Source organism: Oncorhynchus clarkii, chromosome 2 (genome assembly GCF_045791955.1).
Source record: "Oncorhynchus clarkii lewisi isolate Uvic-CL-2024 chromosome 2, UVic_Ocla_1.0, whole genome shotgun sequence".
NCBI classification, from domain to species: domain Eukaryota; kingdom Metazoa; phylum Chordata; class Actinopteri; order Salmoniformes; family Salmonidae; genus Oncorhynchus; species Oncorhynchus clarkii.
This window is the reverse complement of record NC_092148.1, coordinates 36659193-36790676: the sequence shown is the minus strand read 5'-3', so window position 1 is coordinate 36790676 and position 131484 is coordinate 36659193. Positions and strand designations below refer to the sequence as shown.

General features: G+C 43.1%; 3 protein-coding genes across 12 annotated transcripts; all 3 read left to right on the top strand.

The window, feature by feature from the left end:
* Window positions 1-8490: 8490 nt before the first annotated feature.
* LOC139381147 (endothelin-2-like) lies at window positions 8491-16473 on the top strand. Its single transcript, XM_071124495.1, has 4 exons — window positions 8491-8548; window positions 13143-13293; window positions 13659-13772; window positions 16383-16473. Exons 1-4 carry the CDS (start codon window positions 8491-8493, stop codon window positions 16471-16473), a joined length of 414 nt encoding a protein of 137 aa, XP_070980596.1.
* Window positions 16474-35282: 18809 nt separating this feature from the next.
* Window positions 35283-93735, top strand: LOC139367552 (phosphatase and actin regulator 4B-like). 6 transcript variants are annotated; one of them, XM_071105809.1, is made up of 17 exons: window positions 35283-35406; window positions 58344-58452; window positions 58557-58601; window positions 66171-66285; window positions 71899-72060; window positions 72395-72475; window positions 76003-76521; window positions 80467-80799; window positions 86827-86970; window positions 88154-88679; window positions 88925-89208; window positions 90314-90539; window positions 90655-90710; window positions 91164-91225; window positions 91540-91677; window positions 91855-91931; window positions 92119-93716. In XM_071105809.1, the coding sequence occupies exons 4-17, from the start codon at window positions 66228-66230 to the stop codon at window positions 92132-92134; spliced, it is 2682 nt and encodes an 893-aa protein (XP_070961910.1). In that variant the 5' UTR covers window positions 35283-35406; window positions 58344-58452; window positions 58557-58601; window positions 66171-66227; the 3' UTR covers window positions 92135-93716. The 6 variants fall into 6 exon arrangements, with proteins under 6 accessions (XP_070961910.1, XP_070961933.1, XP_070961917.1 ...); XM_071105832.1 differs by lacking the exon at window positions 66171-66285; XM_071105816.1 differs by lacking the exons at window positions 35283-35406; window positions 58344-58452; window positions 58557-58601; window positions 66171-66285 and adding an exon at window positions 69433-70756.
* An 18066-nt stretch (window positions 93736-111801) lies between these two features.
* On the top strand, window positions 111802-121485 carry LOC139367517 (regulator of chromosome condensation-like). Of its 5 annotated transcripts, none has more exons than XM_071105762.1 (10): window positions 111802-111925; window positions 112797-112928; window positions 113108-113301; window positions 114557-114736; window positions 116754-116850; window positions 117069-117191; window positions 117341-117487; window positions 117861-117980; window positions 118110-118262; window positions 118422-121485. In XM_071105762.1, the coding sequence occupies exons 2-10, from the start codon at window positions 112853-112855 to the stop codon at window positions 118595-118597; spliced, it is 1266 nt and encodes a 421-aa protein (XP_070961863.1). In that variant the 5' UTR covers window positions 111802-111925; window positions 112797-112852; the 3' UTR covers window positions 118598-121485. The 5 variants fall into 5 exon arrangements, with proteins under 5 accessions (XP_070961863.1, XP_070961894.1, XP_070961877.1 ...); XM_071105793.1 differs by having other exon boundaries at window positions 111842-111925; window positions 112839-112928; window positions 113114-113301; window positions 118422-121476; XM_071105776.1 differs by having other exon boundaries at window positions 111875-111929; window positions 113114-113301; window positions 118422-121476.
* Window positions 121486-131484: the final 9999 nt, after the last annotated feature.

The window sequence follows — 131484 nt, the reverse complement described above, 5'->3', positions numbered from 1 at the left end:
GATGACTGACAGCTGTATCCACGCAGCATTTCCATACACATTTGCCATATTTCCCTATCAGATAATTGACCATCCACTCATCGGCCATGCCCCGGTGGCTTTAACCAACACCTAAGCCACTTTATGGCATTAGTGATAAAATCCCTCTTGATTAACCTGACTAATCTGAGTGTGTGGGGAGATTAATGCCGCAGTTCATTTGCATGAGTGAGTGCTCCCATTTGGCTATCTGCATAGCAGTGGTAAGGTTCCCCCCTTGGCTCCTGGGCCAGTCACTCACTGGGCACTGTGTGGGTGGCACAATGCACTGGGAGCACCAGTACCCTGAGGCAGGGAAGAGAGCTGTCGGTTTATCTGTGCATGGGCTAGTGCCAGCCATCACGGAACAAGAGACGAAGGGATATTTTTTTCTCTGGAATACACCAAGAATATTTTGGTCAAATGTAATTGTTATGGTGAGTGAATGAGGACCCAAAAGCGAACTAACTTAAACAGAGCTTCTTTAATAACCAAACATAGGTAGGCTCAGATAGACCGGCAGATTCCGACAGGACAGGACAAGGTTACAGCAAACATGACGATAGTCTGGCTCAGGCATGAAACACAACAAACAAGAATCCGACAAGGACAGGAACAGAAACAGAGAGAGATATAGGGACCTAATCAGAGGGAAAAAGGGAACAGGTGGGAAACGGGGTGAATGGGTAGTCAGAGGAGACAAGGAACAGCTGGGGGAAAGCGGGGGAGAAAAGGTAACCTAACAACGACCAGCAGAGGGAGACAGGGTGAAGGGAAAGGACAGAGACAAGACACAACATGACAGTACATGACAGTACCCCCCCACTCACCGAGCGCCTCCTGGCGCACTCGAGGAGGAAACCTGGCGGCAACGGAGGAAATCCTCGATCAGCGCACGGTCCAGCACGTCCCGAGAGGGAACCCAACTCCTCTCCTCAGGACCGTACCCCTCCCAATCTACGAGGTACTGGTGACCACGGCCCCGAGGACGCATGTCCAAAATTCTACGGACCCTGTAGATGGGTGCGCCCTCGACAAGGATGGGGGGGGGGGGGGGGAAGACGAGCGGGGGCGCGAAGGACGGGCTTGATGCAGGAGACATGGAAGACCGGGTGGACGCGACGAAGGTATCGCGGAAGAAGAAGTCGAACTGCGACAGGATTAATGACCCGAGAAATACGGAACGGACCAATGAACCGCGGGGTCAACTTGCGAGAAGCCGTCTTAAGGGGAAGGTTCTGAGTGGAGAGCCAAACTCTCTGACCGCGACAATATCTAGGACTCTTAGTTCTACGCTTATTAGCAGCCCTCACAGTCTGCGTCCTATAACGGCAAAGTGCAGACCTGACCCTCTTCCAGGTGCGCTCGCAACGTTGGACAAAAGCCTGAGCGGAGGGGACGCTGGACTCGGCGAACTGAGATGAGAACAGCGGAGGCTGGTACCCGAGGCTACTCTGAAAAGGAGATAGCCCGGTCGCAGACGAAGGAAGCGAGTTGTGGGCGTATTCTGCCCAGGGGAGCTGTTCTGACCAAGACGCAGGGTTACGAAAAGAAAGACTGCGTAAGATGCGACCAATAGTCTGATTGGCCCGTTCTGCTTGACCGTTAGACTGGGGGTGAAAGCCGGAAGAGAGACTGACGGAAGCCCCAATCAAACGGCAAAACTCCCTCCAAAATTGAGACGTGAATTGCGGACCTCTGTCCGAAACGACGTCTGACGGAAGGCCATGAATTCTGAAAACATTCTCGATGATGATTTGTGCCGTCTCTTTAGCAGAAGGAAGCTTAGCAAGGGGAATGAAATGAGCCGCCTTAGAGAACCTATCGACAACCGTAAGAATAACAGTCTTCCCCGCTGACGAAGGCAGTCCGGTGACAAAATCTAAGGCGATGTGAGACCACGGTCGAGAGGGAATAGGAAGCGGCCTGAGACGGCCGGCAGGAGGAGAGTTACCGGACTTAGTCTGCGCGCAGACCGAACAAGCAGCCACGAAACGACGCGTGTCATGCTCCCGGGTGGGCCACCAAAAACGCTGGCGAATGGAAGCAAGCGTACCCCGAACGCCAGGGTGGCCGGCTAACTTGGCAGAGTGAGCCCACTGAAGAACGGCCAGACGAGTAGGAACGGGAACGAAAAGAAGGTTCCTAGGACAAGCGCGCGGCGACGGAGTGTGAGTGAGCGCTTGTTTTACCTGCCTCTCAATTCCCCAGACAGTCAACCCGACAACACGCCCCTCAGGGAGAATCCCCTCGGGGTCAGTGGAGGCTACTGAAGAACTGAAGAGACGAGACAAAGCATCAGGCTTGGTGTTCTTAGAGCCCGGACGATAAGAAATCACGAACTCGAAACGAGCGAAAAACAGCGCCCAACGCGCCTGACGCGCATTAAGTCGTTTGGCAGAACGGATGTACTCAAGGTTCCTATGGTCAGTCCAAACGACAAAAGGAACGGTCGCCCCCTCCAACCACTGTCGCCATTCGCCTAGGGCTAACCGGATGGCGAGCAGTTCGCGGTTACCCACATCATAGTTACGTTCCGACGGCGACAGGCGATGAGAAAAATACGCGCATGGGTGGACCTTGTCGTCAGAGAGGGAGCGCTGAGAAAGGATGGCTCCCACGCCCACCTCTGACGCGTCAACCTCGACAACGAACTGTCTAGAGACGTCAGGTGTAACAAGGATAGGAGCGGATGTAAAACGATTCTTGAGGAGATCAAAAGCTCCCTGGGCGGAAACGGACCACTTAAAGCACGTCTTGACAGAAGTAAGGGCTGTGAGAGGAGCTGCCACCTGACCGAAATTACGGATGAAACGACGATAGAAGTTCGCGAAGCCGAGAAAGCGCTGCAGCTCGACGCGTGACTTAGGGACGGGCCAATCAATGACAGCTTGGACCTTAGCGGGATCCATCTTAATGCCTTCAGCGGAAATAACAGAACCGAGAAATGTGACGGAGGAGGCATGAAAAGTGCACTTCTCAGCCTTCACAAAAAGACAATTCTCTAAAAGGCGCTGGAGGACACGTCGAACGTGCTGAACATGAATCTGGAGTGACGGTGAAAAAATCAGGATATCGTCAAGGTAAACGAAAACAAAGATGTTCAGCATGTCTCTCAGGACATCATTGACTAATGCCTGAAAGACAGCTGGAGCGTTAGCGAGGCCGAAAGGGAGAACCCGGTATTCAAAGTGCCCTAACGGAGTGTTAAACGCCGTCTTCCACTCGTCCCCCTCCCTGATGCGCACGAGATGGTAAGCGTTACGAAGGTCCAACTTAGTGAAAAACCTGGCTCCCTGCAGGATCTCGAAGGCTGAAGACATAAGAGGAAGCGGATAACGATTCTTCACTGTTATGTCATTCAGCCCTCGATAATCTATGCAGGGGCGCAGAGACCCGTCCTTCTTCTTGACAAAAAAAAACCCCGCTCCGGCGGGAGAGGAGGAGGGGACTATGGTACCGGCGTCAAGAGCTACAGACAAATAATCTTCGAGAGCCTTACGTTCGGGAGCCGACAGAGAGTATAGTCTACCCCGGGGGGGGGTGGTTCCCGGAAGGAGATCAATACTACAATCATACGACCGGTGTGGAGGAAGAGAGGTGGCCCTGGACCGACTGAACACCATGCGCAGATCGTGATATTCCTCCGGCACCCCTGTCAAATCACCAGGCTCCTCCTGTGAAGAAGAGACAGAGGAAACAGGAGGGATAGCAGACATTAAACATTTCACATGACAAGAGACGTTCCAGGAGAGGATAGAATTACTAGACCAATTAATGGAAGGATTATGACAAACTAGCCAGGGATGGCCCAAAACAACAGGTGTAAAAGGTGAACGAAAAATTAAAAAAGAAATGGTTTCACTATGATTACCAGAAACAGTGAGGGTTAAAGGTAGCGTCTCACGCTGAATCCTGGGGAGAGGACTACCATCCAGGGCGAACAAGGCCGTGGGCTCCTTTAACTGTCTGAGAGGAATGTCATGTTCCCGAGCCCAGGTCTCGTCCATAAAACAGCCCTCCGCCCCAGAGTCTATTAAGGCACTGCAGGAAGCTGACGAACCGGTCCAGCGTAGATGGACCGACAAGGTAGTGCAGGATCTTGAAGGAGAGACAGGAGTAGTAGCGCTCACCAGTAGCCCTCCGCTTACTGACGAGCTCTGGCCTTTTACTGGACATGAAGTGACAAAATGACCAGCGGAACCGCAATAGAGACAGAGGCGGTTGGTGATTCTCCGTTCCCTCTCCTTAGTCGAGATGCGGATACCTCCCAGCTGCATGGGCTCAGCACCCGAGCCGGCAGAGGAAGATGGTAGTGATGCGGAGAGGGAGGCGACGGAGAGCGCGAGCTCCTTTCCACGAGCTCGGTGACGAAGATCAACCCGTCGCTCAATGCGAATAGCGAGTTCAATCAAGGAATCCACGCTGGAAGGAACCTCCCGGGAGAGAATCTCATCCTTTACCTCTGCGCGGAAACCCTCCAGAAGACGAGCGAGCAAGGCCGGCTCGTTCCAGCCACTGGAGACAGCAAGAGTGCGAAACTCAATAGAGTAGTCTGTTATGGATCGATTGCCTTGACATAGGGAAGACAGGGCCCTGGAAGCCTCCTCCCCAAAAACAGATCGATCAAAAACCCGTATCATCTCCTCCTTAAAGTCCTGATACTGGTTAGTACACTCAGCCCTTGCCTCCCAGATTGCCGTGCCCCACTCACGAGCCCGTCCAATAAGGAGAGATATGACGTAGGCGACACGAGCAGTGCTCCTGGAGTAAGTGTTGGGCTGGAGAGAAAACACAATATCACACTGGGTGAGGAACGAGCGGCATTCAGTGGGCTCCCCAGAGTAACACGGCGGGTTATTGATTCTGGGCTCCGGAGATTCGAAAGCCCTGGAAGTGGCCGGTGGATCGAGGCGGAGATGGTGAACCTGTTCTGTGAGGTTGGAGACTTGGGTGGCCAGGGTCTCAACGGCATGTCGAGCAGCAGACACTTCCTGCTCGTGTCTGCCTAGCATCGCTCCCTGGATCCCGACGGCTGAGTGGAGAGGATCCGAAGTCGCTGGGTCCATTCTTGGTCGGATTCTTCTGTTATGGTGAGTGAATGAGGACCCAAAAGCGAACTAACTTAAACAGAGCTTCTTTAATAACCAAACATAGGTAGGCTCAGATAGACCGGCAGATTCCGACAGGACAGGACAAGGTTACAGCAAACATGACGATAGTCTGGCTCAGGCATGAAACACAACAAACAAGAATCCGACAAGGACAGGAACAGAAACAGAGAGAGATATAGGGACCTAATCAGAGGGAAAAAGGGAACAGGTGGGAAACGGGGTGAATGGGTAGTCAGAGGAGACAAGGAACAGCTGGGGGAAAGCGGGGGAGAAAAGGTAACCTAACAACGACCAGCAGAGGGAGACAGGGTGAAGGGAAAGGACAGAGACAAGACACAACATGACAGTACATGACAGTAATTCCAGAAACAGTTTAGCAACTTCTTTGACAGTGCAGTTGTCCAAACAATCATAACGTAATAGCTGGCAATGGTAGTAGAGATATTTCTGTTGGTCTGTAGCCTTCATTTTCAAAATACTGCTTCTGTATTGCATAAGATGTTTTGTATTGTACGTTGCTGACTTTGAGGTAGTGTGTCATAAGGGTTGGCTCGTGATTTACTGTGAGTATTGTACCTTGGCCTTAGCCTCACATCTATTGTCTGACTCTCTTCAACCCAATAACCATTTTTAGATGAAGTGTTCATCACTACCACATCTTTTAGATTAATTGATAGAATTGATTGGATAATTAAAAGTAGTAGGCTGCTCCAGCTGGAGACAAAATTCAATACATCAAAAAAACGTATTTCCATTCTGGTCTTCAATTTCCATTGGACCCCATTTATCTTGTTCAATGACTAATCAGATGAACGTAATACTCTCAGACATAAATAACGCATCATGTTCTCAAAACACATATTGCCTGACTCATTTATTGTACAGTGCCTTTGGAAAGTATTCAGACCCCTTGACTTATTCCATATTTTGTTACGTTACAGCATTATTCTACAGTGGATTAAATACAACATTTTCCTCAGCAATCTACACACAATACCCCATAATGACAAAGTGAAAACAAGTTTTTAGCAATTAAAAAACAAATACCTTATTTACGGAAGTATTCAGACCCTTTGCTGTGAGACTCTAAATTGAGCGCAGGTGCATCCTGTTTCCATTGATTATACTTGATGTTTCTACAACTTTAATTGATCCCACCTGTGGTAAATTAAATTGATTGGACATGATTTGGAAAGGCACATACCTGCCTATATAAGGTCCCACAGTTGAAAGTGCATGTCAGAGCAAAACCCATGCCATGAGGTTGAAGGAATTGTTCTCAGAGCTCCGAGACAGGACTGTGTAGAGGCCAGATCTGTGGAAGGGTACCAAAACATTTCTGCAGCATTGAAGATCCTCAAGAACACAGTGGCCTCCATTCTTAAATGGAAGAAGTTTGGAACAACAAACTCTTTCTAGAGCTGGCCTCCCAGCCAAACTGAGCAATCGGGAGAGAAGGGCCTTGGTCAGGGAGGTGACCAAGAACCCGATGGTCACTTTGACAGAGCTCTAGAGTTCCTCTGTTGAGATGGGAGAACCTTCCAGAAGGACAACCATCTCTGCAGCACTCCACCAATCAGGCATTTATGGTAGAGTGGCCAGACGGAAGCCACTCCTCAGTAAAAGGCACATGGCAGCCTGCTTGGAGTTTGCCAAAAGGCACCTAAAGACTCTCAGACCATGAGAAACAAGATTCTCTGGTCTGATGAAACCAAGATTGAACGCCTTTGCCTGAATGCCAAGCGTCACGTCTGGAGTAAACCTGGCATCATCCCTATGGTGAAGCATGGTGGTGGCAGCATCATGCTGTGGGGATGTTTTTCAGCGGCAGGAACTAGTAGAATAGTCAGGTTCAAGAAAATTGAATGGAACAAAGTACAGAGAGATCCTTGATGAAAACCTGCACCAGTGCTTAGGACCTCAGACTGGGGTGAAGGTGAGTTTGGGCACTGTGTTCTACCTTCCAACAGGACAACAAACCTAAGCACACAGCCAAAACAACATAGGAGTGGCTTCGGGACAAGTCTCTGAATGTCCTTGAGTGGCCCAGCCAGAGACAGGACTTGAACCCGATTGAACATCTCTGGAGAGACATAAATTGCCGTGCAGCAACACTCCCCATTCAACCTGACAGAGTTTAAGAGGATCTGCAGAGAAGAATGGGAGAAACTCCCCAAATACAGGTGTGCCAAGCTTATAGCGTCATACCCAAAAATACTCAATGCTGTAATCACTGCCAAATGTGCTTCAACAAAGTACTGAGTAAAGGCTCTGAATACTTATGTAAATGCAATATCTTTTTTTTCTATTATTAAATTAGCAAACATTTCTTAACTGTTTTTGCTTTGTCATTATGGGTATTGTGTGAAAGCTTGATGAGGGGAAAAAAACTATTTAATACATTTTAGAATAAGACTGTAATGTAACAAAATGTGGAAAAAGTAGACACTGTAGACTGAAGGCACTGTAGACCCACAACTGTGTATGAATGAAATTTTTACTCTGTGGCGCCCGTGTGGCCTAGTGGTAACACTCACAGCAGTATTCAAACAGTACATGTTGCAACTGCAATCTTCGGCACTGTCTATACTATAAATAGAGCTTGAGAAAATAAGTATCGTAAGGATGGTGGAATTCCATTCTTCTTTAAAAGAGAAAACAAATTAAATAATATTGTTCGGTCAACACACCATGGGGAATTAATTTGTTCTGTCAATCAATCCCGAATTGAGTCAATTGTCACCCAATGCACATCTGCTCCACCACCACAATCTGCCAACCCCCCTGTATTGGATAATGTTCCCCCTGATCATTGTTTCCACAGCACCCTGGCCTTCCCTTGCAGACTCCATGCAAAGCAGGCAATCAGGAGCCATCTCTCTCCTTTTCCACATGGTCTTCCACTCCCTCCCTCTCCTTCCCTCCTACCCTCCCCCTCAGGATCTCGCCATATGTCAAACATCACTCAAAATATGACAGCAAAAATACATGTCACACAACCAAATTGCATGTGGAAAGTGAATGCAACATGCTACAGGTGATAAGTACAGATGTTGTCTGCCCATTGACCTGCAGGCTGGAGGGTTGGTGAGTTGTGGTGGGGTGGAGTGAATATAGATTCCTATGATAATAGGAATCTCAAACCCTCTGAAGGAGTTGTGTAACATTGTAGCAGCAAGGGGCAGGACTTCCAGTGTGACATTATGGGGAAAGAGGACTATAAATTGAGGGCCACCTCTCAGGCACCTGCAAACAAACAAGCAAGCAGCAAAGCAGAAGACGGCTGGAATAATTTGCCAAAGTGCATTTAAGGATATTCTACTTCACCGTGAGTTCTACAAACAGACCAACAGCAACCATGTCAGCACACACCAGCCTGCTCCTTCTCATCACTGTGTGTGTGTCCATGCAGGAAGGTGAGTACTACAGCGCTATTACTATAATAAATTATCTTAGGAATTGTTATGTTTTCCACAAGCAAAAATAGACCTAATCATGTCATTGAAGTATTGAAAAATAATGGTCAAGTGTCTTCCACTGATCATTTTTTGAATGCATAACTAAATATAAAAATATCATAAAAATATTACTTTGGAATGACACACTATATAAAAAATGATGTAATTGTATTGAGGTTCTGCATCAACAAAACACTGGCTGACTTTCTATTTAAATGAATGAATATCCCTATACAATGATGACATGGTGCAGCACTTGACTACATGTATTCATTGTCCAGAGCAATGTAAAGATTTACTCATAAGCACACTCATTATATTCAGTGACAAGATATGCAAAGCAACAAAGAGACACGTTTCACCAAGCCCCGTTCCAACTGTTCCATCATCAATGAAGATTTATCGTTAACACATTAGGACCAGTGTTACATCTCACTTCAACCTTGCTGACTAGCTCAGGGGTACACATTCTCAAATGTTGATTCTTTGGAGAACCTCTTCATCTCACACAGCGAATGGATTATCTTGTGTTTGAGTGATCTTGGTTGTCAAAAGCACCTTAAACTTGAACTTGTGAGAGCATTACAATATTTGTTTGCTGGTTGTAGACTTATCATTGTACAGTCAGAAAATACCAGAGGCTGTGTTTCCCCAATATTCTAGTCATCTCTGTATCGGGACAAATGAGATGTACTGACTCCACTGAAACACTAGTACACATTCCCTTCCTATCGAGGGACCCACTTACTTACTTGAAATGGTCAATAAAGAGGTGAAGTCTCCTCCAGATGTCTGTTTGCCCTTCACTATTGGCATTGGCACTCCCATCAGAATGTTTGAACAGACAGATAACAGAGATTACAGATGATTACTAGCTTTCCACAGAAAGGATTGATTAGACTGGTGTGATCGATCGAGGCAAATAGCGGAGTACCGGTAATAATTCATTTGTCCAGTGTCCATTTATGCTGGTGACAGGGTTGGGGAGTAAGGGATTACAAAAAACTGTAATCCGTTACATTACCAGCAGAAATATTGTAATCAGATTACAGATACTTTTGAAAAACTAGATGATTACTTTGAGAACTACTTTTAAATTCAGAAAGGATGTTTGCGGAAAAAAAATCTTTGACACTTCTCTGTTTTCTCAATGACATTCAAATCAGCATTGAAAAAAGGCACACGTTTAAGTTTGTTCCATCTGAGCGAGTCTGACCACAAGTCAAAGACCACTATGATGACACACCAAATGTGTTTGATGGATCGCGGGAAAAGAGCAGGAACAGGCTTTTGTAGGCTACAATCTAAGCTATGCTTTCCAATGGTGCGACTGCTGTCGGCTTCCAAAGATTATCCAACTTGAATCAACACTTGGAGGTAAGGATGACAGCAGTGGGTTAGTCTACAGTGATACAGATATCACTTATTATTGATATCTGCATTGATGTAATTGTGAATCACAGTTCTGCTCTCTCCTTTAGCTTTTTGCGTGTTATGGATTGTGGTTGTTGTGGATGGCTGTTCACAAATCTAAAATGTGTATTTGAACCCAATAATGGTTGAATTCAAGAAGTTTAAGCTGCCTATCAATCATTGTTTTTGAAACCAGTGGACAACCAGTGAAAAATGCGCTCTTGCAACAGCTGCATAGTGCGGATCCAAGCCTATGGAATAAAAGTGGGGCTTTTATTGCTCAATCTAATTCAGGCTGATTAAAAAATAAATAAAATCCATAGGCCTAATGGACACATGCTCAAACTCACACACTTTTGATAGACTTATAGGGGCAATCTGTAGTTGCTACATCCATTTTTGGACATATAAATGATATACAGTGCATTGCGAAAGTATTCGGCCCCCATGAACTTTGCAACCTTTTGCCACATTTCAGGCTTCAAACATAAAGATCTAAAACTGTATTTTTTTGTGAAGAATCAACAACAAGTGGGACACAATCATGAAGTGGAACGACATTTATTGGATATTTAAACTTTTTTAACAAATCAAAAACTGAAAAATTGGGCGTGCAAAATTATTCAGCCCCCTTAAGTTACTACTTTTTTTTTCGCCACCTTTTGCTGCGATTACAGCTGTAAGTCGCTTGGGGTATGTCTCTATCAGTTTTGCACATCGAGAGACTGACATTTTTTCCCATTCCTCCTTGCAAAACAGCTCGAGCTCAGTGAGGTTGGATGGAGAGCATTTGTGAACAGCAGTTTTCAGTTCTTTCCACAGATTCTCGATTGGATTCAGGTCTGGACTTTGACTTGGCCATTCTAACACCTGGATATGTTTATTTTTGAACCATTCCATTGTAAATTTTGCTTTATGTTTTGGATCATTGTCTTGTTGGAAGACAAATCTTCGTCCCAGTCTCAGGTCTTTTGCAGACTCCATCAGGTTTTCTTCCAGAATGGTCCTGTATTTGGCTCCATCCATCTTCCCATCAATTTTAACCATCTTCCCTGTCCCTGCTGAAGAAAAGCAGGCCCAAACCATGATGCTGCCACCACCATGTTTGACAATGGGGATGGTGTGTTCAGCTGTGTTGCTTTTACGCCAAACATAACGTTTTGCATTGTTGCCAAAAAGTTCAATTTTGGTTTCATCTGACCAGAGCACCTTCTTCCACATGTTTGGTGTGTCTCCCAGGTGGCTTGTGGCAAACTTTAACCAACACTTTTTATGGATATCTTTAAGAAATGGCTTTCTTCTTGCCACTCTTCCATAAAGGCCAGATTTGTGCAATATACGACTGATTGTTGTCCTATGGACAGAGTCTCCCACCTCAGCTGTAGATCTCTGCAGTTCATCCAGAGTGATCATGGGCCTCTTGGCTGCATCTCTGATCAGTCTTCTCCTTGTATGAGCTGAAGGTTTAGAGGGACGGCCAGGTCTTGGTAGATTTGCAGTGGTCTGATACTCCTTCCATTTCAATATTATCGCTTGCATAGTGCTCCTTGGGATGTTTAAAGCTTGGGAAATCTTTTTGTATCCAAATCCGGCTTTAAACTTCTTCACAACAGTATCTCGGACCTGCCTGGTGTGTTCCTTGTTCTTCATGATGCTCTCTGCGCTTTTAACGGACCTCTGAGACTATCACAGTGCAGGTGCATTTATACGGAGACTTGATCACACACAGGTGGATTGTATTTATCATCATTAGTCATTTAGGTCAACATTGGATCATTCAGAGATCCTCACTGAACTTCGGGAGAGAGTTTGCTGCACTGAAAGTAAAGGGGCTGAATAATTTTGCACGCCCAATTTTTCAGTTTTTGATTTGTTAAAAAAGTTTGAAATATCCAATAAATGTCGTTCCACTTCATGATTGTGTCCCACTTGTTGTTGATTCTTCACAAAAAAATACAGTTTTATATCTTTATGTTTGAAGCCTGAAATGTGGCAAAAGGTTGCAAAGTTCAAGGGGGCCGAATACTTTCGCAAGGCACTGTATCTATCCATTTATTATTGAGGAATATAACTTATAAATGCCCCATGAGCTTAGTTCAAATGTCACACTCCATGAGAAACCAAAATATAAGCTTGTTTTTCTCCAATGTTTGTAAACATTGTAAATGTAATCAAACACTGTATAGCCTCATAATATGGTTAAAACAATACTCTTGATATCATGGATGGTCAGTCCTTGCAACCACAGCTCTGTCTGTTAATCTGAGAGTGATTACATTTCTCCAGGCCCATCCCTCAGCTTTTTACCAAAACAGAACGTGACCGTTTTGTTATTGTTTCATCTGTGGATTTGCCCTTTAAACAGCTGCATATTATCAAGATATCGAAGTGTCACCAACAAAAAGGTCAACAATAGGCCTATAGAAAATGCAGCATATTGCATTCATTTTTCACATGTAAATAGCACTTTTCAATAGCGCTCAAAACATGCCATTTAATGAGCGCAGCATTTACTTTTCAACTCGAATCAATGAGCCTAATCAGTCCTCCAATGACAACAAAATCATAAACAACAGAGTAGGGCTGGCTAATACATCCTTAGTTCTGGGGTCATGCTCAGGTAAAACAATTTGGCTAATCAATACTTACCATGTTTCCAAGTCCTATTCTTGAAGATCAAGGGGTATAACATTTATTGGAATAACTGGAATTCTGAATGACTTTGGTTTTTAATGTAAAGACATAATTTAATCGTATTATTATTATTTGTAGCTGAAAGCAGAAGCCTACATAACAAACTCATAAAGTAAAATGTAACATCCCATATATGGCCAGCTATGTAAACTTTAACATTGATTTATCCTGCAATAGATGTCGTTCAATTGGTAACATACATTTTTGTCTTCTTTTAATGCCTCTTATGGGGAAAGTAATCTAAAAGTAATGGAATGTAATCAGAATGCGTTACTGAGTTTGGGTAATCCAAAAGTTATGTTACTGTTAACAATTTTGGGCAGGTAACTAGTAACTGTAAATGATTACGTTTAGAAAGTAACCTACCCAACCCTGGCTGGTGGATTGTACGTTCTTGATGCACCAGGATTGCTTTCTTAGCTATATCCTTCTGTCTGTCATGTAGGATTTGGACTTCCACTGTCAGAGAGGCCTAAGTCCAGTGATCTGGCTCCACCTCACAGAGTGCGGACCAAACGCTGTGCCTGCAACAACCAGCTGGACTCTGAATGCCACTACTTTTGCCATCTCGACATCATCTGGGTCAACACACCAAGGTGGGCACACATACCTCACAGAAAAATATGCATTCACAGAGAGAAACACATGCTCATACACTTACTTACACTACACACCATCAAAGACTATACCTACTCAGCTTTGCAGACATATACTTGAGCAATTCACTTATGTGGGTCAATTACGTCACAGTGTGATGATATCAACATTAATATTTGCACCGTTTTTAAAAAATTTGGGCTGTGTATCATTGGTATCAATATGACATTATTCTGGCAATCATCCCTGTCTTGCAACACTGCATTTTATTAATGCCAAGGAACAAAGTCTATAAACATTCTGGTTATATCTTGAGAGTGACTGAGCAAACAGATATTCCCTTTCCCTCTTTCCCTTTCTATAGTAAGACCACTGTTTACGGCTTGGGCAGCCCTCTGTCACGTCGCCGTAGGTCTGCCGGTCGCTGTGTGTGTGCCGACTCTGACGACCACACCTGCACCAGCTTCTGTCAGGACAGGTGAGTTGGGGTCAAAACAATGGCCAAGACACTATCACACACACCACCACCGCAGACAGACAGACAGACAGACGGACAGACAGATACTCAGAGACTGTGGAATGTTCTAGTTTTATTAGTTGGCCATTTGAGTACACAGAACAGGAGGGACTCTCTGTTGAAGCTCTTCAAGGTGTGGTCTGAGAGCATAGCTCACTTCTCTGGGATTCTATTATTAGCTTGAGGGAGTGTTGTTGTGTGTGTCACACAGGCGTTCCCTCTCGTGGTGGGATGTTACCGAGTGCCCGAAGGTGCAGTGTAATCCCAGGCTGTGTAATCCCCACTGCATGTTTTGATTGGCTCAAGAGACAGGGGAGTGAAGTGTCTAGGAGTCTCAAGAATTGAAGGCTGAATTTGGGATGAATGGTTCCTAAGGATGATAGAGAAACAAATACAGGCACCTGGAGACACCCAGAGACTCAATGCACTCCTCATTTCTAGCGTGCAATCTGTAACGCTACACGCTTGGATAGAGCCGTTAGACATTATATTGTAAAGACATTATTGTTTGGTCTATGACCTTGATGTCAGTAAAACTTTTAGTGTACAATAAAGTTGTCTTTAGATTGCCAAATTGAAAAAAAAAAGAGGCAACAGTTCTTTACACACCTGATTCTTTGATCAAAGGTATTGTGAGAATTCACTGATCTGAGTTTGTTTGAAGGGTATCTACAGTGCCTTCAGAAAGTATTCATACCGCTTGACTTTTTCTACGTTTTGTTGTGTTACAGCCTGAATTCAAAATGGATTTAAAAAAAAATAATCACACATTACCCCATAATGACAAAGGAAAAACATGTTTTTAGAGAATTGTGCAAATTTATTGAAAATGAAATACAGAAATATATCATTTACATAAGTAAATAGTTTGTAGAAGCACCTTTGGCAGCGATTACACCTCTGAGTCTTTCTGGGTAAGTCTCTAAGAGCTTTCCACACCTGGATTGTGCAACATTTGGCCAGTATTCTTGTCAAAATTCTGCAAACTCTGTCAAATTGGTTATTGATCATTGCTAGACAACCATTTTCAGGTCTTGCCATAGATTTTAAAGTAGATTTAAGTCTAAACGGTAACTTGTCTTCCCTGTCTTCTTAGTAACCAACTCCAGTGTAGAAATGGCCTTGTGTTTTCGGTTATTGTCCTGCTGAAAGGTGAATTAATCTCCCAGTGTCTGGTGGAAAGCAGACTGAACTAGGATTTCCTCTAAGATATTGCCTGCACTTAGCTCCGTTCCGTTTATTTTTTTATCCTGAAAAAGTCCCCAGTCCTTTAACGATAACAAGCATACCTATAACATGATACAACCACCAGTATGCTTAAAAATATGGAGAGCGGTGCTCATTAATGTGTTGTATGTTTGGAGCATATCCAATAACACTTTGTAGTCAGGACAAAAAGTGAATTGCTTTGCCAATTTTTTTTGCAGTATTACTTTAGTGCCTTGTTGCAAACAGGATGCATGTTCTGGAATATTTGTATTCTGTACAGGCTTCCTTCTTTTCCCTCTGTCAATTAGGTTAGTATTGTGGAGTAACTACAATGTTGTACATCCATCATCTGTTTTCTCCTATCACAGACATTAAACTCTGTAACTGTTTTAAAGTCACCATTGGCCTCATGGTGAAATCCCTGCGCGGTTTCCCTCCTCTCCAGCAACTGAATTAGGAAAGATGCCTGTATCTTTGTAGTGACTGGGTGTGTTGACACACCATCCAAAGTGTAATTAATAACTTCACCATGCTCAAAGGGATATTCAATGTCTGCTTTTTATTTGTATTTTACCCATCTACCAAAAGGTGCCCTTCTTTGCGAGGCATTGGAAAACATCCCTGGTCTTTGTGGTTGAGTCTGTGTTTGAAATTCACTGCTCGACTGAGGGAACTTGCAATTATCTGTATGTGTTTGGTACAGAGATGAGGTAGTCATTCCTAAATCATGTTAAACACTATTATTGCACACACAGTGAGTCCATGCAACTTATTGTGACTTGTTAAGCACACTTTTCTTCCTGAACGTATTTAGGCTTGCCATAACAAAGGGGTTAAATACTTATTGACTCAAAACATTTAATCTTTTCATGTTTTATTAATTTGTAAAAATGTTCACTTCAACGTTATGGGATATTGTGTTCAGGTCTTGCCATAGATTTTCAAGTAGATTTAAATCTAAACGGTAACTTGGCCACATTCCCTGTCTTCTTTAGTAACCAACTCCAGTGTAGAAATGGCCTTGTGTTTTCGGTTATTCTCCTGCTGAAAGGTGAATTAATCTCCCAGTGTCTGGTGGAAAGCAGACTGAACTAGGATTTCCTCTAAGATTTTGCCTGCGCTTAGCTCTGTAGGCCAGTCTGCCCCCATCTCTCTTTCTTCTTGTGTACAGCTCAGATAACTCTTCACCCAGAGCTCAATTAAGAGCTCCCCAACCTTTTGACTTTCCTTAATGAGCTTGAAACAGCTGTTTGTTATTCTGGTTTTCAAATGAAGCATAGGCTGTACACAGAATTATTTCATATTGTACCACAAGATGACCGTTGTTATTATGTTGCTGACCAGTGTCTCTTTCCCCCAAAGATCTATGGTCAGAGCCTCTGAGAGAGCCAGGGGATGGGCCTTTCCACCCAGGAAGGAAGCAGCCAGGGCCCCTGGGCTTAATGAGCGCTAAACGACATTGTGTGGCAGACAGTAAGGAGTGAAGAGCGAGTACCAGAACAAATGACACTCTAACATGGAGAGGAGCAGAACAAAGGGCTGCTGATAGAGAGATGTGTCACTTGCAGGAAGGCCACAGACCGGTGGGACTGCCTGTTTGTTTGTTGGTTTGCACCCATAAGGAGAGGTTGGAAAACAAAATGGGACAGAGGCCTGAAGACAGAGAATAGACACTAGATCCAAACCTTGAGGGATGGATCAGGCATGATACATACAGGGTATTTGTGCAGCAAAATGTTTGTTAGGGCCAGGAGGGACAAGGATGGTCCATGCTACTGGCAGACTCTGGCCAGGTAGCCGTAGAGGAAAGAACAGTTGATGTGTTTATGCTGGTTGTCTGTGCTCAAAACAGTGGCAGACACATTCTTTCCATCATGACAGCAATGAACAGGGAGAATATGACTGATACGATCATCAAAATTATGTATGAGATAGCCACTGTGTTTTTCTCATTATTTTGCCAAACATATTTAATCTCTCCTTTATTTGATTTGTATAATAACAACATATTATGATTGCCATGCAGGTTATTCATCAAGGAAAATGACTGAGGTCATTTAAAGGTGCAATGTTTAGGATTATACACTGAGTGTACAAAACATTAAGATTACCTTATTGAGTTGTAAAGTTGACTGGATGTCCTTTGGGTGGTGGACAATTCTTGATACACACGGGAAACTGTTGAGTGTGAAAATCCCAGCAGCGTCACAGTTCTTGACACAAACCGGTGAGCCTGGCACCTATTACCATACCCTGTTCAAAGGCACTTACATCTTTTGTCTTGCCCATTTACCCTCTGATTGGCACACATACACAATCCATGTCTCAGATGTCTCGAGGCTTAAAAATCCTTCTTTAACCTGTCTCCTCCCCTTCATCTACACTGATTGAAGTGAATTTAACAAGTGACATCAATAAGGGATCATAGCTTTCACCTTGATTCACCTGGTCAGTTTATGCAATGGAAAGAGCAGGTGTCCTTAATGTTTTGTACACTCAGTGTATATTGAGTGGGTATGGTTGGGTGGGAGTAAAAAATACAAAACATTGAAACATATATAACATTATTTTGCACGCCCAATTTTTCAGTTTTTGATTTGTTAAAAAAGTTTGAAATATCCAATAAATGTCGTTCCACTTCATGATTGTGTCCCACTTGTTGTTGATTCTTCACAAAAAAATACAGTTTTATATCTTTATGTTTGAAGCCTGAAATGTGGCAAAAGGTCGCAAAGTTCAAGGGGGGCGAATACTTTCGCAAGGCACTGTATATAAGGTACATTTTAGCTCTCCAACAGACCTATACATTAGGATTCTCCATTCACTTTTACAAGGAAGCAAACTAATAACAATAACGGTTTTGAAAAATACTCTCACATGGAGCAAATAATTGAGAAATATGATTTTTCTGTTTGTGTATAGTATTTTCAACTTCTCCCAGTCTCTCAAGCCAAATCAAACACTGCTCTTAGTTCAAACGGAGGCCCAAGGAATTCAAAACCTCAAATTAATAAAAAATAAAAAAAGATTTCCCCTTCAAAAGCAGGCCAGATGAACAGATATCACTTAGCTTCTGTCTAGCAACCGCGATGCATTGGCTGTTCAGATGTGTAGGAGACTCAGCATAGGAGAAAGGGTTAAATATCAGTGCTTGTGTGAATATGTATTTTGTCTTATGCAGCTGTATCGATTCAATTGGTGAATAAACTTGGTTTGTGCTTTATTAAGCGTCCGTGAGTTTTAATAGGTTAATTAGAACCTAACAATGGTCATATTGGTTATACACAGAAAAACAGGATGCTTTCTCCCATTCCTTTTCATCCAAAGTTGAGGAGGGAGAAATTACAGGAAGTTGCAGGCTAGTTGTTGGTCAATGAGAGGAAGTGATATGAAGTAGCAGAGGGTTGATAATGAGGTGAGTAATGTTTTCTCTCTGTTTGGCTGTTGCCAAGGTGCACTTTTGTCATTACCCCAATACGATCTGTAAGCAAAAGTACCCAACAATATTTATATATGAAAACAGCGTGCCACTCAATGGGTATAGTTTATGTTAACCCACTTCTACATTCTATTCATTAGTAACAATGAACAGCTATACTGTGACCTTGTGAAGTGATTTCCTATGAGAACCTGCAGCATGGATTTAAAATCAGCTGGCAGCAGAATCTTGCATATGTCTGTGCCTCTACTGGGCTGGCTAAACTTTATCCATGGTGCTGTAAGTCTCTAAAGGGCCTACTGTATAAGCCAGACTTCAAACTGCAGACGCTAACATCACTTTCATCCTTCCTGTGTTCAGTTAGCCTAAACTGACAAGAGGAGATAATGCATTGATTGAAGACTATTCTAAGATATTGCGTTCTGATAGAAGTAAATTACTAGCTTCCCTCAAAAGTTACTGAGCTGACATTATTTCCAACATTTCGGTTTGAGGAGATATGTTGGTATAGTTGGTTCATGCTCTTTTGTTCACTTGATTTATTATTGCCACTAATATCAATGTGTCACTCTTACATTCTACAACCTAATGTACCATCAAACCTAATGTTCAAGGAATTAATCAAAAAATGTATTATAATGTACTTGTTCAAGTATGTACAAGAAATAAGGGTACATTATCACGTAAGTCATCCACTCTAGTATGTCAGTGCATTAGTCAATTAATGAATTTTGTGAATATGTAACTAGGGTACGAAAATCAAATGCAGCCTTGTTAAGGCTTGCAGTCGCTTACAACTACAGTGCATTAATAAATCAAGTCAAGTGTATGTAGTTTGTTCATTCTTCACAACTCATTTGATATTAGAGCCAAAATGATTCACATCACTGCAGACAGTGGGTCAGGAGGACACACACACAGGCTTGGAAAGTCTGTATAGTTCTGTAACTGATGATATAACAATTTGTCAGCATTCCAATTCCAAGCATTCCAATGAAGTAATGTCAGATAGATGATCGTGTCAGATTGTCCTTTTCAAAGAGGTCTTTCATATCGGTTAGGAAATAAGGAGAAAATGTAAGATAATGTTTCATCATAACGTAGTCAGTCATCTCTTACAGAATGAGATTCTGAAAGAAATTGTGGCATGAAGGTTCATCATGGGTGTTAAGGTTTTCTTCCGGTGAAGGAGAGGAGGACCAAAATGCAGCGTGGTTATTTGTATACATCTTTTATAAAGATGAAAACACGAACAGTATACAAAAACAATAAACGTGAAAAAACCTAAACAGCCTATCTGGTGCAAACAAACACAGAGACAGAAACAATCACCCACGAAACATTCAAAGAATATGGCTGCCTAAATATGGTTCCAATCAGAGACAACAATAAACACCTGCCTCTGATTGAGAACCACTTCAGGCAACCATAGACTTTTCTAGACAACCCAACTATACCACAATCCCAATACCTACAAAACCCCAAGACAAAACACACCACATAATTAACCCATGTCACACCCTGGCCTGACCAAAATAATAAAGAAAACACAAAATACTAAGACCAGGGCGTGACAGAACCCCTCCCCCCAAGGTGCGGACTCCCGGCCGCACACCTAAACCGATAGGGGTGGGCGTCTGTCCACGGTGGCGGCTCCGGCGCGGGACGTGGACCCCACTCCAACAAAGTCTTAGTCCGCATACATCGCGTCCTTCGATTGGCAACCCTCGCCACCGACCTTGGCTTAGTAACCCTAACCAAGGGCCCCACTGGACTGAGGGGTAGCTCGGGACTGAGGGGTAGCTCGGGACTGAGGGGTAGCTGGGGCAGGTAGATGGCTCTGGCAGATCCTGGCTGGCTGGCGGTTCCGGCAGATCCTGGCTGCTCCGGCTGCTCCACGCAGACTGGCGGCTCCGGCTGCTCCACGCAGACTGGCGGCTCCGGCTGCTCCACGCAGACTGGCGGCTCCGGCTGCTCCACGCAGACTGGCGGCTCCGGCTGCTCCATGCAGGCTGGCAGCTCTGGCAGCTCCTTGCAGACTGGCAGCTCCTTGCAGACTGGCAGCTCCTTGCAGACTGGCAGCTCTGGACAGGCGGGAGACTCCGACAGCGCTGAACAGGCGGGAGACTCCGACAGCGCTGTAGAGGAGGAAGGCTCTGGCAGACCTGGACAGGTGAGGCGCACTGTAGGCCTGATGCGTGGTGCTGGCACTGGTGGTACTGGGCCGAGGACACGCACAGGAAGCCTGGTGCGGGGAGCTGCCACCGGAGGGCTGGTGCGTGGAGGTGGTACTGGATAGACCGGACCGTGCAGGCGCACTGGAGCTCTTGAGCACCGAGCCTGCCCAACCTTACCTGGCTCGATGCCCACTCTAGCCCGGCCGATACGAGGAGCTGGTATGTACCGCACCGGGCTATGCACCCGCACTGGAGACACCGTGCGCTCCACAGCATAACACGGTGCCTGCCCGGTCTCTCTAGCCCCCCGGTAAGCACAGGAAGTTGGTGCAGGTCTCCTACCTGGCGTCGCCATACTCCTGTGAGCCTCCCCCCTAGACATTTTTGGGGCTGACTCCCGGGCTTCCTTCCACGCCGCCGTGTTCGTCTCTCCAACTCCATTCTCATATAACCCTCCTCGCACTGCTCCAGCGAATCCCAGGCGGGCTCCAGCACTCTCCCTGGGTTGACCGCCCACCTGTCTATCTCCTCCCAAGTCGTATAATCCAGACTTTGTTGCTCCTGCTGCCACTGCCTGTCACCACACCGCTTGGTCCTGTTGTGGTGGGTGATTCTGTTAAGGTTTTCTTCCGGTGAAGGAGAGGAGGACCAAAATGCAGCATGGTTATTTGTATACATCTTTAATAAAGATGAAAACACGAACAGTATTCAAAAAAACAACCGTGAAAAAACCTAAACAGCCTATTTTTTTTTTTTTTGAAATTCTTTACAACTCATAATTTTCATTCATACTTCAATAATGGTATTTTAATTTAACTAAACAAGAAACCCCAAACAAAACCTCAGGGGAGCGTCTTCCCTCCCCGTCATCCTACAAACTACCTTTCCCTATCTCCCCGTCCCTAATCTATCCACTTACAAATCTAAATGACACCCAGCCCTAAACCCCCCTTCCACCTCTCCCGGGCAGCATGCTGCCCCCACTTCCTCTCCTCCCTCTTCATCCTCCCCTTCAAATCTCCTTCCACCCTCCTCACTATCCCTTCCACCCCCCAATCTCTCCCTGTCTTCACCATGTTCTGCCTGGCTTCCCACAGCCCCCGTTTAAAGAGACCCGTCCCTCTCGCTCTCCCTACACCTCTCTCTAACCTGGCCCACGTCAATACAAAATCCCCCCTTACCAAACCTAACAACACCCGTGCCCTAGCCCATACTACTCCGGCAAAGGCACAGTCCCAAAAGACATGGCGCACAGTCTCCTCCCTGCCACAAGAGGATATTGGACAGGTGGGGGATTGCACCAAACTATACCGGTACATGATGGAACGTACCGGCAAGCACTTATGGAGGCTCAACCAATTCAGGTCCTTGAGCCTGTTGTCCAGCCTGCACTCCCTCCCAGACCACTTCCGAGATGCCCACTACAGGCGCCGGACTCCTTGCCTTTCTGACCTCCTCGTACAGGTGCCTGTGATCTAAACCTACTCGGGCAACTTCAACCTCAGGGTGCGCTCGCAGCCACTTGGCCGCATGACCAAAGTGCCACGGCAGCTGTTCCGCCCGAGGACCCGTGTTAGACCACACCATTACGCTTCTCGCCTGATACGAGAAGAACACCCGCAGGAGGTAACCGGACGGGTGTATCACTGGATGAGCAAGCTCCGTTAACAAGAAAGAAACAAAAATTGCGTCCAGCTTGAGGGGGAAATGTGGTACCCCCCTACCTCCCTCCCCGATGGGACAGAGCATGCGTGCCCTGGCGACCCACTCGCACCTGCCACTCCACATGAACTGAAACACAAGCCTCACTAGAGGCCTCCTCAGACTAGCCGGCAATGGGTAGATGTACGCCAAATACAAAAGAGACGGCAACACATCCACCTTTAGGACCAGGACTTTGCCCATAAAAGACAAATACCTAGCCTTCCACATTGCTAGCTTCCTCTGTACCACTGCGATACGCATGTTCCAGTTTAGCGTCGCTGAGCCGGAGGTCTCAAAATGGACCCCGAGAATCCTCAGGGCCCCCTCACAGAGAGATAACCCCCCGGGCACATCCGTTCTACCGCGCCATCTTCCGAAAAACTTGACGGAAGACTTTGCATGGTTCAGAACTGCTCCCGACGCTCGGGTGAAATCCCCAAAGATGGCAAGGGACCTTGTCAGGCACGAGTCCTTGCACAGCAGCAAGGAAGTGTCGTCGGCGTACTGCGTCATCTTAACACGCAGCCCACCACTTCCAGGGATCAACAAGCCTTCCACCTCTGTGTCTGCCCTAATGGCAGCCCCCAGAGGCTCCATGTACAGAACGAAGAGGAGAGCCGAGAGTGGGCACCCCTGCCTGACCCCAGACGAGAGGTCAAAAACGTCACCCAAGTGACTATTTACACTACCTCGGCACCCCGCTCCGACATATAATGTACGAATCCATCCTATGAACTTCTCCCCAAATCCTAATCGACCTAACACTCTGAATAAAAATGATCTATTCACGCGATCAAAGGCTTTCGCCTGATCTAGCGCTGCTACCATTAAAGGCAGTCCTCTATCTTCAACCCAAGCGATGGAGTCCCTGATTAACTGTAGGTTCCATCTAATAGAGCGGCCCTCTACCCCGCACGTCTGATCCTCATGGACGACGTAGGGAAGGGCTGTGCGCAACCGGTCTGCTAAAACCTTTGCAAGTAGCTTGTAATCTACACACAGCATGGTCAACGGCCGCCAGTTGCCAAGGTCTGTTACTTCCCCCTTCTTATATAAAAGTGACAGCACACCATCAGCCATTGATCCCCCCGGGACCCCCGTCTCAAGGATGGCCTTCAAGACTTCGAGGACCACTGGTCCAAGTATACCCCAAAACTTGAGATAAAACTCAGCCGGCAGCCCATCCATCCCAGGCACCTTCCCTTTTCCCATCCTCCTAAGAGCGCTCTCAACCTCTTCTAGTGAGATCTGGGCCTCCATCACTTCTCTAATGTCCTCCGGCAACCGCCTGGACAAGTATTCTAAAAACACATTTCCCTGCTCTACATCTATTTCCCTTTCCTTAAATAAACCTTGGAAATGATCAGTTGTCACCCTGACCATATCCTCTGGTTCTCTAACTATACTACCATTTTCTTCCCTAACGCAATGCATTACCTTCCTACTCTGTCTGGCCCTAACCGACTTAAAGAACATAGCAGAACAAGTCTCATTGTGTTCTAGAAAGCCACTATGCGCACGCTCCAGGAAAGCTCGAGCCTTCCGCTCCTGCAACTCCCTGAGCTGCGCCTTTAGGGTTGCGGATCTCTCCCAGTCACCCGCCGAGGTTGCCTGCCTCGTACTCGAGTTCAATTAACCTTTGGATACGATCCACCTCCCTCCTCTCCTCCCTTTTTTCCCTCTTGCAATACCCTATTATAAAAGCCCTAATCCTCACCTTAACTAATTCCCACCACTCTAACACCCCCTCGCACATGGACCGGAGGCCTTCAAGCCTCCAAAAGAAACCAAAAAACCTGTCAACAAAAGCCTGCTCCTCCAGCACATCCCGATCTAACTTCCAGTACCCCCTACCAAAGAGGCAGACTGGCGACCCCACCTGCAGAAGCACCCCGTCGTGATCCGAAAAGAAAACAGACCATGGCAAGCCATTAGCCCGGTGATGGCGCCTGCACTGCTATCCCCCCCCCCTATTCCTAAATCTGTATTAAAATCCCCCCCTATCACTAATTTCCTATTTGTGACACACAGGGGCGCCAGACAGTCCACCATCTCCCTCCTGTCTGCCACCACCTGTGGCCCATACACCACCACTAATCTAAATTTACAATCCCTTATCGTGACATCCACCCCTATAACCCTCCCCTGCATCACCACAAAAGAACCCTCCACTTTTACGTCTCTGTGCCCACACAAAATCCCTACCCCCGATGAGTGCACCCCCCCAATACCCCAAACCGACTCCCCTTTGTCCCACTCCTTCTTAAACCTACTAACATCCCCTCCATCCCTCAGGTGAACCTCCTGTAAAAAACAAAAATCAAACCCCACACCCTCCAAATAACTAAAAACCGCCCTCCTCTTAACAAAATCCCTTAACCCCTTACATTTAAACTAACAAAAGTAAAATTAGACCCCATGAAAGAATAAAATAAAAACATGTAATACACTCAAATACTAAACCCAGACAGAAAAAAAAAAAAACAGGAGACTCACCCGATGCTCCCCTGCTCCATATCTACCGTTGATAACACCATCTGTACTCCCGACGTCCCCCCCTCTTCCTCCATCTCACCAACCCAGGATGCAGGAATAGTGTTTGGCTCCGGGGTGCCCTGCACCCTGGGTCTACCCCCACACTCCTCCCCCTCCCCAGCGCTGCAGCTGTTTTGGAAAAAAATAGGGGAGGCTGAGTCCCCAAACAAAAAACTCCCCACCTCCTCCTGCACCCAGTCTTGAGTCTTGTTAGGTGTGTCCCCACCCAACAGAAGTTGAGGGCATGGGGAAACCAGCAGCAACCCAGAGGTTTCTCCCACCCCCATCACTCTCTTGGCCATCCCCTCCCTCTCACTGTCGGCCAATCGCACCCTCCTCTTCATTCTCTTCTTTGGTGATGGCGGCAGTGGAGAGATACCACCCTCCCCCCCCCCCGCCAGCTCCTCCACCATACCCCTCATCTCTTCCACCAGGGCACTTTCCCCCCACTCCACTTGCTCTTCCACCGTCTCCTTCTCCACCACTCCTCCCTCGCTTTCTTCTCTCTCATGCTCCTCCACTCGCTTGCCTTCTTCCGCCACTTTTCCTGGTTCTCCTACTCCTGTGCCTTCCGTTTCCTTCTCTCTTCCATCCGCCACTTCTTGCTCCTCCTCTTTCCTTGCGACCCTCCCCTCTGGACCTGTACTCTGGTCATGAGGCATTCTTCCTTCCCCTCCTCTTCTTCCCCCATCCCCCGCTCCTGCTCCCCCCCCCCCCCAGCCACAGACGCGTATGACCTCTGACGAGCCGGACACCCCCGCCACAGGTGTGCTAACGAGCCACACCCGTGGCACGCCTTAGGCTCGTCACAATCCTTCGCCTCGTGCTCCCCAGATCCACAAAATCTGCATTTTCTTGCGCTGCACGAGGCGAAGATGTGGCCATAGGCCATACAGCGTCTGCAAAATGGAGGCTGACGTGCATAAAACAAAGTCCCCCTGTCAGCCCCCAGGGAGAACATAGCAGGAGGATGGAGGTAGCCACCATGTCCCTTTGGGTCCTCCCTGAGGAGGGCCTGGAAGCCTCTCCTCCCATTCCAGAACCCAAGGGAGTCTTTGAGGTGCCTTGCTGAGGAGACGTTATCCATGTATCTCCCCAGAAAGGCCCTCACCTCTTCGTCCTTAACGTATGGGTTGTATATGTTGACAGTTACAACCCTAAAGTTGTTCCTCGCCAGGCTTGTTATTTCATAGTGGCTCATCGGCCTCTCACCTCCCACTGCTCTTGCCCTTCTCAGGATATCAAGGTGTTTCTCCTCTGTATGTAGTGCCACGTCGTATGCTCCCTCCAACGAGTTGCCTTGGAAACAAAACACGTCCTTCACCGTCAGCTTTATAATCCCCATCAATATTATCCTTCCAAAAGTTTCCCGTCCTAAAGGCTCCAACTCCTTTTCCTTCCAAGCAAACCGAATCGTGTTGGCCAGCCCAATCCCAGGGACCGACCGTGTTGATGTATTTTGCACCATCTCCGCAAGGAGAATGGCGCTCATTCTCTTCTCTTCCAAAACAAGGAACAAAGAAAAAACCAAAGTGACTGAGCCTATCTGGTGACAACAAACACCGAGACAGGAACAATCACCCACGAAACACTCAAAGAATATGGCTGCCTAAATATGGTTCCCAATCAGAGACAACGATAAACACCTGCCTCTGATTGAGAACCACTTCAGGCAACCATAGACTTTTCTAGACAGCCCCACTATACCACAATCCCAACACCTACAAAACCCCAAGACACAACACACCACATAATTAACCCATGTCACACCCTGGCCTGACCAAAATAATAAAGAAAACACAAAATACTAAGACCAGGGCGTGACAATGGGAAAATGATGAATGTTTCATGACTGCAATGATGAGATAGAAAACAGTGACAAACTATTGGTAATCATTTTAGATCCTCCAATATAATCTGGTTTCAAAGCTTGGATAAGGGAGCCTGCAGTAAAAGAAAATGGTGATGTTTTTGTAACAGCTTGTATACTGTTACATGCCAGCGTACATACAATATATGGACACACTAGTTTGCCTGACTCTGTGAGACTAGTATACAATACACTCAGTATAGAGTGTACAGTTGGCTATCCACCTCCTATCCAACCCCAGACAACCTCTGTAACTCTTTGCCTTTTACATGGTGGTCTACAAAACAGGAAGGGCTGTTTCCTCAACAACCCAAACAAACAAAGTTACTTTTGCCCCCGTTCTACTCCCCCGGATAAATGCCTCGCACTCCTATTGTCCCCGATTTGGCTGCTTTGCAAAGCGACCCCAATAACCCCGTAGAAAATCTTCTGTAGCTGCACAAGTGCACTTGTTGTCCCTGTGACTGGGTTGACGTTGGCTGAATTACAGTAGGTAAGTCATCAGTGCAGAGTATTTAGAAAGGCGGTATCCAGTTGTTTGCTATGTCTTTCAGATGACTGTGTGATCTCGCTCTCTGTAACCAATGTGAGTAAGACCGGGAGAAGGCTTATAAAATTACAATAAAAATTCAAACCAGTTTAATTAAGGCCCTTAACCCCCTACTGTATAATTTCAGTGTTTGACCTGATGGGGCATGGATAGGTGTCGCAATATGGTGATGACTCCACCCTGCTGTGTAATGGGCTCTCGGACACTTCTGCCACATTACTTACACAAATCTAGAACCTCCGATTATGCAAACAATAACTAGAAACCGATGTCCAATTCCAAACCAACCCTGCTCTAAAGTTTGATTTGTAATTGGGCACAAAATATTAATTGCCAGGGAGAAGGGGTTTTAAAGACAAGTAAGGAAATGAACAGTCAATTTCAGTCAATATTTTATTACTTGCAATGAACATTCACAACCAATTCATTCAAATATTCACCAGAAAGCAAACAAATATTTACATGCTTGAAAACGTTACTTACAATACAAGACAGTTACCTGTGCTATATACAGTTGAAATCGGAAGTTTACATACACTTAGGTTGGTGTAACGATTCTCGTTGGTGGAAGGAGAGGAGGACCAAAGTGCAGCGTGGTAAGTGTTCGTCATATTTTAATTGAAAAACTGAACACTACACAAAATAACAATGAAGCGAAAACGAAACAGTTCTGCCAGGTGAACAGACACTAAACAGAAATTAATCACCCACAACCAAAATGGGGAAAACAGGCTACCTAAGTATGATTCTCAATCAGAGACAACGAACGACACCTGCCTCTGATTGAGAACCATACTAGGCCAAACACATAGAAATATAACAACATATAAAAAGGAACATAGACTACCCACCCCAACTCACACCCTGACCAACCTAACACAAAGACCTAAAGAAGGAACTAAGGTCAGAACGTGACAGTTGGAGTCATTAAAACTTGTTTTTCAACCACCACAAATTTCTTGTTAACAAACTATAGTTTTGACAAGTCAGTTAGGACATCTACTTTGTGCATGACACAAGTACTTTTTCCAACAATTGTTTACAGACATTTACATTATTTCACTTATAATTCACTGTATCACAATTCCAGTGGGTCAGAAGTTTACATACACTAAGTTGACTGTGCTTCTAAACAGCTTGGAAAATTCCAGAAAATTATGTCATGGCCTTAGAAGCTTCTGATAGGCTAATTGACATAATTTGAGTCAATTGGAGGTGTACCTGTGAATGGATTTCAAGGCCTACCTTAAAGTTCAGTGCCTCTTTGCTTGACATCATGGGAAAATCAAAATAAATCAGCCAAGACCTCAGAAAAAAATTGTAGACCTCCACAAGTCTGGTTCATCTTTGGAAGCAATTACCAAACGCCTGAACGTACCACATTCATCTGTACAAACAATAATATGCAAGTATAAACACCACGCAGCCGTCATACTGCTCAGAAAGGAGACGCATTCTGTCTCCTAGAGATGAACGTATTTTGGTGCGAAAAGTGTAAATCAATCCCACAACAACAGCAAAGGACCTTGTGAAGATGCTGGAGGAAACAGGTACAAAAGTATCTATATCCACAGTAAAACGAGTCCAATATCGGCATAACCTGAAAGGCAGCTCAGCAAGGAAGAAGCCAATGCTCCAAAACCGCCATAAAAAAGCCAGACTACGGTTTGCAACTGCACATGGGGACAAAGATCGTACTTTTTGGAGCAATGTCCTCTGGTCTGATGAAACAAAAATAGAACTGTTTGGCCATAATGACCATCATTATGTTTGGAGGAAAAAGGGGGAGGCTTACAAGCCGAAGAACACCATCCCAACAGTGAAGCATGGGGGTGGCAACATCATGTTGTGGGGGTGCTTTGCTGCAGGAGGGACTGGTGCACTTCACAAAATAAATGGAATCATGAGGCAGGAAAATTAGCAACATCTCAAGACGTCAGTCAGGAAGTTAAAGCTTGGTCGCAAATGGGTCTTCCAAATGGACAATGACCCCAAGCATACTTCCAAAGTTGTGGTAAAATGGATTAAGGACAACAAAGTCAAGGTATTGGAGTGGCCATCACAAAGCCCTGGCCTCAATCCTATAGAAAATTTGAGGCAGAACTGAAAAAGCGTGTGCGAGCAAGAAGACCTACAAACCTGACTAAGTTACACCAGCTCTGTCAGGAGGAATCGGACAAAATTCACCCAACTTATTGTGGGAAGCTTGTGGAAGGCCACCCGAAACATTTGACCCAAGTTTAAATGGTTTAAGGCAATGCTACCAAATACTAATTGAGTGTATGTAAACTTCTGACCCACTGGGAATGTGATGAAAGAAAGGAAAGCTGAAATAAATAATTCTGTCTACAATTATTCTTACATTTCACATTCTTAAAATAAGGTGGTGATCCTAACTGACTTAAGACAGGGAATTTTTACTCTGATTAAATGTCAGGACTTGTGAGAAACTGAGTTTAATTGTATTTGGCTAAGGTGTATGTAAACATCCGACTTCAAGTGTACTTGCCAACCAATTTACCAACTTTCACACTGCCAATGTCTGCAAGAAAACTAATATTTAAACAAATGAAAAACATTATTATTACAACATGATTAAAGTTATTTACAATAACATGCAAATGACAAGGCATGAAATGTTGTAAAATATCTATCGCCTTGAGATGGGGAGCCGGCCAAGGAGTGACAACAAGAGTGGGGAAAACAACAGATACAACAGATTACGGACAACGGACACCATGGACAGACAAATTCACAGACATTGATGACATGAGACAAAGAAGACACATGAAAATGCTTGCTCCTGCACCAGCATAAGCGGAAGATTGGGATTTATCAGGGGTGCTGCATCAATTAAAAAATGATTCATATTTAAAATAAATGTCCAACAAATTAGTGAGCTCTGGCTTTATTACGCCTGTATGAGCAGAGAAAACTACTCCTCAGCAGAGCAGGGAGTAAAATACCCCCATGGATTTCTGATGGTATCGTGCCATAGAGGGTTCCTCACCTCTGCAGAGGGTTAAACCTTTTCCAATAGCAAACAGCCCAAAATCTGTGCCTCCTTTCTGCTGCTTGACAGCCGGCAATGTGTACAGTACCAGTCAAAAGTTTGGACACACCTACTCATTCAAGGGTTTTTCTGTATTTTTACTATTTTCTACATTGTACAATAATAGTGAAAACATCAAAACTATGAAATAACACATATCATGTAGTAACCAAAAAAATGTTTTACAAATCAAAATATATTTTAGATTCTTCAGAGTTGCCACCCTTTGCATTGATGACAGCTTTGCAAACTCTTGACATTCTCTCAACCAGCTTCACCTGGAATGTTTTTTAAGAGTCTTGAAGGAGTTCCCACATATGCTGAGCACTTGTTGGCTGCTTTTCTTTCACTCTGCGGTCCAACTCATCCACAACCATCTCAATTGGGGTGAGGTCGGGTGATTGTGGATGCCAGGTCATCTGATGCAGAACTCCATCACTCTCCTTCTTGGTCAAATAGCCCTTACACAGCCTGAAGGTCATTGTCCTGTTGAAAAACATGATAGTCCCACTAAGCGCAAACCAGATGGGATGGCGTATCGCTGCAGAATGCTGTGGTAGCCATGCTGGTTAAGTGTGCCTTGAATTCTAAATAAATCCCAGTGTCACCAGCAAAGCACCCTCACACCTCCTCCTACACGGTGGGAACCACACATGTGGAGATTATCCGTTCATCTACTCCACATCTCTCAACGACACAGCAGTTGGAACCAAAAACCTAAAACTTGGACTCATCAGACCAAAGGACAGATTTCCACTGGTCTAATGTCAATTGCTCATGTTTCTTGGCCCAAGCAAGTCTCTTCTTATTATTGGTGTCCTTTAGTAGTGGTTTCTTTGCAGCAATCCGACTGTGAAGGCCTGATTCACGCAGTTAATGTTGAGATGTGTCTGTTACTGTCACGTCTGCTCCAGGGCCCCCTCCCTGGAGCTCATGGTCGCCAGGCTGCTTATCATTACGTACACCTGTCACCATCTTTACGCGCGTCAGAGCTTCATCGGACTCACCTGGACTCCATCACGTTATTAATTACCTCCCCTATATCTGTCACTTCCTCAGTTTCTTTCCCGAGTCAGCATTAATGTCGTTGTGTCCCTTGTCCCGACGCCGTTCGTATTTTGTTTCCTGTCTGTTTATTCATTAAATATTCACTCCCTGTACTTGCTTCTCATCTCCCAGCGTCTGTCCTTACAGTTACTTGAACTCTGAAGCATTTATTTGGGCTGAAAATGAAGTTATCCTCTGCAGTGGATCCTCTGGGTCTTCCTTTCCTGTAGCGGTCCTCATGAGGGCCAGTTTCAGCATAGCACTTGGCGGTTTTTGTGACTACACTTTAAGAAACTTTCAAAGTTCTTAACTCTTTCCTTATTTACTGACCTTCATGTCTTAACCCTTTCACACGTACCATTCATTATACAGTGGTCCCTGAAGCGTACATCACACCCGTGTGGTTTGAACGCTTATTTAGAACGGCAAGGTTCGAATGACGCAACAATCAGCATTTGAGCTGGCCACACTTTTTTCAGAAACTATTTACACAAACACAGTCCTTACAAAGTTATGTCCAGAATTGAGCAGTTTATTTTTGGATGCAGTGTTCAGATAATCACAGAAGTATCTATTGCATAACACAATCATCCAAACCGTGAAAATGTAGGCTACATTTGTCCTAGCGCTAACTGAACACAAGCGGTCATATTTGCTAACTCTTGGCTGACATTCACTACAATATGAATTAGCTAATAGCAATTACTATGTATAATTAATCACATCACGGGTGAGCTCACCATTGATCGAAATAAATGAGTAAAACACTATCTAGAAAACGAAAGTAATACGACGATTATTAGTTTCAGCGCGCAATAGAAGACAAGTTTGGTCTGTTTATAGTATGCATGTTGAAGGGGTGTTTCATCTACCATCGTTCATATCTCACCATTCACTTTCTGAAGTTCTCAAAAAATGTGTGAACCCTTACTCACCTCATTTTGTTATAGCATCTTTGGTCCCGACAGATGACTACGTGAAACCCAGAATGCATTGTATGTCAACAAACATGGCTCCACACATAGCTGGAATTAGCTTAGCTCATCATAATCAGTACAACCTTCAAAAACGTATTTTAAACATACTATTTGCCCATTACAATCTATGCAAGAATCGGAATGAATGATTTATCACTGGTAATTGAAAAACGCTAATAAAACAGTAAATATATCAATAATTACCACAAAACATTTTCTGATAGTGATTTATTGATACAAGTGGCTAGTGAGCTGTACAGGCAGTCAATCACGTAACCTCTCACTCCCACTCTCAACCATTCAGTGTTGTTGTTTATGTGTGTGGCTAGTGAGCTGTAGTTGTAGCATTAGCAATGTCTTTCAAAAAGGAGTCAACTTCTGGAGATGTAAAAAAATTCTGACAATGAGTCTGAAAGTCAGGTCGGTATTCGGACACGATTACTACAAGTTTACAGTAGATAGATGGCTAGACTAACTTATCTATCAAAACATTGTTAGCTGGCATGGCTAATTGAGTGACTGTCAGTGACTAACATAACAAGAGAAATACTGCTGATGCACATCCACATTTTGAAATTGCACCTACTATTCTATATATAAAGAATAAGTTGAGACTCCGACTGAGTTCCTAAAAAAAAATTACAATTGTTTTTGGGTCGGGGGACCCCTAGCGCTTCTAGGCGACCGCTTATGCTGCTTATGCCTGGAGCCAGCCCTGGTTGTCCTGCTATCCAGCTGCAGCCAGTGATTAAATCTCTGCAGCTGGCCTGGTCCCCAAACATAGACATTCCTGCCTAGATTATGACCTAATCCATTCTACCCGCTGCATACTATTATTGGTGCAAGTATGTAGGAGGATCACTGGAAGAAATAATGTCTCATAACATGCAAAGGCAACCTGATACAGCACAAGAACACCTGAAACAACCTATCACAACACATATCTGTCTCTTGCGTTCACTATGTTCTGATGTTTTTCTAACACCAGGGAACCAGATCATGTTTTGTTATGTTGGACAAAACATCTGGCTGCAGTGTTCCATCAACACCTCAGACAGAGTTCTGAAGAAATAAGAAATACAGTAGTGAGCCTAACTCTACTATACTGTACCTTAATGTTGCTGTTGTTGTTGTTAGGTAGAGAGAGGCGTGGGAATGTTATCAGAGCAAAGGGCACATGCTCATATCTAAGGAGGTGTAATACTGTCCAATGCCTGATTACTTTATAATGTCTCAATCTAAGAACAACCATCAAGCTGGAATCAGATTAATAGACTTAAAAACGCTTCTTCCTTGAGAAAGTTACATGGAAAAGTTGTTGCACATGATCGGCACTGATTTAGTCAAGTGCATAACGGGTTTCAAAATACAAGAATATGTATTCAAAAAACATCCTCCATTTAGTTCTAGCTGTGGAGAACCTATTAGAGAGTACCAACGGAGTAGTACATTTGATCAGATGTGCATGTTGTAAAGGTTAAAATGTTTGTTTTCAGTAGTCATCATTGCATTCCTTTGTTAAACAAAAATCAATCATTTATTTTTAACCAAAGGAAAAACATGTCCACGTATGATCTGTTTTCAATTCAGTGTCCTACCATAAACCTTCCAATAAGACACATGGCATTTAGGCAAAAAATAATAATACATTAAATTGTGATTATGGAAAATTATGAGTTCTGTTATACCAAAAGATATTCCCTCTGAAATATATTATGGCCAATAAAAACACTAGTGTATTTGTTCTGCCGCAGTTTCCAGCTGATCCAACACTTTGTTTCATACTCTGTTAGTCCTTCCTGCCTTGCCTTCCCTTCACATCACATGCCACTGGCACAAGATCATTCCTAGAGTATGACTACAACATCAAGAAAATAAGCAGCATGTTCAGGAGGCAGTAAACGATTTACTACAATTCAGCCACTAGATGAGGCTGTATGTCCAATGTAAATTGAAGTTGAAGCTTGCAGAGAGTTTACAGGCTTTAGCTATTCTGTAGCCTACTTGGTCTGATTCAATCCAATGTACCTTCAATCTAAAAATTCCCTTCAATATGATAAACTGACTTAATATATATTTGTTCTATTCATGGCAACAGTTAGGCTATTACAGTTGATATGACACATTCTGTATATTTGTTACATATAAAACAAAAATACACTTGTTCGACATAAAGTAAGATTTATGCCTAAACCTGCACATTCTTAGAAAAAGGGTTCAAAGCAGGTTCTGCAGTTGTCCCTGTAGGAGAATCCTTTTTTTGGTTCAAGGTAGAACACGTTTAGTTCATAAAACGGTTCTACCTGATACCAAAAAGGGCTCTACCCAGCCCAAAAGGGGTTCTATCTGGAACCAAAAAAGTGTTATCCTACATGGACAGTCATAGAACAGCTTATGGTTCTAGTTAACCCCCTTTTCCCCCCATAAGAGTGTAGTACATCGAGAGCTTTGTCTTTTGCTAAAAAGATTTCAAGCTTGACTCATCAAAAGATCTTAAAACACATTTATCTTTAGAGTTGTCCATACTCCAGTTGTGCTTAAGTTGCTCTGAAAGCTTATGAGACCAGTTACCAGCATATCTTAGGTCTTTTGTGATGATAAAAATATGAAAGTATTGAATTAAACATCACTGACATTGAAACAAAGAATACTGTCTTGTAACGTTCAGCTGCAATGCATTATTTCATTGAGGAACATCATAATGATTTTAGATTACGAAAACAGTTATAACAGTGCGCTTGGACTGTTTTCCTTACAATGCTTGCTGGGTATTGAAGTCTTTCTAATCCGAGGCAGATTCTATTTGCGACTACCATCCATATTAGGCCAATTGAGATGCCCTGCTTGCGGTTTTACACAAGAACTACTATTACCAAAATGCCCTCCGGGTTGTTTCCGGTCATTCCGGTAAAAAAAAGTTTCGATGGGAGCCTGGGAAAAAGTGATGAGGAAATGGCTGAGTAGCCTAGCTATATTAAATCGATTGTAACCGATTTACAAACAAGAGGAGGGCAATTCATGAGTCAGGAGAGAAGGTATGTGAGATCTGAAGCAACATGGTAGAGTAAACAGAAATGGAATTAATTTCCTGCAGAACACAATGAACGTGGTTTTAACTTGGCAATCACTAAGACACTGCCATTGAAAATATAGATTTGTAACAACTTTTTTCCAAATGTAATTTTTTATTAGTTTTCGTACATATTTATTTTGTTTTTACCGCTTAAATCAGTGACGGTGTATTGTCCACCTTGATCTCCATTGATGCTCTGTTGGCGTTCAAGCACAATGGATGCGAGTGATGATGCTCTGTTGTTATCAGTGGAATGGAGTGGTGATGTTACACTGGGTAGCAATTAGCAAACCTCTTTTTCCTACAAAGAGGTGAGCTACAGGCTGCGGTTTGATTTTTAGATATGTGATGACTGTCCTTCATCCCTGTGGGTTGACTACAACTGCGTAGTCTATTCAATTCGCTTTTTTGGCAATAATGTGATAGGCTACAGTTGACGGAATAGCTAGTTGCTAAGTAGGCTACTTAATAGTTTGAAAACAGCCGCTATAGCTATCTATGCGATTGGTTTCCTGAAGGTCCATCATTTGTTCGATTTGCCCACTGTTCAGCCATAACCAACAGTTAGAAATGTTGCTGCGGCTTTCTTTGATATGCACAATAGGCCAAACTGAGTCTACGAATAGACTATGCATTTTATTGAATACCCATTTGATTGTTTACCTGTTCCGTTATTCGCCGGAGAATGTGCTCTGCATAGTTGCCTTTACATGTTGCGTTGCAGCAAACCGCCAATCTTTCATGCATTATAACCACCAGTGTTAACGTTGCTTCAATGTTGCATTGTAATAATTCCACCCAACCGCAACAATGAGTACGTTTACATGCACACAATAATGCGATTATTGTGGATGATCAGATTCATGTAATATAGTTCGATTAAAACGTTTACATGCTTTGCAAGAATAACGATTTTCCTAATCCTGTTTACATGGACGCATCTGAAATCAGTCTACCAGACGGCACTAATACATGCAGAAAATCGCCAATCGAAATAAACTATCTACCACATCGAACATATTATTTTTGGGAAGCATATTTGATTCTGATTTTGGACATAAAGTTTGTATGCGAAAACTACTTCTAAAACGCATACATTCAGTTATTCAGAACTCACTACACTCGTGCCAAACATGCTGATGCTAGCACATGCGCAGATCAAATAGACCACTGGAACGCCAATTAAGGCGTTTAAGTGTCCTAATAATTCTAAATATTTCTCAGAAAACCAGGTGTTTTAATCGACGTATGTTTACACCGATTTTGACTTTACACAGTTTAAGATAAACATGTGTTTACATGACTATTGCATAATCTGCCTATTGCCATAATCATTAAGGCAGTTAACCCACTGTTCCTAGGCGTCAATGTAAATAAGAGTTTGTTGTTAACTGACTTGCCTAGTTAAATAAAATAAATACTATGTTTGGAAACCAAAATATGCGTCCAAACAGAGCAAGATAAACTAATGGGTCATTGTCGATTTGGTTTTGCGAATCGAGAGAGGAATATTAAGCATTCCTGTGACCTCAAGTTAGCTTGCATTGACTTGTTTATGCATGATTTATGTCTCTGTGCTAGAGCGAATATGGAGACATGATAGCCGAATATGGATACTACTTGTTCCTGCATCATCATGGCTCAGCTGTAGGATAGCTTATGCTAGCGCTTGCTTACGCGTAGATCACACCGACAGTGTTATTGCGCAAAATGGTATGCAACAAAAGTTCAACATTCACCTTCTGGGGCAGACGGGTTCAGGGTCATGAAATATTGTGTGAATGAAGAGCGGGCGGGTTGAATAAAGAAAACAATACCTTAAATTCATAAATGTATAATTCTTGTGCAATTTATATTTATAGGCTACATTGAGGTTTTTCTTTAATTATTTTAGGCTAGATATTTGGTATTTGTGCTTAAACCTAAACTGTAGTGCCTAACCAGTGGTGGGAAAAGTACTCAATTGTCATACTTGAGTAAAAGTAAAGATACCTTAATAGAAAATTACTGATTGAGGTGTGTTTTCCGAGTCATATCTCGCGCCAGCTCCGCAGTGTCTTAATCTACATAGGAAGTCTCAGACCCAAGTGTAAGCAGTAAGCAAGCGGGTCAGATCTGCTGGCTAAGTCTATTCCTGAATACCATGGGGTGTTCCACAAAATACTGATGAGAATAGATTGTTATGGTTCAAAAACTGAATGGGACATTTGATGGAGGATACATTTTCATGGAATGTTTATGTATGAATATTTAAATTGTCATAATTTTATTCCCTTAACTAAAGGGGATTTGATGTTTTCAAGGTCATGATAAAGTAGAGTACATTGGCACATTGTGGTTGAGCAGAGCAGTCTGTGTGAGGTAGGTGCCAGTGTTTTTGTAGTTAGGCTATGTTGAATGGAGTTACTTGCGGTTCTCTTAATGCTGGACAGTCAGTATGCAGTAATAACAAAGAAACCACGAACTCCGTGGTAATACAGTAGCAAAACACTGCTGCTTGTTTTGCCAATGTAGTCCTGTCTTACAGAGACTACTTCAAACAGGATAGTGCAGAGGTGTTGGATGCATAGTGTATCATTATATCAAATAAAATTAAATATTCTGTTGCATGCGCCGTATACAACTGGTGCACAGTTAAACAAAAATGAAAAAATACAATAAAATAGTAACACAAGGAAAACAAAATGTGATACACAGTGTATGTTTACAGGGTGTAAACTGTTAAATGAGCGCTGTTAAATTTCAGCGCTGTGGTACAGTATGTATGCATTACAAAAGTATATAACTCATTCACTCTTCCTAACTATTGTAAAAACCAGCAAGAGAGTGTTGACTGCAGAGTTCTGTGAAGGCTGCAAAATCAACAATTTGGAAGAAATCAAAAGTCTATAACTATAATATAAAAGCAACATGGAACAATTTCAAAGATTTTACTGAGTTACAGTTCACATAAGGAAATCAGTCACTTTAAATAAATACATTAGGCCTTAATAAACACAGCAAAAAAAGAAACGTCCCTTTTTCAGACCCTGTCTTTCAAAGATAATTTGTAAAAATCCATATAATTTCACAGATCTTCATTGTAAAGGGTTTGAACACTTTCCCATGCTTGTTCAATGAACCATAAACAATTCATGAACATGCACCTGTGGAACGGTCGTTAAGACACTAACAGCTTACAGACGGTAGGCAATTAAGGTCAGTTATGAAAACGTAGGACACAAAAGAGGCCTTTCTGTGAGACGCTTAAGACAGCGCTACAGGGGGACAGGACGGACAGCTGATCATCCTCGCAGTGGCAGACCACATGTAACAACACCTGCACAGGATCGGTACATCCGAACATCACACCTGCGGGACAGGAACAGGATGGCAACAACCACTGCCCGAGTCACACCAGGAACGCACAATCCCTCCATGTCCGCAATACGCTGAGAGAGGCTGGATTGAGGGCTTGTAGGCCCGTTGTAAGGCAGGTTCCTACCAGACATCACCGGCAACAAGTGCTCTTCACTGACGAGTCGCGGTTTTGTCTCACCAGGGGTGATGGTCGGATTCGTGTTTATCGTCAAAGGAATGAGCGTTACACCGAGGGCTGTACGCAGGAGCGGGATCAAGGTGGAGGGTCCGTCATGGTCTGGGCCGGTGTGTCACAGCATCATCGGACTGAGCTTGTTGTCATTGCATGCAATCTCAACGCTGTGCGTTACAGGGAAGACATCCTCCCTCATGTGGTACCCTACCTGCGGGCTCATTCTGACATGACCCTCCAGCATGACAATGCCACCAGCCATCTGCTCATTCTGTGCGTGATGTCCTGCAAGACAGAAATGTCAGTGTTCTGCCATGGCCAGTGAAGAGCCCGGATCTCAATTCCATTGAGCACATGTGGAACCTGTTGGATCGGAGGGTGACATTCCCCCCCAGATATGTCCGGGAACTTGCAGGTGCCTTGGTGGAAGAGTGGGGTAACATCTCACAGCAAGAACTGGCAAATCTGGTGCAGTCCACGAGGAGGAGATGGCACTGGAGGAGATGCACTACTGTACTTAATGCAGCTGGTGGCCACACCAGATACTGACTGTTACTTTTGATTTTGACCCCCCCTTTGTTCAGGGACACATTATTCCATTTCTGTTTGTCACATGTGTGTGGAACATGTTCAGTTTGTCTGTTGTTGAATCTTGTTATGTTCATACAAATATTTACACATGTTAAGTTTGAAAATGAACACAGTTGACTGTGTGAGGATGTTTCTTTTTTTGCTGAGTTTGTATGGATTTCACATGACTAGGAATTCAGATATGCATCTCTTGGTCACAGATACCTTAAAAGAAAAGGTAGGGGCGTGGATCGGAAAACCAGTCAGTATCTGGTGGGACCAACATTTTCCTCATGCAGCGCGACACATCTCACTTGCGTAGAGTTTCTCAAGCTGTTTATTGTGGCCTGTGGAATGTTGTCCCACTCTTCTTCAATGGCTGTACGAAGTTGCTGGATATTGGCGGAAATTGGAACGCGCTGTCATACAGGTCGATCCAGAGCATCCCAAACATGCTTAATGGGTGACATGTCTGGTGAGTATGCAGGCCATGGAAGAAGTGGGACTGTTTCAGCTTCCAGGAATTGTGTACAGATCCTTGCAACATGGGGCCATGCGTTATCATGCTGAAACATGAGGTGCTGGCGGCAGATAAATGGCACAACAATGGGCCTCAGTATCTCATCACGGAATCTCTGTGCATTCAAAATGTAATTGTGTTCGTTGTCCATAGTTTATGCCTGCCCATACCATTACAATGCCAAAATGCAGTCAGATCAAGATCCTGGTGAGGACAATGAGCACACAGATGACAGTTTGTGCAGAAATTCTTTGATTGTGCAAACTCAGTTTCATCAGCTGTCTGGGTGGCTGGTCTAAGATGATCCTGCAGGAGAAGAAGCTGGATGTGGAGATCCTGGGCTGGCATGGTTACACGTGGTCTGCGGTTGTGAGGCTGGTTGGACGTACTGCCAAATTCTCTAAAATGATGTTGGCTGCGGCATATGGTAGAGAAATTAACATTCAATTCTTTGGCAACCGCTCTGGTGGACATTCCTGCAGTCAGCATGACAATTGCATGCTCCTTCTAATCATGAGACATCTGTGGCATTATGTTGTGTGACACAACTACACATTTTAGTGTCCTTTTATTGTCCCCAGCACAAGGTGCACCTGTGTAATGATCATGCTGTTCAATCAGCCTCTTGATTTGCCAAACCTTTCAGGTGGATGTATTATCTTGGCAAATGAGAAATGCTGATTAACAGGAATGTTAACAAATTTATAAACAACATTTAAGAGAAATAAGCTTTTTGTGCGTATGGACAATTTCTGTGATCTTTTATTTCGGCTCATGAAACATGGGACCAACACTTTATATGTTGCGTTTTATATTTTTGTTCAGTATATTTCCCTCTTCAGTGCACATGATTTAATCCTTTTTCATCTTATCTATTTTTTTTTTTATTATATTTTTTTACCCCTTTTTTCTCCCCAATTTTGTGGTATCCAATTGGTAGTTAGTCTTGTCCCATTGCCACGACTCCCGTATGGACTCGGGGGAGTGACAGCGCCACTCAGGAGGCACTTTTCCATATTTTCCACACCTGTTACTAGGTTACTAGTGGGTTCGTTCCTGTGTGTCTGTACTGTCTGTTTTGGCCACCTCCAATACCTGCCCCATAAAACTGTATCTCATTATCTGATGCTGACTATTTGTGGCCTGAGAGGTCTTGAAGTTCATTTGCCTGTCAGAGAAAACGCTGTCTCAGTGCTCTTGGAGTGCTCGCCACATCCTATTGGAATGCAATGTAATGGGTAATGGGCCATTATAAGCTGAGCAGGATGCTTAACCCATCAGCTGGGCATGATTCAGTTACACCAAAGAGGAGACGGGTCTCTGACAAGCCACTTCAATAGCTCTCAGCCAGGGTTTCCGTTAGGAAAATGTTGCGCCGGACAACATAACCGGCAAGATTTTAATATACCGGCCATTTTGAGAAATGTACCTGACCCATATGCACTGGGTGCATAACCCATTAGGGTGTCCACACATGGTTCACAGAAATGACAGAAATCACATTTAGATTATGGTAATGCATCTTAACAGAACATGCAACTCATGTAATGAAGCAGCCAATAAAACGTCCTTTACAAAAATTGGCCACAATGCAATTAGCTGGAAAACCCCATTCTAAATGGCACACCAGGGAAAACCCCATTCTAAACAGCGCACCTGATAGCAGTTCCATGTGACACAGATGAAAATGTCTGTCAGAAACTTTGAAAGAGGGTGAATCTAAAGATACAACAACTCATGGGTTGCTAATATGAAAAGGATTGTGCCTTTAAATTGAAAACTAATAGAACTGGAGAGAAATGGCATAGTGGTTGGTCCAATGGGGAAGTAAATGGAAATACATTTCTCCTGTCTATACAGGGGAGTGGCAAAAGGCATCGCTGATTTATTGAATTACAGCTGTCAGTAAAAAGCATCTCAAATATGTGTGAAGATAATGTGTCTTGATTATCATTTAAAATGTTGAGACAAGAAGGGTGTGGCGACGATATTAGGCGTCTCTCCAGAATGGCTTAGCTGTATCCCGCCAATTCTTCGCATTCATTGTTTTATTGATTCTCCATTTACATATGTACCGTTAATCCCTGTCATTTGGTTGCATAAATTTGGTTGTCACTCTATAGCTAAAGAAGAAGCAAAATGGAAGAGTGATTAGGGAGGTTGTACAGTGCATTCGGAAAGTATTCAGACCCTCTCCCTTTTTACATTTTTTTTAACGTGACAGCCTTATTTTAAAATAGATTAAATAATCATTTTTTTCTCATCAGTCTACACACAATACCCCATAATGACAAAGCAAAAACATGTTCCCCAAAATTTTTGTAAATTTATAAACAAATAAATTACAGAAGTACCGTAAGTACTTTTTGCTATGAGACTTAAAATTGAGCTCAGATGCATCCTGTTTCCATTGATCACCCTTGAGATGCTTCTACAACTTTATTGTAGTACATCTGTGGTAAATTGAATTGATTGGACATGATTTGGATTGGCACCCACCTGTCTATACAAGGTCCCACAGTTGACAGTGCATGTCAGAGCAAAACCAAGCCATGACGTCGAAGGAATTGTCCATAGAGCTCAGAGACAGGATTGTGGCGAGGCACAGATCTGGGGAAGGGTACCAAAACATTTCTGCAGCATTGAAGCTCCCCAATAAAACAGTGGCCTCCATTCTTAAATGGAAGAAGTTTGGAACCACCAAGACTGTTCCTAGAGCTGGCTGCCCAGCCAAACTGAGCAACCGGGGGAGAAGGGCCTTGGTCAGGCAGGTGACCAAGAACCCAATGGTCACTCTGACAGAGCTCCAGAGTTCCTCTGTTGAGATGGGATAATCTTCCAGACGGAAGCCACTCCTCAGTAAAAGGCACATGACAGCTCGCTTGGAGTTTGCCAAAAGGCAACTAAAGGGCTTTCAGACGTTGAGAAACAAGATTCTCTGGTCTAATGAAACCAAGATTGAACTCTGAATGTTGAGTAAACCTTGCACCATCCCTACTGTGAAGCATCAAGCTGTGGGGATGTTTTTCCGCGGCAGGGACTGGGAGACTAGTCAGGATCGAGGGAAGGATTAATGGAGGAAAGTACAGCGATCCTTGATGAAAACCTGCTTGAGTGCTCAGGTCCTAAAACTGGGGCGACAGTTCACCTTCCAACAGGAAAACAATCCTAAGCACACAGCCAAGGCAACGCAGGAGTGGCTTCGGGACAAGTCTCTGGATGTCCTTGAATGGCTCAGCCTGAGCCCGGACTTGAACTCGATCAAACATCTCTGGAGAGAACTGAAAATGGCTGTGCAGTGACGCTCCTCATCCATCCTGACAGAGCTTGAGAGGTTCTGCAGAGAAAAATGGGAGAAACTCCCCAAATACAGGTGTGCCAAGCTTGTAGCGTAATACCCAAGAAGACTCAAGGCTGTAATTAATGCTAAAGGTGCTTCAACAAAGTACTGAGTAAATGGTTTGAATACTTATGTAAATGTGATATTTCAGTTCTGAATTTTTTATAAATTTGCAAAATTTGCTTTGTCATTATGGGGTATTGTGTATAGATTGATGAGGACAAAAAAACAATTGAATACTTTTTAGAATAAGGGTGTCACGTAGTAAAATATGGTCAAGGGGTATCAATACTTTCCGAAAACAGCCTCATGTCAAATTATCACCCACAAGCTCTTTCAACAATCGGGGAGAATATATCCTTTCTGGATCTAGTAGATATCGGGAGATTTAAAAGTCAGAGTCAATTAGATATACTTGGCGAAGAAGGGAGAAGGCGAGACTAATTTATTCTTTTTTTAATTTGCTTTTTTTACTCAGTTCTAAGGTATCAAACTGTTATTGCTGAACATTTATGTTCAAAGTACTCTGTTATTACAATCCAACTTGTCAGTGAGGAATTCCCAAGTGGTCCAGGGTTTTGGAAGTTTAACCAATCCTTACCGGAGGATGTGAATTTTATTCATAACAATTTTTTTAAAACATAAATTCATTTAACCACAATACAGACGCAGATGATCTGCATATTGTATGGGATGCCATCAAATGCGCTTTCAGTGGGCATGTGATAAAACATGCTTCTTGGAGAAAGAAAAGGTTTTTGCCAAGGAAAAGCTTTTTAAACAGAGGAATTCTTTGCTCTAAACCAACAAATTGACAATTATTTTAAAGATTTAAATTACAACATTACAATTACTCAATGGAAAACAAAGAGAGCTAGAGAGACTTCATCAACATGTCGCTGGTGGTATCATCTATACTGTAGGTGGTGAAAAAATATATATTTCATGCATTTACAGCAGAGAAATTTGCCTGAAAAAGAAATCAACTCATTTTAGAGAATTGCATTATTAATAGAAGGAGCAAATTATTTCAAACAGTTGTTCAAACAGAAGCCAGCCCTACAATCTCACAAGCATTCACAGACAAGCATTTCGCTACACACCCAATAACATCTGCTAAATATGTGAATGGGACCAATACAATTTGATTTGAGATTTTTTTTTGTATTGAATATCCCCCACCTGAAACGTATAGATGAGCAGCAGCTTTTAGGTGAAGGTTTGATCACAGAGGAGGAATTACATTATGCCATTGAGTCATTCAAAATGGGAGAGTCCCCACTTTTAGATGAAATTCCAATTTGAGGTATGTAAAATGTTCTTCACAGAAACTAAGAAACCCTTACTATTCTTTTCATGCTATTATCCAATCCGGCACCCAACAGGAGACTCCTCACGTCACTTGGTTTTAATGTCCGTATACTGTCAATGTATTTCCTTGAGAGTTAGAAACTTCAAGTTGTAGAACCATCCCAAGGATGATCAATGGAAACAGAATGCACCTGAGCTCAAGTTCGAGTCTCATAGCAAAAGGTCTGAATACTTTTGTAAAAAAGGTATTTGTTTTTTTATTGGTAATACATTTGCAAAAATTCTAAAAAATGTTTTTGCTTTGTCGTCATGGGGTATTGGGTGATGAGGAAAATATATTTTAGAATAAGGCTGTGACCTAACAAAATGTGTAAACAGTCAAGGGGTCTGAATACTTTCCTAGTGTACTGTATATCCCAATCCAAACTGGATTTCAGCTAAATGTACTACATTTTCACACACAACCTCCTCCCTTTTCATCAACTTAAACATTTCTCTACCAAAATAGCATAATTTATTTTTAGCAATGCATCTCCATTACTTCAGGAGGCAATTCTATTCTCCCGAAAACCCTGAGGAAGTTCTTCAGCAACCTATTTAGTACAACACAAATGTTGAATATTAATGGCGAACCTCTTTTGTTGGCCATCTTATTGAAAAACACATTTTCTAAAGGGCATTGTGGACAAGGACAGAAAGTTGTTTGATTTTGTAATGATGTGTAGAACCTACGGGGATATATGTACAAATCATACATGTGCTCAATTAGTGTCTGCTATACCCCCTACATGGAAAGTTAACTTGTGCTTTCCTTTCTTCATCTTAACTGTATGCTGTCCTACTCTAAAAAAACTATAAATGGATACAAAATGATAAGTTATATTTATCTGCAACGCCATAACAATGAGGAAGATATATTTGACAACCCAATACCATGGAAGCAGGTCTGAGCCTTTCAGTTAAATGTATTTTATAAAATTATGTCAAAAAAGACAATGCTTTGTATTTGATTTATTGAGCAAGACTCGAAATGCAGATTCTGTCATAATGAGGAGGACATAATGCATTTGTATTGGTACTGTTTGACAGTAAGTTTATTCTGGCTACAGATTCAAGGCTGGCTTTCCCATCGCTCCATCAAACTACAGTTGAAGTCAAAAGTTTACATACACTTAGGTTGGAGTCATTAAAACTCGTTTTTCAACCACTCCACACATTTCTTGTTAACAAACTATAGTTTTGGCAAGTCGTTTAGGACATCTACTTTGTGCACGACACAAGTCATTTTTCCAACAATTGTTTACAGACAGATTATTTCACTGCATCACAATTCCAGTGGGTCAGAAGTTTACATACACCAAGTTGACTGTGCCTTTAAACAGCTAGGAAAATTCCAAAAAATTATGTCATGGCTTTAGAAGCTTCTGATACTGGGAATGTGATGAAAGAAATAAAAGCTGAAATAAATAATTCTCTCTACTATTATTCTGACATTTCACATTCTTAAAATAAAGTGGTGGTCCTAACTGACCTAAGACAGGGAATTTTTACTAGGATTAAATGTCAGGAACTGTGAAAAAATGAATTTAAATGTATTTGGCTGAGGTGTATGTAAACTTCCTACAGCTGTATATATGAATCCTCAGCTTATCTTTGGTGACCTCATTGTCCACAGTCCTTCAATTAACAGTACAATACTTCTGCTAGGTAAAATATTTATATTCAAAACACAAAATTCTACATGTCTAACACCAACTTTTAAAAAAACATTTTGTTAGACACCGATTCATCCTTGAAATTATAATTGCTATTAGAAATCAAATTCAACAGCATCAAAGAAAGTGTGTTATGTCCGTCATCGGAATGAGACCAAAGCGCAGCGTGGAAAGTGTACATCTTCTTTATTTGGATGAACACCAAAAAACAACAAAAGATAAACAAACGTAATGTTCTGCAGGGCTATACAGCTTCTGTGCAAAAACAAGATCCCACAAACTCAGGGGGAAAACAGGGAAAACAGGCTGCCTAAGTATGATTTCCAATCAGAGACAACGATAGACAGCTGCCTCTGATTGGGAACCATACTCGGCAAACAAAGAAATAGAAAACTAGAATGCCCACCCAAATCACACCCTGACCTAACCAAATAGAGAAATAAACAGGCTCTCTAAGGTCAGGGCGTGACAAAGTGGGAGATGCTAAGCAATGGGTAGTATTGAGAAACTCTTTAGGCATATTTTTTGGACCAAGTCGACTAGAGTTCTATTGAACAATATTAATTAAAGCAAATATGTTTTTAAAATTGTCCAAATGCCATGGAATGTAAGCTAACAATGTTTTGTACTTATTGTTTGTATTAGGCTACACCATGGCATTGCTAATAACTGTTGTCCAAATGTGTTGTATCGTGTGTGTTTGTTTTGATATTTTGATATGTACATTGTCCTTAGTTCTTATGGTTGTCTTATCCTGTCATCATTTTTTTTTTTTTATCTTTTAATTCATGTCATTTACCTTTCTCAATCTCGGAGTGGAAACGTTGTTTGCAGAGTTCACAACCTGCTACACTTGTGAGAAACATTGTCTTTTGTTTGGGGTGCTCCATATGAGCATGTGTCTGATTTCTCTTTCCTGATAATGTTGAGGTAGTGTGTGCGCACTTGAGCACGCATAGAAGTACCTGTCCTGCTGCACAGGAAATGTAGGAAAGTGTTTATTATTTTTTTTTTATATCCATTGCGAATTATAATATATTGAAACTATAGTTCCTCACAGTAAGCTATTTGAAAAAGGTTTTAAAAAATTAAGTATGTTTTCAAAATGCATACTGCCTCCAGCTCACATTGCAAAGTGGTGGGTGATGCACTATTAGGCTGGTGCCTGCACTTGAATGGGAGGCATGTTTAGAGAAACAAAATTGTAGCTCTTTTTAATTGTGCACTAAAACTGTTTTAAACATGCGATTTGCATTGGGATTTGTGGCGCAATGAATGGGCTTATAAAAGCACATTTTACTCTAGCAGCAATCAGCTGAGGAGCTGCAGGAGAAATCCCGCTCAAAATAGGCTCTGTATGCCTTGCGCATATGATAGTTGTTGGATAAATAAGATGCATGATGACTAATGAATAAACAGGCCAATATAATTGCACTAAATTATTCAAATTAGCCTATAGACTGATAAGCATGACGGTGAAATGTATTTCCATGAACTGGTGTTTCCACCAATGAATTAAAACATTTTTTTATTGCCAATTGCCGGCTAACGGAAACCCTGTTGGTTAATGTACTCTGCCCTCTCCTCATTTTAGTCCACTAGCAGGGGGTAGTGTGGAGGGTGCGGAGACTGCGGACTCACTGACTTTAAACAGTGGAAGTGCATTTATGCACGAGGATGGAAATATGGGATGCAGAGAGCTTGGAAGATGGGTGTGTGAAAATACTGACCATGCAAAAGGTGTAGGTTCAAGCTAGATTACCTGACAGCTGTCCCTGCTGATACCTGACAGCTATCCAAGCCAGCGATCTTGTCTATTGTATGTAATCAGGAACTTCACTTCCACACACCACATTGGGTGGAGTCCTTACTTCTGCCTTTAGGACAGAGGATATAAACACATTCTCATTGCTCATAGTTACCGAAGAACAGTGAGTTTCAAAGGTCCATTTGCACTAGCTTCCTGTTGAACAGTGCTCTAAAACAGGTGGAGAGATTTTTTTTAAGTTTTTCAGGGGATAGGAGCGTTTTGGGCTCCTTGGGAAAGTGGGCCACAAGTCCCTGCGGTGAGTGGTGCTATTCTGGGGTAGGCTCGGTGATGACGTGTAGCCGACCCGGATTGAGAACAGACTCCATCTTCTGTCCGTATCCGAGAGGGGGGGCTGGGGAGCGGTGCTGATCGGAGAGATTCGCACGAGAGGGACTAGAGAGGCTGTAAGTCTGCCACTGCGCACCCAGCTCCAAGACACCTTTGGCGAGGGAGAGATCTGGCATAAAGACCCTTCTGGAGCAGTGAGTATGGCACTGGGTCCACCTGCTTTAGGCTCTGGTTCTGGACAACTGCAGTGCTTACCTTCTAGATGTGTCGTGCTAGATGCATGCCATTAGCTGAGAGTGTTGTCTTGGTGAAGTGGTAGAGAACTGGGGATAACACATTTTTCTTCACTGTATTGGTGGCTGTTTGTGCCCAAAACCCAAGCAGCCCTGCTGTGAGAGGAGGTGGGCTGCTATTAAAAGATCACATAACCAAGCCAGCTGCTCCCGTTTCCGCTCTCATCTTAATTGAATCATCGCTAGTGGAGTGCGCCAGCCAGTGAGAGTGCACTCTACAAATGATTATACAGTGGTGACTCTAGCAACAAATAGTTTGTGATTCCTCCTGACCAGTGCTTTCTGACCTGTGCTTTGTGATTCAATCGGCTACTCACCATGGTGGAAATCATTACGGTCTCTAATTAGTCAGGACTATCACTGACCAAGGTGTGTGCCAGGTCTTGCACCCTCCTGCTTGACAGTCAGTGTGAGGTGTTATGTGAGGTCAGGTGTTATCAGCTGTGGTATGGACTGGAGACTGACATGTTATGATGTGTCAAAGGCAAGTGAAGTGTATATCTGGCATCGCTATGTTGGAAAGGTGAGTGATTTGAAGTCTCTGGACTGTTTGACTTTGACACAGTGAGACTTGTGGTGGTGCAGAAAAGCATTGATTGAGCACAGCGGTTTCGCCCAGCAGTGAGACGGTTAAAAACTCAAAAGGGAACTAGGCCATGTACATCCCTTTTTCACAAGCACCATCCAGAGGGTGTGCTGTGAGCATGAGAGGGAGAGAGAGCGAGGGAGGGAGAGAGCACATTTCTTTGTTTCAAATTACATGCAGTGATGCATTCAAAGGCTGAGCATAAAGATGAGGGCATGACGAGATGTATAAGATCACAAACACACACACACCTTTCTAAGATCGGGAAATGCTCGCCACTCTACTCCAGACTCTGCTGTGACTCACCAAGCCGTGGTGCTAGGCGGGTCGGGAGTGACTACTTGTCTTTCAATGCTAAAAGTCCAGTACATTTAGCCCAGGCTCTGAACTCAAGGAAAGGATGGGGCTTATTTGGTGTCGCTGCCACTTGTTCAGTTGGGTTTCATTCCTTTACCCTTTTAGCTTTCTTTTGTGGTTAAAAAGCAAAGCTTTGTTCCCACACTCATACAGCAAGAGAAACTCAGAAGTGGTGACGGTACTTCTGAAACAAAGCAATCAGTCATATTAAATGGTCGACTGATGATGGGAAGTGCGTTTGTGTGTGAGTGAGAGCAGTAGAACCCTGTGCATAGCTGAATCCTAGATAGACTATTAGCCTAGGTAATGGCTGTGTGTGTGCGTGAGTGTGTCCATGCATTTATGATTGCGCGTGTGTCTGTGTGTAGTAGAGCAGTAGAACCCTGTGCTTGGCTGTGTCCTGAACATAATTATTACTTCATGGCAGGGCATTGTTTGGATGGTGTGTATTTCTAGCTCTGGTCAATGGGGCCTCTCAGGCCTCTCAATGGGGCCATCACATTGTTTTAACAGGCTTTTGCCCATGTAGTCATGGGTTAATAACACTGTTCATTAAAGAATAGTGATAGTCATTTGTAGGGCTGGGAATTGCCAGGGACCTCACGATATGATATTATTACGATACTTAGGTGCCAATACAATATGTGTTGTGATTCTCATGATTTTATATGTATTGCAATTCAATACTGTGATTTTATTGCAATGTTCAATGTTATAAATATATTGCTCTCCATGTCTGCTGCAGAGACGAGAGCCATGAGAAGTTTTGATCAGTTATGGAAATAAAAGTGCTGAAAACAAATTGGCTCCCTATAAAAAGAAGATTGAGAACAAGCTATGACGTTTTGGTGCAGGGAAAGCAAACTAGCACAAAAATGATACTGTGATATTGTCAAAATCATGTCATAACTTTTCTGGCCTTGCATTTATGGAAGTGTAAGTTGTTGTTAAATCATATATTAAGCATTAATCAGTTAAATTAGACATTGAACTTGAACCCTGTAAGAATCCTGGATCTAGCTGTCGGACAGTTTTTTTTATATAGAGATCTGAAAAATGCAGTCTAAGTAACATTTTGTGTCTCCTTATGTTACAGGGTGAAAACCGTTTTCATGAGCACACAAATCCAAAATGATGTATGCGATTGCAAAATCAAATGCTTCTAACTGAAAAATTAAGGCAGTTATACAATTTTAAAGACATTACAATACATTCATTACAGAATTCACAACACACTGTGTGCCCTCAGGCCCATACTCCATTACCACATATCTACAACGCAAAATCCATGTGTACGTGTGTGTATAGTGCGTATGTTACCGTGTGTGTATGCATGTGTGTGCCTATGTTTGTGCCACTTCAGTCCCTGCTTTTCCATAAGGTGTATTTTTTTATCTGATTTTTAAATCTGATTCTACTGCTTTCATCAAGTTACCTGTTGTGGAATAGAGTTCCATGTAGTGATGGCTCTATGTAGTACTGTGTGCCTCCCATAGTCTGTTCTGCTGCATTTCTTGTGGAGTATGCATGGGTGTCCGAGCTGTGTGATAGTATTTTAAACAGACAGCTGGGTACTTTCAGCTTGTCAACACCTCTTACAAAAACAAGTAATGAGGAAGTCAATCTCTCTTCCACTTTGAGCCATGAGAGATTGACATGCATGTCATTTAATTTTAGATCTCCATGTACTTTTAAGGGCCAGCCGTGCTGCCCTGTCCCCCTTTGTGGCACCTGACCACACGACTGAACAGTAGTCCAGGTGCGACAAAACCAGGGCCTGTAGGACCTGCCTTGTTGATAGTGTTGTTAAGAAGGCAGAGCAGTGCTTTATTATGGACAGAATTCTCCCCATCTTAGCTACTGTTCTATCAATATGTTTTGACCATGACACCTCAACTTGCTCAATTTCAACATTATTCATTACGAGATGCAGTTGAGGTTCAGGGTTAGTAAATTATTTGTCCCAAATACAATGCTTTGTCCCAAATGCAAGTAACTTATTCCTTGCTACCCATTCCGAAACTACCAAGAACTCTTTGTTAAGTGTTGCAGTCATTTCAGTCACTCTAGTAGTGGACGTAAATAGTGTTGAGTCATGTGCATACATAGACACACTGGCCATACTCAAAGCCAGTGGCATGTCTTTAGTAAAGATTGAAAAAAGCAAGGGGCCTAAACAGCTACCCTGGGGAATTCCTGATTCTACCTGGATTATGTTTGAGAGGCTTCCATTAACCAGTTGGATTTAGGGGGCGCTATTTTAATTTTTGGATGAAAAACATTCCCGTTTTAAACAAGATATTTTGTCACGAAAAGATGCTCGACTATGCATATAATTGACAGCTTTGGAAAGAAGACACTCTGACGTTTCCAAAACTGCAAAGATATTGTCTGTGAGTGCCACAGAAAAAACCCAGATAAAAATCCAACCAGGAAGTGCCGCATTTTTTGAAACCGCCTCATGCCAATGACTCCTTATATGGCTGTGAATGAGCTACGAATGAGCTTACGTTTTCCACGTTTTCCCCAAGGTGTCTACAGCATTGTGACGTCTTTTTAGGCATTTCCCTTGAAGAATGGCTGTAAGGGACCATATATGGCATGTGGTCACATGGTGTCTCCCGCAGAAAACCTTGCGTAAAATACTGAGGTAGCCATTTTTCCAATCACTTCTTATGAGAAACCAACTGCCTCGACGGATATATTATCGAATATATTTGTTAAAAACACCTTGAGGATGGATCCTAAACAACGTTTGCCGTGTTTCTGTCGATATTATGTAGCTAATTTTGAAAAAAGTTTGGCGTTATAGTTGTAGCATTTTTCGGTCGATTTCTCAGCCAAGCATGGTGAAGAAACGGGAGCTTTTTCGCCTACAAAAATAATATTTTTGGAAAAAAGGAACATTTGCTATCTAACTGGGAGTCTCCTGAGTGAAAGCATCCAAAGTTCTTCAAAGGTAAATTATTTAATTTGGTTGCTTTTCTTAGTTTTGTGAAAATGTTGCCTGCTGCCAGCAGAGCTTAGCATAGCATTATGCCATGATAAACTTACACAAATGCTTGTCTAGCGTTGGCTGTAACGCATATTTTGAAAATCTGAGATGACAGTGTTGTTAACAAAAGGCTAAGCTTGTGTTTGAATATATTTATTTCATTTCATTTGCGATTTTCATGAATAGGAAAAGTTTCTAGGGGTATTTATGTCCGTTATGCTAATGCATTTGAGGCTATGATTACGCTCCCGGATACGGGTTTGCTCGTCGCAACAGGTTAAAGAACACAATCTGTGTTCTGTTAGACAAGTAGCTCTTTATCCACATTATAGCAGGGGGTGAAAAGCCATAACACAAGTTTTTCTAGCAGCAGACTATGAATGATAATGTCAAAAGCCGCACCGAAGTCTAACAAGACAGGCCCCACAATCATTTTATCAACAATTTCTCTCAGCCAATCATCACTCATTTGTGTAAGTGCTGTGCTTGTTGAGTGTCCTTCCCTATATGCGTGCTTAAAGTCTGTCAATTTGTTTACTGTGGAATAGCATTGTATCTTTTCCAGAAGTTTACTAAAAGTTGGTAACAGGCTGATCGGTTGGCTATTTGAGCCAGTAAGGGGGGGCTTTACTATTATTGGGTAGGGGAATGACTTTAGCTTCCCTCCAGGCCTGAGGGCACACACTTTCTAGTAGGATTAAATTGAAAATGTGGCAAATAGGAGTGGCAATATCGTCTGCTATTATTCTCAGTAGTTTTCCATCCAGATTGTCAGACCCCGTTGGCTTGTCATTGTTGATAGACAACAATAATTTCTTCACATTTTCCACACTGACTTTAAGGAATTCAAAAGTACAATTATTGTCTTTCATAATTTGGTCAGATATACTTGGTTGTGTAGTTTCAGAATTTGTTTCTGGCATGTCATCCCTAAGTTTGTTTATCTTGCCAATGAAAATGTAATTAAAGTAGTTGGCAATATCAGTGGGTTTTGTGATAAATGAGCCATATGATCAAATCAAATCAAATGTATTTATATAGCCCTTCTTACATCAGCTGATATATCAAAGTGCTGTACAGAAACCCAGACTAAAACCCAAAACAGCAAGCAATGCAGGTGTAGAAGCACGGTGGCTAGGAAAAACTCCCTAGAAAGGCCAAAACCTAGGAAGAAACCTAGAGCGGAACCAGGCTATGAGGGGTGGCCAGTCTTCTTCTGGCTGTGCCTGGTGGAGATGATGAAAACACATGGCCAAGATGTTAAAATGTTCGTAAATGACCAGCTTGGTCAAATAATTATAATCACAGTAGTTGTCGAGGGGCAGCAAGTCAGCACCTCAGGAGTAAATGTCAGTTGGCTTTTCATAGCCGATCATTAAGAGTATCTCTACCACTCCTGCTGTCTCTAGAGAGTTGACAACAGCAGGTCTGGGACAGGTAGCACGTCCGGTGAACAGGTCAGGGTTCCATAGCCGCAGGCAGAACAGTTGAAACTGGAACAGCAGCATGGCCAGGTGGAATGGGGACAGCAAGGAGTCATCATGCCAGGTAGTCCTGAGGCATGGTCCTAGGGCTCAGGTCTTCCGAGAGAAAGAGAGAATTAGAGAGAGCATACTTAAATTCACACAGGACACCGGATAAGACAGGAGAAGTACTCCATATAAGCTAACGTATAACAAACTGACAAACTGACCCTAGCCCCCCGATACATAAACTACTGCAGCATAAATACTGGAGGCTGAGACAGGAGGGGTCAGGAGACACTGTGGCCCCATCCGATGATACCCCCGGACAGGGCCAAACAGGAAGGATATAACCACACCCACTTTGCCAAAGCACAGCCCCCACACCACTAGAGGGATATCTTCAACCACCAACTTACCATCCTGAGACAAGGCCGAGTATAGCCCACAACGATCTCCGCCACGGCACAACCCAAGGGGGGGAGCCAACCCAGACAGGAAGATCACGTCAGTATCTCAACCCACTCAAGTGACGCACCCCTCCTAGGGACGGCATGAAAGAGCACCAGTAAGCCAGTGACTCAGCCCCTGTAATAGGGTTAGAGGCAGAGAATCCCAGTGGAGAGAGGGGAACCGGCCAGGCAGAGACAGCAAGGGCGGTTCGTTGCTCCAGAGCCTTTCCGTTCACCTTCACACTCCTAGGCCAGACGACACTCAATCATATGACCCACTGAAGAGATGAGTCTTCAGTAAAGACTTAAAGTTTGAGACCGAGTCTGCGTCTCTCACATGGGTAGGCAGACCATTCCATAAAAATGGAGCTCTATAGGAGAAAGCCTTGCCTCCAGCTGTTTGCTTAGAAATTCGAGGGACAATTAGGAGGCCTGCGTCTTGTGACCGTAGCGTACGTGTAGGTATGTACGGCAGGACCAAATCAGAAAGATGGGTAGGAGCAAGCCCATGTAATGCTTTGTAGGTTAGCAGTAAAACCTTGAAATCAGCCCTTGCCTTAACAGGAAGCCAGTGTAGGGAGGCTAGCACTGGAGTAATATGATATTTTTTTTTGGTTCTAGTCAGGATTCTAGCATTGTTTATTTAGTGCTTTACCCGGGTAGCCGGAATGTAGAGCATTGCAGTAGTCTAACCTAGAAGTAACAAAAGTATGGATTAATTTTTCTGCATCATTTTTGGTCAACGTTTCTGATTTTGCAATGTTACATAGATGGAAAAAAGCTGTCCTTGAAACAGTCTTGATATGTTCGTCAAAAGAGAGATCAGGGTCCAGAGTAACGCCGAGGTCCTTCACAGTTTTATTTGAGATGACTGTACAACCATCAAAATTAATTGTCAGATTGTACAGAAGATATCTTTGTTTCTTGGGACCTAGAACAAGCATCTCTCTTTTGTCCGAGTTTAAAAGTAGAAGGTTTGCAGCCATCCACTTCCTTATGTCTGAAACACAGGCCTCTAGCGAGGGAAATTTTGAGGCTTCACCATGTTTCATTGAAATGTGCAGCTGTGTGTCATCCGCATAGCAGTGAAAGTTAACATTATGTTTTCGAATGACATCCCCAAGAGGTAAAATATATAGTGAAAACAATAGTGGTCCTAAAACGGAACCTTGAGGAACACCGAAATTTACAATTGATTTGTCAGAGGACAAACCATTCACAGAGACAAACTGATATCTTTCCGACAGATAAGATCTAAACCAGGCCAGCACTTGTCCGTGTCGACCAATTTGGGTTTCCAATCTCTCCAAAAGAATGTGGTGATCGATGGTATCAAAAGCAGCACTAAGGTCTAGGAGCACGAGGACAGATGCAGAGCCTCAGTCTGATCCCATTAAAAAGGTAATTTTACCACCTTCACAAGTGCAGTATCAGTGCTATGATGGGGTCTAAAACCAGACTGAAGCATTTCGTATACATTGTTTGTCTTCAGGAAGGCAGTGAGTTTCTGCGCAACAGCTTTTTCTAAAATGTTTGAGAGGAATGGAAGATTCGATATAGGCTGATAGTTTTTTTAAATATTTTCTGGGTCAAGGTTTGGCTTTTTCAAGAGTGGCTTTATTACTGCCACTTTTCGTGAGTTTGGTACACATCCGGTGGATAGAGAGCCGTTTATTATGTTCAACATATGAGGGCCAAGCACAGGAAGCAGCTCTTTCAGTAGTTTAGTTGAAATAAGGTCCAGTATGCAGCTTGAAGGTTTAGAGGCCATGATTATTTTCATCATTGTGTCAAGAGATATAGTACTAAAACACTTGAGTGTCTCCCTTGATCCCAGGTCCTGGCAGAGTTGTGCAGACTCAGGACAATTGAGCTTTGGAAGATTACGCAGATTTAAAGAAGAGTCCATCATTTGCTTTCTAATGATCATTATCTTTTCCTCAAAGAAGTTCATGAATTTATTACTGCTGAAGTGAAAGCCATCCTCACTTGGGGAATGCTGCTTTTTAGTTAGCTTTGCGACAGTAGGCAGCAGCAGCAGGCTCGTAAGCATTCATTTAAACAGCACTTTCGTGCGTTTTGCCAGCAGTTCTTCGCAAGCACAGCTCTGTTTATGACCTAATGGCTGATGTAACCGATGTGAAATGGCTAGCTAGTCAGCGGTGGTTCGCGCTAATAGCGTTTCAATGGTGATGTCTCTCACTCTGAATCCTGAAGTAGTTGTTCCCCATGCTCTGCAAGGGCCGCAGCTTTTGTCAGATGGGTAACGATGCTTCGAGTGTGGCTGTTGTCGATGTGTTCCTGGTACGAGCCCAGGTAGGGGCGAGGAGAGGGACGGAAGCTATATTTTTACACTGGCAATACTATAGTGCCTATAATAACATCCAGTAGTCAAAGGTATATGAAATACAAATGGTATAGAGAGAAATAATCCTATAAATACTATATTAACTACAACCTAAAACCTCTTACCTTGGAATATTGAAGTCTCATGTTGAAAGGAACCACCAGCTTTCATATGTTCTCATATTCTGAGCAAGGTACTCAAACGTTAGCTTTTTTACATAGCACATATTGCACTTTTACTTCTCCAACACTTTGTTTTTGCATTATTTAAACCAAATTGTTTAAACATGTTTCATGATTTATTTGGGGCTAAATGGATTTTTATTGGTGTATTATATTAAGTTAAAATAAGTGTTCATTCAGTATTGTTGTAAATGTCATTATTACAAATACATTTTTTTTAATCGGCCGATTTAATCAGTATCGGCTTTATTTGGTCCTCCATTAATCGGTATCGGCTTTGAAAAATCATAATCGGTCGACCTCTAGATGAGATGATAGGTCCATACCGAAATGGTCTGTCCACACCATGAGCGTTTATGATTGATCATGCAGAAAGAAAGCTGTAGAGAAGCCAGGTTTCGACATTGCATATTAACTGTTAACGTCATGCTGTTAAAATAAATATTTTTTTAAAATGTACCAGTTTCTCTCAGTTATTTAACCCAGGAAAAGGGAGTTGTTTTGTGTGGTTAATCTTGGTAACCGGGTTCCCGCCATTCAACCCTAACCTGCACCGACACTTTTTCACCTCTCCCTTGACCCTTCATCATCTCTCCCTTGACACACACACACACACACACCATTCCTGTGCTCATCCTTCATTCTCCCTGTTAAAGGTCCCTGTTACAGCAGAGCTGCTCGAGTTGGCGAAATGTGCTCACGCTCTGTTCCCAGGATTTAATATTGTCCTCCTGGCTATGACACTGTCACACCGAGCTGCAGCTAGAGTCAGTGTGCGTGTGTGTGTTTCAGTCAAGATGGACTGTAAAGGAGCATGTCTTTTGGCTCTCTTTAATATTTAGTTACCACACACCACAATGTGTTTATTGCCAATTGTTTTTATTAACTATCTTAGAATTTAGATTTGGGTGTAAATCTGAAGAGGAAAAATGCAGTGTTCAAACAGTCGTTAAGTCCGTGTGTGTTTGGGTGTCATAACGATGCCATTACCCTTCTCCTCACTCTAAATCCTCTAAATATTTAAGTGTTGTTTTATGTGGAATGTCACTTGAGTTTATCGATCCCCATTAAAACTGGTTAAATGCTCTCCCCTCCCAGCTGTGTGTGACTGACTGTGTGTTTTGCTCTCTCTGGACAGCGGGACTGAGCCGAGAGGGCATCTCCAGGGAGGCCTGAAACCTCTCCCCACAGACCTACGTACTGCTGCTGAAGACCACCTCCTCCCAACACCAATGACCTTCTGCAGTGTACATCTCTTCAGTTTTTACATAAATACTATTCATGAAAGTTGACCTTTTTGCCATTTACCTCTGCAGGCTAATAAATAAAAATGTTGCCGCTTCTTTTTCAGGAATCGTTGACTGTTGCGCCTCAGACCTTGTAATGGAAAGTCGTGGTAAGTTTAGCTTCTTGTTCATTGTGGTTTGTGTGGTAGTGCAACATAGACCTGGGTGTGTTTATGGGGCAGTTTGTTTTTGCTGCTACTCGGCGCACAGCAGACAGCTATGGCGCCCTCTGTAGGCTAGTGAGACAGGCTCCCTCCCTTTCTTGTTAGAACCAGTCTGTGTGTTGAGATTCAGTTCCATCTGCCTGCTGAAGAGGCCTGGCCCAGTCTGTTTTCCAGGTCGACAGGTTCCGGGCTCATGCGGATTGGCCCAGCTCTCTGTCTCTCCCGCTCTCTGGAAGCCAGCCCATTTTGGAGGCTTTATGTGGGGCAGTGAGAAAATGCCGTACAACTACAGACTCCATCTTTAGAAGCAGAGAGAGAGAAAGGGAAGAGGAAAAGGCTCATACCTAGTCAGTTGTAAAACTGAAATTTGTCTTCCGCATTTAACCCAAATGGAGGGCTGCCTTAATAGACATCTACTTCATCGGTGCCTGGGGAAGAATGGGGTTAACTGCCTTGCTCAGGGGCAGAACGACAGACTTTTTTACCTTGTCGGCTCTGGGATTCTTTAGCTGTGCTTGATTGAGCTTGCCTGGCACAATGGAACCAATAGAATAGTCCCCAAAGTGACAGCTTTGCAAACCTCGCACACCTGGCATTCCAGACAGGCTCAATCAAACGCAGCTAGGAAAAACTCCCTAGAAAGGCTAAAACCTAGGAAGAAACCTAGAGAGGAACCAGGCTATGAGGGGTGGCCAGTCCTCTTCTGTCTGTGCCGGGTGGAGCTAACAGAACATGGCCAAGATTTTCAAATGTTCATAAATGACCAGCATGGTCAAATAATAATAATCACAGTAGTTGTCGAGGGTGCAGCAAGTCAGCACCTCAGAAGTAAATGTCAGTTGGCTTTTCATAGCCGATCATTAAGAGTCTCTACCACTCCTACTGTCTCTAGAGAGTTGAAAACAGCAGGTCTGGGACAGGTAGCAAGTCCGGTGAACAGGTCAGGATTCCATAGCCGTATTCCATTCCATATTGTGTAGAACAGATATGATTGTCTGTCAGATCATACCAGCTCAATTCACTCTAATCCTATCTGCGATGTCCAGAACGTTTCACATCACTGAATACACCCCACGTCCGTTCAGTGTCCTATGTTGCATGTGACCCCAGGTAGTGGGTTTAAACATGCCCTTTGTTCTAACCAAAACAGCCTGGCTGGCTAGCCTTCCTCCTCTTCTGCCGATCTCTCTCTCTACCCTCTCCTATGAGAAGGAGTCGTTTGTGTTGGTCCCTTCACACTCCTTTCTCCCTCTGTCTCTGTATCTTGCCCAAACAGTTTGCACCTCTCCTTGGCAAACATAGGTTTCAAAGGCATGCTAATCCCTCGGAGCCTGTTCAGATTCCGATAAGGATCCAGGCCCAGGATGGACAGAAAACAGCAGCCAACCAGCCAGCGTTGAAAATTGAGAAGTAGGGTCGTTCCACCTCAAAAAGCACAAGAAAGAATGTCACGGCAGATTTCCTCCTCTTCCTCTGAAGAGGTGAAACAAGGATCGGACCAATACGCAGCGTGGTAGGTGTCCATGGTTTTTAATAAGAAAAACTAAACATGAACACAAATACAAAATAATAAAGTGAACTGGCAACGAAACAGCCCCGTGTGGTACAAACACTGACACAGGAAACAATCACCCACAAAATACCCAAAGAATATGGCAGCCTAAATATGGTTCCCAATCAGAGACAACGATAGACAGCTGCCTCTAATTGAGAACCAATCTAGGCAACCATAGACATACAATTACCTAGAAAGGAAACAGCCCCATAAACTTACAAAACCCCTAGACAAGAAAAAACACATAAATCCCCCATGTCACACCCTGACCTAACCAAAATAATAAAGAAAACAAAGATAACTAAGGCCAGGGTGTGACAAAGAGGATTTCGACGACACCCACCATTTCAAATTGTTCTGAAATCTTTTCTGATCAGATTAGCATTCGTTCAAAATTATTTTGTCAAAATATAATTTGATCTCTGAGACAATAAACTGATTGATTGCACCCAAATTGTCAATTTTAAATGAGAGGATTCATATAATATTCAATAAAAATATAGTACATAACATTCAATTCGGACCCCAACAAAAATCTTACAATGAGTAAGATTCCAACTGACCCCCCATGCCAATCCGTATCAGTTTTCTATGTTTACTGAACAAAAATATAAACGCAATAATTTCAATTTTATTGAGTAAAATCATTGAAATTGTTGCGTTTATTAGGAATTCAGTCAATTGAAATAAATAAATTAGGCCCTAATCTATGGATTTCACATGACTGGGTAGGGGTGCAGCCATGGGTGGGCCTGGGAAGGCATAGGCCCACACACTTTACCTAAATCAGAGTGTTTTTTTTTTAAATCCACTAATAACCCTGTCTTACTGTATGATTCCATATGAAAACCACAATGTATTTCACATTCATACAATAGAAACACTTTTATATACAAAGACAAAAATAACTGAATGTTTTTCTACATACCACTACCAATAAAGAAAACTGACAACAATACATTCAGCTTTAAGATAGTGGCACCTCCGTAAAATCGTCTCTCTCTCAACTGGTTTACCAGCTCGTGAGCACAATTTTACACAAAACCAATAACATGTAAAACGAACTCAGTAATCCCTATCAAATGGATTCTTAATAAAATCTCCCAAACAAAATCCAGTACAAGTAAGCTACTCAGTAAAGTCTCTGACTTTTTACCTCAGCTAGCATCAAGCTAACATGTACTCTCGGGCATTGTAAATCACGTTCTTATCTCACTCAGTTCGACACAAAACCAACACAAAACCTTTCCTAAAGTGAATACCTTGACAAGGTTGTTAACTAGCATGTTATTACATGTTCTTTCAATATTAGAAAGTTTGGAAGTTCTGTTACATACCTGCAATAGTAAAAAGAACAGACACAAGTTTACATCTGCAATGTTCAGGAGCTTTCTTTATTCTGAAGAATGGTGCGCGCACTTGGCCAGAACTTGCTGTTTTTTCTACTACCACAGCGCCATCTATTGGCCGTCTGGACTACTAGCGCATGTAGAATATACAAATGTAGATTAATTCAGACAAATACATAAACAAATTGGTTAAAAAATATATACGTAAGGGGTGTCTTGTTTTTAGTGACTTTGTTTTCAACCCATTACAGCAACAGTTCTGGTGGACATTCCTGCAGTCAGCATACCAATTGCACGCTCCCTCAAAATCTGTGGCATTGTGTTGTGTGACAAAACTGCACATTTTAGTGGCCTTTTATTGTCCCTAGCACAAGGTGCAACTGTGTAATGATCGTGCTTTTTAATCAGCTTCTTGATATGTCGCACCTGTCAGGTGGATGGATTATCTTGACAAAGGAGAAATGCTCACTAACAAGGATGTACACACATTTGAGAGAAAGATTTTTCTGCGTGTGGAACATTTCTGGGATCTTTTCTTTCAGCTCATGAAACATGGGACCAACACTTTACATGTTGCGTTTATATTTTTGTTTGGTATAGTATGAAGCTGCAGCTCAGAGAATTGTTTCTTCATATCCTATGTAATGCATTCCCATGCTAAAAAGTTAGCATTTAAAACAGTGGCCAAGTAAACATGGGTGTCATGGCATGCAGAAATGACATGGAATGAACCAGTACCGTCTCAATGAAGTAGATAGTTGTAGCTCTGTCATGAGTGCTGACTGGAAGTGAATGTGACGAAGGCTTTTGTGAAGCGTACGCGGCCATTTTTAATGGCTAGCCATTGTGCATTCATTTTTCACATTTACATTTTAGTCATGCTCTTGCTGCGGGCGATTCCCTGATCCACCTCTACGCAGACGACACCATTCTATATACTTCCGGCCCGTCCTTGGACACTGTGCTATCTAACCTCCAAACGAGCTTCAATGCCATACAGCACTCCTTCCGTGGCCTCCAACTGCTCTTAAACGCTAGTAAAACCAAATGCATGCTTTTCAACCGTTCGCTGCCTGCACCCGCACGCCTGACTAGCATCACCACCCTGGATGGTTCCGACCTTGAATATGTGGACATCTATAAGTACCTAGGTGTCTGGCTAGACTGTAAACTCTCCTTCCAGACTCATATCAAACATCTCCAATCGAAAATCAAATCTATAGTCGGCTTTCTATTCCGCAACAAAGCCTCCTTCACTCACGCCGCCAAACTTACCCTAGTAAAACTGACTATCCTACCGATCCTCGACTTCGGCGATGTCATCTACAAAATTGCTTCCAACACTCTACTCAGCAAACTGGATGCAGTTTATCACAGTGCCATCCGTTTTTCCACTAAAGCACCTTATACCACCCACCACTGCGACCTGTATGCTCTAGTCGGCTGGCCCTCGCTACATATTCGTCGCCAGACCCACTGGCTCCAGGTCATCTACAAGTCCATGCTAGGTAAAGCTCCGCCTTATCTCAGCTCACTGGTCACGATGGCAACACCCACCCGTAACACGCGCTCCAGCAGGTGTATCTCACTGATCATCCCTAAAGCCAACACCTCATTTGGCCGCCTTTCTTTCCAGTTCTCTGCTGCCTGTGACTGGAACGAATTGCAAAAATCGCTGAAGTTGGAGACTTTTATCTCCCTCACCAACTTCAAACATCTGCTATCTGAGCAGCTAACCGATCGCTGCAGCTGTACATAGTCTATCGGTAAATAGCCCACCCATTTTTACCTACCTCATCCCCATACTGTTTTTATTTATTTTATTTTATGCTCTTTTGCACACCAATATCTCTACCTGTACATGACCATCTGATCATTTATCACTCCAGTGTTAATCTGCAAAATTGTAATTATTCGCCTACCTCCTCATGCCTTTTGCACACAATGTATATAGACTCTCTTTTTTTCTACTGTATTATTGACTTGTTAATTGTTTACTCCATGTGTAACTCTGTGTTGTCTGTTCACACTGCTATTCTTTATCTTGGCCAGGTCGCAGTTGTAAATGAGAACTTGTTCTCAACTAGCCTACCTGGTTAAATAAAGGTGAAATATATTTTTGTATTTTTTGTATTTTTTTTAGCAGATTCTCTTATCCAGTGCAACATACAGGAGCCATTAGGGTTGTGCCTTACTCAAGGGCACGTCAACAGATGTTTCACCTAGTAAGCTCGGGGATTCAAACCAGCAACCTTTCTGCTCTTAACCGCTAGGCTAACTGCCACCCCATGACCACTTCAGCAGTACTAGCGACATCTCTGCTGATGGAATGATGTGTGGTCTCAGAGCAGACACTTCCTCCTCTCTCTATCTGAACTACATCTGCATTGATAGAGGGCACAGATAGAAATAGATCTCTCTCCCAAAGGACAAGCTAGTAGCTTTGTAACTGCTCTGGTTTTCCGACTTTAAGCAATTTAATTTCTATGTCGGAAGTGAGTTAGAGAAGGTACCACTTTCTATATTTTTTTATTCTATTTTTCTCTCTCGGACCCCACTGCCCATCCTTTCAGTTCTCTGTGAATACTCACACCTCTCAGCCCTACTGGCAGAGTTGCTGTTAGGAGCCCCGTGTTCATGCTCTACATATACAGTGGGGAGAACAAGTATTTGAGACACTGCCGATTTTGAAGGTTTTCCCTACTTACAAAGCATGTAGAGGTCTGTAATTTATCATAGGTACACTTCAACTGTGAGAGACGGAATCTAAAACAAAAATCCAGAAAATCACATTGTATGATTTTTAAGTAATTAATTTGCATTTTATTGCATGACATAAGTATTTGATACATCAGAAAAGCAGAACTTAATATTTGGTACAGAAACCTTTGTTTGCAATTACAGAGATCATACGTTTCCTGTCATTCATTCTCCACACACTGCAGCAGGGATTTTGGCCCACTCCTCCATACAGACCTTCTCCAGATCATTCAGGTTTCGGGGCTGTCGCTGGGAAATATGGACTTTCAGCTCCCTCCAAAGATTTTCTATTGGGTTCAGGTCTGGAGACTGGCTAGGCCACTCCAGGACCTTGAGATGCTTCTTACGGAGCCACTCCTTAGTTGCCCTGGCTGTGAGTTTTGGGTCGTTGTCATGCTGGAAGACCCAGCCACAACCCATCTTCAAGGCTCTTACTGAGGGAAGGAGGTTGTTGGCCAAGATCTCGCGATACATGGCCCCATCCATCTTCCCCTCAATACGTTGCAGTCGTCCTGTCCCCTTTGCAGAAAAGCATCCCCAAAGAATGATGTTTCCACCTCCATGCTTCATGGTTGGGATGGTGTTCTTGGGGTTGTACTCATCCTTCTTCTTCCTCCAAACACGGCGAGTGGAGTTTGGACCAAAAAGCTCAATTTTTGTCTCATGACCACATGACCTTCTCCCATTCCTCCTCTGGATCATCCAGATGGTCATTGGCAAACTTCAGACGGGCCTGGACATGTGCTGGCTTGAGCAGGGGGACCTTGCGTGCGCTGCAGGATTTTAATCCATGACGGCGTAGTGTGTTACTAATGGTTTTCTTTGAGACTGTGGTCCCAGCTCTCTTCAGGTCATTGACCAGGTCCTGCCGTGTAGTTATGGGCTGATCCCTCACCTTCCTCATTATCATTGATGCCCCACGAGGTGAGATCTTGCATGGAGCCCCAGACCGAGGGTGATTGACCGTCACCTTGAACTTCTTCCATTTTCTAATAATTGCGCCAACAGTAGTTGCCTTCTCAACAAGTTGCTTGCCTATTGTCCTGTAGCCCATCCCAGCCTTGTGCAGGTCTACAATTTTATCCCTGATGTCCTTACACAGCTCTCTAGTCTTGGCCATGGGATTTTCTGGATTTTTGTTTTAGATTCCGTCTATCACAGTGTACCTATGATAAACATTACAGACCTCTACATGCTTTGTAAGTAGGAATACTGCTGATTTTGCAGGTTATTAAATACTTGTTCTCCCCACTGTATATGGTGGCTCCATAGAGACAGAATATGAATACCTCCGTGGGTGTCATTATTTAACCTTTGACCTGGATCTGGCCACTGTCAGGCCACATGAGCAGTCAGAGCCCACCGCTGCTCAAGAAACTACTTTCGTTACTGCTGGTTTTGGTCTATTAAGCATCTGAGTGCCCCATTCAAAGTGGAAAGAGATCCTGTGCAGAACTGTGGTGGGCATATATGAAGGGCTAAAGCCCGAGAGGTTAGCCAGAGAATGTTGGTCAATTCTGTTGTGGTAAATCCAATCTTCTCACTCACTCTAACACACACACACACACACACACACTAAAATACAAACACATATTTATACACCACCAGTGCAGCTCAAAGGAATGATTGGCATCCGTCTGTGAATGCTGACCGGAAGGAGGGTCAGTGAGAAAGGGAGAGGGTGGGGAGCACTTCAAGGGAGCAGGGAGGGTAGGGAGAGTGGGAGGATTAACCGAAAAAGGTAGAAGGGATAGAAAGTTGCAAAGAGTTGCTGGTGAAATAGACAGAAAGAGGAGACTAGTGAACTTGGTTGAACAAGAAGTGGACCAGGTGTGCTCCTCCTCTGCCCAGCACGGAGTGCCTATTCCTGGGTAGAAAGAGCAAAACAGGCCCCTCTGGGGCTGGATCATGGGACAGAGCCTTCCTCTGGAGACCCCAGCTCAGGACCAACACATCCCCCGCAGCGGTGAGTTTCTAGCTTACTTACTCACTCACTCAGTCACTCACATACACCTGCTCTATAATCAGTCTCACACAGCCACTCACATACACCTGCTCTATAATCAGTCTCACACAGCCACTCACATACACCTGCTCTATTATCAGTCTCACAAGTACACATTTATAAATAAACTCAAACACTTTTACTCACTTATAAAAAATATCCTTAGTGATCAGTTTTTCAATTTCTTTTCAACATCTTGGGTGCTGAAAAAAGTTTGGAGGGCAGAGGAGAGGCGGGCTGGAGATTGTGTAATCAACAATGTTGCACACTTTATTTATCTCTCTTTACCACAGGGAATGCTAAAAGTCACTGGGATCAGGTGGATGAATATCAGCTGTGTGTGTGCGTGCACCCACATTACTGAGTGCAGGATACCCTTCTGACATGCTGTATGCAAAACAAAAAGATTAGCCGCACAAACACGTCTCACTGTTTGCGGCAGAGGGATTACTGGAAATATGATTTTCTGTCTGAATGTGTAGAGTGTTATTATGTGCTTTTTTTTGGAGCCATTCCATCCAGCTTTCCCTCAGTATTGTTGTGGTATGTTATCCCATGGAGGTTAAGCCTACGAGGTTGGGTTGTCTTGATAGGTTATTGTATTGAGATTAAGTTAGGCAACCAGCGAGTAATCGGCCTAGTGTGCCACTTGTGTAACAAGTTAAACAAGCACACCATGCAAAAAATGGACCAGCCCTTCTTGTATTTGAAATGCCAGATGGCCAGTTCGACCCTGTGTGTAGATACTAGTACACAAAACCAGGTTGAGAGATGGCTATCTTTTCAAACGAAAACTTTAGGTATTGGAATTACCTCTCTGTATCACCCACTAGTGATAAGTCAAAACTTATCTAGGCTCCATTTCAAAACATGGAAGGTGACTAGTTTAGGGTTGAGGAGGGAAAGGGTGGGCTTTCCTTGCGGAAGCAGACTCATATCTAAGTGATCAGGCTGCTCGAGGCAGTGGGCCTGCTGCTGAGGCCCTTTAAAACAACACTATCTGCTCTCCACCACATGCTCACCTGACTGCTCCTGCTATGAGTCATGGGGCTGAGGCTAAACCTGGATCATAATTAGCTACAGTTTTTTACGCAAGATATGTGATAACTATGTTTCCATACTCAACGTTACAGCTTAGCTTATACAAAACTTTTCCATAGATTTTTCAAGTAACCTGCTCTTGGCAATACTATCTTCGTTCTCATGTCAGGTACAAGGTTATCTTCTAAATGTCCGTGTCCAGTTGCTGGTGGTTCTACAAAAAAATATATTAAAACCATGTTTTGTATCGAGCGGGAAATGCCTCTTGCATGTGTGTAGATCTTTGTTTTGCTCACACTGTGTAACTTGCTGTCATCTACTAGTAGAAACAACTAGTTCCTGCAAAGATGCTGGGAAATGCTAGATGTGCGTTGGCGAAGAGCCTCCCAGCACGGCACAAAACATGGATTTAAATACTTTCTGATTTTTTTTCTCCAGATGTTTTGTAGAATCACCTGCAACTGGACACTCACATTTCTAAGAACATTTTTCCTAATGACCATTACTCAGGCCTCTTTCTTTTTGTGGTGGGAGACTTGGTGTGAGATGATGTGTAGTTCGAAAAAATAATATATGACAACTCTTTTTATTGACTCGAGTTATTATTCGTTTTTCTGAGTGACTCATTCATTTTTTGTCGTTCTTTTGAACTGCCGGCCGCAATTAACTCTACAGCAGGATTAATACGTGCTTCTCCGGCTCCTGAAATGTGCGCCGACCAACAACTGTCTGTCATATATGCGCGCTGGAAAATAGATCATGCTGCAGGCAGCATAGAGAAGAAAAATACATGTTTAGAACTGATAACAGCCCCTGTGCAACAAACTCGAACTTGAGAACGAATCGTTTGGGGTGCTGCAGTTGGCGAACAATATTGTGCTTATCACCCTCACTGCAGTCAAGCAATGCATTCCGCCAAGAGCCGTTCACAATCTAGTCCAGTTGCGACCACAACTAGACCTCGTTTCAAGTGTATCAATAAATAATATAGTTTGTATTCCTAGAAATCTGGGCGTTACTGACTCAAAATAGTCTAGATTCGTTATTTTGACTAAACGAGTCAAAAGATCATAGTCAGTAAAAATAGCTCAACTTCCCATCACTAGTCTGAGGTGTGGAATATGTTTTGACACCAGGTGTGGCTATTAGCATTGCTTTGAGGTCATCTCAGTCTGGCGGTTTCCACTAGATAGTAAAGCCACAATGTCGAAATTGGCTATATTGTAAAAATGGGAAATCACGTTTTAAGTAGATAAATTGTAGAAATAGGTGGAACTTATGACGTTGTGGCTGTGGTAACTGTTACAGACTTTGGTTTTCAAGGTTGGTTCTATTTAGTTGTGAATGTGCACTGATTGGAATTATCCTAGTTGATCAGGATGTGTTTCACCTGTTGCCTCGTTAGTCAGTTGTTAGTTTCAGGTGATATTTAAGAGCTACAGAGCCAATGCTTCAGTGGGCATCTCTTATGTGAAACAAAGCCTTTTATCATGTCTCACCTGTTTGTTTTGTGCCACATTTATTTGCACTCCCTTACCTAAGTTGGTGTGAGTTGTCTTTTCCTTTAGTTTGTCTGCTATCAGGCAAATCCGGTGGGTGTTTGTTTAGCCAGCACCCAGTCAGTAGGCACCCCCTTGGATGCCTTTTAAAACCCCACCTGTTTTGTTCTGGTTGTCAGAGGCTCATTTGGTAGTTCCCTATTTCTATTGAGCAGCAATTCTTTTTTTTGGGGGGGGGTATGTAACATTACTAGTGACTACCAAGTCTGACCCTGTTTCCTTATTGGCAAGCTCTAGATGGGCTGGATTCCTGATTGGACAGCACTGTCTAGCCTGGTATCCTTGCTGTCACTGCATCATTCACTTTGAACCTTTCTTCCAGACCTCTCTAAGGTCTGTTTTTACATAAAATCATTATACACAACACTTAAGGATTCTTCAAGAGGTCTGGGTGATTGATGATGATGGAGGGTTTATGGTATTGTTATACAACGGGTGGGTCTAATCTTTAATACTGATTGGTAAAAACCGCATTCCAGCCGGTGTCTATTCCACAAATTAGCACCGGCTAAATCTATGACGTTAAAATGCCTATTTACTCTGTTCCATCTGACTGCACAATCCACTGTCATCCCAGCCAAGTTATAAACTTGATCTCCATTATAAAAAGCATCTAGACATTATCTCAATTTTCTTTTACACTAACATTTAGTTTTCAACAGCAGAGATTTGTATAAACCTTATAGAACAAAGACTGAACACCTGGATAGCGTCTCTAGCAACCGAACCGATAGAACGAACGATCAGCCAGCTTGGGTAGCAACCCTAGATTTGTGTCAGGACTTTATCTTGTGGAAGAATGAAATGGTATGAATAAATTCATCAAAATAATGTTTTTAATGAAAATATGTCAATCATTATTTGAATATGTTGGTAACCCGTTGTATAAAAGTGATAATGCCCTTGAAACCGGTGTTTTGAAGGATATATTGGCACAATTTGCTAACACCCCTGCCAATATACCGCCTTCTCTGGCATTATCACTTAATATTATGTCCTGTGTGCTTTATAGCCGACAGTACAGGCTATCAGTTGAAACAGGCTCTCTGTTTCCATGTGAGTGGTGGAGGTTGACTTTGTTCTCTGTCACAGTTAGAATCAGGGTGGAGTACCGTTTCCTCCCTTGTTTCCCAGAACCCTCCCCCCTTTCCTCTGTCCGAGTCACACAGCTGCAGACAGCCTACACACACCGGACCTCCACTCACTCTTCAGGCACGCTTTTGACAAGAAAATGGGTATAGGAAGGATCCATTTGGTCACCTTTCGGATCTCCGGGATAAGATCAACTGTATTTCCTGCTACCAGCTGAATGGAGTGAATGTGCTGCCGTGTGTTTCTGGTAGTATCAGTCAGTCAACCCACTGTGGATCTGGAGTGTGTCGGCCCAGCACACCCATCATTTATCCTGCTTTAGGGGATTTTAACTGACCTGCCTGCCGTGCTCTCCTTGTCAGAGGCAAACCGTTCTGCCAGAGCCTGCTGTGCCTGTGTGTAGGAGAACCAAGGGAGTGTATGTGTTACAGACAACTGCGTTTAGCAACTCATTCTTTGGACATCGTGAACTGAATCCACTGGTTTTTGTAACTTCCCGAAGAGATGGCTGTACATGGTTTGGACCTGGCCTCTGGACTTTGATGTTTTGTCCGTATGTGGCTTAGTAGCCTTCTGTGGGTCTCTGCACTGTCACAGCCGACCCCCGCCCCTCCCTACCTAGGGTGTTGGGATCGACTAGGGACAAGTGTTTGAGTTTTTGAACACAACCTTCTGCTTCCTCATGGCATGCTGCTTCAAGTCCCACCACCATGGAAGCTGGACCCTGACCTCTCACCCAGGTGACTTGCTCTGTAATATAACCTCCATGACCCTGCTTTGGAGCCCATTTCCACCTTTTGACATGTTTCCTCTACCTCCACTTCTGGTCTTTTGAAGGAAGGTATTGTATAATATTATTACCTCTGCCCATCAGCAGCTGGCAAATATTATAGTGTTTTTTAAGCGTGCGTTGTTGTGTGAACCGAATTGCTGGGGCAGTGTTATTGTCAGGACATCCTATGTTTGTGGGACTGGTTGGTTGTTTTGCCCCAGCCCTTCTACACTGTAAATATTATGTCTGCTGAATTAATACCTCAACCTTAGAGGAACCTGGCTCACAGAGATGTTCTGTGACAGGCCTTGTGAAGCTCAGCACCTTGTCAGTCAGCCTGTCAATCACCTGAGCTGTTACCATGGCAGCTGGATGTCTGTACGTGTCTCGGAGAGAGACTCACTCAGGCCAAAGAGAGAGTCCTACCTCCAAATAATGTTAAAGGTGTATGACTCCACATTGTTAGTGAAAAAGCATAAAGAGTGCAATGTGTGTCTGTGTGCTTCCACATAGCCTGTTGTTGTTGAAAGGCTTATAACAATATTCTCCCAGTAGGGAGGAATGTGAGACTCTTGATTGTGGGAAGCTATAGGCGGAGGCTAGTGCAAGAGGAACTCTCCCATCTCATAACTGTTGGTTACTTGGTTGTGAATGTGTGGAGGAGTACATGCGCTTTCACTATCACCCTGCCAAAGCACACACAGTCCCAGAGCTCTGAGCTAACGTTAATAACCTTCCTAATGAGCCTGGCACTCCCATGTTCTTTAATCACGGCGCATATGGGTGTCAGGCTAGCATAGCTAGGCTAATGTTCCTCTGCACTTTACTCTGTGTGCATATGGGTGTCAGTCTAGCTCAGTTAGGCTATAGGCTAATGTTCTAATACAACACTTTACTCAAGAGTGCATGGGCCAGGCTAAACAGCAGCTGGTGCACAAGGTTTTGCTCGCCTGAGTTAGAGCTCAGGTAGGCTACTGTAAAAAATGTCTGGGCAAGGGTTACCTCTGCTCTCTGTGCTGTTGTTATGTTGCAGATGCCCAGTTGTAGTTGTCATAGTTCAACAGTGTTTCTTGACTCTCTATTCTTGTCTCTCTGACGCCATTGCTCCAGTTGATGAAGTTGACCACCTGCACACCACGACGGAGGGAGATGGGGACAGCACCCCTCTCCCATTCAAGGGCAAGGGCAAGTTCTCTACCCTTGGCAAGATCTTCAAACCATGGAAGTGGAGGAAGAAGAAAAGCAGCGAGAAGTTTACGGAAACTTCAGAAGGTTTGTGTTAGGGTTTCGTTGTGTTTGTTAGTTTTTATGTGTTGCATTCAGTCTTTATCAAACGCCTTTTCAGTGTGTTTTCCTGTCTCCTGGTGATATGGCCAATTTTCCAGTGTGTACAGTTCAGTCTGCTTTAACAAGACGATTGTTATAGTGGTTAGAATAATATGATTTTTATTTGAAGATCTGTAAACTTACATCTTTGACTTCTGGAACGTGAGATGACACTAAAATCTGAAGTATTATCTTTGGTTTTATATGCTATCTGGAAGAAATCTGAAAAAAAAACTCTGTGCATTAACGCACTGGCGTAAATTCTGTGTGTTGACGGCAGTTCTGGAGAGAAAGATGTCGATGAGGCGACCGAGGCAGGAGCTTATAGAACAGGGAGTGCTGAAGGAGCTCCCGGAGAATGGTAAGAGTGCCACTGGTGATGTCACTCACTCACCAGATCCCCCACATGACTCAATCAGCCAGTTCCAGTTGGCTCACTACCCCTTCCACTTGCCCCTAAACTTTGAATGTTTGGCGAATGATTGCGCCTGAGGGAGAAAGATGGCGCCGAAGGGTAGGGCTGCCGTCTTATCGGCTCTTAACCAACCATGCTATTTTGTTTGTTTTTTCACGTTGTTCGTAACTGTTTTTTTTGTTGTTGTTTTTTTACCCCTTTTTTCTCCCCAATTTCGTGGTATCCAATTGTTGTAGTAGCTACTATCTTGTCTCATCGCTACAACTCCCGTACGGGCTCGGGAGAGACGAAGGTTGAAAGTCATGCGTCCTCCGATACACAACCCAACCAGCCGCACTGCTTCTTAACACAGCGAGCATCCAACCCGGAAGCCAGCCGCACCAATGTGTCGGAGGCTACACCGTGCACCTGGCAACCTTGGTTAGCGCGCACTGCGCCCGGCCCACCACAGGAGTCGCTGGTGCGCGATGAGACAAGGACATTCCCACCGACCAAGCCCTCCCTAACCCAGACGACGCTAGGCCACCTCCCGGTCGCGGCCGGTTACGACAGAGCCTGGGCGCGAACCCAGGGACTCTGATGGCACAGCTGGCGCTGCAGTACAGCGCCCTTAACCACTGCGCCACATAATGTTGCTGCTACAGTCTCTTATAACTGAAAAGAGGACTGGGAATAGTCACCTCAAATTCGACGAGTCGGACTCGAGGGATATACTACGGACACCCGACCATGCCCAGATCCCCGTGATTCGCTGGAAAAGTAAACGTAGGTTTCACGGAAAGAAATCAGGATGCCTTGTGAGAATCAGGCGACGAGTGGCTAATCTGCCGTTGCCTTCCGTTCTGCTAGCTAACGTTCAATCGCTGGAAAATAAATGGGAGGAACTGAAAGCACGTATATCCTACCAACGGGACATTTAAAAACTGTAATATGTTTCACCGAGTCGTGGCTGAACGACGACATTAAGACCATACAGCTGGCGGGTTATACACTATCGGCAGAACAGAACAGCAGCCTCTGATAAGACACAGGGTGTGGACCTATGCATATTTGTAAATAATAGCTGGTGCACAATATCTAAGGAGGTCTCAGGGTTTTGCTCGCCTGTAATCTCAGAGTTTTTATCTGTATTTTTTGTAGCTGTCTACATACCACCACAGGCCGAGGCTGGCACTAAAACTGCACTCAATTAGCTGTATTCCGCCATAAACAAACAGGAAAACACTCATCCAGAGACTGCACTCTTAGTGGCCAGGGACTTAAATCAGTTTTACCTAATTTCTATCAGCATGTTAAATGTACAACCAGAGGGTAAATTCTAGACCACCTCTACCCCACACAGAGAAGCGTACAAAGCTCGCCCTCCATTTGGCAAATAAGACCATAACTCTATCCTCCTGATTCCTGCTTACAAGTAAAAATTTAAGCTGGAGGCTCCAGTGACTGGGTCAAGGAAATAGTGGTCAGATGAAGCAGATGCTAAACTACAGGACTGGTTTGCTAGCACAGACTGGAATATGTTCCGGGATTCTTCAGATGGCATTGAGGAGTACACCACATCAGTCACTGGCTTCATCAATAAGTGCATAGAGGACGTCGTCCCCACAGTGACTGTACGTACATACCCCAACCAAGCCATGGATTACTGGCAACATTCGCACTGAGCTAAAGGGTAGAGTTGCCGCTTTAAAGGAGCGGGACTCTAACCCAGAAGCTTATAAGAAATCCCGCTATGCTCTCTGATGAACCATCAAACAGGCAAAGCATCAATACAGGACTAAGATCGAATCATACTACACCGGCTCCAATGCTCGTCGGATGTGGCAGGGCTTGCAAACTATTACAGACTACAAAGGGAAGCACAGCCGAGAGCTGCCCGGTGACACGAGCCTACCAGACGAGCTAAATAACTTCTAACTGCTCGCTACGAGGCAAGTAACACTGAAACATGCATGAGAGCATCAGCTGTTCCGGATGACTGTGTGATCACGCTCTCCGCTGTTGTGAGTAAAGACCTTTAAACAGGTCAACATTCACAAGGCCGCTGGGCCAAACAGATTACCAGGACGTGTACTCCGAGCATGCGCTGAGCAACTGGCAAGTGTCTTCACTGACATTTTCAACCTCTCCCTGTCCAAGTCTGTAATACCAACATGTTTCAAGCAGACCACTGTAGTCCCTGTGCCCAAGAACAGTAAGGTAACTTGCCTAAATGACTACCGACCCGTAGCACTCACGTCTGTAGCCATGAAATGCTTTGAAAGGCTGGTCATGGCTCACATCAACACCATTATCCCAGAAGCCCTCGACCCACTCCAATTTGCATACTGCACCAACAGATCCACAGATTATGCAATCTCTTTTGCACGCCACACTGCCCTTTCCCACCTGGACAAATGGAACACCTATGTTATTATCTATTCTTTAATAACTCTACCTACATAATAACCTCGACACCGGTAACCCCCCCCCCCCCCCCCCCCCCGCACAATGACACATTGACTCTCTACCGGTGCCCCCTAAATATAGCCTCGCTATTGTTATTTACTGCTGCTCTTTAATAATTTTTTATTCTTATCATTTCCTTTTTTAGGAATTTTCTTAAAACTGCATTGTTGGTTAAGGGCTTGTAAGTAAGCATTTCACTGTAAGGTGAACCCTACCCCTGTTGTATTCGGGCGCATTTGACAAATCAAATTGATTTGATATATGTAAAGTGTAAGCAACATGTTGGACGCTCCACCACTACCCTACATATACCTATCCAGACCCTTCAGATCTGCAAACATTTAAGGGTTAGGGCAGCCAAGGGGGAGGGAGCAAATTGGAAATGGCTTTATCTTTATCAGACAAAAGTCCAGGGCTATCAAACCTACACAGACAGCATAGTCGATGACAATAACAGCTTCAAATTCAGGACATTCAATGGCAGTTGAAGAAAAGCAAATTCACTCTCATGCTCCCTTTCAAACAGTATAACTGTATATTTTGGGAAGAAAATGACATGGCGTTTTTCTTGAGCTGGGGAAAGTGGAACGAATTGCACCCTGCAGCGAAATAGCTTTAAAAGTCAGTGTGTTCTGTGCTCTTACTCTGCCGGCATCAGTGTTGCAGAGACCTGTTTATTAAACATATTTCATTCCATGGGCAGAGCTCAGTTCCGAAGGGGTTGGCAGTTAGGACACCTTTCTCAAATCTTACATTCTGAATAGGGTTTCGAAATCATGTCCAGATGCACCGCGGGAACAAATCCAAAAGTCCATCCTGCCCTATTTCAACAAGCCAATTACATTTGATACTCAAATATGCAGAACATTTTGAGTAGAGATGATGGCTTTGTTAGATTTCTGGCTAACCCCTCCCTCACACTTGGTTGGTGACTCAAAGTAGTGTAGTTTATAGATCTTCTCATGTGTGCTTGATGATTGTCACTGTATGGAAAGTCTCACTGCTTGTATCCATTTTTGTGACAGAAGGGGACGATCCTCACAGCCCCAAGCAGCCCTACGTGAAGAATGGCCACACCCTGCCCGTGGGTGGAGGTGGTGGAGGGGGCAGAGGGCATGAGAACCAGACAAGACCCCCTTCAGACTCTGGGGTGAACCCCTCAGACTTTAAGATTAACCCAACCTGGCTGCCCCAGCCAGAGGACCGCAGGGTCCGCTTCCCCCCGGATGTAGACCGCCATGGGGACCAGGGTGGCCCCAGAGGCTCCGGACATCAGGAAGAGGGCCAGCGAGGAGGTGGAGGACGGTCCCAGGGGGAGGGGAAGTCTAACATGGCCTGGCAGGGCCAGGTGATGGGCCAGGTGCAGGGGATGGGACAGGAGGAGGGTAGACGTGGGGGCAGACTACACCTTTCTGACGGAGACAAGCGGCCGGGCCTGCAGAAGGCGCCATCAGAGGATGGAAGGAGGAGTCGCCCCACTGAGACAGCATGGAAGCCCACCCTCCCCCGGCACGCGTCCGCAGAGGAGGGAAGGGCCCGTAGAGGTGAGCTATTAACACCAACACATTCTTTTACTTTTAGATTTGTATGTATTGTTGTGAATTGTTAGATATTACTGCACTGTTGGTGCTAGGAACACAAGCATTTCGCTACACACGCAATAACATCTGCTAAATATGTGTATGCAACCAATCAAATTTGATTTGACACATACACACCCTTATTCTGTGGAGTAGGGTGAAGCTGTCCCTAGACACTGATCTAAGGTTTGTGTTTTTCCCCCTAATGGAAGATTTGAAAAGGATCAGCTGATCCTAGATCTTTGCATAAAGGCAACTTCTACCTGGAGCCTGGTTTTCTGACTGCCCCTCCCTCCCTCCCTCCTTCCAGTCAGTCTTCCTCCTCTTCAGTCCTCTGGTTTGGGCCCAGATATAGACAGGAGTCTCGGAGCCTCTTTGCTCCCCTGAGTCCTGCTCCAGCTATGCGTCTTATTCAGGAACAGAAGGGAATAGAAGGAATAGCTCATCGTCTCCTCCTTTCGTAATTAATGCGGCACTATCGTTTTAACCATTCCTGCCCTTAAAAGCTAATGCCTCTCAGCTCAACCGTAAACCTGCTGAAGAGCTAAAGCTAATTGATACAATTCCAGCTATTACACACTGAGCTAAATGGCATTTAGTGTCTGCTGTTTCTTTTAGATATTCTGCTGTCCCTGATTTATCTTAATCTTCTCGCTTTCTCTTTCTCTCTCTCCCTCTATTGTCTCTTTTCTCTCTCACTTCTGACACTTCCATTTCATCCCTCTCCCCCTCTCCTTTTCTCCCCTTTTCTCTCTCCCTCGGTTTTCTCTGACCTACAGTGCCTTCAGAACTTAAGTTTTCACACCCTTGACTTTTTCCACGTTAGTTGTTACAGGTAGAATTTTAAATTGATTCAATTTAGATTTTGTGTCAATGATCTACACACAATACCCCATAATGTCAAAGTGGAATTATGTTTTTAGAAGTGTTTACAAATTAATAATAAATGAAAAGCTGAACTCTTAAGTCAATAAATGTTCAACCCTTTTGTAATGTCAAGCTTAAATAAGTCACTACAAAGATACAGGCACCCTAACTCAGTTGCCAGAGAGATAGGAAACTGTTACAGAGTTTAGAGTTTAATGGCTGTGATAGGAGATAACTGAGGATTGCTCAACAACATTGTAGTTTCTCCACAATACTAACATAAATGACCGAATGCAAAGAAGGAAGCCTGTACAGGAAACCTGTAATCCAAGACAACACACCACGGAGTACCACTCTTTATATTTTCAACCATGGTGGCTGGATCATGTTATGGGTATGCTTGCCATCGGCAAAGACTATAGTTTTTTTTAGGATGAAAAGAAATGGAATAGAGTTAAGCACAGGCAAAGTCTTAGAGAAAAACTTGGTTTAGTCTGCTTTCCAACAGAAACTGGGAGATGTCGTTTCTTTGTCATCATTAAAGGTGAAGACTGTTATTTTATCAAATCAATTCTCTGTAATTATTATTACATGATTAAACTAATCATGTAAATTGTATTAACTAGGAAGTCAGGGCACCACGGAAAATCTTCAGATAACAAAGTTATAATTTTCAGAATATAACTCTTCAAATATTTTAATATCTGATCAATTAGTCTTCTATTAATGAATTATTCTTTACAGTCTCATCTGAACGTTGTAAATGGTTAGATATCTGCACAAACCCAGCCTGTACTATATATCATCCATACACCAATTTGCTTAATTATTTATTTACTAACTAACTAAATAATCACAGAAATGCATAAACAAACAAACCGTAGATATTGGTTACTAACAATGATAGGGAAGATTCCCTAGTGGGCTAAACCGATATGACGGCTTGGTGGACAAAGGGAAGGGGGTGGGGACTGAGAGCGCTGGAAAGACTAAATGGCTTCATTACACAGTCTATAATTATATACATTGAAATGCTAATCCTTCGCACATGAATGCTCACTCATTTAGGAATAATTGCAATCAATATATATTTACGCCCATATGTCGTTGTGATCTTCTCTGTTGGAATCATCAGTCTGTCTGTGGGAGAGTCAGTTCATCAAAGAGTCTCTGGTTACTCATGGTGGTAGCTCTATCGGCGGCTCCTGATAATGTCGGTTGTTATGGAAACATCAGGCGTCCATTGTTCTTAGAGTAGATGTTTCGGTGGTTGTCGGTATTCGCATCCCAAGTTTACATAATTTCGAGCTGCAGACAAGTAATTAGTATCTAAGATTTGCTCTTATTCTGTAGGGATTGATAGTCTCAGAGTTTAACCATTTCCAGGCATGTAGCCAATGCTCCACATGGTATGGTTTTCTAATCTTGGTATTCAAACCTGTGCCACCTCAGCTTACATCGAGGTATGCGTGGTCTTCACTTTTCGCAATCAAAGCTCACACTGTGGGTTTGCTTAGTCTGAAAAAGATTTTCTTAGGAGGGGCTTTTATTCGTAACAGTAGAAAAGGCGGTTCCATGATGCCAGATCATGTCTTCGCTCACGGGGGCGTAGCCGCTGACTAGTTAAACTTTACAGGGAATACAATTCTATCAAAATGAAAGGTTAACATCACATTACATTATTTCACAAAGAGTTTCATCTTTACTCATCAAGATTTAGATGCAAACACCATCATTGAGAAATGTACGCATTCAGAGATATAGTTGTGTGTTTCCTGTCCTCAATGAAGTTACCAAATTAAACACACTCAACATAACTGTCCCTTAAGTGTCCATTGACCCTTCCCACATTCTCACAAGTGGACATATAGTTTCATTTTCCCATTTTGGGGATTTAGGAGTTCGGCCAAGTGAAATCCTTTGTTCACTCTGTGGTCTCTCTCTCTGCATGAAAAGGGGAAGAGAGTCTCCACCAGGAATTTACGACCTGAGATAATAGAACCTGGGTGTAGTAGAGAGTGAGAGAGGGGGAAGCCACTATCTACACCCAGAAAGGGCCACGTCATGATTGAGCCAAATTCACCTTTCAACAGGACAATTACCTAAAACACAAGGCCAAAATATACACTGGGGTTGCTTACTAAGACAACATTGAATATACCTGAGTGGCCTAGTTACAGTTTGGACTTAAATTGGCTCTATGGCAAGACTTGGAAATGGCTGTCTAGCAATGTTCAACTTGACAGAGCTTGAATATTTTTTTTTAAGTATAATGGGCAAATATTGTCCCATCCAGGTGTGCTAAGCCCTTAAGAGTGTCAGAGCTGTAATTGCTGCCAAAGCTGATTCTAACATGTATTGACTCAAGGGGTTGAATACTTATCTAATGAAGATATATTGCGGTTTTATTTTCATAAAAAATCATTTACTTTTTCTTCCACTTTGACATTGAGCATTTTGTGTAGATCATTGACAAAAAAAAGGACACATTTTAATCCCACTTTGTAACACAACTACATTTGAAAAAAGTCAAGGAGTGTGAATACTTTCTGAAGGCACTGTGTTTCCTCTTTTCTCTGTGACATCAGCATGTGATAAAGACTTGTCTATAAATAAACTTCAGCTTTGAGAAATGGTGTGGGATAAGAAGCAGGGTGGAGGGTTAGGGGAATGGGGGAAGGGGTTTGGTAATTACAGCACTGTTTGTCTATACAGCTGATCCCCTGATAATGACAATACACACACACACACTAGAGTGGCTGAGTGAATGGCACAAATTGTCTCAGTGCTCCAACCCAAGACTGAAACATTTATGTTTTTTAGGGAGATGCATAATGTGATGAGATGGAAAATATACTATTATTGAAAGAAACAAACACGCTCCAAAAAGCCTAGCAGTGTGTAGCGAGTTGCTGTGTGTACGGTCTTTGACACAAATGCGCCCATGTGTCTCTCATGATGATGATTAGTGATTAAATGTATAGTGCTCTTTAACACATGTATGTTATGTAACATATTTTTTGTGTGCTGTGTGTTTTGCAGAATCAGATAGCCATTTTGTTCCTGACCCAGATTCGCTGCGGGATACTCTCCGAGAGTCACTGCCCCCCAAACAGTCCGTTATGCCCCCCAAGTGGCTGATGAGCTCCACCCCCGAGCCCGGCAGCGAACCGAACCCTGCAACCACATACTCTTCCTCCTCCTCTTCTTCCTCTGCAGTTGCAAAGCCTGCCCAAACTGTCTCCTCTGCAGGCGCCAACACCCAATCTTCAGCAATAGTGTCCCTTGCGCCATCCTCCACCCCCCAGGCGACCAAGCAGCCACCCCTCCCCCTGCCCAAGCCCGTCAACAGGGGCGTTAATGCTGCCATGTTGGGTGAGTAGTAGTACTAGTTGTGGTGGTTGTAGTAGTAGGGGCCTGTTTAATCACAGAATGGCAGAATTAGCCAATGAGATGCCCGGGGAGACCAGGTGCCGTTTGCATCGATGCACACACACATTCACTCACGTGCACGTGTGCACATGCACAATCAGTGGCGCTTCCACACGTAACTTTTAGTCACGTGTCATATGCATACATGTCTGCAGAAGACTCGTGGCACATGCATAGGGGTTACTACAAGGGACACGTGCACGTTGCACGCATTCTCTCACACACACACACACACTTTGTCACTCTCATCCTTATAATGATGTTATCCCTGCGGCTCCAGCAGCTGTTCCCCAGCCGATGACTTAATAAGACTGAACTATTTTAGACAGCAGCAGCAGAGCAGATTTTCCCTGGCATTGTACTCTCCCAGGACACCACTGACTCTGGTGGCTCTGAGCCTGCTGCTGCTCAGCTCCATGCGAAGACAATATTGTTGTTTTTGTTGTTACCAGGGGCGTTTCGCGTCAGGGGAGTCTGACTTTATTCACTGTTGTTCTCTTTGAGATCTGATACGCCTATTACTTTAGGACTGTTTTAAACACATTAGGTTGGTTGGTTTAGCCTGGAGCTAGTAGGCTTGGAAGTCATTTGCCGTGCACTCGTTTTGTCACCTATTCGCCATCTATAGTCTGTCAAGCTATTTCATATGTACGTTCTAGAATGTGTGTAGACATTTCAGCTGTCATATTATGTAAACAATTCCGATGTATTAAACCATGTCGGATATGTTAACAAATGGGGCATAGAATGGGGCTTTTCATGATGTAGTCATGTAGCAGGAAGGAGAAATGGCATTAAGAAGTTGCTTCGCTGATAAACTTTCTGCATTCTTAATTTGGTACATTTACAATACGTTCAGTTATTGTCTACAATACATTTTAGCCAGTGCATTTTGTTAGGTAATGTTCAAACCAAGGTGTTCATAAACTACTGGGAAAACTTGTAGATCTAAAATCTCATCCGGCATGGTACTGAATATGCAATCATTGCTTCCCCAGCTGTTGTTGAAACATATCAAACTGTATATGAATGCTAGCTGAGCCTGTAGTGACTGTTTTCAAAGGTATTTCAAAGGTATTCCACTAGTTAGTTAGGAGTATTCCTAACAGTTAGCTAGGTACAGAGTGATTACTTCCAATGGCTAACCTAGAGGGCCCGAAAACGGAAGGAGTTTCACTCTTCACTTTCCCCACTTGGTGCCCCTCTCACAGCCCAGACAAGCCTCTCAGACACTTAGCGTAACACTATAATTACACAGACCCTCTTGTTCTGGGTGCTGGTAGTGCGTTCAGTGTAAGCATATCCACCTTGGTCGTGTCCATTAGACACCACACGTTAAAAAAAACAGGAAGGACTACCTGGACTGTTTTTAAAATGGTGTGCTACGGTGTGCCCTAATGAACATCACCCTAGTGTATGTGTAGTTAAGGTGACCAGATATTGGAAATTAAAATCTGGGATTTTTTTACACGGGGCTAGTTGTGCAAAAATGTAGAAAAAGCAATGTCATGGAACTATAGTGAACTATCAAATGTCGATATATTCCATTCAAATACCTGTATTAATTATAACACAGAAATTGATTACCGCTCCACAGTTTTCTTAGGCTAGTCATTTTAGAATCACCTGTTTAGTAGCATGGGCCCTCATTTATCAATGTTGTGTACGAACAGAAATGTTCGTAAAACATGCGTGTGGGATTCAACAATTTGTACTTACAGTTGAAGTCGGAAGTTTACATACACTTAGGTTGGAGTCATTAAAACTTGTGTTTCAAACACTCCAAAAATGTCTTATTAACAAACTATAGTTTTGTGCATGACACAAGTAATTTTTCCAACAATTGTTTACAGACAGATTATTTCACTTATAATTCACTGTATCACAATTCCAGTGGATCAGAAAGGTACATACACTAAGTTAACTGTGCCTTTAAACAGCTTGGAAAATTCCAGAAGATTATGTAATGACTTTAGAAGCTTCTGATAGGCTAATTGACATAATTTGAGTCAATTGGAGGTGTACCTGTGGATGTATTTCAAGGCCTACCTTCAAACACAGTGCCTATTTGCTTGACATCATGGGAAATCAAAAGAAATCAGCCAAGACCTCAGGAAAACAAATTGTAGACCTCCACAAGTCTGGTTCATCCTTGGGAGTAATTTCCAAATGCCTGAAGGTACCACGTTCATCTGTACAAACAATAGTACGCAAGTATAAACACCATGGGACCACCCAGCTGTTATACTGCTCAGGAAGGAGACATGTTCTGTCTCCTAGAGATAAACGTACTTTGGTGCGAAAAGTGTAAATCAATCCCAGAACAACAGCAAAGGACCTTGTGAAGATGCTGGAGGAAACGGGTACAAAAGTATCTATAGTATCTAAAAATATATATAGCCACAGTAAAATGAGTCCTATATCGACATAACCTGAACGGCTGCTCAGCAAGGAAGAAGCCACTGCTCCAAAACCGCCATAAAAAGCCAGACTACGGTTTGCAACTGCAAATGGGGACAAAGATGGTACTTTTGGGAGAAATGTCCTCTGGTCTGATGAAACAAAAATAGAACTGTTTGGCCATAATGACCATCGTTATGTTTGGAGTGAAAAGGGGGAGGCTTGCAAGCTGAAGAACACTATCCCAACAGTGAAGCATGGGGGTGGCAGCATCATGTTGTGGGGGTGCTTTGCTGCAGGAGGGACTGGTGCACTTCACAAAATAGATGGCATCATGAGGCAGGAAAACTATGTGGATATATTGAAACAACATCTCAAGACATCAGTTAGGAAGTTAAAGCTTGGTCGCAAATGGGTCTTCCAAATGGACAATGACCCCAAGCATACTTCCAAAGTTGTGGCAAAATGGCTTAAGGACAACAAAGTCAAGGTATTGGAGTGACCATCACGAAACCCTGACCTCAATCCCATAGAAAATGTGTGGGCAGAACTGAAAAAGCGTGTGCGAGCAAGGGGGCCTACAAACCTGACTCAGTCACACCAGCTCTGTCAGGAGGAATGGGCCAAAATCCACCCATCTTATTGTGGGAAGCTTGTGGAAGTCTACCCAAAACATTTGACCCAAGTTAAACAATTTAAAGGCAACGCTACCAAATACTAATTGAGTGTATGTAAACTTCTGACCCACTGGGAATGTGATGAAAGAAATAAAAACTGAAATAAATAATTATCTCTTACTATTATTCTGACAATCTGACATGATATACTTGAGAATGTGCGTAAATTTAAGCACAACTCTAACCATGCGTACACAGCACCTTGTGGTAGAAAAGTCAAACTGCTAATGGAATACCATCTACCAAAATGGTGGAGAAAGGATTGACATACTGGACCAAATCATAAACTATGAAGAAAAAAGATAATACATGAATAGTTCATTCATGTATTTCTTTTATAGACACTTCAGCTACTAATAGTTTTCTCAGGGTGCTATCGAATTCATCAACATGAAACCATTTCAGCCTAATTGAATAATAAAGTCAGTTAGAAAGAGAGTTGAATGTAAGGTTGAAGGCAATTCAGTTAAACCAGTTAAATAATATAAAAGGCTACACTGAGGAATTGTGACTTGTCCAAAATAGCAAATCTTGCATTGCTGGAGGAACTGGCACAAGCTGCATTACGCAGGGAGCATGTTTTCAATGAGTATGCAGTTTTTTTTGTTTGTTGCTGAGAGCGACGCTTGGCTTATAAGTAGATTTAGTTTTCCAAGGCATATTTTATTGTATCTCTGCAACCAACTCTCGCCAGTATTAGAAAGGGAGACGAAACGCACCAATGCCATCCCAGTGCGTGCCCAAGTCCTCTCCACCCTGGGATTTTTGGCCACTGGAACATTCCAACGGGTTATTGCGGATCGGTCTGGCATTTCACAACCAACCATGAGCCAATTATTGCCTGCAGTCCATCGCGGCATTATTTAATTGACCCCACAATACATACAGTTTCCGTACACTGCTGTGCAACAGGACAGAGTGAAAAGGGATTTCCATGCCATAGCTGGATTTCACAATGTCATTGGAGCAATTGGCTGCACCCACATCGCAATCGAAGCACCATCATTGAGCAAATTTAACTTCATCAACAGAAAAGGTTTCCATTCTGTCAATGTGCAGATCATCTGTGATTCACATTTGGCTTTGTTGAATGTAGTGGCCAAATGGCCAGGTGAGACACATGATTCATTCATTGTGCAGAACAGTTCATTCGGCCTTAACCTCCAGGAAGGAGCTGTTGGGGATGGATGGCTTATTGGTAAGTGACTTATGTTTTATTTGCCATGTTAGACCTCTACTGGGAAACAATATCTGAATGTTGTGTTCATAATTGCAGGAGTCTGGGGTTACCCATTAAAAACATGGCTGATGACTCCCCTCACAAACCCCTCAAACCAACAAGAGGCAAGGTACAACCAAGCCCACGTACACAGAAGAACAGTAGAGCGCACCATAGGCCTGCTGAAAGGCCATTGGCTGTACTTATCTGGGACAGGAGGCACACTGTAATTTGCCGCTGAAATGACTTGCCTTCAAATGCCATTACGCGAATGTAATACAATGTGCAAATTCCTTTTTAGATTTGCTACATTGTCAAGGATTGCAGTGTGCTCCACAATATTGCAATCAAAATTGGTATTACACTGAATGATCCACGTAGACTCGATGAGCCCATGCCTGACGGAGTGTTTCCCACCACCCATAGCTCTGGCACTGAGGACAAGAGTCAATATCAGTATCTGTTCTTCCAAATATTGTAATCAAATCGACAAGGAAAACACATTTACATTGCACCAGTATTTGTCTCTAAGGCTGTTGCATACATACTCCATCTACTGTTTGAATCTAAGAATTGGTTTATCGATCTCGTTGTTTCAGGACTGCGTCAGTCAAAATATGCAGCGCAGCTGAAGCGCTTGCCAAAGAGGACACCCTTCTTGTGGGCCTGGGGATGGCTGAAAAATCACCGACATCTGTAAAGATTTAATGTTTTGTAATTCTGGTTATATTAATTTTGTTACATTTAGTTTGTTATATTTATTGTCAAGAAAAAATATTTAGATGTGGTCCATGTCGGAATATGGTTGCGAAAATAAAGCTTGACTTACCAGCAGTTGGTGTGTCTGGTATTCATTCAGGGTCTGGGAGAAGATCCTCAGTATCACCATCACAAATGATGCCAGACACTGAGGTCTCTCCAATTATGCTGCCAATGCGCTGGTCCATAGCAGACAGTGAAGAGTCACTCTACCCTTCTTACACTTATATCTTCCACTTCGGTGATGAAAAGTTCTATTTCTGCAGTTTTCTTTGTGTTCTTTGATTTCTCTATGTTGGCGGACAGAAATGAGTGACATTTCTTGCAGATTTGAAGGGAAGGTTTGTGACCATACGTGGTCATTTAGGGCGGTTCTTTATGTAAATGAGACTTCACGTGCACTAGCACAGTGTTTTAGAACGTGTCTGATTTATCAAGGCAAAATACTTTCCGGTGTCTGTAAATCAAGCATACGAGCAATTGATAAATACCAACTTTTTGGGGATTTGTACGAGATAATTTAGAAGCTTTTCTACGCAACATTGATAAATGAGGGCCCTGGTGGGCATGGTTGTTCATGCGGTGGTGACATGTTTGTATCAATGATCAAACGTTCTCATAAAGGGTCAAACAAGTTTAGTACAGGGATAGACAATTTGTTACATGCAAATTTGACTGGATACAGCATTTTATTATTGAAATATCAACCTAAATGTAACTTCACAGTTGCATCTTTCTTTCTGAGGGATAATCGTGGATATTTTCAGGGGCAGCTCTAGCCGGGGACAGGCCACTAAAGTTGGGGACTGTCCCTGTAAATCAGGGACGTCTGGTCACCCTATACACACTGTATACATTCAGCCAGCCTATATGAGAGCTGAAGGCCTGCGTGTCATACCTCTCGTCCCCCGCCAGCCTCCACTCTACAGGGGGGTGTGAACCAGAATGACTCCCAACTGCCCCTCTACTGGTCCTGCTGGAAACGCGAGGGCGACTATGACGTCTACCTGTCCCTCCCGGTCTACCTGTGTCGGCGGGACGGCAGAGGCCTGCGGTCAGGTAAAACAAAGGATGCCCACCAATGCCCCTCTTCCTCCTCTGGCATCGCCGCAGCAATGGTGCCCACCCTGTCTCTCTAACGTCTTCCCGAGCCTGCGTTGTGTGTGTGGCAGTATGCCCCTCCCCCTGTTAACGTCAATCTTCTGGTCACCAGCGTCATCATATTGCATCATCCTGACTTGAAATGCCTCATGCCAAATGCTACCTGGATGCTACTGCTGGACTAACCTATAACGGCCTGGATTGAGTGCTCTCTTATGCTCATGCCACGTTAGGCTGCATGCACGCAACAAGGTTGAATGAGAGTGAGGTGTGAGTGTAAGTGGGTTTAAGTGGGTGTATGTGGGTGTCTGAGCACCATATGTGTACTACCACCTCTGGCATGTGAATGGGGGAGTAACTGAGTGTCTCCCATGATGGCTAGCTGTGGCTGCGCAGCGCAGACCAGGCTGCCCCATAAAGGCTAATCCACACATCTGCTCTGGAGCAAGAAAGGAGAGAAGGGCAGATGAAGGGATTGACTCTGTTTAAAGCAGATGTTATAGTTCAATCCAGTCTACTGCATGCTTCATGTCTGGCACTTTAATTGGTCAGCTGCTGTGATCTATTGTACTCCAATGCAGTATGTGTCCATGGCTTTGTATTTTAATGCTATTTCATGTTAACACATCCGTCAGCAACTGCATCAAGCTTACATATTTAAAGGTTTGCATGCAATCGCAAAATGTCTATTCCAGCTTGGTTGAACAGGGTTTTTTCATAATTCTCAGTTCAGAGATGCTAAGAAGCGATGGATGCATACTGGCCAAATCGATTTGTGTATGGTCTGTGTGTGTTCTAGAGCATGTGTACTTATTCAAACCCTCACTGTAACCTTGATTGCCACATGCACCCGTTTGTAATGTAAGACCCTGTCGGATGCACTCATGTGACCTGGGTTTGTGGATCTATGCATTCATGTGGACTCAGTCATGTGATCTGGGTGTGTATATCCATTCATGTGCACTCACCCATGTTACTTGGGCTCGATCTTACATGTAAATGGAGACGTAAACAAGCATGTGCACTCACTTGATCCGCAGTTGAAAGCCCAGATTTAGGTTAATAAAGTAATTGAACATGTGTTTTTATCAGTGTGTGTGACACCTTCAATATACTGTGTTTCTCAATCCCAATCCCACAGGCAATCTCACCCAGACCGGTACCAGCCTTGTGCCAACTAAGCCCTCTCCACCGATGCCCCCCAAGAGGACCACCCCTGTCACAAAGCGCAACCCGGAGGACCCCTCTGCATCCACCCAGTCGGTCCCCACCCCCTCCCCCTCACTGCTTTCTCCTGAGGACCATCATAACCACTCAGTCGGCTTCCAGATGCCTCCCCCGTCCCCGCCCTTACCCAACTACATCCCCCCTTCTCCCCCCCGCCAGCATCTGCACACGCACTACCTCCACCACCAGCACTCCTACCAACATCCCATCCCCCAGCCCTTGCTCTTTGACCCCCCCAGCCCCACCAGTGAGCCCCCCCAGCGTCCAGCCCCCGTCCCCCTGCACATCATGATCCAGAGGGCCCTGTCCAGCCCCGGCCAGGCCCAGCCACATCCCGACGGCTCCCAGCGTTCAGCCCACGCCCTGCTCTTTGAGACGCCGCCCGAGTACCAGGGGGACCGCGGCCGGCCCCTAGCCGTCAGCATCCAGCCTCTGAAACTGTGAGTCCAGTGGATATTTCATCAATGTTCTAGACTTGAGTAAAACACACACCTCAAACATTAGGTGTAAAGTTGGCAAGATCTTGTCTAGGACTTATGAATGAATCTAGCCACACAATCTTTCTGTGGTACCAATTATTTATTATCAGCTCCGTCAATAATATGTGACTGGCGGCTTTTCCTATTTCTGTTGAAAACTCATCTGATCTCCATTTCTCTCTCTCTCTCCCTCCTCTCTCTATCAGGGCTGAGGATGACTACTCTGAGGAGGAGGATGATGATGATGAAGAGGAGGAGTACGATGGGGAGCTTCCCCAGCCAGAGCTGGAGCCACGGAGCAGGAGGTGCATGGTGGGAGAGCCCAGCATCAACGTCATCCCCGAGGGGCCCAACAGCAGTGAGGAGGAGGAGGAGGAGGAGGAGGAAGAAGAAGAGCAGGACCTGCAAAGGGAAGACAGCGACTCGGACGGGCCAGTGCTCTATAAAGATGAAAATTCAGACGAGGATGAGGAAGATGAGCCTCCACCCAGTATGTATCTCTGTCTCACTTGAATTTGGTTACGGATAAACATTTATACTCAGATACAGCAGCGTCTTTAAAATACTGTAAAAATAAGTATGCCACCTAGCAGACTCGTGGCATATTAAAAGTTACTTACAGTAGCGTGAGCGCATACTTTTTTGAATGTGACTATAATACCTGCGGAAATGTATCCCCGATTTGGCATTGTTAGCACTGCACTCTTACCAGTTGAGCCACACAGGATACCCATATACAGTACCAGTCAAAAGTTTGGACACACCTACAGTGGTTGCTCCACTAAAAGTTTTGCGATTATTAAAAGTTTTGCGATTAGAGGTAATTTGTTTTTTAGTACGGTACCCTGCGTCACTACTTCATTGCTCCAGACCAGCGCAAGGGGGAGTTAGAGCACTGATTATGTTTTTGGGTCCTACTGTGTCTCTAACTGACAATGAATGGGCGACATAAACCTAAATAGAAAACTATAATTGTGCACGACTTCAATATTACTTACTAAAAGTGTTGTTACACTAAGGTTTTTATTATTTTATTTTGTTAGGATTATTTTGCTTTTACTGTAGTGCTGTAGCCCACTCCCGACCGGTCACGTTGTACAGCGCCTAAGTGGCACAACGGTCTAAGACACTGCATAACAGTGCATGCTGTGCTGCTACAGATGCTGGTTCAATACCCGTGCTGGCCTCGAGTGGGAGACCCATGAGATAGGTTTTCGGTTTCTCTCCCTCTAAAAACAGAAATAAATCATTCTAAATCATTCTAATTCTAAATAACAATCTGGCTTTATTTACAAATTAGTAACAATGTCTCTCCCCATGAGATCGTCAAAGCAAAGAGTGGCTTCTTTGAAGAATCTCAAACATAAAATATATTTTGTTTTGTTTTTTTTGTAACACTTTCTTTTTGGTTACTACATGGTTCCATATGTGTTATTTTTTGTTTTTTTCGTTTTGATGTCTTTACTATTATTCTACAATGTAGAAAATAGTACAACATAAATAAAAAACCTGGGATGAGTTGGTGTGTTCAAACTTTGGTCTTGTATTGTATATCTTTCTATACCTGACTACATCTCTCTGTGGTTCTTGTTCAGGTGCTTTGGCCAGCAGGGTCAGAAGGAAAGACACGTTAGCTTTGAAACTGAGTAACCGACACGCCCCAGAGAAACATGCTCGAGAGGACAAGTCCAGCAGTCACACCGAACGACGCACTCCGGGACACACACCAGGTCACACACACCAAGGGTCAACAGGGCTGACATGGCAGAGCAGGGAGCAATGGGAGGCCATACGCACACAAATAGGCTCTGCACTCACAAGGTAATAGATAAAGCCACACAGTCTCGCTATCATTTTCTTCTCGCTCTTTCCTCTTCTCTCCACACATACACACACCAAATCTAACACAAGGTTGATGTGAACTTCTATCCTCTAGGCGTCTCAGCCAGAGACCCAGTGCAGAGGAGCTGGAGCAGAGAAACATCCTTCAACGTAAGTCTTTCCTACTCCCCATCACTATTTTTCTGACAGGTGAAAGCTTTGTGGTGGAGGCATGGAGCGCTTGCCTTCACCCGTCCGATCATGTCTAATCAGAGAACTAAAAGGAAGGGAGGAAGGAATAATGCACTTTTCTGGAATTAGAATGGGGCCTAGGTTTTCACCTAATCACAGCTCAATCCCCACTGGTATTTCTCTTTTGGTAAGGATTCTTGTTATTTATATAAATGAGGCCACATTCCAAGAGCATGAGGCCACTTCTTATCAACGTGGATTAGATTTATTTTATTTTATCTCAGTCGGTGTACTTGTGTATTTGTACCTAGTACCTTTATTAAATCCCATTGGAAAATCCTATTTTTGTGAAATAGACAGCAATTGCACAATTTGGTTAATGTCTGTACAGGGTTCTAAACATTAGTTTGACTCTCTCTCTCTCCTTTTCAGCCAAGAACCAGGTAGACAGGCAGGCGGAGGTCCGAGAGATCAAACGTAGACTCACCAGGAAGGTAAGACCAGTGACACACACACGCACTACTGTTACCTGTAATAATATATTTCTCTCATTTAACAGAACATTTACGCACAGAGGATTAACGAGTGAATTGTTATAAAACAAGCTGAGAGAAGGTAGTCTTCTGCAAAGGAGACTGGCAATGAGGCCCTTTATCTACTTCCCAAGATTCAGATGAACTTGTGGATACCATTTTGGCTTTCAAAACTACTTCTAACTTCCTTCATACAGAACACAAATTCATCTGACTCTGGGGAAGTAGATAAAGGGCGTCATCCCTTTAAACTCTTCATTTAACTCCTCCTCTAGCTGAGTGAGAGGCCCACGGTTGCTGAACTACAGGCCAGAAAGATCCTGCGCTTCCACGAGTATGTGGAGGTCACCACAGCCAATGATTACGATCGGCGAGCAGACAAGCCCTGGACCAAGCTAACACCCGCCGACAAGGTACAATCAGCTGTCAGTCATAGCTCCCTAAAGCCCACGGCTTGAAATGCACTTACTTATTGACACCAGTATATCTTATTGCCCAGTAATGGAAGTATATATTTCTGTATTTACTTTAGCAGTTAGACGCTGTCTTATGCAAGTCTTAATTGTATTAACTTTCCCACCTTCGTCCAGGCTGCCATTCGGAAGGAGCTCAATGACTTTAAGAGCTCTGAAATGGAGGTTCATGAAGACAGTAGGATCTATACAAGGTACTTCCTCAGCCTATGGACAACATGAAGTTATTTACACAATTACATAATATAGATCTTGCATTAACATACCAAGACATTTGTTTCGGTCCCTTTAATTGGCTGCTCTTACAGCCATGGAAAATACCTTTTTGATATGTTGAGTTGTTGTGATTGATCAAATTATCATTGATGTCCTTTTATTTAGGTTCCACCGGCCTTAGCATCCACCCCATACTGGAAAGCACTTTCTTAACCAGTGGCTGGCGGAGTCTCTGGAGAGGAGTCGCGGGGTCTCGGTGCTCCCTAAACAGACTTCCCTTTTATGTTGCTGAATGTACTGTACAGATCATCAAGGAAGGCCCTGGAATTGACTGAACGGAAAACAGGGGGACTGAGGACCAGATGCAGTATTTCTATCAGACAATAGGGGGTACCAAGTGCCAACAAAGTGAAGAGGTGGCAGAGGGGCTTGACCGAGAGGGCTGACTGGGAGCCACTCTGCCGATGTGTGTTATCCTTCAGGGTTCCACTGACAACGACCTTTTGCCACCTCTTTCGATGTTGCCTTTTTTCTGATTTTACTCTGTATGGCACAGTTAACCCATGTTGCAGAGATGTAAATGTAATAACATTACAGTAAAAATAGTCCTAATAATGACAGCTACAATAATAAACACATTAATAATAAATGTTAGAGACGAAACTGCAGAAAGAGAATGAGGAGGAAGACGACTGTGGGATTTGCCATTCTCCTAACTGGAAAAGCTCTGGGATTTTTGTGCACTTCTGTATAGATTTCTGTGATTTCTTAGACTGAAACTTGAGAGTTCTAATAATGACAACTGTAATGCATAATATTTTGATCACATCAGAAATTACTGCTTTTATTTGAACCTGTTTCATAGTGTGCATTTTTACATTTTAATCATTTAGCAGACACTCATCCAGAGTGACTTACAGGAGCAATTAGGGTTAAGTGCCTTGCTCAAGGGCACAGCGGCAGATTTGTCACCTAGTCCGCTTGGGGATTCGATCAGCGAACTTTCGGTTACTGGCCCAACGTTCTTAACAGCTAGCCTGCCTTGCCTGTATTTATATTTGGCTGTGACGTGGGGTGAGCATTTGAGCTTTAACTAGTCATAGGAAAGAACACAATGAGGAGGTAGTTGGTGTGCTATTCTTTTTTAAATTTGTTTCGTCATTTTTTGCCAGACTCTGATCCCCATGCTGACAGTAGAATGCTGTTTTCATATCACAGATTTCTTCATTTCGCTGCATGAGCCAACACACAGTGCAATTATTGAATCAACACTTTTTTTTTATTTACGCTTTTTTATTCGTGTTTTTTTGTACTTCTCTACATAGGTCAAACCATGCAATGCTGCAAATAATAGTTGTTTTAAAATGCTAAGATTATGATGATGGCATCTTAAATAAAACAAAAGTTTAAATGTTACATTCTGTAAAGATTTGTATCAAAGTGCGGTTGGCATAGATCAGGATTTGATGAAAAAAAAACTTTTTTATCTGGAGAAATGTTACACGCGTTGTATTCTGGCCAGTAGATTACAGAGTCCTTTAATGTACAGATGCATTTAGGTTACTGTTGTGTATATATTGTTCTTCCTTATTATTTGAAAATAAATGTTAACTATAATAGTATTATAGGTTGCTATTTTTCTAAGCACAAAATATTACTGTATGATTAAACACTACAACAATGGGAATCTTTAAGTGTTCAGTTTAACTTAGTTTTTTTACGAAATGTGGAATTTTAGTGACTGCCTGTAAATAGTCACCTATAATTAAAAACCTTAAATCACTCTGAGTCTTTCACTCTTTGAGTCCCACTTCCCATCTTCAATTGTGAAGATCCAGCTAAATCCTGTAATTCCAAATGAATGGGACAATATTTCTCATTCATCTGGGATTCAGGCATATAGCTGAATCACAAGAACCGACAAGTGGATCTAGACTAGTTAATATTTAAAAATAATAATAATAATTTCTGGGTAACTAGTACCTTACTGTAGTAGATTTCCATTAAAATTGTTTTTAAAAAATAAATTTTTAGCAAAACAATATTTCTCAAGCAAGAACAACTTTGCTAGGACTAATCACGTTTCCATCCAGTTTTTATGCGAGTAAGTCATACCGTATAAAAAAAATCACAACATGTGTGATGGAAACAGGAAGTTTTGGAACTATTTTATAAATGCTGCCATAATTCGCAGCAGGTCAGCTTGGTGGAAACACCTCTGTTGGGAAAATGTGCATATTTTCGTTATGCGTATTTTAGAATATTCGCATGAAAATGTTTCTCCAATTTAATGCAAATCTAGCTATTATCTGGGTAGGAAGGGGAAAACTAACTCTTATTGGCAGGTTTGCATGAGGTTTGGAACTCTCTTTGTTATTGGTCTATTAACCAATTTACTGCATGGTGATGTCACCATCGAAAGCTGAAACTCCCACTCATGCAAACCTGCTGATTAGAAGGTCCTGTGTAGATAGCAACTATCAGGAAATGACGCTGAACGTATTTTTTCACTCTAGTGCTTGTTTCATCAGCTGATAAAATGTTGAATAGCTGGGCCTTTAAACGCCCACAACAGTAAAAATCCACTTTTTCGAGATGAACGACGATAGCCAGAGTTTACCCATTTACCCAATTAGTATTTGGTAGCATTGCCTTAATTGTTTAACTTGCGTCAAAAATTTTGAGTAGCCTTCCTCAAGCTTTCCACAATAAGTTGGGTGAATTTTGGCCCATTCCTCCTGACAGAGCTGGTGTAACTGAGTCAGGTTTGTAGGCCTCCTTGCTCGCATATGCTCTTTCAGTTCTGCCCACAAATTGTCTATAGGATTGAGGTCAGGGCTTTGTTATGGCCACTCCAATACCTTGACTTTGTTGTCCTTAAGCCATTTTTCCACACTTTGGAAGTAGGCTTTGGGCCATTGTTCATTTGGATGACACATTTGCGACCAAGCTTTAACTTCCTGACTGATGTTTTCAGATGTTGCTTCAATATATCCACATAGTTTTCCTGCCTCATGATTCCATCTATTTTGTGAAGTGCACCAGTTCCTCCTGCAGTAAAGCACCCCCACAACATGTTGCCACCCCTGTGCTTCACAGTTGGGATGGTGGTGTTCGGCTTGCAAGCATCCCCCTTTTTCCTCCAAACATAATGGTCATTATGGCCAAACAGTTCTATTTTTGTTTCAGAGGACATTTCTCCCAAAAGTATGATCTTTGTCCCCATGTGCAGTTGCAAACTGTAGTCTGGATTTTTTATGGTGGTTTTGGTGCAGTGGCTTCTTCCTTACTGAGCAGCCTTTCAGGTTATGTCGATATAGAACTTGTTTTACTATAGCGGTATGATGGCTGCGTGGTCCCATGGTGTTTATACTTGCGTACTATTGTTTGTACAGATGAACGTGGTACCTTCAGGCATTTGGAAATTGCTCCCAAGGATGAACTAGACTTGTGGAGGTCTAAAAATTTTTTCCTGAGGTCTTGACTGATTTCTTTTGATTTCCCATGATGTCAAGCAAAGAGGCACTGAGTTTGAAGGTAGGCTTTGAAATACATCCACAGGTACACCTCCAATTGACTCAAATGATGTCAATTAGCCTATCAGAAGCTTCTAAAGCCATGACATCATTTTCTGGAATTTTCCAAGCTGTTTAACAGCACAGTCAACTTAGTGTATGTAAATTTCTGACCCACTAGAATTGTGATACAGTGAAATAATCTTTCTGTAAACAATTGTTGGAAAAATTACTTGTGTAATGCACAAAGTAGATGTCCTAACCGACTTGCCAAAACTATAGTTTGTTAACAAAAAATGTGTGGAGTGGTTGAAAAACAGGGTTTTAATGACTCCAACCTAAGTGCATGTTAACTTCCGACTTCAACTGTATGTATACACATGAGTGTATGTGTATTTTTATTATATGTATTATACAGGGCACATTTGGAAAAGAGACCTACTGTAGGTCTCAATAAGTCTTCCCTGTCAAAATAGAGGTTAAATAAAATAACAAATAAAACCACGGCCAGTAGAGAGGAACGGAAGAAGGAAAGGAAGCTAGGAATTGAGGAAAGGGTTAGAGGAAAGAAGGAAAGGAATCTAGGAAAGAAAAAGGAGTTCACATGTTTGTTGTAGGGATTAACCATGGCCAGTAGATGGCAATAGTATTGGTTTCAGTGACAAGCTAGTTTTAGTCACCGGCTGCTGCAGCTGGATAATATTGCCAGTGCATCCCCTAAGCTGTTGTCAGACACAGGTGAGTCTTGAAATACCATTCTCTATCTCAATAGTGTGCACTGAATTCTTACAAAGGTTGTCTATGGAAATACATGTTCTCCAACATGGAAGACAAACAGGTGGAGGAGAGATCAGGTGGAACCATTCTAGCCAATGAGAGGGCAGATACGCATGTGAATAACAATAGATAGAGGACTCATCTTTGTATCTTGTGAGGGCAAATTTGCAACATGATGTTATAATACTATAATTGCATCAAATGGTTGTTTAATGCACAGAATCGAGGGTTCTTATAACACTGGGAGGCCTCTGGGAGATTTAACACTGACAGCAAATTTACGATATCTTTGGGTGATACTGCATTCCAGACCATGAGTTAATGTTTCTGTTCTATAAGGTACCAGGGAGAGCTGGCTTTCTACACAATGAGAACAGATTTTACAGCAAATAATTCCCAGCAGACAGTATAAGTGTCTTTCATGCCAATTTTAACCTTGTGACCCATTCCATACATCTGTTGTTCGTCATGTAGACTGAAGGGAGAGTATCTTTCCTATATAAGACCTGTGTACCTTTGTCTCGGGGCTCTCAACAAATCATCTGAGGGTGATTCGTCGACCAGCCATCATTATCGTAGAGCACTCAATCGATTCACTTAATATATGTGTGTTGTATTGACCTGCTCCTTTATTAATAAGTGAATAAAGATTTAGTTTAAGTATTACTCTGACTTGTGTGATAAGTTTGCCTCTCCTCGTTTGATAGTAAAGAAATTAACCAACACAATCTATGCCATGTCTGTGACAGCCACAATGGCTCAGCCCATGCTATCTCCATTTTAAAGTAGTACATTTTCCTTCTTCTTCATTGGCTGATTGCTCCCAATTCATAGGAAAGGGGAAGGGGATACCAAGTCAGTTGCACAACTGAATGTATTCAACTGAATACAGAGAGGTGTGGGTGGCTGCCTTAATCAACGTTATCGGCGCCAGGGGAGCAGTTGCTGTTGGGGGTTAACTGATTTGCTCAAGGGCAGAATGGCAGATTTTTTCACCTTGCCGGCTCTGTGATTCAAACCAGTGACCTTTCGGTTACTGGCCCAACGCTCTTAACTGCTAGGCTACCTGCCGAAAACCCACCCAGTTGACTACATTAAAATGGTGGAAGCCCATTAATGGCAATGTATATCCATGAGGAGTCCTTCATCCATCTCTATGTCAACTTTGCTGAAATGCCAAATGCGTCCACTTATGCCAGTGCATTCGTAACAACCTGACCATTTCGACGCTTGTATTAGATCGAATAAGCCTTTAGTAGCAAATTAGCAATAAAACATTTCATTGACCAAATTTGACACTCTCATTAGCTAGGTTTCCATCCAATTGGAGGCCGGTTTTCATGCGTTCTAAAATCTGTATAAAGAAAATATGGGCATTTTCCCACCAGTGGTGTGTCCTAACAGACTTGGTGTGAATAACAATTACATAGTGCACACCCCAAAAGAATTTGCTTCAGTTTTCATGTACGGAATAAAACTCTAAAGATGTGTTTCCAGTGCATTTTCCACTCTACAGATCACAAAAACTTTTGCATTAAATCGCAAACGTGCCTACTCTGGTCTTGGCATGTGAGTTCTAGTCAATAAGAGACACAGTGAGAGCAGGCTGTGGGGTTAGGCTAGTCTACATGATGAGATTATTATGGCTAAAAGCAATTCATATTTGCATTTGTCAAACAGCAGTCAAGCATCGATCATCAAGAAAGCTAAGGTAACTGAGCTAAACGACTAAGCTCGTCATCAAGCTCGAGACCCTGGGTCTCAACCCCGCCCTGTGCAACTGGGTACTGGACTTCCTGACGGGCCGCCCCCAGGTGGTGAGGGTAGGCAACAACATTTCCACCCCGCTGATCCTCAACACTGGGGCCCCACAAGGGTGCGTTCTGAGCCCTCTCCTGTACTCCCTGTTCACCCACGACCGCGTGGCCACGCACGCCTCCAACTCAATCATCAAGTTTGCGGACGACACAACAGTGGTAGGCTTGATTACCAACAACGACGAGGCGGCCTACAGGGAGGAGGTGAGGGCCCTCGGAGTGTGGTGTCAGGAAAATAACCTCACACTCAACGTCAACAAAACTAAGGAGATGATTGTGGACTTCAGGAAACAGCAGAGGGAACACCCCCCTATCCACATCAATGGAACAGTAGTGGAGAGGGTAGTAAGTTTTAAGTTCCTCGACGTACACATCACATCACGCCACTTTGTTTACATACTCATCTCATATGTATATACTGCACTCAATACCATCTACTGTATCTTGCCTATGCCGCTCTGTACCATCACTCATTCTTTATGTACATATTCTTTATCCCCTTACACTTGTGTCTGTCTATAAGGTAGTAGTTTTGGAATTGTTAGCTAGATTACTTGTTGGTTATTACTGCATTGTCGGAACTAGAAGCACAAGCATTTCGCTACACTCGCATTAACATCTGCTAACCATGTGTATGTGACAAATAAAATAAAATTTGATTTGATTTGATCATGTTATTGAACCAACAATGATAGGTGTAGCACACTTAAGCAGACCAGGGTCCAATTTATCGGCTCCTGTGGATTTCTGGTTGTCTATTACTAGCAAAGTATCTAGGACTTACATGTATTTTTCTGTAAGTAACCTTAAAGAAAAGCTTTGACTACTGTATCATTTATCTGATAATTCATCAAGTTTCCACTATAAGCATCCAGAAAAAAAACATGTAATGCCGATGCTGAAGACTTCTATATTGGTCCGCTAATACAGGCAGTGGCGACCCATCATTCAGTTCAACTGTTTAGCAACAAAAAATGTATATTATAATTTATTCTGTGTATATATATATTTTTTTGTATTGTTTTGTATGTTATTTTGGCATTAATACATGTCACATTTAGTTTGCAAAGAATGTCATATTTTTTTTGGGAAATGTAGTTAATAAAGCCGCATACAAACATGGTCTCTTTTTTTGCATTCTTGAGTAAAGGCAGCTCCAAAATGCAGCTATTTCAGCCTAGCTCAGTGCTTTGTGGTGGTGGGGTAGCCAGCGGAAAATAGGGGTTGGTAATGTTTTCTAGTTGCGCCGTGATTGGCTCAGTGTTGTGGACGACATCCTTGTCTATGGTTGAACCAAAGAGGAGCACGACCAAAACCTCCACACGATACTGCAAAGGTCCCGCGAGAGAGGAGTCCGGCTCAACCCCGAGAAGAGCACAGTCGGCACTACAGAGGTCAGCTACTTCGGACATCTTCTCACAGCGACTGGAATCAAGCCAGATCCACGGAAGATCTCAGCCATAAAAGAAATGGAGCCACCAAAGAACCGTGCAGAGCTGGAAACAGTGCTTGGCATGGTCAACTACTTAGCCAAGTTCGCACCAAACCCCTCCAATGCTAATGCACCCCTGCTTCAACTGCTAAAGCAGTCCAGTGAGTCTCTCTGGGACAAGCAACACGACATTGCTTTCCAGAATGTGAAAGACTTGATCACGAGAGAACCAGGACCAATCCTTGCCTACTACAACCCCAACAAAGAGCTCAGACTCCAAGTGGACGCGTTGAAACATGGACTAGGTGCAGTGCTACTGCAAGAAGGATATCTACGTATATGGACGACAAGTCATTGTGGAATCCGACCACAAGCCCCTTGAGTCAATCATGAGGAGACCACTAGCCGCAGCCCCGCCAACAAGGCTTCAGAGAATGATCCTTCAACTACAAAAATAGGACTAAACAATCACTCACCTTCCAGGCAAAGACATCCCTGTCGCAGACACACTCTCCAGGAAGTTTCTTACCTATAAAGGCAGCAGCCTCAGTGAAGGCATGGACATGCAAGTGCACACTGAGTACAGCAACTTACCAGTTAGTGACACAAAACTGAAGGAGATCCAAGCAGAAACAGAAAAGGACTCACAACTCGCACAGCTGAGGAAAGTAATACAGGATGGATGGCCTGAGCAGAGGAGAAAATGCCCTCAGAGCATCTCCGTTCATCACAATCAACAAGGTTGATGAAATCCGAGCAAGGGTAGCATTCCAGAGGGACATCAGAGACTGTAACGTCCTTTGCTTCACTGAAACATGGCTCACTGGAGAGACTCTATCCGAAGCGGTGCAGCCAACGGGTTTCTCCACTCATCGCGCTGACAGAAACAAACATCTTTCTGGTAAGAAGAGGGGCGGGGGCGTATGCCTCATGGCCAACGTGACATGGTGTGATGAAAGAAACATACAGGAACTCAAATCCTTCTGTTCACCTGATTTAGAATTCCTCACAATCAAATGTAGACCGCATTATCTACCAAGAGAATTCTCTTCGATTATAATCACAGCCGTATATACCCCCCCCCCAAGCAGACACATCGATGGCTCTGAACGAACTTTATTTAACTCTCTGCAAACTGGAAACGATTTATCCGGAGGCTGCATTCATTGTAGCTGGGGATTTTAACAAGGCTAATCTGAAAACAAGACTCCCCAAATTTTATCAGCATATTGATTGCGCAACCAGGGGAGGAAAGACCTTGGATCATTGTTACTCTAACTTCCGCGACGCATATAAGGCCCTGCCCCGCCCCCCTTTCGGAAAAGCTGACCACGACTCCATTTTGTTGATCCCTGCCTACAGACAGAAACTAAAACAAGAGGCTCCCACGCTGAGGTCTGTCCAACGCTGGTCCGACCAAGCTGACTCCACACTCCAAGACTGCTTCCATCACGTGGACTGGGAGATGTTTCGTATTGCGTCAGATAACAACATTGACGAATACGCTGATTCGGTGTGCGAGTTCATTAGAACGTGCGTTGAAGATGTCGTTCCCATAGCAACGATTAAAACATTCCCTAACCAGAAACCGTGGATTGATGGCAGCATTCGTGTGAAACTGAAAGCGCGAACCACTGCTTTTAATCAGGGCAAGGTGTCTGGTAACATGACCGAATACAAACAGTGCAGCTATTCCCTCCGCAAGGCTATCAAACAAGCTAAGCGCCAGTACAGAGACAAAGTAGAATCTCAATTCAACGGCTCAGACACAAGAGGCATGTGGCAGGGTCTACAGTCAATCACGGACTACAGGAAGAAATCCAGCCCAGTCACGGACCAGGATGTCTTGCTCCCAGGCAGACTAAATAACTTTTTTGCCCGCTTTGAGGACAATACAGTGCCACTGACACGGCCTGCAACGAAAACATGCGGTCTCTCCTTCACTGCAGCCGAGGTGAGTAAGACATTTAAACGTGTTAACCCTCGCAAGGCCGCAGGCCCAGACGGCATCCCCAGCCGCGCCCTCAGAGCATGCGCAGACCAGCTGGCCGGTGTGTTTACGGACATATTCAATCAATCCCTATACCAGTCTGCTGTTCCCACATGCTTCAAGAGGGCCACCATTGTTCCTGTTCCCAAGAAAGCTAAGGTAACTGAGCTAAACGACTACGCCCCGTAGCACTCACATCCGTCATCATGAAGTGCTTTGAGAGACTAGTCAAGGACCATATCACCTCCACCCTACCTGACACCCTAGACCCACTCCAATTTGCTTACCGCCCAAATAGGTCCACAGACGATGCAATCTCAACCACACTGCACACTGCCCTAACCCATCTGGACAAGAGGAATACCTATGTGAGAATGCTGTTCATCGACTACAGCTCGGCATTCAACACCATAGTACCCTCCAAGCTCGTCATCAAGCTCGAGACCCTGGGTCTCGACCCCGCCCTGTGCAACTGGGTACTGGACTTCCTGACGGGCCACCCCCAGGTGGTGAGGGTAGGCAACAACATCTCCTCCCCGCTGATCCTCAACACTGGGGCCCCACAAGGGTGCGTTCTGAGCCCTCTCCTGTACTCCCTGTTCACCCACGACTGCGTGGCCACGCACGCCTCCAACTCAATCATCAAGTTTGCGGACGACACAACAGTGGTAGGCTTGATTACCAACAACGACGAGGCGGCCTACAGGGAGGAGGTGAGGGCCCTCGGAGTGTGGTGTCAGGAAAATAACCTCACACTCAACGTCAACAAAACTAAGGAGATGATTGTGGACTTCAGGAAACAGCAGAGGGAACACCCCCCTATCCACATCGATGGAACAGTAGTGGAGAGGGTAGCAAGTTTTAAGTTCCTCGGCATACACATCACAGACAAACTGAATTGGTCCACTCACACAGACAGCATCGTGAAGAAGGCGCAGCAGCGCCTCTTCAACCTCAGGAGGCTGAAGAAATTCGGCTTGTCACCAAAAGCACTCACAAACTTCTACAGATGCACAATCGAGAGCATCCTGGCGGGCTGTATCACCGCCTGGTATGGCAACTGCACCGCCCTCAACCGTAAGGCTCTCCAGAGGGTAGTGAGGTCTGCACAACGCATCACCGGGGGCAAACTACCTGCCCTCCAGGACACCTACACCACCCGATGTCACAGGAAGGCCATAAAGATCATCAAGGACATCAACCACCCGAGCCACTGCCTGTTCACCCCGCTATCATCCAGAAGGCGAGGTCAGTACAGGTGCATCAAAGCTGGGACCGAGAGACTGAAAAACAGCTTCTATCTCAAGGCCATCAGACTGTTAAACAGCCACCACTAACACTGAGTGGCTGCTGCCAACACACTGACACTGACTCAACTCCAGCCACTTTAATAATGGGAATTGATGGGAAATGATGTAAATATATCACTAGCCACTTTAAACAATGCTACCTTATATAATGTTACTTACCCTACATTATTCATCTCATATGCATACGTATATACTGTACTCTATATCATCGACTGTATCCTTATGTAATACATGTATCACTAGCCACTTTAAACTATGCCACTTTGTTTACATACTCATCTCATTTGTACATACTGTACTCGATACCATCTACTGTATCTTGCCTATGCTGCTCTGTACCATCACTCATTCATATATCCTTATGTACATATTCTTTATCCCCTTACACTGTGTACAAGACAGTAGTTTTGGAATTGTTAGTTAGATTACTTGTTATTACTGCATTGTCGGAACTAGAAGCACAAGCATTTCGCTACACTCGCATTAACATCTGCTAACCATGTGTATGTGACAAATAAAATTTGATTTGATTTGATTTGATTTGTTCCAGAATTCTATCACAGATCAACGGAATAATTTTCAAAGGAGAGAAAATCATTATTCCTACCAGTCCCAGAGAAGAGATTTTGACAAAGATCCATGCTGGACACATGGGCATGGAAAAGTGCAAACAGAGAGCACGGGACATTTTGTTTTGGCCCGGAATGTGCAAACAAATAGAAGACATTGTTGGTAAATGCGCCATATGTCTTGAACGACGCCCCTCAAACACCAAAGAGCCAATGTTACCTCACTGTATTCCAGACCGACCCTGGCAGGTCGTGGCAACCGATCTGTTCACCTGGAACAACGAGGACTACATTGTAACAGCGGATTACTACAGCAGATACTTCGATCTCGACAAGCTTCACAGCACCACATATGCAGCTGTGATACACAAGCTGAAAGCAGCCTTTGCCAGGCATGGCATTGTAGAGACTTTATTATCTGACAATGGGCCCTGTTACAAATCAAATGAGTTTGAATCCTTCCCAAAAGCAAAGTAATGTCCTTGCTGAAAAATCTGTGCAGATTGCTAAATCACTCATGGACAAAGCAAAAGCAGACGAGAGACAGACCCCTAACTCAGTCTCCTTGAATACCGCAACACTCCAGTTGACAACTTCAAATCACCAGCCCAGCTGTTGATGAGCCGCAGACTTTGCTCAAACCTTCCCAGCACCAACCAGCAGCTGCAACCTGACGTCGTCAGCTACAAGGAAATGCAAGAAAAACGTACACTGAGACAACAACAACGAAAGCGATACTACGACAGGTCAGCTAGACCACTGCCACCACTGATCAACGGAGAGTCAGTTAGAATCCAGGAGCATGGCCTCTGGAAGCCAGCAGTCGTCATCCAGCCAGCTGACACTGAATGTTCTTATCACGTCTGCACCGCAGAAGGAGCGGTGTACCGCCGCAATCGTCGTCACCTACTGAACACAAAATAACAACACACTGAGATGAACTGTTCCCCTGAAAGAGAGTGTGATGGACTAAACACACACACAGCACAACATACACCATACTTACCTGCAACACCACAAGAGCTGTTGACTGACACAGAAGCATGCTCAGCATCATATCGCGCAAGGTCAGGAAGAGAGGTCAAGCCCAGAGCTGTCCTAGACCTGTGACATGTCAAAGGGTGTAGGCGGATCACTGCCATAAAAGAGTTCCAGAATGTAAATTGTTATAGAAAGTTCACTTGAAATGCTTTGGTATTGTATTTGTTTGAAATGTTAAGATGTAATTTCTACTGTGAAAGCTGAGTTGCTGAGAATCCCTTGTTCGAAAGTAACAGTATGTTGGATCATTGTTTCAGAGTCTATGTTGATTCAGTTGGTGTAGTATGCAATATACATGGTAACTTACCTTGAGTTCAAACTGCAGAGCATGTTTTCAAAAGAAAAGCTTAGAATATGTAAACATTTTGTTTTAAAAGAAGGGGGATGTAATATTCATATGTGTAAACATACTGAATTATAATTGGATGCATTTTACCGCCGTATCATACTGTGCTGTGATTGGTTAAGAACACCCAGATGGTTAGGTCATGCTCAGTTGATCATGGTTGGAGATACATGAACATGCAAGTTGTAGCTAGCTAATAAAGAGCTACAGTGGGGCAAAAAAGTATTTAGTCAGCCACCAATTGTGTAAGTTCTCCCACTTAAAAAGATGAGAGAGTCCTGTAATTTTCATCATAGGTACACTTCAACTATGACAGACAAAATGAGAAAAAAAATCCAGAAAATCACATTTTAGGATTTTATTGAATTTATTTGCAAATTATGGTGGAAAATAAGTATTTGGTCAATAACGAAAGTTTATCTCAATACTTTGTTATATACCCTTTGTTGGGAATGACAGAGGTCAAACGTTTTCTGTACGTCTTCACAAGGTTTTCACACACTGTTGCTGGTATTTTGGCCCATTCCTCCATGCAGATCTCCTCTAGAGCAGTGATGTTTTGGGGCTGTTGCTGGGCAACACGGACTTTCAACTCCCTCCAAAGATTTTCTATGGGGTTGAGATCTGGAGACTGACTAGGCCACTCCAGGACCTTGAAATGCTTCTTACGAAGCGGTGTGTTTGGGATCATTGTCATGCTGAAAGACCCAGCCACGTTTCATCTTCAATGCCCTTGCTGATGGTAGGCTTTGTTATTTTGGTCCCAGCTCTCTGCAGGTCATTCACTAGGTCCCCCCGTGTTGTTCTGGGATTTTTGCTCACCATTCTTGTGATCATTTTGACCCCACAGGGTAAGATCTTGCGTGGAGCCCCAGATCGAGGGAGATTATCAGTGGTCTTGTATGTCTTCCATTTCCTAATAATTGCTCCCACAGTTGATTTCTTCAAAGCAAGCTGCTTACCTACTGCAGATTCAGTCTTCCCAGCCTGGTGCAGGTCTACAATTTTGTTTCTGGTGTCCTTTGACAGCTCTTTGGTCTTGGCCATAGTGGAGTTTGGAGTGTGACTGTTTGAAGGTTGTGGACAGGTGTCTTTTATACTGATAACAAGTTCAAACAGGTGCCATTAATACAGGTAACGAGTGGAGGACAGAGGAGCCTCTTAAAGAAGAAGTTACAGGTCTGTGAGAGCCAGAAATCTTGCTTGTTTGTAGGTGACCAAATACTTATTTTCCACCATAATTTGCAAATAAATTCATTAAAAATCCTACAATGTGATTTTCTGGATTTTTTTTCTCTCATTTTGTCTGTCATAGTTGAAGTGTACCTATGATGAAAATTACAGGCCTCATCTAGGAGAATTTGCACAATTGGTGGCTGACTAAATACTTTTTTGCCCCACTGTACAAATGTATTTTTCTGCGCATATAAAGTGAAGTCCAACCTACCATTTGGTACAAGGTGCAATGGTGGGTGAGTGACTTGGCATTTGTAATAAAGCGCAAGGAGGCATAATAAAAAGAGTCCAGTCTCTGTAAGATGGAGGTTGTATGCATATACAACAAGTCACCATAATCAGTTACAGAGAGAAAAGTGGCCTGAACAAGTTTCTTTCTAGCCATAACCGGGAAGCAAGCCTTATTACGAAAATAAAAACCCAATTTCAATTTAAGCTTTGTCACAAGATTACCGACATGAACTTTAATAAATCTTCTTCAGGATCGGTGTCCCTTCCATGGGATGGTTGAGCTAACGTGGGCTAATGCGATTAGCATGAGGTTGTAAGTAACAAGAATATTTCCCAGGACATAGACATATCTGATATTGGCAGAAAGCTTAAATTCTTGTTCATCTAATTGCACTGTCCAATTTACTGTAACTATTACAGTGAAAGAATACCATGCTATTGTTTGAGGAGAGTGCACAATTTTGAACATAAAGTTATTTAAGGACAACTTGTCATCCAACCAAACACCTAGGTATTTGTAGGATGACACTTTTTCAATGGATAAGCCACCAGATGTGACAATGCAAACATTCTCTGGCAGAGTTCTAGCTCTGGTAAAGGTCATGAATTTAGTTTTTTGTACATTCAAGACCAGTTTGAGACTGTAAAGGGAGGCCTGAAGTGACTGAAAAGCAGTCTGGAGCTCTTCAACAGCCTGAACCAGCGAAGGAGCACATGAATATATAATTGTATCATCTGCATATAGATGTAACTTTGCTAGTTGCATCCCATTTCTCAAATCATTCATAAAAATTGAAAACAACAGAATAGCTAAAATGGAACCCTGTGGCACACCTCTATTAATCTCAAGAAAGCTATAATTGTCAGTATTTACACATTGTGTTCTGTCAAAGATAGTTCCTAAACCAATTTACTGAGACCAATGTTTCTGAGTCTACCTAGCAACATTTCATGGTCAACTGAATCAGAGGCCTTTGATAAATCCACGAACAGAGCAGCACAATGTTGCTTTTTATCATGTGCATTAATGATGTTGTTTGCCACTGCCATAGCTGCAGTTGTGGTGCTGTGCTCCAATCTAAAGCCAGACTGAACCCTGCTCAGTATGTTTTTTTTTCAATTAAACAGTTTTTTAACTGAGTTCACTGGGGATTCATAGACTCTGGCCAGGATAGGGAGTTTAGAGATAGGACGATAGTTATTAGCATCTGAGGGATGTTCACTCTTTAGCAGTGGGAGGACCTAAGCTGATTTACAAATGCAGGATATGATATTGGTCAAGAGACTCAAGTTGAAAATGTGAGCCACAGGTTCAGTAATAATACCATCTGCTATCTTTAAGAGGTAGGGGTCCAGGTTGTCTGGACCTGCAGACTTTTTTTGTGTCTATTGCCTTTTGTGCTTTATGGACCTCAATATAAGAAACAGGCTCAAAGTTCAAATGGTTCACATGAGGGCATTTTCATAGTTAACTGTAACAGAGCTTACATTCGTATCCTGGGCCACACCATTATCAAAAACTGAACCAGCAGATATGAAGTGCTTGTTAAAAAGAAAACCTACAATATCAGCTTTATCCTTCATTTGAATACATCATTAAATGGTCAGGAAGGCCAGAGGATACATTAGAACCTGACACTGATTTGATTAGCTTCCAGAACTTGGTAGGGTTGTTTAGGTTCTCTGTGACTGCATTTAAATAGTCATTTGATTTTAGACTTCCTGATCGATTTGGTGCATTTGCGCTCTGAAGGAGGCCCAGTCAACAAGAGCATTTGAATGTCTCGCTTGAGCCCGATATATATTTTTCTTTCTAATGAATTATGCGAAGTTATCTGAAATCCAGGGATTGGGTCCCTTCCACCGATTCTACATTTCTTCACAGGGGTATGCTTATCACTAATGTGATGTGTGAGTCCTTATATATGTTCACTTTAACCGCAAGCAATTCAAAATGTTTGGCTATGATATTCGAGAGAATTTCAGAGGTGTTAAACTCAGATATCACATACATTTCAACACCTCCTCCTTTACTCATCCGATCCGTTCTTAAAAAAAACGGGTATCCACCCATCAATAGAAATCGAGTTATTTGACAGATTTATTTAGCCAAGTTTCTGATAAAACCATTACGTCGTTTTGGCCCATTTTCTAATCATGTCTATTTTTGGAAATAGACTTCTGACATTAACATGTAAGAGGCCAAAACCTGCTGTGTTTTTTAAAATCATAGTGATTCGGTTGAGATTGCATGGTATCTACTGGCCCAGGGTTTGGTTGCACATTACCATCAATAAAAGCGAAACAATATATATGTTGCACAATGCGTGAGGATTTAGTGAAGCCAGCACATTTGTCAATAAAACGAACTGTCTTTCGACACAGAAAAAAAGTCATTAAATAGTTTGAGATTTTGGAAGTATGCCATCAAGTGTAGGTCCATTTGCTTTTGAGAATGGTACAAATGTAATTGCAGAGAGACACCAAGTTCCTGGTGGTATTGACATGATGGTATCGTCGGAGTGCTTGCAAATTGTATTGCATAAAGCATTCAGCCTATTTAATCCGGGATAGCATTGAATAAAGAGCAGGCAATAGTAACCGATACATAATGCCGGTTTTTAGAGGTATTTCGGCACAGGTGTGCAACAACCAGTAGACGTGTAGAACAAGGTAGGTTTTCCAATTCGATAACCGCTTCTCCGCTCCAAGCCTTCAGTGCGCACCTGCGCTCACGTAGCAGGTATTGTGCGCAGACGACGGTCCTGACACGCAAACTCCAACTCCAGAAAGGTGAAGAAAAAAATAAAGGCCTTCTCAATCTGAAATATTTGTATAAGTAAAATAGAGACTGAAATCTAAAAATAATAGTTATATACAGCATCCACCTCCACATAAAAAGTATTTGCTTCTGTAAACAGGATCAGGGTCATTAAAACATGAAAACTCTTAACTCTGATCTCAAGGATCACACATACAAACGGACAGACTGATTGGCTACCAAATCTGATAATACTTTTGGAATATAAAAATACTTTTAAAAAAAATATGTTTTCCAGTCGCTTGAAATACTTTGCAAATGCAACTTATTTCGACGTGAAAACTTAAATGGTCCATTCATACCTTTTCCATAGTCGCTCTTATCCTGAGCAATTGCATACATTTTCATGCTGGTTTCATGTTGAATTGAACCCACAACCCTAGCATGCATGTGCCATGCTCTACCAACTGAGCCACATCATCACAAACCACTACATGTCTCAATGTACTCAAATACTGTATTGTGCATTGTTTTTCTTCATGTTGATGGCAAGTCAACAGGTACAAACCTAGATGACCAGCCTATGTACAATACAGTAATGTACATTTACATTAAGTGGTTTGTAAGAATGGTAAATGAATACCCTACTAAAAGTGTTTGTTTTTCATGTTATTTGATCAAGAAAAATATGTAATTTGATGTGGATGTTTTGTGTCTTTGCCCATAACTTTTCACCTTTTGATGTAAATGTTTGAGGACAGGGTTTTGTTCTTTCTGGATGCCATTAGAATTAGACAATTGTAGAGAAAGGAACAGGGCAACAACTTTTACAATTCCAACTATTGAATCCTGCAAGATACTGTTCTTAATTATACAACTACCCATTTTGCCAAAGCTGAGATGCTGAATTTTTGGGGGGCCAGCAGTTGTTGCCCAAGTCTACATTGGTAGCTAATACTAGTAAAGGCACTATGCACTACTTTTGTGAATTAAAATAAATAAATAATAATAATATATATAATATAGCATTTATCAATATAGCTAACACAGTATATATGGTGTAATATATATGTATATATATATATATATATATATATATATATATATATATATATATATATATATATATATTATATCGTTTTTTGGGGGGGTGCTGCAGCACCATCAGCACCCCTTCTTCCCGCAGCTACGCCTCAGTTGCCAGTCTGGGCCGAAGCCTGTGTTCCTGGTCTCGACCCAGTATCTCTTTTATGAATGACTTTGGATATTTCCAGAGTGTACGAGGCATTAGATTTACCTTTAACCCCTATTTTTTTAAAGGGATTATCATTATCCACAATAGTATTGAAGACATCTGCAAAGAGGCTCAAAGCTAAATCTGGTTCAGGGACAGCTGAAATACAATCAAAGTCACTAAAATAAAGACTGAGTAAAAAGCCTGTTCACGGAAGTTTTTAAAGTTTCTCTGTGATGACAAGGCTTAGATTTGTGTATTCTCACATCTCTAACACAAACAACTGGGAAATGGTCACTAATGTCTTGGGGCAAAGACACCAGTAGAAACATATTTCTTCAGGGTATTCGTTAAAATACAATCAATCAGAGTTGACTTTGAAGGATCTTTAGGGTTGGGCTGTGTAGGCTTAGTCACTAGCTGGCCTAGGTTTAGATCCTTAATACCTACCACATACATGTGTACTCCTCCTTTTCTTTCCTAGATTCCTTTCCTCCCATCCTCTCTCCTTTTCCGTTCCTCCTTTTCCTCCTTTCATAGCGTTCTTTCCTTTCCTTCTTTCCTTCCTTCCTTCCTTCCCAACCTAAATGTTCTCACCCCCTTCCCTATCCTTATCTCCTTACCTTTCCTAGCTCATTTTCTCTGTTCTCTTTTCCTAGCTTCCTTTCTTTCCCTACATCCCTTTCCTCACCTCCATCCCTATCTACCTTTCCTATATTAATTTCATTCTTCCTTTTATTTCCTCCTTTTCTTTCCTAGATTCTTTTTCTCGCTCTCTTTCCTTATCTCCTTTCCTACCTTCCTTTCCTTTCATAGCTTCCTTTAGAGAAACACCTGCTATCAATATGCTTTGTATCCCACATTTACTCAAGTGTTTCCTTTTTTTGTGGCAGATATCAACCACGACCAGTAGAGAGGAAAGGAACGGAAGAAGGAATGGAAGTTAGGAAAAGAGGAAATGAAAAGACGCTAGGAAAGAAGGAACTTAATCTAGGAAAGAAAAGAAGATCGCGTGTATGTGGGAGAGATTAACCACAGCCAGTAGATGGCGATAGTATTTGTTTTAGTGACAGGCAAGTTTAAAACTGCAATATGTAACTTTTGGGGCAAACTGACCAAATTCAAATAGAAATATTAGTTATAGATTTGTCATTATCTCATTCAAAGCAAGTCTAAGAAGCGCTAGATCTATTTTATGTGCGCTATTTCTATGCGTCCTGTTAAATTGAGTTTTTGCTTTACTTTAAGTTTTGTACATCAGCTTCAAACAGCTGACAATACGATAGTTGTTTGTTATGGTAAATATATTTCACAGCGGTTTAGCTGGTACAATGATTATCTACTCTAGAAGTGCTTGTTTTGTCACTAACGTATTATAACTATTTGAATTTTAGCAAATGGCGGAGCGATTTCTGTATAGTGCAGCTTTAACACCTTGATCAGACTGACAGCCATTGCAGCATAATCGATTCTGCAGTCAAACTGTTTTAATGGATATGTGTGCAACAAAAGTTCAACATTTACCTTTTGCTACTATTTCTGGTACATACAGTGTGCAGTAATAGGCAAGACAGATGTCTAACACGGCCACTGTCTCTTTAAAAATTGATGGCGCGTGGTCTGTGTGGAACAGTTGTAGACTGGGATAGCATACAGTACACCGCACGAGTGTGGCTTCGTCTCTGTCAGCTACCAAAGTGATCCAAGGTGCAGGCAAGTATGTGGGTATTTAATGTTTTTACTTGGGGGAAAACTCGTATATCCCGTTATCTTAAAATAACTACGAGATGTTTAGTTATTTTTATTACTTTAGTCTATGTTCATCCATGTACCAATGAATCAGCTAGCAAGCTAACTTTCAGATAACGTTATCCAACTCCTGTTGAACTTGTTAGCTAGCCTAGCCTTCCCGTTTAAAATGTAGCTAGATCGCGTTAGCTTTGTGTTGGTAAAATAGCGAACACGTTAGCACACTTTATGGTTTAAACAAACTAATTTCCCAAATATTGGCCAGCTAATGTTAGCTAGATAACTTAACGTTGTCATTGCAGTAACAGGCGCCTGTATGCGAACATTAGCTTAGTTCTAGCTGACGAAGTTCTGTGTTTACTTTAACAATGTAAGTTACACCAGTATAACAAATGTACCGACAATTGAGGTCAGTACTAGCTATAGCCATCATCATGTTCTTGGGACGTGTAACGTTATCATCTACATGGCTAAAGTTAACAGGGTGGTTGTTTGCAGCCGGGAACAACTAGCTAACGTTATATTGTTGTGCGCCTTTTCGGTCGTAACGTTGCACACCACCCTACTCTAGTCCAAGTCTCGCTGCACGTACATCTTGTGGAACAGCTGTCCGCACTGGTTGAATGAATAATAGCTAGTTCCTGACATATGTTCAATTCAAACTACACTGCCCTCTTTCATAGGTCACATTTATTTTGTAACTGATATCCTACTGCAGCAATATTACTGTACCCCAGTATTGGAACTGTTATCTGGAATAGTTCTTCCTCTAATGACCTTCCTAAAACAATTGTTTGCTATTTTAAATGCAGTCTTCATTTTCTGTTCATTACAGGCTTGTTTCCCCCTCAAGTCTTCTCACACTAGTTTTGTGCAGGGTCTGTTGCAGCCATGCCTGCAAAGAAGGCTCCTAAGAGACAAAAGGAAAGTAAACCAGAGGAAGTAAAGGATCTTAAGAAAGTTAAAGGTAAGCCACGGACTAACTCCATTAAGCCAATATGAAGTCTATTGTGAAATGTTCAATCTCTTTGTCAAGCCGACTACTTGAACACACCCTTTTGAAATAAAATCTTCATCAGTGTCTCTGCTTGTTAATTTAGCTGTTTTCATAAAGATACTACGGTTTGGATTAAACAATACTGTTAGTGTCAGTTTCCCACAGCAGCCATGGGGAGGAGAAGGGTCTGGTTCTAGTGCTGGGCCAAGGGGACGTAGGACAGCTGGGTCTGGGAGAGGACATAATGGAGAGGAAGAGGCCGGCCCTGGTGACACTGCCTGAGGGTGTGGTGCAGGTGGCGGCGGGGGGCATGCACACAGTCTGTCTCAGTGACACTGGAAATGTGAGTGAAGGCGGCAGATCCAACTACAACTGTCAAGATACTGCATCCAATTTCATAAATTCAGATTAACCATGCTACTGGTCTTTTAAAGCATGCTCAATTGAGAATATCTATTAAGTGCTTTTTAGTTCAGGCCCTGTATTCATGAATTGTCTCAGAGCCGTGTTTATTTCATCAACAATTACAAAAAATACTTGTCAATTACTTATTTTTCCTGACAACCAAGTGATGATAACGATGCCCTGAAGAAAAACAAACTATTGAAAAAATATTTTTCATTTGGAGAATTCCATGAACTCTTATGATTGTGTCCAATCATGAGCATGCATGCCTTTGGAATATAATACAAACCTCTGTGGTCTTTCAGTTGCGCTGGCTGATTAAGCTCATCTGTCTGGCTCTACCACACACACAGCTACCAGGAGGACACTCCAGTAACTCCTCTCTTTTGAGGACCCTTCAATTGTAACTAACCTCAACTAGAACCAATGTTTACATTCTTACTTTCATATGGGCTATTTTTTGCTTTGATCACATCAGAAGCTCTTACTTTGTGCTCTGTTATTCATCTGTGATGCTCTCGCATGCGGCAAATGCGAGGACCGTTGCTTTTTCTTGATTGGAAATGCTAAGGCTATTTGCTGAAATGTTAGGAGTACATTAATAATTTTGGAGTTGTTGGAAAGCTCAGGTTTTCCCACTTAAAAAAGGGGGGGGGATTACTGTTATTTACCCACATCACAAGGTTGTGATGGGGAGAAAATATGAGTTGTATGGGCCTAAATTGTTTAACCTGTAGGCAAGGCTTTGTAGCCAATATGATAAATTATGGCTGGCATTGGTTACAATCTGCCACAAGCAATGTTGCCAGCTATGTGGAAATAGCCTTGTCCAAATAGGCCTACTATCTTAATGTGAACATTTATTGAAGTTGGAGGTAAATATTAATTATTTCATGAGGGAAAAAATGTAGAGTAAAATGTGACAAATGACGAGGACATTTCTAAACCGCCTGATAGCTAAGACTACAAGGCTAAATCTAAAATGGCTGTCAAAATTGACACTGGCTCATCGAGTGCTGATCTAGGATAAAGTCACCTCACTCTTATTTAAAAGGCAAAACTGATCCTAGAGCAGTACTCCTACTTGGGAGATACTTTGTGAATATACATGCTGGACTAAGATTAATCTGTGGCTGGGAAACCGTATTTTAATGAAATATGACTTAGTAACCAGAAGCTTGTCACTGGTGTAGATCTACACGTTTGGCTGCAATGATGAGGGTGCTCTGGGTCGAGAGACGACAGAAGAGGGCTCCGAGATGGTGCCAGGGAAGGTGGCCCTGGACGAGAGGGTGGTTCAGGTGTCTGCTGGGGACAGTCACACAGCTGCACTCACAGATGATGGTGCAGTATACATTTGGGGCTCCTTCAGGGTGAGTAGGGGACAGGGTTTAACTGCTGTCAAACACCCTGGAAACTGTTGCGCCATTCCGTTACTCAAATAATCTTAAATTGACTTGCATTAAACTAATCAAAAGGAATACAATTTCATTAGTCACATGCTTTGTACACAACAGGTGTGGACTAACCGTGAAATGCTTACTTATGGGCTTTTCTCAACAATGCAGAGAAAGAATAGAAATTAACATTAAAAAATTAATAAATACACAGTGAGTAATGATACCCTGTGTATATAACCAAGTTATCTGTACTGAGTTGATGTGCAGGGGTACGAGGTAGATATGTACAGTTGAAGTCGGGACATTAACATACACCTTAGCCAAATGCATATAAACTCAGTTTTTCACAATTCCTGACATTTAATCCTAGTAAGAATTCCCGGTCTTAATTCAGTTAGATCACCTCTTTATTTTAATAATGTGAAATGTCAGAATAATAGTAGTGTTATTTCTTTCATCACATTCCCAGTGGGTCAGAAGTTTACGTACACTCAATTAGTATTTGGTAGCATTGCCTTTACATTTTTTTTACTTGGGTCAAACGTTTCGGTTAGCCTTCCACAAGCTTCCCACAATAAGTTGGGTGACTGTTGGCTCATTCCTCCTGACAAAGTTGGTGTAACGGATTCAGGTTTGTAGGCCTCCTTGCTCGCACACGCTTTTTCAGTTCTGCCCCCAACATTCTATGGGATTGAGGTCAGGGTTTTGTGATGGCCACTCCAATACCTTGACTTTGTTGTCCGTAAGCCATTTTGCCGCAACTTTGGAAGTATGCTTGGGGTCATTGTCCATTTAGAAGACCCATTTGCAACCGAGCATTAACTTTCTGACTGATGTCTTGACATGTTGCTTCAATATATCCACATAATTTACCTCCCTCATGATGCCATCTATTTTGTGAAGTGCACCAGCCCATCCTGCAGCAAAGCACCCCCACAACATGATGCTGCCACCCCCGTGCTTCATGGTTGGGATTGTGTTCTTCGGCTTGCAAGCCTTCCCCCTTTTTCCTTCAAACATAACGATGGTCATTATGGCCAAACAGTTCTATTTTTGTTTCATCAGACCAGAGGACATTTCTTCAAAAAGTACGATCTTTGTCCCTGTGTGCAGTTGCAAACCGTAGTCTGGCTTTCTTTATGGTGGTTTTGGAGCAGTGGTTTCTTCCTTGCTGAGCTTATGTCAGGTTATGTCAATATAGGACTCGTTTTACTGTGGATATAGATACATTTTGTACCTGTTTCCTCCAGCATCTTCACAGGGTCCTTTGCTGTTCTGGGGATGATTTGCTCTTTTCGCACCAAAGTACGTTCATCTCTAGGAGACAGAACGCGTCTCCTTGCTGAGCAGTATGACAGCTGCGTGGTCCCATCGTGTTGTATACTTGGCTACAATTGTTTGTACAGATGAACGTGGTACCTTCAGGCGTTTGGATATTGCTCCCAAGGATGAACTAGACTTGTGGAGGTCTACAAAAAAAAAATCCCCCTGGGGTCTTGGCTGATTTCTTTTGATTTTCCCATGATGTCAAGCAAAGACACTGAGTTTGAAGGTAGGCCTTGAAATTCATCCACAGGTACACCTCCAATTGACTCAAATTAGAAGCTTCTAAAGCCATGACATAATTTTCTGGAATTTTCCAAGCTGTTTAAATGCACAGTCAACTTGGTGTATGTATACTTCTGACCATCTGGAATTGTGATACAGTGAAATAATCTGTCTGTAAACAATTGTTGGAAAAATTACTTGTCATACACAAAGTAGATGTCCTTAACCGACTTGCCAAAACTATAGTTTCTCAACAAGAAATTTGTGGAGTGGTTGAAAAACGAGTCATGTAAACTTCTGACTTTAGCAGGAAATGCACTGTATAATTAGGAATAAAGTAACGGATAATAAACAATAGCAGCAGCATATGCTACTTATCATATACCAAATTAAGGTAACCTGCAATTCTCACTAATTTCACACATTGTCCCGTTTGCTTTAGGATAACAGCGGAGTCATTGGTCTACTAGAGCCTCTGAAGAAGGTTACTGTGCCTGTCAAGGTCCCCATGAAAGGGCCTGTGATGAAAATAGCATCAGGTGAGAAATGGGGGATCTGTCCCTAAGCTTTAAGGTTTCTCTGCAGAAGTTCTGCTTTCCCGGAGGTTTTGACCACATTCAACAAAAATATAATGATTAGAACTGACTTGATTCCTTATTCTGCAGGTCAGAGGCATGTTTGTCCTACAGCTACCATATAGTTTCTTGCTCAATGCTGTCCTGGTTATAAGACAATATTCATGACCTCTGACCCCCAGGTAATGACCACTTGGTGATGCTGACAGCAAGCGGTGACCTCTACACATCAGGCTGCGGAGAGCAGGGGCAGCTGGGAAGGGTGCCGGAGCTCTTTGCCAACCGAGGGGGCAGGAAAGGACTGTGTATGTACCAACTGAAACCATTTATTTTGACACAGTATTCATTCAGCTGTAGTTTGGGTGTGAGCACTTGTATGATGAATGGATATCTGCACCATTATTCTCTGTTTTGACTGCTGTGGGTGATAGGACATGTTTCTGTATGCTTACAGTGCGGTTGCTGATACCTCAGATTGTGAAGGTCCAGTCTAGGGGCAAGGTTCACTTCACAGATGCCTTCTGTGGGGCTTATATGACCATTGCTGTGTCAAAAGAAGGCCACGTCTATGGATTTGGACTGTCAAACTACCATCAGCTTGGTGAGTGTTAGATAATGAAATATGAAATACTGTAACAGAACTTGGTTTATCCTCCAAATTAATCTTCCAATTTGAGCTTAATTCATCTTCAACTATAGGTTTCCATCCACTTGGCAAGGTTTTCATGGGAAATTTTAAAGATCTTTATAAAGAATATGCACGTTTTTACTTTGATATGGTTATATCAGTATGTGCATAAAGGGATTGCCATTTTTTTTTATCAGACTACTGTACTTTACTTGCATAGAAAAGGGTTGGCTGGAACCTGGTTATTTATGCACACTCTGAGTCTCTGTGCTCTAGAATTGCAGTTGGGTGGGTTGGAGAGTGTCACACCGTACCCGTTGACCATAGACTTCTGTACTGTTTCCAGGGACCAAACTCATCAACACATGCTTTGTTCCAATAAAACTTACCTCCTTCAAAAACTCCACCATTAACTGGATTGGCTTCTCAGGGGGACAGCACCACACAGTCTGCCTCGACTCTGCCGGTAAGCGCATTGGGGCCCATCTTTTATTTTAAACACTCTTGATCAACTATTTCAGAACTTGGACTGTTCAAGATTCTGTCAACTGCATAGTGCAGCACAAATTGGGAAGATGTCTCTGTCCCCCCATAGGGAAGGTGTACAGCCTGGGCCGGGCGGAGTATGGGCGTTTGGGTCTGGGCCAGGGGGCAGAGGAGAAGAGCGAGCCCACGCCTGTGGAAGGACTGGATCTAGCCCAGGTGGTGGCTTGTGGGGCGTCGGTCAGCTATGCTGTCACCAAACAAGGTGAGGTCATTGCTAGTGTGTTTCTTCTGGTTTATGAAAAATTAAATGATTAACCTGCTGATGTTGTGCATGTCTACGTTAATGTGTGTAATTGTGATAGGAATGACTCCAAGGCCATTGTGTCTGTATATGGTCCACTGATGTGTGTATTTATTGCAGGGTCTGCATATGCCTGGGGTATGGGCACTAACCTCCAGCTTGGCACAGGTGAGGAGGACGACGAATGGAGCCCTGTAGAGATGACGGGCAAGCAGCTGGAGAACCGCATAGTACTGATGGTGGCCAGCGGCGGGCAGCACACAATCCTACTGGTCAAAGACAAGCAGGAGAGTTGATGTATCCTCAGGCAGGGGAAGGTTGCCCTTGTTGGTCTGTACCAGAAGGATCTGTGTTAAATACCTACATGTGGGGGAGGGGTTTGTGGCTGAATGTGACTTCCTGTGCTGAGCCAGGTAACCCGAAGTGGGAACGTGGTGATGGGAAAGGGGCTAGTTATGCTATGTTAGAGGGCTCTGATCTGTCCCGCTCAGTGCAAAAATCCCCTAATGTTTTTGATGTGGTTCAGTAGATTGTGATCAACAAGCAAGAGAAACACATTTTTTTTAAATCTAGTTTATGCTTAGTTATTTTTTTAAATTAGAATCTTTAGGATGCCAGTCTGGTATGTTTGTGGGGCAAATAATGGACGAGCCTTTTAATGAAATCCCAAGTCACAGCCTTTTAAGAATTACCCCCCCCCCCCCCCCCCCGGCATCTGTAAGATGAGTACTAGTATTTCTTGTCAGCAAGGTCCTTTCATTTGAAAGTCTGGCCTAAGGTGTCTTGAACCATGTAGTTTAGACAGCTGTTCACTGTACCCCCTTGCACAATTATTTGCTGGTCCAACTTGGAAATAAAAGTACAATTTTACTGTTTTGATTATTCTTTTGGTTTGCGTACTGCAATGACACACTTTGTTCAGGGGTTGGTGCTCGTAATACATTGAGGGCCCGATTAGTAGATGGCCATAGTGATGATTTGAGTACAACAGCCTCACATTTATCAGTCTGCCAACATATATTTATATAAGGCAGCCAACATAAATTAAAATCACTTGAAGTTGCAAATGATTGTTCTGGGGCAGAGAGCAATGCTACAGGCTACTTTTGTGCTAGTGAGAAGGGAAATGTTGCGTCCTTGGATTTTTCTACTGGCTTTCATCTGACTAATGACTCAAGGATGTGGAATCGTCTTAAAAAGCCCAGGTAGCTCCCATTTTTCTCAAAGCTTTGAAATGCTAAAGAACTTCTTCTACCTACTTAATTGACGAGTATGGCCTCATCCCACTGTTTGTAGTGCCTGTTCTCCTTTGACAGGATTTGATTTTGATGGGTGGGCAATCCATTCCGTTTGCAATATGCAGTGAGTGTCCTTCACTTTTACATTTCATTTAGCAGTTTATGACACTATTAGGGGGGATTTCACACTGTTCCTGTGCTTCTCTAATGGTTGCCCTGACCATCTAAGACTGACAGTCTCGCCAGTCTATGATGCCTCAGATCTCACCCTCCTTATTGTCTCAGCTTGATCTCTTAACTCATCAACCAATGTGATCAAATATGAGGTGACCCTCAACCTTCCTGGTTAGTAGTTGAAGCAATGGTGTCGCGGAAAGGTTCTGGCTATTCGATTTCACAGTACTCGGTAGGGTAGATAAAAATTAGATGAGTGACTACAGCCGATACTGTTTTGAGTGAGATTAATAATAAACTTTAATTTATCTTTAGACCCAAAATATACTAGACCCTGGTTTGATTCCAGGCTGTATCACAACCGGCTGTGATTGTGAGTCCCATAGGGTGGTGCAGAATTGTCCCAGCGTCGTCCGGGTTTGGCCGTCATTGTAATTAAGAACTTGTTCTTAACTGACTTGCCTAGTAAAATAAAATAAAACCGTTCATATAAGGAAATCAGTCAATTGAAATAAATCTATTATGCCCCCCATCTATGGATTTCACATCTGGGCAGGGGTGCAGTTATGTGGGCCTGGGAGGGCGTAGGTTTTCCCCAACAAAAAAATATTACAGACATACTCCTCAGGTTATCCCGCAGGTGAGGAAACCTGATGTGGAGGTCCTGGACTGGCTTTATTACACGTGGTTTGCGGTTGTTCGACCGGGTGGACATGCTGCTAATTGGGCATACTGCTAATTGTTCGGCCGGTTGGACATAGTCAGCATGCCAATTGCATGCTCCCTCAACTTGAGACATCTGTGGTGTTGTGTGACAACTGAATATTAAGACAAACAGGGAAATGGTTCTAATTGTTTTTCCACCATTTATTTTTCACTCGGGGGATTTTGGAAACACTTAAAATAAGGGTTGGGTTTTGTGTAGTGTGGCGGAAGAATCAGAAATAGTTAGGCCATCTTAATTATATATGTTACCTATCTGCATAATATGCTTATGATATGCTTGTTATTAGAATGTATATTTTCGTACCTGGGGTCCAGAGAGGGGAGAAGTCAGGCTAGTCTTTCACAAGCCTGACTTGTTGAATATCAGAAGGAGAAGACAGGAGGGAACATTGTCTTCATATGTGAATGTTCTAAACCACATGAAGGGATGGCGTGATTAATGGGGAACCAATTACTTGTCTCCACAATGTCTGTGCACCAGTCACTCCCTCCTTTGGTATTGGGGGAGATACGGTCTGAGAAAAGATGTGGGCTAGTGTCTGGAACCATTGGATGTTCTCTCTGATGTTGCACCTATCCTGGAGTAGTGTATGACCTAGAGGCTCATTCCCCTCAGTGAGCTTGTCCAGGTGTGTGGTCAAGAAGGTGTTTTACTTGAGATGGTAGTATCTGGAGTTGACAATTGATTTATGCCATATAATTAATTGGTGTTTCTGTGCTATGAAGTACCAGGAACGGGATCGGAGCTTCGTCTTAGGGCCAGACTAAACAATAAGAACAGTCTTCATAGCAAATGCTATCTGGCTGCGGGATACTCCTTTCTCATATATCAAGTTTCACCTTGTGACCCATTCCATACATCTGCTGTTTGTCATGAAGACTAAAAAAGCGTATCTTTTCAATAAAAGATATTTGTATTCTTTGTATGTTAGAGCTACTCGCCACAACACTTGGAAGTGTTGAGCTGACCAGCCTCATCATTATAGAAGCAATTGCTCTATGCTTTCCTTAATACATTTTGAATAAATTAATATACTGATTGGTGATTGACCTTGCCTCTCCTCATTATTGATTAGAGTCTCCACCACAATTTTGGCGACGAGGATGGGATATGCAACTTCACCTGTGGACCGCTCCTGAAGATATGGGTAAACTGTGCACAGGGGATCAGAAATTGGGATCCCAGGGAATACCACACTCATTTTTGAGCAGCTGGACCCGCCTAATGATCTGAAAGGAAGAGTGCATGGGTGGATGCCATGATCCTGAAAGTAGAACTGAGAGAGGTGATCTTGGACAATATCAGTAAGTGATGAAAAGATAAGAAAACAATATAAAAAATAACAATCTTGTATTGAGGGTACACTCAGAGTGAGGTCTTCATTAAGAGGGCCACAGCTGGGTTAACTAGCAGGACTGAATTGAGTTAATAAGTGTTCTTAACCTCTTGGTGTTAGGGGGCAGTATTTTCATTTTTGGAAAAAAAACGTTCTTGTTTTGTCAGGAAAAGATGCTAGAATATGCATATAATTGACTGCTTTGGATAGAAAACACACTAACGTTTCCAAAACTGTAAAGATATTGTCTGTGAGTATAACAGAACTGATGTTGCAGGCGAAAGCCTGAGAAGAATCCAATCCGGAAGTGCCCCAGGTTTTGAAAGCGCTGCGTTCCAATGACTCCCTATTCAGCTGTGAATGTACCATCAACGAGCTTACACTTTCTACGTATTCCCCAAGGTGTCTACAGCATTGTGATATATATATATATATATATATATACACACACACATACACACACAGTGCTCAAAAAATAAAGGGAACACTTAAACAACACAATCACACTTCTTTGAAATCAAACTGTCCACTTAGGAAGTTCACACTGAGCACGTGACAGAGTCTGGAGACGCCGTGGAGAATGTTCTGCTGCCTGCAACATCCTCCAGCATGACCGGTTTGGCGGTGGGTCAGTCATGGTGTGGGGTGGCATTTCTTTGGGGGGGCCGCACAGCCCTCCATGTGCTCGCCAGAGGTAGCCTGACTGCCATTAGGTACCGAGATGAGATCCTCAGACCCCCTGTGAGACCATTGGTGCGGTTGGTGCGGTTGGCCCTGGGTTCCTCCTAATGCAAGACAATGCTAGACCTCATGTGGCTGGAGTGTGTCAGCAGTTCCTGCAAGAGAAAGGCATTGATGCTATGGACTGGCCTGCCCGTTCCCCAGACCTGAATCCAATTGTGAGCACCTCTGGGACATCCACCATGGTCTGTTGCACCACAGACTGTCCAGGAGTTGGCGGATGCTTTAGTCCAGGTCTGGGAGGAGATCCCTCAGGAGACCATCCGCCACCTCATCAGGAGCATGCCCAGGCGTTGTAGGGAGGTCATACAGCCACACACACTACTGAGCCTCATTTTGACTTGTTTTAAGGACATTACATCAAAGTTGGATCAGCCTGTAGTGTGGTTTTCCACTTTAATTTTGAGTGTGACTCCAAATCCAGACCTCCATGGGTTGATAAATTTGATTTCCATTGATCATTTTTGTGTGGTTTTGTTGTCAGCACATTCAACTATGTAAAGAAAAAAGTATTTAATAAGAATATTTCATTCATTCAGATCTAGGATGTGTTATTTTAGTGTTCCCTTTATGTTTTTGAGCAGTGTATTTTGTAATAATGACAATTACAACAATACTGAATGAACACTTTTTTTTAACTTAATATAATACATAAATATCTATTTAGGCTCAAAAAAATTATGAAACATGTTCAATTTGGTTTAAATAATGCAAAAACACAGTGTTGGAGAAGAAAGTAAAAGTGCCATGTAAAAAAAGCTAACGTTTAAGTTCCTTGCTCAGAACATATGAAAGCTGGTGGTTCCTTTTAACACGAGTCTTCAATATTCCCAGTTAATAAGTTTTAGGTTATAGTTATTGTAGGAATTATAGGACTCTTTCTCTCTACCATTTGTATTTCATATACCTTTGACTATTGGATGTAGTTATAGGCACTATAGTATTGCCAGCCTAATCTCAGGAGTTGATAGGCTTAAAGTCATAAACAGTGCTGTGCTTCAAGCATTGCGAAGAGCTGCTGGCAAACGCAGGAACGTTCTGTTTGAATGAATGCTTATGAGCCTGCTGCTGCCTACCACCGCTCAGACTGCTCTATCAAGTATCAAATCAAAGACTTAATTATAATATAATAAACACACAGAAATACGAGCCTTAGGTCATTAATATGGTCAAATCCGGAAACTATAACGAAAACATAACATTTATTATTTCAGTGAAATACGCCGATTAATCGGTCAACCTCTATTTGAGACCACTAATTAGGCAATCATTTTGATAACTGGTATGGGGTATCCTGCTCATATAGACAGGGTTTGAAATCTAAAAACAGCGCTAACTGTTTTTTCATCTTGTCTGTCTCGTCCTCTGTGTGTCCATGTTTGTGTTTTCTGTGAGTGTGTATGATTGAAAGAGCAGGAACCATGGGAGCACACGGGAGCAAAGGACACAGCATTTTCCATCCCCCAACGGGTGCCCTGAAGGTTATAGTAGGTAAGTGGAAGGGGGATATTTTGGACAAGATGAAATTGTGGCATTTCGAAGGAGGTTTTCCTTTGACAGGGACACTGAGTGTGATACTGTTGGATGAGGTTAGGGAGAGATTAACAGCTCATGAGGGAACTAAGAAAGATAAGGTAGACTGGGTTAAATTTCGGAAATGGGAAAGAGAGGCAGACAGGCGCACACAAAGGCAGGACCATACTACCTCAATTGGGCCGACCAACCAGTGCTCCCGCATATTGGCAATCCAGGCTGTCTGCATTGTGTGCCACCAACCGCCAATCCCTCTTTTACGCTACTACTACTCTCTGTTCATCATATATGCATAGTCACTTTAACCATATCTACATGTACATACTACCTCAATCAGTCTGACTAACCGGTGTCTGTATGTAGCCTCGCTACTTTTATAGCCTCGCTACTGTATATAGCCTGTCTTTTTACTGTTTTATTTCTTTACTTACCTATTGTTCACCTAATACCTTTTTTGCACTATTGGTTAGAGCCTATAAGTAAGCATTTCACTGTAAGGTCTAGCTGTTGTATTCCGTGCACGTGACAAATAAACTTAGATTTGATTTAACCCATTCAGGGAAAGCCCCGTCAAAATATGGTAGTACAGACTGAGGAAGAAGGGAACACAGACAGATGAGACGGTAAGGAAGAATAGGCAAGACGATGAGAGAGATTTCCCCCCTCCCTATTCTTCTCCTCACAATCTCCACCCAGTGTTGCCAGTGCCTGCTGCGGCTGTCGACCTCCTTCTCCTGCCTCTGCCTGATCCAAACGACCCAGTGGATGCCCTTGCTCTGCACTCTGCTGTCTCCTCCCCCAACTCCACAGTTCACTCCTGTGCCTCTCCTCCCATATGAATCTCCCCTAGCAGCAGCGGTGGACAAAATGCTTTCTGGACTGGCTATGCTGGTTGGAACGTCAACCCCAAAACCAATCAGAAAGGGTGCAGCTGGAGGAGCCAGAGCAGCGGGTAGGAGGAGCAGCAACCCCTTCTCACAACCACCCCCAGCCACCCCAGTGGAGGATGAGGACGACAGCAGTGATGCGTCCTCTCAGAATGGAGCAGCAGCTCCCCTACTCTCTTCCCCTCCACTCAAGAGCCGTCTGCGAAGGAAGATAATCCCGCCGACACGCTCACCATATGATCCAGCACCAGATATGCATGCCAAACACTCAGCCACATTCAGTGGCAGGCCACACTGATTTGGCTGCCTGGCAACCAATCGTGTACATCCAGAGGACATGGAGACACAATGCAATTAAAGACATTGTTGAGGATATGCCTGACGTGGTTAAGTTTGCAGCCGAAATTAGGGTTCTGGCAAAAAATACATATTTCCGATTGTTATGAACTTGAAATCTGCCCTAATTAATCGTCCACTTAGATTAATCGGCCAACCTCTAATATGGAGATCTGTTGAAGGACCTGACACCAGACCTGGAGAAGGTGGTGAGAACCACCTATATCAGTTGGGAAACTGAACCCCTGGCCACTGTGGTACAACATTGCCGACCGACGACAATGTGCTCAGAAGGAAGAAAAAAAAAAATGAAAAAGTGAAGACTCAGAAATTGGAAGCTGCCCAGTTGACATTCTACCTGCTGGAGTGGGAGGTGGTGCAAGTGGAGGAAACCCCAACTTGGAAGTTGCTTCACCTGTGGCAAGCCAGGCCATTTCGCTGCACAGTGCAATCAAGCCCAGCAGGTGAGGGGAAGAGGTAGGGGCGGGCCAAGAGGCAGAGGAGGAGGTCCACCCGGAGGACAAGGACTGTTGTATCCCCCTGCTCAACAGCCATGACAGCCGATACCCAACCAATGGTGGGGGTGGCCCTCTGCCACCGTGGGGACCACAAGGGGGTCCCCAAGACAGAGGCCAATCTGGGCAATGGCAGATGGGTCCGCCTGCACAGACAACCCTGTACAATAATATTTCTTGTTGATACTGGGGCTGTCATGTTTGTCATTAACTGCAAGGCTAGGACAAAACCTCCCATGTCTAGTGAAACAGTCAGGCCTCCCATTCAGAGAGCATGTAACTATGCCTCAGCCTGTCTCCTTTTGTGAGAAGTGTCAACATCAATTTCTCTACTCTAACTACTGTCCTGTCAATCTGATGGGCAGGGACCTCCTTTGTAAACTGGCATCAACATAACATGCGGCCAAACCGGTTTAACCGTTATTCATGAGGAAGAGGGAGAGCAATTGATGTTAATGTGTGAGTTTTGTGACGTTACGCATGGGACGTTGATGAGGTGCCCAATATTGCTTGTGTTTTCTCAATGACTAAAACTCATTGGGCCACAAGGGCATTTTCATGTCTGAAGCAGGCTTACATTGCACCTCCCATTTTTCACCATTGATCTCCATTATGAGAAACAATGGCTGTGTGCTACATTACAGGATGAATCAGTGCAGTGTGAGGGTTTATACTGTAGCAGTGATTTCTGTGCCTTATGGGTTAATCTAACCCCTGCACAGAAAGAGCCCTACCTGTTTGACGATAGCGCACCACGTGTCCCTGGCAAAATCAGAGTAGAATGGGCGGATACTGGTATATGGATGAAATGCTTGGTTGATGCTATTGACTGGGAGATGCGCCCTGATGGCTCAACGTATTCACCGAGCACACTGACAAGTTGTTACCCACGAGGGGTGTGCATGGTGTTGATCAGGTTTCTTTTTCTGCCAATATCATGTTGTTGAGTGAAGACTGAATGCCTATGGGCAAGGGGACAAGTATGATTTTGGGAGGATGAAGGGATCTGAGCCAATGGTAGTCACTCCTGAAGATACCAGGTGCCCATCTAGAGCACAGTATCCACTTTGTAGGGAGGCAATAGCAGTTATTACTCCTGTTCATGCATCCCTGTTAGCTAATGGCGCTTTAACCTCTCTGATCTCCCCATCCCGGATCCGGTATCAGGAATACAGACTCAAGCTCATTACCATAACGCAACGTTAACTATTCATGAAAATCGCAAATGAAATGAAATAAATATGCCATCTCTCAAGCTTAGCCTTTTGTAAACAACACTGTCATCTCAGATTTTCAAAATATGCTTCTCAACCATAGGAAAACAATAATTTGTGTAAAAGTAGCTAGCTAGCGTAGCATTTAGCGTTAGCATTAGCGTTAGCATCCAGCACGCAACATTTCAACAAAAACATAAAAGCCTTCAAATAAAATCATTTACCTTTGAAGAACTTCTGATGTTTTCAATGAGGATACTCTCAGTTAGATAGCAGATGCTCAGTTTTTCCAAAAATATTATTTGTGTATTAGAAATAGCTCCGTTTTATACATCACATTTGGCTACCAAAAAAACCCGAAAATTCAGTCCTCAAAACGCGAACTTTTTTCCAAATTAACTCCATAATATCGACTGAAAACATGGCAAACGTTGTTTAGAATCAATCCTCAAGGTGTTTTTCACATATCTCTTCAATGATATATCGTTCGTGGAAGCATGGTTTCTCCCCTCAATCAAATGGAAAAGTACAAGCAGCTGGCAATTGCGCACCGAATTCCACGCAGGACACCAGGCGGACACTTGGAAAATGTAGTCTCTTATGGTCAATCTTCCAATGATATGCCTACAAATACGTCACAATGCTGCTAACACCTTGGGGGAACGATAGAAAGTGTAGGCTCATTCCTTGCGCAATCACAGCCATATAAGGAGACAATGGAAAACAGAGCTTCAGAAATTCTGCTAATTTCCTGGTTGACGCATCATCTTGGTTTCGCCTGTAGAATGAGTTCTGGGGCACTTACAGACAATATCTTTGCAGATTCTGAAATTTCAGAGTGTTTTCTTTCAAAAACTGTCAAGAATATGCATAGTCGAGCATCTTTTCGTGACAAAATATCGCGCTTAAAACGGGAACGTTTTTTATCCAAAAATGAAATAGCGCCCCTAGAGATCAAAGAGGTTAATTCCCTGTCCAGAATCACCCTGTAACACCCCTATCTTGCCTGTTTGAAAACTTTCAGGTGATTGGAGATTTGTCCTGGACTTAAGGCCTATGAACGCTGCAGTTTTTGCCCGTGCCCCGGTGGTTCCTAATGTTCTCTGTTGGGGGCGGTACCACCCACAGCAGAGTGGTTCTCTGTGATTGATTTGGCTAATGCGTTTTTCAGTATTCCTGTGGCACCTGAGTCTCAGTTCTGGTTCACCTTCACGTTTCTCAATAAGAGATTTACGTGGACAGCGATGCCTATAGGCTACGTGGAATCCACTGCAATTTTTTTCAGCGCAAAATCTGGATGGTTTTATACCCCCTGAGGGCAGCACTCTGATTCAGTATGTGGATGATTTGTTGTTGTGCTCCAGCTCAATGGAAGGTTGTGAAACTGATACTCATGCTCTGTTGATATTCCTTGCTGAAAATGTCCACAAAGTTTTCAAATAAAAAGTTGCTGTTGGTTTCACAGACAGTGAAGTATCTAGGTCATGACATCACTCCCAATGGCAGGCAGCTGGGTACAGAGAGGATATAGGCTATTCTCTCCGTCCCACAGCCGGTTACTAAACAACACATGACTGGTATGGCAGGGTATTGTAGGGCGTGGTTACCTGACTATGGTGAGGTGGTGCAGCCTCTTTTTGACCTTATTTATGGCCACAAAATGGCTATGTATGACTAAATTAAGTGAATACCCAAGGGACTGGCGGCTCTGACCATACTAAAAAAACTCATGACTACTTCTCCCTGTTTGGGGTTCCCTGACCATTCTAAACCCTTTAACCTTTTTGTTTTTGAGAAAAATGGTTTTATGTCATCTGTTCTAACACAGGATCAAAGAGGAAAGCAGCGTCCTGTTGGGTATTATTCCAAACGGCTGGACAGTGTGGCAAGAGGTCTGGTTTGTTGTTTGAGAGCTGTGGCTGCTGCTACTGAAGCTGTGCTGGCTTGTGCAGACATTGTTGCCATGTGTGAACTCACTGTACACGTTCCTCATGCTGTACATTCTCTTATTTCACAGGCAAAGATGGCCCATCTAACACCAGCTCGACTGCTCCATTATCAGAATGTTCTTTTGACAATGTCTCATGCGACCCTGAAGAGGTGCAAGGAGCCATGGTAAGTTGTGTTAAATCCTGCTACTTTGTTGCCTACCGAGGATGATGGAGAGCCGCACGACTGTGTTGCTCTGGTGGAGCTTGTATCTAAACCAAGGTCAGATTTAACTGATGTCCCTTCGCAAAATGCTGATTTGGAACTGTTTGTAGATGGCTCTGCTCAGTGTTATGAGAAAGGAGGATCATTGGTTGCGTATGCGGTTACTACTGCCTCAACCACACTGGAAAGTGCTAAATTACCCTCCCACCTTTCTGCTCAAGCAGCTGAACTTTTTTCACTCACCAGAGCTTGCATATTAGCTAAAGGCCAGTCTGCTACTATCTACAGGTACAGATACAGGTACATGATTTTGGTACTCTGTGGATACAGCGTGGGTTCCTGACTAAGTCTGGTAAGACAATCTCTCATTAACAACTTGTTGATAACTTACTAAAGGCTATTTTGCTCCCTTCTGAAGTTGCTGTTTGTAAGTGCCTCGCTCATACTAACTCTTCTGACCCTGTCTCCCAAGGTAATGCTAAGGCAGCGGCTGTCTCTGTAGAGGCCCCTGTGTTACAGATGGTTTCACTTGCTCTTTCACTTGCTTAACCTTTTCTCTCCCACTGATATCTCTGACTACAATCCTCTGTAGGTCCTGTTGAGGAAGTGGAAAAAAACTATGCACCTATGACCAGGTGCAGAAACTCTGGCTGGGCTACCAGTCCCACCACATTCTTGTTTCCCTTACTTAGCTAAGTTGTCACATGGCGAGGATCATATATCAAAGAGGGGAGTAGTTGATTTTGTAAATACATGTTGATTTGCACCTGGGTTTTCTGTGTTTGCTGCACAATGTTGTGCAAAATGTGTGATTTGTATGACTAACAACATGGGATAAGGGATTCCCATGCCAATGTCGGCTCATCCGACCCCTGAAGGAGAATTTGAACACATAATGATGGATTTAATTGAACTCTCCCCTTGCCAGGGCTACAAATATTGTCTGGTGATAGTGGATGCCTCCAAGTGGGTAGAGGCTTTCCCCTGTCGACATTCCACTGCTATGGCAGTGGCCAAGAATCTCCTTAGGGAGATCATCCCAAGGTGGGGGTTACCATCTAAATTAACCAGCGACAATGGCTCTGTGGGTTGTCTTTTCTTGGGCTTCTATTTAATAATGAATACTCAAAATGTGCACTTATAAATCATATCAATTTTTAAAAAATACAGCTGTAGACAGAAGTCAAGGATCAAACATACACATTATGTCTCTCCTGAGTAGTGCAAAAAAGGAAAGGTCCAAGTTGCTTTAATATGCTTACAGTCAACACCTAGTGATGTAAATGCCTATGTCAACACCTTCTACTCATGAAACCAAGCCCATGCATATACAGTTATACAAACTTGCAGGAGAGAACAATAGTTCCAGTGTTTTCTAAGGGCTCAGCGGTAATTTTCCACTCCCAAAGTTGCTTTATAGGTATGTCGGACTTGTCTCATCTCTTTCACTCCCCTGCAGGGTTCTGTGTCTAGGGCCGATTAATTAGGGCCGATTTCAAGTTTTTTTAATCGGTAATCAGCATTTTTGGATGCAGATTATGGCCTATTACATTGCACCCCACTCCACGAGGAGACTGCGTGGCAGGCTAACCACCTGTTACACGAGTGCAGCAAGGAGCCATGGTAAGTTGCTAGCTAGCATTAAACTTATCTTATAAAAAAACAATGAATCTTAACATAATCACTAGTTAACTACACATGGTTGATGATATTACTAGTTTAACTAGCTTGTCCTGCGTTGCATATAATCAATGCGGTGCCTGTTCATTTATCATCGAATCACAACAAATGGGTGATTTAATAAGCACATTTGCACAAATGTACCTAACCATAAACATCAAGGCCTTTCTTAGTCAATACACAAGTATATATTTGTAAAACTACATATTTAGTTAAAAGAAATTCATGTTAGCAGGCAATATTAACTAGGGAAATTGTCACTTCCCTTGCATTCTGTCAGGTCATATGCAGCAGTTTGGGCTGCCTGGCTCGTTGTGAACTGTGTGAAGACCATTTCTTCATAACAAAGACCATAATTGATTTGCCAGAATTTTACATAAAATTGAAGGTTGTGCAATGTAACAGCAATATTTAGACTTATTGATGCCACCCGTTCGATAAAATACGTAACGGTTCCGTATTTCACTAAAATAATAAACGTTTTGTTTTCAAAGTTATAGTTTCCGGATTTGACCATATTAATGACCTAAGGCTTGTATTTCTGTGTGTTTTATTATTTTATAATTAAGTCTATGATTTGATATTTGATAGAGCAGTCTGACTGAGCGGTGGTAGGCAGCAGCAGGCTCATAAGCATTCATTCAAACA

Bases quoted from the DNA above. Each gene is read 5' to 3' on its own strand.
- LOC139381147 (XM_071124495.1), top strand. From the start codon at position 8,491: ATGTCAGCACACACCAGCCTGCTCCTTCTCATCACTGTGTGTGTGTCC. The intron at 8,549-13,142 runs GTGAGTACTACA...TCTGTCATGTAG, and splicing joins GTGTGTGTCCATGCAGGAAG to GATTTGGACTTCCACTGTCA. The intron at 13,773-16,382 runs GTGAGTTGGGGT...TTTCCCCCAAAG, and splicing joins ACCAGCTTCTGTCAGGACAG to ATCTATGGTCAGAGCCTCTG.
- LOC139367552 (XM_071105802.1), top strand. From the start codon at position 71,772: ATGTCTGGGCAAGGGTTACCTCTGCTCTCTGTGCTGTTGTTATGTTGC. The intron at 76,522-80,466 runs GTGAGCTATTAA...TGTGTTTTGCAG, and splicing joins GGAGGGAAGGGCCCGTAGAG to AATCAGATAGCCATTTTGTT. The intron at 90,711-91,163 runs GTAAGTCTTTCC...TCTCCTTTTCAG, and splicing joins GCAGAGAAACATCCTTCAAC to CCAAGAACCAGGTAGACAGG.
- LOC139367517 (XM_071105762.1), top strand. From the start codon at position 112,853: ATGCCTGCAAAGAAGGCTCCTAAGAGACAAAAGGAAAGTAAACCAGAG. The intron at 112,929-113,107 runs GTAAGCCACGGA...CAATACTGTTAG, and splicing joins GGATCTTAAGAAAGTTAAAG to TGTCAGTTTCCCACAGCAGC. The intron at 117,192-117,340 runs GTATGTACCAAC...GTATGCTTACAG, and splicing joins AGGGGGCAGGAAAGGACTGT to TGCGGTTGCTGATACCTCAG.